Consider the following 144,179-nt stretch of genomic DNA (forward strand, 5'->3'; position numbering starts at 1 on the left):
TCAAGACCCGTTAACACAAGGTCATCTTAAACCGTCAACCAGTCCTTGGAATACACCGATATTTGTAATCCAGAAAAAATCAGGAAAATATCGGCTATTACATGATCTACGAGCAGTGAATCAACAAATGCAAGCAATGGGAGCCTTACAACCGGGTCTTCCTAATCCTGCTATGTTGCCCACCGAATGGCATTTATTAATAATTGACTTAAAAGACTGCTTTTTTACAATTCAGCTACACCCCAATGACACTCAACGATTTGCATTTACATTGCCATCGGTTAACAGAGAGGGACCTGACCAGCGATTTGAATGGACTGTGTTACCACAAGGCATGAAAAATAGCCCTACCCTGTGTCAGCTATTTGTTGATGCTGCTCTCCAACCTATTCGAAAAGCATGGCCTCATGTTATTATTTACCATTATATGGATGATATTCTATTTGCTCAAAAACAGCCTTTCACTGGACAACAGGAGACCTTTTTACAACGACAGTTAGAGACGCAAAATCTCGTCATAGCAACTGAAAAGGTCCAGCGTTCACCCGCATGGAAATATCTTGGCTGGAATATTACTCAGTCATAAGTGAGTCCACAAAAATTAACCATTTGTAAAGATCTGCATACCCTCAATGATGCTCAAAAGTTATTGGGTGACCTCCAATGGCTACGCCCAGTAGCAGGCATCACCAATGATGAACTAGACGTGTTACGACCTTTATTAAAAGGAACAGATCCATCTAATCCTGTTATTGTTTCTAAGGATCAACAAGTTATGATTCAACAACTCAGTGAGCGGGTTGTAGAGCGTGCAGTAGATCGAATTGACCCTGATCTTCCTGTAGACCTCACTGTGTTAAACGGTCCCTCACACTTTATTGGTGCACTTACACAGTGCAAAAAGAAAAAGGGGGAGACTGTGAGAGTATTAGAGTGGATCTTTACCAAAATGCAACCAAAGACTACCATCCAAGAAAAAACGCAAAATTTGGCAGAAATCATTCGAAAAGGAAGAACGCGAATTTTACAAATTACCGGAATGGAGCCAAATGTCGTGTATCTACCAATACGCAGAGAAGACTTGGAGTGGTGGTTGCAGAATTCATCAGCTTTACAGTTAAGTTTATTAAGTGAAGCTCTGGAGATTAAAGTTGAGCCTTTAAAAGCACCTATATTAAAATGGATTAGTAATTATGACTGGTTAAAGCGTCCGAAACGAAGTGAGCGACCCTTAGCGGATGCTATCACAGTTTATACGGATGCAGGGAAACGCTCAAGAAAAGCAGCAGCAACATGGCACGAGAACAATCAATGGCACCACCAAATCCTTCCTGCGAAAGCAGGAGATTCGTTACAAACTTTAGAGCTAGCTGCTGTTGTATGGGTATGTACCCAATGGATACATGCGAGGTTAAACATTGTAACGGACTCGATGTATGTTGCTGGAATCGTAAGCCCAATTGAAGATGCTCGCCTTAAAGAAGTGCAAAGTCAACGGCTGTTTGAACTCCTTAGGCAACTGTTGTCAGCAATACAGCAGCGCACGCAACCCTACTGCGTTATACATATTAGAAGTCATAAATGGTCTGACGGTTTGGGGGAAGGGAATGCGCGCGCTGACCAGCTCGTGTCTGTAGCAGCTCCACTAAGCGAGTTTGTTAAAGCACGAGAATCACACAACACATTTCACCAAAACGCACGGGGACTGCATCGACAATTTGACATTACAATGGAAGAAGCTAGAGGAATTGTACGAGCTTGTCCTACGTGCAGTCATCATGGACCGGGACTAGGTATCGGAGTGAACCCCAGAGGACTTAAAGCCAGAGAGTTGTGGCAAATGGATGTCACTCACGTTGCTGAATTTGGCAGATTAAAATATGCACACGTTACAATTGATACATATAGTAAATTTGTATGGGCTACAGCACAAACAGGGGAACGAGCACTCCATGTAATACGGCATTTAACAAGTTGTTTTGCTGTCATGGGAGTGCCACAGACAATAAAGACTGATAATGGCCCTGCTTATGTCAGTGAAAAAATGAGACGTTTTTGTCAAGCATGGGGAGTGCGACATATTACAGGTATTTCTCACTCTCCCACGGGACAAGCAATCATTGAAAGAAGACATCAGACATTAATGCAATATTTACAAAAGTTTGAGAAGATGTACAAGAGAGACTTGCTAAAGTTCTTTTTGTGTTGAATCATCTATGTATATTTGCAGAACAGCAAGAATCACCTGCATGGTTACATGGGTATCTTAAAACATGTAAAGATGATGTTCCAATGTTTGTTATGTATAGGGATCCTTCAGCTGGTTTGTGGAAAGGGCCAGCAGAAGTAAAGTATGCTGGAAGAGGTTATATGTGTGTACTTACCCCCACAGGGCCGCAGTGGATCCCAGCAAAATGGACCAAAGCAGCAGTGACTGATGCTCCAGTAACCAATGTCAACTCATGATTGATTTATTAATATTGTTTTAGCTATATTTTAAGCATAATGTTGAGAATTGTTGTGTTAATTAATTTTGTTGTCGTAGTTGTAGCCTTTGTGCCTAAATCATTGTTTGATTTGCGAGAAAATGTATGGGTAACTTTAAGTAGAGCTATTAACACAACCACGTTTTGTGCAAGTTTGTCAACCCCTAGCGTACCCTTTTTAACTTGTTTAGTAGGTGTGCCGTTAAATGACTCAGATTGGATCGCCCTTAACCAGTCTCTTAACCAGATGCCAAAAGTTACCATATTGGCTCGAGGTAATAATATGAGCAGCTTTTTTGAAAAATTTGATAACTGGGATGACAAACTCCCTATTGGTCCTAGCCCTCAAGAAATCGAACTAGTCGATTCACTAAATGCCTCTTATTGTGTATATTTGAATTCTTCCCGGTACCCTTGTGCTGGTGAAGCCTCTAACATGCCTTGTAGTACAACTGCTATCACTCCCGTATATCCAATTAAGAATCAGTTTAATTGGAGTGTTTGGTGTAACCATACCAGTCGAAATCTATCTAATCCTGCACCTGGAGTATTATATCCTAGGAAATTACCCCCTGGTTTGTTTTTTATTTGTGGTAATAGAGCATGGAATGGAATACCCTCAATGCCTGTAGGTGGCCCATGTACCATCAGTCGTCTGAGTTTAGCCTTACCACATTTTCATCCTAACAAATCAAATCCAGTGAGATGGAGAAGAGACACTTCCCAGATCCTTGGTAACCTGTGATGATAACGTTCAACTTTGGAACAAATGGGAGGTATTTTTTGCTTCGTTATTTATCCCAGGTGCCGCCGCTGCTCGGGCCCACAAAAATTTAGAAACGCTGTCTTGTTGGGTGGTTAAACAAGCCAACCTCACCAGCAGAGTTCTATCAGACCTAGCTGATAGTTTAACTTTTGTTCAACATGCTGTTTTGCAAAACCGCATGGCCATTGACTTTTTACTATTAGCACATGGACATGGCTGTGAAGATTTTGAAGGCATGTGTTGTATGGACCTTGAAGATAATTCAAGCTCCATACATAAAGAAATCAAACAATTGATGGAACATTCTCAAAAAATTCAACAAGATGTTGGATTTTTTGGCCTTGAAGGCTTAACAAATTGGCTTGGGATAGGAGGCTGGTTAAAAAGACTGTTGCAAAGTGTGTTGCTTATAGTAATAATTGTTTTCATTGGATTTATATGTTTAAGCTGTGCTCTCTCTTGTATTCGAAAATTATTTGAGCGTGTAACTGGATCAGTTTTCCTTGTCCAAAAAGAAAAAGGGGGAATTGTTGCAGAATGGATGAAAGAGAACGGCCACGGTTCCATAGAAGGACTGTGTGATACAGCTTTTGACATAAGTCTGGAGTGAACCAAGCTAGGCCGCAGCGAGAAATTACCAGACTTGCTAAAAATGGAAAATTACCAGGCTTGCTAAAAAGGGAAGAGAGATAAGGTCATGCTGACCTTGTGCCTAATGTTGTAAATAACTTTGAGGAATTCGCGTAGACAAGAGAGGAAAAAAAAATATATGTAGCTAGCTATCCGCAGAAACCGCAAATAGGAGGACGTATGAAAGTGTAACCCTTTAGAGCTTAGCCAATCAGCAGATGATTTGTAGGCATAATTAACTGGAACTGTATATAAGACATAATCGCGCCGTAATAAATCGAAGCTTGCTCTATCACTCACATTGAGTCGGCTGCTTGCTTCCCCTCGCTCGTCGCAGGACTCATTCTGCCAAGTCTCACTAATACCAATGACATCGTAGCTCTGGGAGCTGACCAACGCTTCCAGTTAATCCTATTTGTTTCTCATACTGAGTGCATTGGTGTACAAGGATTTATGCTCCTAAGCCCTCTCATTACACACTTGCATGCTTGGCTGAAGTTTTTGTTGTCATTGTTGGCATGTTTATTAAATTAACTTTAGGAATTAATTTGCTTCTTGGGCTCTGTGTTTGAGAGTGTTTAATGTGATTTTGGGATTATTTGGTGTTCTCTGCTGCTTGATTTAGGACATAGAATACAATGAGAAATTTAACTTTAGCATGGAAAGTCTACAGAGAGCTTAAATTGTATAAACTGACACATTTCCATGTCTCTTGTTAATTGTTCCCATGATAAAGCAGCATAGTATAGAAATGGAAGTGGATTATATCAAATAGGGAGTGCCCTGCTCTTGTTTTTGGAATTAGTTCTGCCTCATTGAATTAGATTAGTTTGAGCCTCGATAAATGCATGAGTTTCCTCTGTGTGGAGTTCAGACATATCAGAGCTAGACTTCTACAGTCATCGAAATCACAAGTTTGATCTTTCTACATAATTTTTGTTTGTTTGAAAACAAGTGTATTTTCATTTCTTCAAGGGAGTGGAAAGGTCCTTATAGAGATCTGTAAAGTTTGTTAATACACTAGTTATGATTACTAGTGCTAGGGAGAGTGCAAAGAGAGTTCTTCAGTTAGTAAGTAAACTGGTGGCAATGGGAATTTCAGGCCATTCTATCCCTATCCAGTTAATCCTGTTTGTTTCTCATACCGAGTGCATTGGTGTACAAGGATTTATGCTCCTGAGCCCTCCATGCTCCCAGGAGCCATGTAAATATTCCCATTAGCATTGCCACCCTCAGGTGATGTCATGCCAATGCTAGGCTTATCTACTGCAATCTTGTTGGTATCCCCTTCCTCCATTGAATCTAGTTTGAAGCTCTCTCAGTCAGTCCTGTATCAGCTTACATTCAAAGATGTATTTTCCCCATCAGGACAGGTGGATCCCATCTGTCTCCAGCAATCCTTGTCTCTCAAAGGCTTTTCTATGGTTTAAAAACCCTATAGTTTTGGTGGAGGCACCTGTCCTGGAGCCAGTTATTGATATCCTGGGCTTGCCTGTTTCTTCTGTCTCCCCCCATTACTGGCAGGATAGAGAAAAACTCTACCTGTGCTCCCAAATGTTTTAGCATTCTTCCCAGGGCTCTAAAATCTCTTTTAATTGACCTCAGACTTTTTGTTGCAACATCATTTGTACCCATATTGAAGAGCAGAAATGTATAGAAGTCTGAAAGTTGTACTAGGCTCTTCAGTCTTGTGGTGACATCCCTAATTCAGGCCCCAGGGAGACAGCAAACTTCCCTGAAAAGTGGGTCGGTCTGCAAATGGGTGATTCTGTTCCACACAGGAGGGAATCACCAATGACCATAACTCACCATAACATGACTTATGTTATAAAGCTTTATACACTTACTTCAGTTTAGAGTCTACTATTACATATTTCCTGTGTTCACAGAAAATACTTTCACAACTTTTAATCTCAAACTCTATATAAACAGCTTGTACATCTCAGTCAAGATGTCTCAGTCATTTAAAACAAAATCATAATCAGTTTGTCATGAAAGCCCTGTTGCAAGTCAATTTCTGACAGCCCACCTCCCATGTGATTCTTTGTTGCATCGTCAAAGTTGGTTTCTTGGTTGAAAACCAAATCCCATAAACTCATCTCTACTGTTACTTTTCTCCTTTGTGTGCGTGTGTGTTAATTTCTATCACTTAAAAACTGCTGTCTTCAACTAATTCATGATTAAAATTCTACTATTCAGGAAAACTGTTTAGACAACATTTCATCTAGTGTCTTCTGATTAAAAAGACTGCAAAAGGTCTGCGTGAGTTGCTTTGGGTTTTTTGTTGGGTTTTTTTTGGGGGGGGGTGTTTCTAGACAAACTGGAGGAGTGTATTATTCACCATTCTAGGTTTAACAATTGAAGTAGTTAAATTGTGTTTGGACACCAGCCAATCTATCAAGGAAAGCCAATTAAATGAGTGGAGAAGAGCAAAACCTACAGACCAGTAAAGGCCAAGAGAATTCTCCAGTCTTTTAAGAACTTAAATGAGGAAGAGGTCCTGGTAATGGAAGCATATGACTACAAATGACTTAATTTTGTTTGCAAAATAAGATAAAAGGCACAGATATACTACAAGCATACAAGAACAGGTTTAATTTTCTCAAATAACAATGCCTGTTATCTATGTAAAAGAATTTTTTTTCTACTGATAAAAAGAATCCCAAAATACATATATCATATTTAGATTGCTTCTGAGCCTTTAGAACTTAAGCAACACCTGGCCCTGATAAGTGGACATTACTTAATACTTAAAACTTTCAGATTTATTTTTCAGCTGCTTACTAGGCCCAATTGGTTAAATTTCAGTAAGTTTCCTATACTGATCATCTCTCTTAAGGCTTTCTTCTGGGTGGGAGGTGGGTTTTTTTGTTTGTTTCTTTTTAATTGGGATTAAAAGTTCTATATGAGAAAAAAAAAGTTTCTTCTCTTCCACCATGCAAGTATTTTCCTTGGCCACTGAAGTAGTATATAATGAATGTCACAATATATTTACTAATTGAACTATTTATAGTTAACATTTTGTTGGTAATATGTTTCAGTGGCAGACTCATGTAAGCTGAGAATCCCATTAAATAGCTACATTGTGGTATCACAACTCTCTTATTCTTTGTTCCCCTCTGTGTAAGAGCTGCCAGCCAGCTGAATTTAGAGTCTAAGTACAACAAAAGGGGACAACAGCACTATGAACAAATTTACTGAGCCTTGCTACAAAAGAATACAAAACAGAAGCCAGATAGTCAAGCTGCATTCTCAATAGAAGATACTTATATCTAAGTAACAGTTTAGTCATTTTATTTAACCTTAATTCAGAAAGGTTTTATTTATTCCGGCAACATTGTCCTTAATAATCTCTAGGTCCTCTTTTCTGTAAAAATAGGATTTCACCTTTTAATAGGCATTCAAAATCATAATCCTGCTAAAGTCAAATGAAGTTTTTCTTACATTATAAGCGTCTGATAAGGTTAACAGATGATCTATAACAAGTTCTTTACCAAGTACAAGCAAGCAGCAAGATTTTCAGAGACACTACCCTGAGTGCTCCAGACTACAATTGAGAGGGCTTCATAACATCTTTGGTGCTACAAATGGCTACAGTTAGCCTCTTGTTAGTCTTACTTCTTTGTGTGGAGAAAGCATGTCTTAACCCTGTTCAGAAGTTTGGTTTTATTGGGACTTTTCTGGTTTTTAAAGCAACTACATTGCAGTCTAAATGTTGTTCTTTTAAATAAGTCTTTCAATAACTTTATTACAAAAGTTGCTTATACAACCTTAATCCTACCACTCTGCACATCTGCGTTAGTCCCTTGCTAAAATATAAACTGCACATTTTCTCCCCACAACTGCTATCTTTTTGAAAAAGGCTGCCTAGCTCTGGCTGTATGGCTAGCAATTTTCCCTTTCTAAGACCTCTTTACTCAGTCTCTTAAACTGTGGCAATTGAGGCATGGACTTTCCAAGAATGTTAAAGCAAAGACCTTTATTCTTAGTTACTTAAAGATTTTATAAGTTTATACTCTGCACACACGTTGCTAAAAGCTTTACTATTGGTCAAACACTACTGTCCACGCGCCCAGCCGCTGTTCACTATAGGCTACTCTGCTGTTCATGCTGCTTCCGTATCTTCTAGAGGTGAGATCACATTCCTCCTTTGTTTCATCCAGGTTTCTTCTCATACTCCCTCAAAGTTATTTACTTCTTTGCTGCAGGATAATAGCTGCACATCATTAAACCAAGGTTACAGCTGCACATTATTGGAGGAGCAGGCTGGAAACTAGGACCATGCGCGGCAATCAGTTAGCTGAGGGGAATGTGCTCGAGCTTGTCTAGACAACAATTAACATGATGGGGCATGTTTACAGAGCACAGGGGAGTGGGAGACAGATGGCGCCAAGGAAAGGTAACACCTTGCGGTTAATTGCTGGTAGTTAACCACCAATCAGGGATTGCCTAGTATGCAAGGCTTAGCTTCAAGAACCAATCTGTTTAAAACGCGCAGCTTCTGAAAGTGTATAAAAACGCGTGCTTCTGTACAATAAATTGACATTTGCTTGCATCAAGCTGCGTCCCGTCTCTTCATTCGCCGCAAATTGGTGACCCCGACGTGATGCGTTTAAGGATCTAACGTGAAGGGCTCTCGAATCGCCTATCTGAGCAACATGCAGCGAATCCCACAGAACTTTGAATGATCTGCTGAAAGGAAGCAGGAGCCGGACTGAAATCCCTCCGGAGTTGAGAGGTGAGCTGTGGGAAATCCGTAATGGGGAATCAGGCTTCGTCCCCAGAAAGAGACGTATATGGACTCATGAAGGGTCTTCTAGTCAGATCAGGGAGTCCGTGCCTCAGTCTCCTCAAATGGTGACCCCTATGGTGGTGTCCCGAAGCCTTGGAAGAATAAGGACAGAAAAAAGACAGCTCGTGGAAGAGGGCTGCGTTCCGGAGGAGACGGCTTGGCTGAATGATCGTCTTGTTGTCTGGACCAGGCAGACAACCTAAACCCCGAGGATAACACCTGTATTCATCGAGACAGGTGAGCAACCAAGAAACTTTAGAGACTTTGAAAGAATGAAAGTGTGTACAGACAGCAGCCAATTGTATGATGCTGCCGCGGAGGGGAACTCCGTGTTGGGAATGCATTTAACATCTTGGTGGCAAATTCTGACTACTCTTTGCCAAGTGTGGACTAATTCTACTATCGGTGCTAAACCAGAGGAAGCTGTAAATTCCACCAACAGCGCGACTCTTCTCAAGACACCGTCAGCGATGGCGATTCTGTCCACACCTCCTCTGCCCCCAAAGCTTCTGTCACTGATTGCAGCGACCCTCACAACACAGGACCAAGCACGGGAACAGGACAACTCGGACAATGATTTTATTGACACTGATAAACCTTTTGATCCAGGTCCTATAGATCCAGAAAAGGAGCTAGACCTTTTCCCCACCCCCTCGTCTCTCCTGATGCATTGATTGTATTTTTGGGGAGGGTGAAAGCGAGTCTGAGGGATTGGTGGCAGGAATGCAAGTGGGAAACACTTCAGTGATGGGTTTTGGGAGTCGCTAGGGCATGTTCAGTATTTTGTCAGACAAATCAACCTGCAGAGTGGCAGCCTGTGCAATACGAGGCTGTTAAAGGGTTAAGCAAAGCAGTGCAGGAAGGGAGGATTCATAATACATTTGCTATGTCCCTTCTTGAAGTGATGGCAGAGCCTTACACACTCACACTGCATGATTGGAAGTTATGGCTTTGTATGGTACTAACTGATGCAGTATATGATGTGGTTATTTGATTTTTGTGAGCTATGTGTAGTGGCCTTGACTGAAAACCTTAATCGGGGAATTGCTGTTAACTATGAGCAGTTGGCTGGAGCAATTAACTGTGCCGATTCTGTGACTCAGGCAGGGTATGCCAGGGACAACTGTTTGCAAATGAATGAGATGGCTATTAAAGCAGTCAGGATGCGGGAGTCTTGCCACAGTCTTGCAGGGTCCTAGAGAGTCACTAACTTTAATACTAACTTGATTGATTGGCTTCAGAATATTTTGCAACAAGTCGAACATCAGGAAGCTCAAGGGTTGCTTTTAAGACAACTAGCTGTGATAATGCCAATGAAAATTGTAAACGGGCAACTTTCACAATCGCAACCCCAACATGTGTCAAATGATTGTAATGCAGAACTCACAGCAGACTGTAATTCTCAGGCTGAGTTCTGGAATGCAGCATAACAGATTTTTGCTTCTCTAATCTCTTCTGTAAGAATAGTACACGCTCTTAACTTGCTTAGTAAATTAGGCTGCTAGCTTGCTAAACAAAGTAATACTACAAATACTATTTTTTTTTTCTGGCTTATTAACAGATGTTGATTCTGTCCATCATATGTTGCTACAGAACCGAGTTGCTATTGATTTTTATTATTAGCACAGGGACACAAGTGTGAAGGCTTTGATAGGATGTGTTACGTGAATCTGAGTGACCACTGTGAATTAATTTACAAAAGTATACAAAACTTAAAAGCCTTAAAACAAAGATCTGCAACAGAGCCAGGGGCGGGATGCCTTTGGTCTCTTCTCACGGCTGGGAAACTTTGGGCCATGACTCAAAAGTATTACAGGATTTATTATAATTATCTTTAACCACCTTAGTGATGTTTGCCTTATGTCTCCCATACCTTTTTTTTTTTTTTTCCTGTATTCAGTGTTTAGTTGATTGTAACATAAATCAGGTCATGGTCACCCAGCTACACACAACCTTTGCCTTGTCGCAATTAACAAGCAAAAAAGAGGAGGATAGAGAATGTCTGAAGAGAGATATAGGAGAGGAAGCTGGAGAATATTTGACCTAAGAAGAGATGAGAGAACAGCTGGGTATTGTGAAGGAGACTAGGAAAGATAAACATGGTTATCTAGTGTTTAATAGGTGTCTGCATACTTGTAGAGATATATAGCTATGTAACTACATGAATGATTTCTGCCCTGAGCCTGGTGGAGCATACAGCTGCAGTTTGTGTCCGGGCTCAGAGATGTAAATAGGGGCTTCTCTGTTATGGTAAAAGTGTTTCTCTTTGCATAAAAAAGAGAGGGAATGAAGGGAATGACCCCAGAGGTATGTTCAGAGAAGGCATGCGATGTTTCGAACTTTTTGACTGAACCAGTTCTTGTTTGGTGTGCCCTTCCATCTATGTATAATGTTAATCCAAAAGAAGCTGATATTGTTTACACTTTGTCGATAATTGTCTTTCTGTGGATGCTAATGTAGTAGGAGGCTATGATGGGAACGTGTCGCAGCGGTTCTTCTCTTATCCAGAGTAACAGCAGGGAAAGCATTAAAGAGTTAAATCACCTTGTTTGGTAGGCAGTTAAGAATGTGAGTCAAAATTGCCACTGCTTTTTGTTGTTGGTTCAGGGACATGGCTGTGAGGATTTTGATGGTATGTGCTGCGTGGATTTTAGGCGCCCCATTGCAGCAACATGTTACCAAAATCTGAGAAAATGTCAGCCTTTTTGGCATCCATTCACTCAATTGGCAGTATTGTTTGTTTGCTATTACCTTGGTTGCTGTCATGTTTGCAAGGGCCCTGCAGAACATGGCAAACCTGGTACTAGCTGTTCAAAAACAAAAAGGGGAAATTGTAAAATTATACGGAACAGAGACAGTGGGTTATTTTGACATTGATAATATGTCTTAGTTGGCTTTTTATTTGTTCTATTACTTGTGCCTTGTTTTTGCTCAGTTTCAGGGGTTCTTTTGTGCAACAGGAAGGGGGAGATGCAGGAGCGGTCTGGAAACTAGGACCATGCGCGGCAATCAGTTAGCTGAGGGGAATGTGCTCGAGCTTGTCTAGACAACAATTAACATTAGGGGCATGTTTACAGAGCACAGGGGAGTGGGAGACAGATGGCGCCAAGGAAAGGTAACACCTTGCGGTTAATTGCTGGTAGTTAACCACCAATCAGGGATTGCCTAGTATGCAAGGCTTAGCTTCAAGAACCAATCTGTTTAAAACGCACAGCTTCTGAAAGTGTATAAAAACACGTGCTTCTGTACAATAAATTGACATTTGCTTGCATCAAGCTGCATCCCGTCTCTTCATTCGCCGCACATTATCAATGTCAAACAACCCACTGTCTCCATTACTCTACAATTTTGTTTTTCAAAAAGCTTGCTTTAACATGTTATGGACTGTTTGTTCCTTTTTTTTGTTTGTTTTGGTTTGTTTTGTTGTTTTGTTTTGATGCAACCAGAGACACTTTATTGTACAGAGAAGCTCATATTTATCTCTAAGCCCAAATACAAATTTCAACCATATGTACCACCAGGCTCAGGGCAGAAACCATTCATGCAGTTACATAGCTATATATCACTACAAGCATGCAGACACCTATTTGCTACTAGATAACCATGTTTATCTTTCTCACCCTCCTTCACAATATCCAGCTGTTCTCTCATCTCCTGCCAGATCAGACATTCTCCATCCTTCTCTCATATATCTCTCTTCAGACATTCTCTATCCTCTTCTCTTTTGCTTGCTAATTGAGACAAGGCAAAGGTTGTATGTAAGCTGGGTGACCATTGCCGCGATTGAGAGACAGGACGCAGCTTGATGCAAGCAAATGTCACTTTAATTAGCCTAATAGCATGATTATATACACACAAGCAATTGTTACATCTTATTCTGATTGGTCCAAAAACTTGCGTATTCTATAACTATGTGGCAACTTGCACGAAGATCTCACACTAGCTATTTAGCAATTCAGCAACAGTTAAAGATAATAATGTCTGCAGTTCTTGTACCATGTCCTTGAGCAAGCTGACTAACCAACCACCTTGTTCCCTGTATAGTCTCAACTTGACACTTAGTCCCTGTTTCTATACCCTTCAGCAATTTTTCATGTCTCTTACCACCAGGGCTTGTGAGCCACAAGCTCGAGCACATTCCTTTCAATTGATTGTTACTTGTGGTCTTGCTTCCCAGGCTCCCTCCTGCAGACCATGACCTCATTTATGCTATGATCAACTAAACACTGAGAATAGGAAAAAAGACATGGGAGACATAAGGCAAACATCAATAAGGCGGTTAAGGCAATTATAATAAATCCTGCAATACTTTTGACCCAGGGCGCAAAGTTTCCCAGCCATGAGAAGAGACCAAAGGCATCCCACTCCTGGCTCTGCTGCAGATCTTTCTTTAAGGCTTTTACGTAGTTTCCCAGCCATGAGAAGAGACCAAAGGCATCCCACCCCTGGCTCTGCTGCAGATCTTTGTTTAAGGCTTTTACATTTTGTATGCTTTTGTGAATTAATTCAGAGTGGTCACTCAGATTCATACAACACATCCCATCAAAGTCTTCACACCCATGTCCCTGTGCTAACAATAAAAATCAATAGCATCTCGGTTCTGTAGCAACATATGACAGACAGAATCGACATCTGCTAATAAGCCAAAAAAAAAAAAAAAAAGGCAGTATTTGTAGTATTACTTTCTTTAGCAAGCTAGCAGCCTAATTTACTAAGCAAGTTAAGAGCGTGTACTATTCCTACAGAAGAGATTAGAGAAGCAAAAATGTGTTACACTGCATTCCAGAACTCAACATGAGAGTTACAGTTTGCTGTGAGTTGTGTTATAAACATTTGGCACATGGTGGGGTTGCGATTGCAAAAGGGCAGCAATGCCCATTTGCAGTCTTCATTGGCATTATCATAACTAGCTGTTTTAAAAGCAACCCTTGAGCTTCCTCATGCTTGACTTGTTGCTGCAAAATATTCTGAAAAGCTATCAATATAGTATATGACTCTCTAGGACCCTTCAAGACTGTGGCAAACGACTCACTAGAGCAGGGGTCCTCAAACTTTTTAAACAGGGGGCCGGTTCACTGTCCCTCAGACACTGTCGGGGGCCGGACTATAGTTTGGAAAAAAATGAACGAATTCCTATGCACACTGCACATATTTTATTTGTAGTAGTGCACAAAAAACAGGAAAAAGAATGCAATATTTAAAATTAATGACAATTGTAATCAACAAAAAAATAATATTTCAATGTGAACTATGGGCCTGCTTTTGGCTAATGAGATGGTCAATGTTAGGTTCCATATTTGTCACTGCTAGTCGTAGCAAGTGATGCAAATGTTCATCAGTTAATCTGGATCTGATTGGAGATTTCAGATGTTTCATTCGGGAAAAAGTCTGCTCACAGACATAGGTGCTGCCAAAGATGGTTGCAATTTTGAGTGCGTAGTTCCTGAGATTATGATATGTCTCTGAGGGGAGAGACGCATAGAAATTAGTAAGGCTGCTTGATTTGAATGCATCTTTCAGCGAGTCATAAGTCTGTAGCTCGGCCAATTCGATTTGGTAAATCGGATCAACAGTTTCAATGTCAACAGAAAATGGGTTCCGGAAAAGCTGTATGTCCTGTTCATGGAGACGAAGCTCTTTAAATCTAATTTGAAACTCCCTTTGCAACATTTCTAGTACATCCATACATGTTTTGTTTGGGAATGCAACTGCTGGTTTTTCTGCAGACAGGTTTTGAGTTGTGGGGAGATGGCAGAAGTTTTCCTCCTTTACTTGGTTAATGAGCAGGTCTAATTTGACTTGAAATGCTTTCACATGTGAATACATATCACAGATGAGCTTCTCCTTTCCTTGAAGTTGGACATTGAAATAGTTGAGTAGCTCTGTTACATCTGTCAGAAATGCAAGGTGCCATTTCCATTCTGCATCTTTGAGCTCTGGTACTTCTTTGTTTTTAGAAAGCACAAAATCATAAACCTGTGGAAGTCATAAAATCGTTTCAAAACTCTCCCTTGACTCAGCCAACGGACTTCTGTGTGGTACAGAATATCTTCATAGGCAACATTTAGCTCAGACAGAAATTCCTGAAACTGTCTGTGGTTTAGTGCATGAGCTCTAATGCAGTTAACACAAGAAACCACAATTTTCATGACAGAGTCCAGCTTCAGTGATTTACAACACAGTGCTTGTTGGTGGATGATGCGGTGTATGGCTATTGGATGTGAATGGCTGCGTTTGTCCATCTCTTTGTTAATGCGTGCAACCACTCCTTTCATGGACCCCACCATGCTAGGAGCACCATCAGTTGTCACGCTGAATAGTTTACCCCAGTCCAGCTCCAAATCATTCATAGTTTGGCAAACTTTCTCATAGAGATCCTCTCCTGTAGTTGTTCCTTTGATGCTTTTCAGTGCAGCAAGCTCCTCTGTGACTTCGAAAGAATCATTTGTCCCACAAATGAAAATTGGAAGTTGTGCAGAATCACGAATATCATTGCTTTTGTCAAGCGCCAATGAGAAATAGCAAAGATTTTTGAGGAGTTTTGCAACTGCAGATTCAAATTTTCCCCCATTTCTTCAATCCTTCGTGTAATTGTAGGTCCTGAAAGACTCACTGTACACTCTCTGGACACATCTCTTTGGCAACAGAAAGAAGGCATTCTTTAACAGATTGTCCCTCTATGAATGCTCTGCCAGTGCGTGCTATGAGCTTGGCAACTTGATAGCTTGCTCGAAGTGATGATATATTGAGCTGCTTTTGCTTCACAAAAGTATTTTGCCGAGTTGTCAATCCATGTTTTAGTCTTAATATTTTATCTTTTCTCACTTGTCTGACCAAAGAATCATATTTATCTTTATGTTGAGTTTCGCAGTGTCAACGCAAATTGTATTCCTTGAACACAGACACTGAATTCTGGCATATCAAACAGCTCTTTCTTTGGACTCCGTGAAAAAAATAACCAGAAGTCTACTTTTCTTGGAATACCCTGCACTTGGAATCAATTTTTCTTTTTTTTTTTTTTTTTTTGACATGATGGTGCGCGCGCTTCCCACTGGTGCTGGCTCGCTTGTCCTGCCTGGGAGCTGGAGGGAGGGAGGGAGAGACAGGGGAGCCGCCCCCCTCGCTGATGCCGCCGCTCCCCTCCTCAGCCCGGCTGCGCAGTCCGGACAGGGTGGCCAGAAGGGACTTTGCCGTGCCGGGGCTCTGGCGATTCGCCCGAGTTGGCTGGACCTCGCAGCGCAGAGGCTGCCGACTGAGCTTGCCCGGGCAAAGGAGATGCCCGCACCTCTCGCCCGCCGCGCATCTCAGAGGAGGAGGAGGAGAAGGGGGAGGATGGGGCGGCAGCAGCGCGGTTTGTAACCGAGAGGCGCCCCCTGGGGGGGGGGCAGGTCGAGGACGAGGCGCTGGTTCCAGCCCGGTCCCGGCGGGTGCTTAGGGGCTGCGTAGGCCAGCACGCGGATCAAGTGGCAGGAGGTCATCTGCGGCTGCTTGGTTTCCCCCCCCAACCCCCGGCAGGGGGGGGGTGGGTGTCTGTAAATGCCGGGAGATGGATTGTGGACCCTGGGGGGACCGTATCTGGCCCGCAGGCTGTAGTTTGAGGACCCCTAATCTACAGCATCAAAAATACTAATTCCTCCACTTGCAGTTTTTGGACAAGCTCCAGTATTTGGAGACAAGGCAACAAACGCCGATGAGGCAGCCATTCTTGTTACCGAAATCTCGGACTGAAAAACTTATTGACACCAATGTGATGTAGATAAGCAGACACTTCTTTATTGACGGCCGGGTGCGTGAGTGAGTCCTCTCACGATCAACGCACACCAGGTCTCAAAATCAGACACCATATATAGAACTTATTCATACATATTCATTAAGTATTCATGAATAACCATGATATCTCCCATAAATCATTAACATATTCTCCTCCTATATCTGATTCTGCGCAGTAGAGCTTAGAAATGGGTCTGGGGTACGATTTGGGTAGGTGGTATATGAGTCGGTGGTCGCGATCTCCCCCTGCCGGAATTACCTTTTACTAAAGTTCACAGTTTCTTGGCAGGTAACTACAAGCTGTTCCAGTCGACTCTCCCCGGTTTCCATTAATCTCATATTCTGACATTTCAATACACTTCTACATACAGAAGACTGGTCAAATACAAAGAAACCTTTCAAACCCTAAAGTGATTACCTAAGTTTTAACAATGGTTCCAGCCCCTTCTTCTAGCCTTGGTACAAGACATACAGATGATCTCATAGCAGCTTTTACTGTGCAACTATAAGTTTCATTAAAAATATTTCTTATCCTTCTATTTTTCAATTTTATAAAATTATTTTATAAAATCAATTAATCAATCAAATAAAGTCAATCAATCTTAACTTATTAACAAATCGATAACATTTCCCCCCTTTGAAAGTGTTGAAAATCATTATTTCAATACTTTCACATTATTCATATATCTTTTGTTTTAACATATTTTGGTGGTGGGCTATAACTTGGTGGACTAGTAGGTACTTCTCTCATAATCATACGATTGACTGCAATCCTATTGGTAAACTGCTTCTTCAAGCATACATATACTAACATGATCATCAAAAAGACAATCAATAACAAAAACAAAGTTTTGATTATGGATTATATCCAAGAGCTCAAGTTCCATCCTAATTTGTTAAAAATTTTCCCAAGCCAATCTTCTAACATATCCTTTTGAATTGTTTCAGTTTCTTTTTCAATTTTCCCAATAGGTCTAGATCATGTTCCACATCCTGAGTGACATTTGGAACGTGGATACAACAGTGGTCCAGTTTATCCTTGAGATATCCACATACTCCATGTTCTTTAAGTAGGAGCATATCTAGTGCCATTCTATTTTATAAAGTCATTCTGGAGGTTGCCTATAATTGTATGTTCAATTCCTTAAACCCCTTTTTGGTAACGTTTGCTAATTTTTCCACTTGACCAGTTAACTGATAGAGCCATGCTCTGTTTCTATATAAAGCTGTAAGATTTAAAAGTGATTCAAGTGCCCAACCAGTTTTCACTCCTATAAATGGATCATTCCAAATATCATCATTTATCTCAGATCTCTTTATTCGTTTCAATTCTAAATTCTCTAAGGATCCTTTAAATGGTGATTGCTTCCAAATTGGACACAATGTTGACATGCCTAAAATAATTTGTTTCACTTTACCATCTAATGGTAGATGAGTTGTCCAGGTTCCATCACTCAATGCCCAAATTAAATGTCCAGGACTTTGAATAGTAGCTTTTCTGCAACTAAACAAAGTTCCTCTTCTGACTGTAAAAGTGCTGGTTAAATTGAGAGTATTCTTAAGACCTCGACAAAAACAACCATATTTCAAAGCAACAGCCAACAGAAAAATTCTTTGGATTACTAAGTCTACATTACTACAATCATACACTTTTTCACATTTCCACCATGGTACTATTTTATTCTCTTTTTCTCCTAATGAAGTTGTTCTGTCATTGACCCAGGGTAATACTAAAAACACTTTTCCCTCCCATGTAAAACACCAAGGAGTTTTTGCCATATACTAAAAATGGGAATATAAGGTCATAGACCAAACTGAATCCCAAACTATTTCCTTTTCCTGTAGGGTTCGATTCTTTTTCTCACATCTTGTCTCGGTTACCCATACACTGGTGTTTGTTGTAGCCATTTTAGGGTAATAACACCATCCCTTGTTCCCTAAATCTCCCTCTAATCCCGGTTTAGCTACAAATCGTCCTTTACATTCCCACATGGTTGAATATACTGGTGATTCTTCTCCAACTTTAACCTTTTACAATTTCCAAGTTTTCCTAGGTTCTTGTTTACAATCCATCGTCTCATTTTCATATTCTAATTTGGTCAAATTCATGGTTAAGATTCCCCATGGAATAGATTCACCTACTGCCTTAGGTATTGGTAAACAAGCAGTGATCTGCGTGACGTTTTGTAAATTGGCAAATTCTTTAATCAATCCTACCATCAAATTTTCCTCAGCCATTTGTTTGGAAATGTCAATCACTTGTTCTGTTTCTACTTGTCTTTTGTTTCTGTCCACCAAGCCGGCCCATGATCCCACCAATCACTACCGACCAAAATAAAATCCAATATAAAAATTAGACATGTTTCAAAGTCAATTTTAAAGTCTCTGGGTCACGATTGACAATCTTCCACGGAATAGGTGCTTTCTTCACGATGCTTTCTTCACTCGAGTATAATGTATCCAAACATCCCATTCTGCAATTTTGATAGCTGTAAAAGTGGTTGACAGTATCTGGAAGGTCCTCTCCAGCGCTCCTGCAAAGGTTCAGAGGTCCAGGTCTTCACATAGACATAGTCCCCTGGTTGGAAATCATGCACTGAATTTTCCTGGAATAAAGTCTATTCCAAATTACTGCACTCCAAATTGCAGCCAAAGTTTTCCTTAAAAAAACCAAATAGTTATACACATCTTGTTTTCCTTTTACATATATGTTTAGATTTGGTTCTGGAGACTCATATGTTTTTCTATATAATAATTCATAAAAACTGACTGAGGTTCCACTCTTTGGCTGTACCCTGATTCATAATAATGCCAATGAAAGTGCCTGAGGCCACTTTAGACTGGTTTCTTGACAAATTTTACTTATTTGTCGTTTCAAAGTTTGATTAATCCTTTCCGCTTTCCCACTAGATTGTGGTCTCCAAGACGCATGTAAATCCCAATTAATACCCAATACTTTGCTAACACTTTGGACTACTTCAGCAACAAAGTGTGGACCTCTGTCAGAGGAAATTCCAATAGACTCCAAATCTCAGAATTATTTCTTGTAATAACCACTTCACCACTTCTTTTGCTTGTGTAGTGCGACAGGGAAGGGCTTCTGGCCATCCTGTAAAAATATCAACCCCTACCAGGATGTACCAGTACCCATTTTGTCTGGGTAATTCTAAAAAATCTACTTGCCAATAATCTCCAGGTTCTACACCAGATTTCAGTCTACCCATTTGAACCTTTTTGTTAATCATTGGATTATTTTTCAAACATACTTCACACTTTGCAGTTACTATTTTAGCTGTTCCCAACATCTTAACTGATACTACTTATTTTCATAAAGATGTTACTAAAGCTTCTGCTCCCCAGTGACATTCTTGATGCCTTGTTTAAATTATCTCTCTCATTAAAAGAGGTGGAATTACTACCTGTCCATTAGGAGTTATCCACCATCCAGCTAAGGTTTTCTTAGCATTTAATAACTGACCTAATTTGTCATCTTCTTCTAAATATCTGTTTTTCCCTAGGAAGGGTTACTGTTTTAAAAGGAATTATTGCCATTTGCGATGCTTGTTTCTTTGCTACCTTTTTTGCTGTTTTATCAGCTAAATTATTTCCAACTATTCTTTTTACATTTCCACTCTGATGTGCTTTACAGTGCATGATTGCTACTTGACCCGGCTTTTGAACTGCTTGCAATAATCATAAAATTTCTGTTTGATGCTTGATGTTTGATCCTTGAGAGGACAATAACCCCCTCTCTTTCCACAGAGCTCCATGGACATGCACTACCCCAAAGACATATTTTGAATCAGTCCAGATATTTACTCTCGTCTTTGCTTAATTCTAAGGCTCGAATTAAAGCGATGAGTTCTGCCTTTTGGCCTGATGTGGTGCTCGCCAATGCTCCGGCTTCTATAACTGTAGTCTCTGTTGTTACCGCATATCCAGCGTATCGGACTCCTTGCTCCATAAAGCTGCTTCCATCAGTATACAATTCCCAGTCTGGTCGCTCCCAGGGCACATCCTTCAGATCTTCACGACTGGAATAAACATACTCGATGGCAGCCAAGCAGTCATGTTCCAGTCGTCCTTCTTCCTGTATGGAACTTAAAAATACTGCAGGATCTACCAGGTTAGTTGTCTTTAGAATCACATCATCCTGTTCAGTCAATACCACCTGGTATTTCATCATTCGGCTGGGGGACAGCCAATGTCCCCCCTTCTGTTCTAGGACAGTTATCACCATGTGTGGAACATAGACTGTTATTGTTCTTCCCAAAGTCAATTTCCGAGCTTCTTGTATGAGCATCACTGTTGCTGCCACTGCTCGAAGGCAGTTTGGCCACCCTTTACTCACTGTGTCCAGTTGTTTAGAGAAATATCCGACTGGTCGTTTCCAGCTTCCTATCCTCTGGGTTAACGCGCCCAGTGCAAGGTGTTGTCTTTCATGTACAAACAGCTGGAAATCTTTGGTTAGATCCGGCAGTCCCAAGGCAGGTGCAGACATTAAGGCACGTTTCAACTCTACAAAAGCCTTTTGTTGTTGTGGGCCCCATACAAAGGGAGAGTTCTTTTGGGCCTCGTACAGCGGTTTAGCTATTAGCCCATAGTTCATGATCCAAAGGCGACACCACCCAGTCATTCCCAAAAATGCTCTGAGTTCATGAATATTTCTCAGCTCAGGTATACCACAAATAGCTTCTTTGCGATTTTTTCCTAATTGTCATCGTCCTTTTAAAATCTCAAAGCCAAGATATATCACAGTCTGGCAGGCTATTTGGGCTTTCTTCCTGGATACCTTATACCCATTTAGTCCCAGGAAATTCAAGAGGTCAATAGTCACCTGTATACAAGTAAATCTTTCTTCTGTAGCAATCAATATATCATCCACATATTGTAAAAGTAAATGCCCAGGTCTTGATTTATCCTGTTTCCAGATCTCAAGTTCCTTAGCTAAATGATTTCCAAAAATAGTTGGACTGTTTTTAAATCCTTGGGGTAATCTAGTCCATGTCAGCTGCATCTTTCGGTTTGAGGATTTTCCCATTCAAAAGCAAACAGTTTTCTGCTTTCCTTTTCCAAAGGTATACAAAAGAAAGCAGCTTTTAAATCAAGCACTGTAAACCACTGATAAGTCTCCCTCAATGCTGTTAACAGTGTATAAGGGTTTGCTACTACAGGATAAATATCCTTAACTATTTGATTTACTGCTCTCAAGTCTTGTACCAGTCTATATTCACCCGATGGTTTTCTGACTGGTAAAATAGGAGTATTATACTCAGATTCACATTCTTCCAAAATTTTATACTCCAAAAATTTATCCATCAATTTCTTCATTTCCTGTCTCACTTCTGGTTTGATTGGATATTGTTTAATTCTCACTGTTCCTGTGCCTTCCTTCAAATCTATTTTAACAGGTTCTGCTAGTTTCAATTTACCAAGAATATTTGTTTCCCATACAGTAGGGATCACTGCCAAATCCACCTCCGGTGGAATTTCTTGTTCCTTTACTTTTTCTTGTATCATCAGGATTTCTCCCGTTTTTGACTCAGGTATTTTCAAGAAAACTTCTCCTTCGTCAAAAACAATCTGTACATTTAATTTGGATAACAAATCTCTTCCTAAGAAGGGTATTGGACATTCTGATACATACAAAAATTCATGTGTAATTATCTTATTTCCAAATTTCAAATCCAGGGGTTGCAGGAATGGCCTGTTTTTGTTCCAGGTTTTCCTTTACAGGTGTTTAATATAAAAAATGTTGCTCCTGTATCCACTCCCAATCTCACAGGTTGAGCAACATTTTTTTTTTCACTTTCTTATTATCAAAAGTTATAGCCATTACCAAATTATCTCTAATAGTTAGCTTACATTCATCCTGCCAATCCTTTCTTTGTCTTAAGTAAAAAACAAATCCACATCTGGCATTTTATTCCATTTCCCTTCTCTTTTACAATACAGCATTAACTGCAAAATAGCGTTATAATTCAGTGTCCCATTCGTGGGCCACTTTTCCTGATCATCCAATATATACAAAGGCCACCAATTATTACAATACTCAAATTATTACAATACTCAAATTATTACAATACTCAATCATCTGGCTCTTTTGCAGATCATCCTGTAAATTTCCCCAATGTGCCAATAAACATCCCAACAAAGAATTTTTCGGGATTTTGTCATTTACAACAAGATTACCCATGCTTTTACTTTTAAACAACCGAGTTAACTTAGTTGCCATGGTATAATTACTCACAGTACAATACACAATTATTCAACTCTGTCACTCCGATCCGCGGATCCACACTCCACACTTACTTTCATGCTCAATTGCACATCTCACCCTTACAGCCACACTCACACTTTCCCACAGTTACTTTAAACAAACATATAGCACAATATTATACCTCTTAATTTTCTTCTTAATACACAAACACAAAACAACAAAAACAAAAGCTTCTTCTAACTTCTTGTTAGAGGCACTACCTTAGAGAACACTATAGCATATAGTTTCTCTTGTTTCCACTTTTGTCCAACCCTGCAATAGCTTTCGCTTATGTCTTACGGGCAGACGCCTAGGCTTCCACTTCCACAAGGATCCTTTTAGTCCAACCCTGCGCAGCTTTCACCGCGTCTGACAGGCAGACTTACTCAGTGGGACTCCAACCCACTGGTGGGACTCCATCCCACTCTTTCCCATACAATTATTATAGTGGGACTGCCCCCCACTTTCTCTAGTGCACTTACTTACTTACTTTAGTGGGACTCCCACCCACTTACTACAATTAAAAAAGAAGTGTCTTACCAAATATCCAGGGAACGTCGCGAAGAGCCTTACGGATCGGGGATCGATGGGTATCCCCGAGAAATCCTCGGTGCCGGCTGGAACCGATCAGGTCCCCGACTCGTCCGGTCTCCTTCAGCGAGGTCCCATCTGGGTCGCCAAAACTGTTACCGAAATCTCGGACTGAAAAACTTATCGACACCAATGTGATGTAGATAAGCAGACACTTCTTTATTGACGGCCGGGTGCGTGAGCGAGTCCTCTCACGATCAACGCACACCAGGTCTCAAAATCAGACACCATATATAGAACTTATTCATACATATTCATTAAGTATTCATGAATAACCATGATATCTCCCATAAATCATTAACATATTCTCCTCCTATATCCGATTCTGCGCAGTAGAGCTTAGAAAGGTCTAGAAATGGGTCTGGGGTACGATTTGGGTAGGTGGTATATGAGTCGGTGGTCGCGATCTCCCCCTGCCGGAATTACCTTTTACTAAAGTTCACAGTTTCTTGGCAGGTAACTACAAGCTGTTCCAGTCGACTCTCCCCGGTTTCCATTAATCTCATATTCTGACATTTCAATACACTTCTACATACAGAAGACTGGTCAAATACAAAGAAACCTTTCAAACCCTAAAGTGATTACCTAAGTTTTAACAATGGTTCCAGCCCCTTCTTCTAGCCTTGGTACAAGACATACAGATGATCTCATAGCAGCTTTTACTGTGCAACTATAAGTTTCATTAAAAATATTTCTTATCCTTCTATTTTTCAATTTTATAAAATTATTTTATAAAATCAATTAATCAATCAAATAAAGTCAATCAATCTTAACTTATTAACAAATCGATAACATTCTTTCTGCTTTCGTTTCTTGCAAGGTCAATGTAATTAGCTTCCAGAGGGTAGCTAACCCTTTCACCTCCTTAGACCCGTCACTGATCTCATCCCACAGAGCAGCTCCAATTGCCTCCCAAGTACATAGTTCAAAACCCGTTTCTACTCCAGTTAATAAATTTCTTTCTTTACTCCATGCAAGTAGTCACTTTAGGCGAGATTCATCATATTTAACTGTTCTCTTCGAGAGAATATGTTGGAGTTTTACAACCGCTTCTTCTTCTTTACTCAAATTATTTCCCATTTTTCTTCCCCCCCCCCCCCGACCGCTCACCTCGCTGGGTGATCCGCTGCAGCAACTTTCCGTGAGCCCTCCTCTGACTTCCCCGTACCAGTCCGGCTGGTCAGTCCTCCGGTCGGGTCCTCCTGTGTCCTCGCTTTCAACGCGAACTCATTTTCGATGCGAAAATGTAAAGCCACGTTCGGGCGCAAATTGCAGGAGCAAAATCACAGACCCAACGACATATCAATGTGATCCTAGTTGAAGACGCTTTACTTAAGTTTCTGCAAACTTATATACAATATTAATATTCATACTGTTATAAACAATAACAATTAAAACAATTTTATTTTGGGTTCAATCCATTTAGGTTGAGAAACAATAAGCAAAAACAGCGCTGGGTGCGCGGAGAACTCAATTAGTTCCACCACATGCACACCTGAGTCCTAAAAGCAGCATCTTTTATACCAGCATCGTGACCAATCTCTTCTCGCCGGATATTCGTCCTGCTCTTTCTCCATTGGGTCGTTAGAGTACTTGGGTCGTTCTTTGGCGCGCTTTTGAAGTCTCAGGGTCTTTGTCTTCTTTGGCGGGCTTTCCCAGGCATGCTTTCTTTGTCTACTTTGGCGGGCTTTTCTAAGTAGCGATTGCCTCAGGGAAAGGGGGAGTTTTTACATTGTCTTAAAGGAGAAGCACATGCGCCTATTCATTACAATTGTGATACAGGTTATAACGGTCACAAACTATTTTAGATTTACACAGGGTACAACAATGACACTTATCACACTATATTCTATTTTGACATGAATCATGACTGCGTTTATCACAAGACACACATCACACCTTAATTCTATTGGTTACACTGTTCACAGGATGCTATACAGATACTAATTGGTTAAAAGCATACAAGCGGTTAGTCTCATCATTAAAATTGTTGATATTCTTGCCGTCATCAGTTCCCAGCTCAGCTGCTGTTTTTCTGCCTCCTATACTGCCAAAGATCCTGTTTTCTTCATTCCAGGTGTCTTTCTCACACAACTATGCAGCCTTGATGAGCAGATAATACTTTTAATCATATTAAGCTGCTAAAAGAAGAGCGACTTTTGATATGCCAGGTGTCCCTTTTGTTATAAATTGAGACCACAGCGGATCATAATCCAATTAAAATTTTATTAATTATAGCAAGTAGAATATGAGCAAAACCAGCGCTGGACGGCAGGGGAGTCTGCGCTCCACCAACTGCCGTCCTGAGCAGTTCAAACAGTCCCTTTTTATACATCTTTACTTCCGTGTTCATGAAGTAGTGGAGGTACTCTGCGCATGCTTCAGTTGTTGTTAGGGGGTCGTTTTCTGCCTCCTGGTGGTCGTTGAGGCCGAAGTAAGAAGTCTTCCTCCTTTGTCCCATAGTTGACCCCTCACTCATATGTCCTTATATGGGGTTGTTTGTCCTGTTTCTGTCGGTTCCTGGACATCTGGCAGTTATCTTATCTTGCACAAGCGGTATCTGGTTTAGTTTGTGTAAGCGATTGCGGTTATCCTATCTTACACAAGCGGTGTCTGGTGGCTGTTTGCATAAGCGATTTCATATCTTTTGTTGCCTAACCTTTACATTGGGCTTAACATAAATCTTAATAAACAATACCCTAGTCCATAGTTTCTTACAATCCCCCCTTTTTCTTTTTTTTCCTTTTATTGTTTATTAAACACTACTTTCATTCTCGGCACTGCAAGCAAACCTTTTTCCACAATCCCAACATTTATCATAACACTCACAAGGTAATACCTCACAATTACAATAGGCATAGTTCTCACGTGGCATAACGCATCCACAACAATCTTCATCCTCATTAATAGATACACTCTTATATTTTGCCCCAGACCTCGTAGTTAAAATAAGCAGTTTAGCTATGTCAAACCGTTCTTTAATAAAGTGTAAAATATAGCGTAATATACAAGGCCCAAATATAAGTCCCAAAATCAACATGATAAGCGGTCCTGCTAAAGCGGACAACAAAGTGGTTAGCCAAGGTGAAACATTAAACCAGTTTTCATACCATGGCCTGCCCGCCTCACGATCCTTCTTACGTTGATCTAACCTTTTCCGGAGTTCAGACATGGTATCCTGGACTACTCCCGTATGGTCAGCAAAAGAACAACATTCTTCATTGAGAGCTACACATAACCCTCCTTCCTTTAAGAACAATAGATCTAATCCTCTTCTATTTTGCAGCACTACTTCTGATAAAGACTTTACTGAAGTGGATAAATTTTGGATAGATTGTTCTATTTTCGCTAAATCCTCATCTACAGCCATCTGCAAACTTTGTAATTCCTGACTTTTTACTAGGGAGTTTATGCCTGTACCTGCTCCAACTCCACCCGCTATCAGTAGTGTAGCTAGGGTTACCACTGTAATTGGCTCTCGTTTTTGTCTATTCAGGTCTCCTTCAAAGTGGCGTAGCACCTCCTCAGAGGTGTGATAGATCAGACGAGGAACAATAATCACCTGTACGCAAAACTGAGATTGATTAAACACATTTAGGGATAGGCAAGGCGTTACTCCGATGTCTGAACAAACCCATTTAGCTCCTGGTGTCGGGATAGCCCATTTGTCATTTTGATTCTTGTGTTTCTCTATATTGGTGTTAGTGACTGTTTGGTTGCACAAAGGCTGATACTTTTCGGGCACTGTACCTATACATTTTCCTTGACCTGTTACTAATTGAATAGTAATTCCTTGCGTATGGTTCCTCTGGTCATCCCATGGGCATTCTCGTGGGTTTGAACCATTAGACCATTGAATCCTACCTGGTTTTCCAATTGCCTCAAAATATGGTGGTTTAACATTATAACATAACCAGCATTCCTCAGTTAAATTTGGTTTGCTTTCATTAAGGGCACGATAAGAGGCTTGCATTAGATTCCATAAGGGGTCGTTGGATTCTGACAACTCTAGATCCCTGGATAAAGAAAATTCAGTCACAGTGTCATTAGTTGTTTCCGAAAGGGAGTCTGGAGAAGGGGTTACAACAATTACGGGGGCAACCTTTTTTTCAGAGGAAGTGGGTGGATTCAGGACCAGGTTTGGTCCTACTGGTAAGGGATCGTGTGGAAGCTTTTCCTTTATTACTTTAATAAAACCCCCTCGGTCTGGCCCTGGTTCTCTAATTCTAACTCCCCACATCTTTCCTACTAACCAACTATCATCTGTAGGACTTGATATATTTATTTCCAGATATTGACAGTTTGACGAGTATTGTCCCCCTAATATATGTCCATTGTAAGTATATGAAGGTGGGTTACAGCCTTGGGGTCCCCAACTAATTTTCAAATATTTATCATTATTAATTCCCCATTCTAGGGCCATTGTTTCACATCCCCAGTATGCGCAATAATAATGTCCAGGGTAATTACAGTATTCTTTCCCTGGATTAGAGGCAGGACAAAAATAAGTTGAACTTTTATTACCTTGCCATCCTTGTCTTTTGCATACAGGAGTGAATTGCCCGATTAGTTGACATGGAGTTACGTTGAATGTTGGGCTGCCAGGTCCTTGAAATTCACCAACGACTTGGCTTGTATCTAATTGCAATAATTTCCAGCTCATTGGCTCATGAGGGTTTCCATCTGCTTGGGTTATTATCAATAACAGAACTAACGGCATAACAGGAAAAAGGGTGTCTGTCAATTTTGCCAATTTAAGTATATTTTTACCAGTCCTGGGGAAGTTCGGCCATTGTTGCTTTTGTGTCCCATTGTTCTGGTTCTTTTCTCCACAGTTTGTTCCTCCTCTGCCTTGCCCGTCGACTCGGTTGCTTCGAGCCACGGGGTGTACCATCTTCTCGGCAGCAAGGGGATTCTTCAGGAGAACAGCTGTTTCGGGCTTTCTGCCTGTTTACATAGGCTTCCCACTTTGCAGCTTTAACTAATGGGGCAAAGCAAAACACGGTTAGTACTTCCCTTCTGCACTTTATAGCCAAGATTTCAGCTATAAAGGGGACTGGTTCGTTGGAGTGGTAACAATAATATTGAGGGTTTATTCCTTTGGCAAAAATTTCCCACCACTCATGGGATTCTCGAATAATTTCTTGTTTAGACTCTAATTGTTTTAATTTCCACTCAGTGAGAGTTCTTTGGATTTTTCCAACACTGTGTGTAAACTCCTATCGGAGGGTATCTACATTCACAGTGTGTCCACCATTTATCCTGGCATACCTTACACCTGAAACAAGCAAATGGATAACAATTGCAGTTCAAATTATTACACCTAATTCGTATATCTAGAGTACATATATTATTTACATCAGCATATCTTCTATATTCAATATTGTGTGGTTGCATAAGTTTAGCAATTTCCTTCAACACACTTTGTACGCTTCCATATATAATAGATAAAAAAGAAATAATTATAGCAAATATAAACAGCAATACACACTTTATACCAAAAGGCAATGCGGCAAAATAATCAAATAAAGTCTCTATCATTACGTTATCTTTTCAGGGTTATCTTGGTGTCACCTGGAGTACTGATTACTTTCCAGTGGGGTCTCGTCACTGGGCCTTTAATGCGACTGGCATGAGTCCATCCACGCTCAGCAGTCCGGACAGCTGTTTCTTCCACTATTCGAGATGACCCATCTATGAAAATTATTTCTCCATGTTGTAATTCCTCTTCTTCTAGGTCTGGTCGAATTCGTGTTTGTTGTTCAATCGTTTGAAGACAATCATGTACTAACTCAGTACTTTCCCCTGGGTATAGAAATTCTGCAGGGTTAACCGCTCCGATAGTCCTTAGGGATACTTTTGGAGATTCTATGAGTATTCCCTCATACTTTAGTAGTCGGCTATCTGTAAGCCATTTTTCTGCTTTTTGTTGAAGCACCCCCCTTATATTATGAGGCGCATATAGGACAACTTCTCCATTAAAGGTAATACGATTCGTTTCTTCAAGTAATAAGGCAGCAGCAACAATGATTTGTAAACAACTCGGCCAACCCCTGCTCACAGGGTCCAACAGCTTTGATAAGTATGCCACCGGTTTCTTTTGTCCGGCCCATTCCTGAGTTAATACTCCGAATGCTGTTCCTTCATGTATGTTGACGAATAAATGGAATGGCCGCTTTAAATCTGGGAGACTTAAAACCGGTGCTTGACTTAGCTCCCTTTTTGAGACTGGCAAACTGCTCTTGATCCTGAGGGGTCCACTTGGGTATTTTGTCTTTAGACAGTTGTTCATATAAGAATTTAACTTTAAAGATGTAGTTCTCTATCCATTGCCTACAATACCCAAATAGCCCTAATGCCTGCCGAATTTGCCTCTTAGTGACAGGCATAGGTAATTCCAGAATTCCTTTAATGCGCTCTGGATCCAATATCTTCTTGCCGTTAAACAAATAATGCCCCAAATATTTCACTTTTTCCTCCACAAATTGTAACTTTTCTTGTGATACCCGTAGTCCCTTTTGTGCAAGAAAGTTTAGGAGTCAAATGCTTTCTTTTCTTACATCCTCCTTATTATTCCCTGCTACGAGCAGATCATCTACATACTGTAACAGCACGTTTCCCGTTTGTACTTGGTATTCTTTTAAGAGCTCTTCCAGGGCCTGTCCAAACAGATTAGGGGACTCAGTGAACCCTTGGGGGAGCACGGTCCATCTCAATTGCTGTTTACGGCCTGTCTCTATGTCTTCCCATTCAAAGGCAAAATAATCACAGCATTCTTCTGCCAGTGGACAGGCCCAAAAGGCATCCTTTAAATCAGCCACACTATACCAGGAGTTATGGGGTCCTAGCTTGCTTAGCAGTGTGTATGGATTTGCTACTACAGGGAACCGGGTGATAGTTCTTTTGTTTATTTCCCTTAAATCATGTACGAGCCGATATTTCCCATTTGGTTTCTTTACAGGCAGAATGGGGGTGTTAAAGGGTGACATACAAGGCTCTAAGATTCCTTGTGCTAACAATCGATCAATTTCTGGTTTTAATCCTCTCCGTCCTTCTAGGGATATGGGATATTGCCTTACCCTCACAGGTATGTGGGGTTCGGAAATTTGGATTTTAATCGGTGGGATTTCCAGTCTACTAATTGTGTTCGGAGAGTACCAGACATCGGGGTTAATTTGTTTTTGATCATCCACGGTCAAAGGATAGGCAGACACCGTTAGTTCTTGATTTTTTACTTTAATTTCTAATTGCAATTCAACAATTAAATCTCGTCCTAACAGATTAAATTCTGCTTCAGGGACGAGCAAGAGTTCACCCATTCCAAATTTATTTTCAGTTTCGAATACCACATTTTTGATTTTGCTTACTTTAAAGGGTTCTCCTTTTGCCCCAATTACTTGTACTTTTTCAGGGGAAACTTTACATCCCTCAGGTATTCGCCTAATAGTCGATTTCTCAGCCCCAGTGTCTACTAAAAAGGTGAACTCTTGTTTATGGGGACCTATTTTTAATTTTATCAAGGGCTCATGATGACTCCGGTCCCCTAAGATATAGAGCCCCTGACTCTCCTATTCCGTTTTCAATATTTCCTCATCCCTGATCCTTTCTCTGCAATTCTTCTTTATATGTCCCTTCTTTCCACAGTAAAAACAACATCTCTGTTCCTTCTTTACTACTACGTTCCCTTGTTTCGTTCCAGAAGACCTGTGTTCACCAGTCCGCCCTTTGCGATCCTCTCTGACCGCTGCTACCATCATTTTTACTTGTCGCTTGCTGCTCTCTTCTTCCCGCCTTACGTAGACTTTCTGAGCTTCCCTCAATAATTCATCCAACCCTCTATTCTGCCAGTCTTCTAACTTTTCAATCTTCTTTCTGATATCTTCCCAAGATTTTGCCACAAACTGAGTTTTGAGGAGCGCTTACCCTAAAGGGTCGTCTGGATTTACCCCAGAGTACAGCTGAAGGGCTTTCCTCAGTCGTTCCAGCCACTCAGTAGGGCTTTCATCTTTCTTTTGCATTTCATTAAATGCTTTATTGATATGCTGGCCACGGGGTACTGCTTCTCTAATCCCCTGAATTACTATAGTTCTTAGGTCCTGCATATGAGTTCTATGCACCGGATCCTGATTATCCCAATTAGGTTTTTGGAGTGGCCATTTAATATCTGCTTGAGGTCCCTGGGCATGTTGAGCATCCCACAGTCTCATTCCTGCTCGTCTAATCATATCTCTTTCCTCGGTAGTAAATAATTGACCAAGGATAGATTACATCTCATCCCAAGTATAAAGGTTTGGTCCCAAAAATTGATTTAATCTTTCTGCCACTCCGAGTGGGTCCTCAATTAAGTTTCCCATCTCGATTCTTTTAAAATCTCGTAGGTCAGCTGAGTTTAGGGGTACGGAAATATATCCGATCACAGGTTGAGGTCCCCCCATGGGTATTTCCCTTAGGGGGTACATCTGAGCTGCCCCTTTTTGACTTCTAGTTACGCGTCTAGGAGGAGGGGGAGACCCTTGTTCCGACTCTGGTGGGGGAGTGGGCGCTCTGGGGACCTCTGGAGGGGCTGCGGGAGCAGGAGGAGGAATGTAAGGAGGGGGGGTTAGAAGGGTTTCGTCTAACTCTTCCTTCTTTTTCCTTTGTTTAATTTTTACTTCATTCAGCGGGTAAAGTCTAGCTCCCGGTCTTTCTAGCCACACTTCCGCATATTGACTCTCCTCCGGGTTAAGGGTTTTTTTATTATTAACCCAGAGGTTTAATTGCTGTCTTACCCAATCTTCTTCTGACCCATAGACTGCCCAAAAGACATTTTTAGAAATCTTCTTCCCTCCCCATATCTTAGTACAATATTCTATCATCTTCTGCTTATCTTTCCCTAGGGTTCCAGGGAAATATCTCCAATTGTCTAAGATATATGCCAGAGGGGTATTCTTAGGTACAGTGGGTACCCTTCCCATGGGAGTCGAAGGCTTGCGGCCCTTCGCCCCCATCTTCTGGAATATCCACAAACATACACTCACTCGCTCCCCTTGTTCCTGGCCCAGTCCCTCGCGGGAGATGGGAGACGCAGTACTTAAGAGTCCACACTCGCTTGGTTCAGTATATCGAACCTCTCACTCGTTATATTCCAGGAAACCCAATCCCGCCCGAACGGCAAACCCGCGAACAAATTCGCAATATACTTACGCGTCCTGCGTCTTCGTCCGGACTCCCGTGCACAGAATTTTATGGGATTTTACCGGTCCTTTTTTTGCTCAATATCCTAGAATTTAGGTTCGTCGGTAAGGTTGGAGTAAGCTGTTGGTCGCGGGGCCGCGAAATGTCGCGGGGCGCCTCCCCGGAGGACCAAAGCCCACCGTTCCTTATCCGAGTCACGGCACCAGAAATTGTTATAAATTGAGACCACAACAGATCATAATCCAATTAAAATTTTTTTAATTATAGCAAGTAGAATATGAGCAAAAACCAGCGCTGGACGGCAGGGGAGTCTGCGCTCCACCAACTGCCGTCCTGAGCAGTTCAAACAGTCCCTTTTTATACATCTTTACTTCCGTGTTCATGAAGTAGTGGAGGTACTCTGCGCATGCTTCAGTTGTTGTTAGGGGGTCGTTTTCTGCCTCCTGGTGGTCGTTGAGGCCGAAGTAAGAAGTCTTCCTCCTTTGTCCCATAGTTGACCCCTCACTCATATGTCCTTATATGGGGTTGTTTGTCCTGTTTCTGTCGGTTCCTGGACATCTGGCAGTTATCTTATCTTGCACAAGCGGTATCTGGTTTAGTTTGTGTAAGCGATTGCGGTTATCCTATCTTACACAAGCGGTGTCTGGTGGCTGTTTGCATAAGCGATTTCATATCTTTTGTTGCCTAACCTTTACATTGGGCTTAACATAAATCTTAATAAAAAATACCCTAGTCCATAGTTTCTTACACTTTTCTTCCAAATACATTGCCACACCCCTCCAGCCTTCTGGCTGATGGGGTGGTGTGCGAAGCTGAAAAGTCCATGTCTCTGTGTAAGCACTGCTCAGCAACAACTAAAACATCAGTGTTATTCTCACCCTAAATCCAAAACACAGTACTGTACCAGCTACTTGGAAGAAAATTAACTCTATCCAAGTATCCTATTTTAACCTCAGCTAGCAATCAAGCACCACGCAGTGGCTTGCTCACTCCCCCCCCACCCGGAGGGGTGGGGAGGCGAATTGGAAAGGAATGTAAAACTCAAGGGTTGAGATAAGAACAATTTAATAATTTAAACAGAATAAAGAGGTAAGAACAACAATAATAACAGTAATAATAATAATTATAATGAAAGGTGGGGGGAAAGGGTAAAATCCAAAGGAGAAGGGAAAAAGGAAAACAAGGGATGTACAGTACAACTGCTCACCACCCGCTGACCAATGCCCAGCCAGTCCCTGAGCAGCAATCCCCCCCCCCCGTTACCAAAATCAGTTGATCTACCTCAACCAAGGACTGAATTTTTCATTTTTAAAACAAGTACAAAGCGGACTTTAAATTAGTAAAAAAAAAAATTCAGTATTTGATTTAAAGAATCAGTCACCAATATTCGAGTGAGCGGAGGTTATCTTTATTCGGCGGCGCTGGGTGCATGGGGGATCGCTCCACCAAAGTCATGCACCCCAAGGGAACCTTTCAGCCCCCTCTTTATACAAGTGACTCATGTATATTCAATAGTTTTCCAGGAAATCGTTTACATATTCATTACAATTCTGAGAATTCATTTACATATCTTGTGCCTGTGCAATGTCCTTGAGGAGTTGTCTCTGCGCAGACTCTATTCCTTAGTGGCCATGTTTAAAGTCTCCGTCTTCACCACGTTGCATGTACAACAGGAATCTAAGACCAAATGTCCCTTCTAAAGATAACCAACCCAAGGACTTAGCAGTCTGTACATCCGTCATGTGGCAATAAGGGTCCTTGGACATTTCCCGACTTTTAACTAAACATAGGTGTGTCATACTTTAGATAAGTGGTACAGATTCACTATTCACAACAGGAGGCCAAAATATGTTTCACAATTACCACAGACACTCTCCTTCTCATAAGTGAAAGAATATAGCTACTTCAATACTTATGAGGAAGTTGCTAATATGTAGTGGAACCTTGCTGAACTAAAATTAGGTAGTCTGAATGCTGGAATTCAGTATGCATTAACCAAGCATTACATTTTTAGAGTACATATTTATTTTTAGTAATTTGGCAAAGAGAAAGCATAAGTTCATATGTACTTTTAACAGTCTTCCATCTCAAATTTTCATTATTCCAAATAGGGACGTACTCCCAGAGGTTTTTTTTCCACCATGACTATATTATATTTAGTGTTAGATTTCCACAGTTTAAGGGAAGAGGACTTTTAAAAAAACCAAAAAACATCATAACCAGCTTCAACAAGACTTGAGCACTTAATCCAAGTCAAGCTTTGCCATATGCAGGTACTCTCCTCATCACAATATTTTGTGCTTCTCTAAAAAACCAGGTTTTGTATTGCTTCAGTCCAAAACTTTACAGTGAATGCACAAAAGCATATTCTCTCCAGTTACCTGTGTCACTATTATGAAGCAAAAAAAGATACAATCTTAGAGTTTTGAAGTTGCATAATTTCTAAGACATACTAAGAAACTCTTTCTTCCTTAAAATTCAGTACAAGTGTAAGAAACTATGGACTAGGGTATTGTTTATTAAGATTTATGTTAAGCCCAATGTAAAGATTAGGCAACAAAACATAAGATAACCGCCAGGTGTCCAGGATGCCGCTTGTGAAAGATAAGATAAAGATAAGATAACCGCCAGGTGTCCAGGATGCCGCTTGTGCATATGAATGAAGGGTCAACACCTCCACTACTTCATGAACACGAAAGTAAAAAAAAAAGGTATAAAAAGGGACTGTTTGAACTGCTCAGGACGGCAGTTGGTGGAGCGCAGACTCCCCTGTCGTCCAGCGCTGTTTTTGCTCATATTCTACTTGCTATAATTAATAAAAATTTTAATTGGATTATGATCTATTGTGGTCTCAATTTATAACAATTCTGGTGCCGTGACTCGGATAAGGAACGGTGGGCTTTGGTCCTCCGGGGAGGCGCCCCGCGACAATCCGCGGCCCCGCGACCAACAGCTTACTCCAACCTTACCGACGAACCTAAATTCTAGAATAATGAGCAAAGGAGAAACCGGTAAAATCCCATAAAAATTCTGTGCACGGGAGTCCGGACGAAGACGCAGGACGCGTAAGTATATTGCGAATTTGTTCGCGGGTTTGCCGTTCGGGCGGGATTGGGTTTCCTGGAATATAACGAGTGAGTGTATGTTTGTGGATATTCCAGAAGATGGGGGCGAAGGGCAGCAAGCCTTCGACTCCCATGGGAAGGGTACCCATTGTACCTAAGAATACCCCTCTGGCATATATCTTAGACAATTGGAGATATTTCCCTGGAACTCTAGGGAAAGATAAGCAGAAGATGATAGAATATTGTACTAAGATATGGGGAGGGAAGAAAATTTCTAAAAATGTCTTTTGGGCAGTCTATGGGTCAGAAGAAGATTGGGTAAGACAGCAATTAAACCTCTGGGTTAATAATAAAAAACCCCTTAACCCGGAGGAGAGTCGATATGCGGAAGTGTGGCTAGAAAGACCGGGAGCTAGACTTTACCCACTGAATGAAATGAAAACTAAACAAAAGAAAAAGCAGGAAGAGTTAGACGAAACCCTTCTAACCCCCCCTCCTTACATTCCTCCTCCTGCTCCCGCAGCCCCTCCAGAGGTCCCCAGAGCGCCCACTCCCCCACCAGAGTCGGAACAAGGGTCTCCCCCTCTTCCTAGACGCATAACTAGAAGTCAGAAAGGGGCAGCTCAGATGTACCCCCTAAGGGAAATACCCATGGGGGGACCTCAACCTGTGATCGGATATATTTCCGTACCCCTAAACTCGGCTGACCTACGAGATTTTAAAAGAACCAAGATGGGAAACTTAATTGAGGACCCACTCGGAGTGGCAGAAAGATTAAATCAATTTTTGGGACCAAACCTTTATACTTGGGATGAGATGTAATCTATCCTTGGTCAATTATTTACTACCGAGGAAAGAGATATGATTAGACGAGCAGGAATGAGACTGTGGGATGCTCAACATGCCCAGGGACCTCAAGCAGATATTAAATGGCCACTCCAAAGACCTAATTGGGATAATCAGGATCCGGTGCATAGAACTCATATGCAGTACCTGAGAACTATAGTAATTCAGGGGATTAGGGAAGCAGCACCCCGTGGCCAGAATATCAATAAAGCATTTAATGAAATGCAAAAGAAAGATGAAAGCCCTACTGAGTGGCTGGAACGACTGAGGAAAGCCCTTCAGCTGTACTCTGGGGTAAATCCAGACGACCCTTTAGGGTAAGCGCTCCTCAAAACTCAGTTTGTGGCAAATAGGAGAGTCAGGGGCTCTATATCTTAGGGGACCGGAGTCATCATGAGCCCTTGATAAAATTAAAAATAGGTCCCCATAAACAAGAGTTCACCTTTTTAGTAGACACTGGGGCTGAGAAATCGACTATTAAGCAAATACCTGAGGGATGTAAAGTTTCCCCTGAAAAAGTACAAGTATTTGGGGCAAAAGGAGAACCCTTTAAAGTAAGCAAAATCAAAAATGTGGTATTCGAAACTGAAAATAAATTTGGAATGGGTGAACTCTTGCTCGTCCCTGAAGCAGAATTTAATCTGTTAGGACGAGATTTAATTGTTGAATTGCAATTAGAAATTAAAATTAAAAATCAAGAGCTAACAGTGATATGGAGAAATAGTGTGAAATGGCGACAATGGACATCGATTGTGATTGTATATGTCTGCTCAAGGAATGTGGGTATGGTGACTGGTCATGGGTGCGATGTCTGGTCACATAGGCACACAGCTCTGAGGAGACAACTACAGTTTTGAGGAGACGCCTGCCCCTCTTTCTCTAACAAAGGGGCTATTTAAAAGAGAATGAGAAAAGGATGAGAGATATTCCAATGCTATCTAGAGGGAGGGAGTGCTAAGTCTCCTTGCTGAAGAAGATCGGATGGTCACAAGGACATGAATCACCTACAAACCTGCAAGACCACCACATTCCAGGCAAAGGACTGATAAGCTAATTAACATACAAAAAAAAGAGGAAGCTAAAAACTTCCTTTAGGTTGTTTTAAGAATTGGGGAGTTCCTGGAATGTAACAACTGAAATAGTGCTCTGTGTCTTGTTTGTTCTATGTGTTGTCTTGTTATATGTTCAAAACTCGGAGTTATGAAATGTATGTTGAAAAATATTAACATTCTGGTAATTCGTGGCAAATAGCGGAAAACTTAACACTCTGCTTAAGACCCGGAAAAATTGGGTTTTGTTTATTGTTTGGTTTTTGACAATTGTTCATTGAAATGCATACTTTGTGAACTGTTAGTGTTCCTAAGAGTTTGTACATAAGTGCACGGTACCGTATAACATACTGCTTGTGTGACTGCGGGCTGCCCGGAGAGTGTGAATGGTGTGATTGAGATGCGCATTTTGATTTTCCGTGTATAGCTTAATTATTTTGACTGAGTGTGAGTGCAAGAGTGCTTGAGACAGGCGTTTGAGTGCAAAACGAGTAAGAAGCTCTATCCGCGTTTCTGACCTTGGGTGGCTAAGGCAGCCGAAAAAAAAAAAAAAAACCAAAGTAATTAAAATTGCAAAATGGGAAATGGAAGGAGTAAGCCCTGTGAAAAATCGCCCTTGGGTTGTATATTAAAACATTGGAGTGATATTTTAGGACATGGTGGTACCGAAAATAGAAGGAAATTGGTTAAATATTGTAATCAGTGGTGGCCTTTGTATAAATTGGAGAGTGATGCGAAATGGCCTCAGGAGGGAGGAACGTTAGATTATAACACTCTCCTGCAATTAATGTTGTTTCTGAGGACAGAGGGAAAATGGGATGAAGTATCATATGCAGACATGTTCTTCGTCCTCCAGGACAAACCTGAGTGGCAAAAGGACTGTGGATTAGTACCCCCTCGGGATCCTATGGTACTAGCACTAGAAAGAGTGTGGGATTAACATCACCTGATCTTTGATTGTGGATCTAGAAAAGGATAGGAAAAAACTGAGACCTAAACTAGAACGATATTCTTGTTGAAATTTTTGTGTTAAAAAGTTCAGGTTGCGGTTCCTTCTGTGGAGCAACCAGAATGAAACACGTTGTAAGATATAAAAACTTGTACTGATGTATGTAAAACCTGAGGCGTGTGTGTGTGTGTGTAAGTGTTGGGGTGAGTTTGTACAAACCCCCGTACCCCCTCGAAGGTGCGACTGAATCATGCTGGGATGCATGGCAGGATGTTTGCCCTTTGCCTGCAAAGGCATGATGTGTAAGAACACAGACTTAAAGCAACAAGTAGCAGATTTGCATTCAGGGTAAGAAAGAGTCAAAACAGAAGTGCTGCTGCAGAGGCAGGCTTGTGTAACCTGCAGAGCAGGAAGAGCATCTCCTGCCCCGAACCCTTCTGCTGGGGAGGAGGAGGGGGTTGCTGTTGCTGACGATTGAGCAGAAGGACCTGAATGTCACCCCAATTGCTGCAGCATTTGCAGTACAACAGGACCGGTAACGGCCCCTCTAGGGCAGGGAATGGGTATGAGGTGGAATTTCAGTGAATACAAAACCAACTTACTTGTTAAACTTCAGTAAAAAATAAATAAATAAATAAATTTGTTACAGTTGTGGGAGCTGCTGGCCACCAGGAAAACATCCTGAAACCTTTAAAGTACAAAGTAAAAAAAAAACAAACAAACAAACAAATAAGAACGCCAAATTCACTAAAATCTTTGTTGGCATGAGATTTATTAGAACATCTAGACGTTTAAAGAAGTGACGTGCGGAATTAGACTCTATAACTCGAAAGTTATAAAGTAGGTATGTTTATTGCGCGCAGATGCACGGGGGATCGCTCCTCCACAAGCGTGCATACCCGAAGTGACGAACCATCTCACATTTATACAATGAACAAATGAATATTCAATTAACGCCTATACATATTCGTTACCTAAACCCCGCTTCGTATGTTAATTAGCTTATCAGTCCGTTTCTTGGAATGTGGTGGTCTTGCAGGTTTGTAGGTGATTCATGTTCTTGTGACCACCCAATCTTTTCCAGCAAGGAGACTTAGCACTCCCTCCCTCTAGATAGCATTTGAATGTCTCTCATCTTTTCTTATTCTCTTTTAAATAGCCCCTTTGTTAGAGGAAGAAGGGCAGGTGTCTCCCCGTCTCCCCTTTGTTAGAGGAAGAGGGGCAGGCGTCTCCCCAAAACTGTAGTTGTCACCGCACCCATGACTAGTCACCATACCCACATTCCTTAAGCAGACACATACAATCACAATCCATGTCCATTATCCCCATTTCACATTATTTCTCCATATCAGAAGGGGAAATGAAATTAAAAGTTAAATACGATCAAGTAATTGAAATATTGAGCTTATCTTTAATTCAACAGAAAAGAGGAAAAGAGGACCTCCCTGAAGTAAAAGAAATTTTTAACCAGGTGTGTCTGAAAATAAATTCCAGGAAAGGTGAAAAATGCTTTACCTGTTACAGTAAAAATGATAAGGGGGAGGCTTGCCCAGTTCAGATAAAAACAATATCCCTTGGTCAGCAAGGCTGTGGGGATATTGGCAGAAAAAGTGAAGCGAAATAAAATACACTCTGTAGTAGTTCTACTAATGTAAATCTGTGTGTTTTGCCATGACAGTGACTTGTTATGGGATGTGCAGATGAAACTGCATTGACAATGAAGTACAAGGAATAAGGTTGGTCAGGTGCCTCCTACCATAGTCAAGGGCAAGACTGGGTTGGCCTCGGTGTTTGCCACCAAGAAGAATCTTGAGCTCCGCTGCTGGCTGCAACCCAGTAGGCGTTGAGCGGTGGGAACATATGCCATGCCAGACCTTGATGTGAGGAATGGCCCCCTCTGTTATAAGAGGGTCATCCAGGAAGGAAGAACATAAGGTGGCCCATAGAGGCACTGATTTGGAAATTGGAAACTGCCTGGCCGACCATGAGGCCAGACGAGTAACAGAGGAGGTAGGAAAGGAGGAATTATCCTTAATACCAGACGATAAAATCCAAACTGTAAGTACAGATCAAGAGCCAAACTATTCTAAAGAAAACTTAAAGGTAATTCAGGACATGAATTATAAAATAAAATTAAGTAAATGGACTTATTTAAGGGATGGTTGTATAGTGGTACCATCCAATTTAATATGGACCACAGCCCTATTATTAATAAGACGCATTGGGGAGCTGATACTTTATATAAAAGTCTAAATCAGAAATTGAAAGGGCGAAACTTGTATACTGTAATAAAACAGGTGACTCAGCAATGTGAAATGTGTTTACGCAATAATCCCAATACAGCAAATAAAATAAAACTAGGGAACATTAGCAGAGGGAATGTTCTAGGGCAACATTGGCAGATCGATTTCTCGGAACTTCCTTGAAAAGGGGGGTATCGATATTTGTTGGTACTAGCAGATACCTTTTCAGGTTAGCCAGAAGCCTTCCCGTGCAGAACTGCTAAAGCCCGGGAAGTGACCAAAATACTACTCCAAGAGATAATACCTAGGTTTGGAGTCCCAGCGGTAATGTCCTCGGATAGAGGACCACATTTTGTGTCCAGAATAGTACAACAGATCAGCCACCATCTAGGAATAGATTGGCAATTACATACCCCATACCGACCACAATCGAGTGGCCAGGTGGAAAAGATGAATCATCTAATCAAACAACAGATTGTCAAGTTAGGCCAAGAAACAAATCTAACTTGGCCCCAGTCTTTGCCATTAGCTCTTACACGAATTCGAACTAGACCAGAGCAAAAGAGGGGCTTAGCCCATTTGAAATTTTATATGGACGACCCTATGGGGTACAAAAGGGGATGTCTTCACAGATTGGTGAAGAAACAATGACTTCCTATATGGTGGCACTAAACAAACAATTAATAAGAATTGAGAAGCATGTGATGGGAACACGCAGTAGGGGTCTGGATGGACCTGTTCACGATATACAACCAGGAGACTATGTATACGTTAAGTGTTTTGCAGATAAAACCCTGGAACCACAGTGGACCGGACCTTTTCAAGTCCTACTCACCACCTACACTGCAATCAAGGTTGAGGGACAGAATTCTTGGATTCACCATACCCAGATTAAGAAAGCCCCTGCAACTTCGTGGAAAGTAACCCCAGATAAAAAAGAACTGAAACTCAAATTTACTCGGACAAATGGGAACAATGTGGGTGGCAATTAAAGCTGCAAAGTGGGAAGCCTATGTAAACAGGCAGAAAGCCTGAAGCAGCCGTTCTCCTGAAGAATTCCCTTGCTGCCGAGAAGATGGTACACCCCGTGGCTCGAAGCAACCGAGTCGACAGGCAAGGCAGAGGAGGAACAAACTGTGGAGAAAAGAACCAGAACAATGGGACACTAAAGCAACAATGGCCGAACTTCCCCAGGACTGGAGTAGTCCAGGACACCATGTCTGAACTCCGGAAAAGGTTAGATCAACGTAAGAAAGATCGTGAGGCGGGCAGGTCATGGTATGAAAACTGGTTTAATATCTCACCTTGGCTAACCACTTTGTTGTCTGCTTTAGCAGGACCACTTATTATGTTGATTCTGGGTCTTATATTTGGGCCTTGTATATTACGCTACACTTTATTAGAGAACGGTTTGACATAGCTAAATTGCTTATTTTAACTACGAGGTCTAGGGCAAAATATAAGAGTGTATCTATTAATGAGGATGAAGATTGTTGTGAATGCGTTATGCCACGTGAGAACTATGCCTATTGTAATTGTGAGGTATTACCTTGTGAGTGTTATGATAAATGTTGGGATTGTGGAAAAATGTTTGTTTGCAGTGCCGAGAATGAAAGCAGCGTCTAATAAACAATAATAGGATAAAAAGAAAAAAAAAAAAAAGGGGGGATTGTAAGAAACTATGGACTAGGGTATTGTTTATAAAGATTTATGTTAAGCCCAATGTAAAGATTAGGCAACAAAACATAAGATAACCGCCAGGTGTCCAGGATGCCGCTTGTGAAAGATAAGATAAAGATAAGATAACCGCCAGGTGTCCAGGATGCCGCTTGTGCATATGAATGAAGGGTCAACACCTCCACTACTTCATGAACACGAAAGTAAAAAAAAAAGGTATAAAAAGGGACTGTTTGAACTGCTCAGGACGGCAGTTGGTGGAGCGCAGACTCCCCTGTCGTCCAGCGCTGTTTTTGCTCATATTCTACTTGCTATAATTAATAAAAATTTTAATTGGATTATGATCTATTGTGGTCTCAATTTATAACACAAGGATAAGAGCGGAAGTGACCCTTACTGAACTTATGGCATTTTCCCACAATTCTCATACATGTAATCTTTTCTTTATACAGAGCTAACACAGTCCTTCTCAAGAAGATAAGTCTATTGGAAAGATCAAATCTTTTTAATCAACTGAAGTACAATACATCAACTTAGCAATACACCTTTTATCCAGCCAAACTTGACTACTCCTTTGCTATCTCGTATATAAGTGGCAACTGTTTCCCCAGTTGGCATTCCTTCCTCTCTATTTGCACAGCCTTCTTCAAAGGGCTTCTAGGAAAAAGGGAAAATGCTTGTAAGAAATGGTCCAGCAATTCGTGTCAATAGAGGGTTTAAAAGGTAAACATTGGGACTTGGATCTAGGGGACAGGAGAACAAAGGAGTTTCAAATGACTGTTAACTATTGCAGGGAATGCTACACAAGTCTCTGACATCCAGCCAAAAGATTACCAAATAAGAAAGAAAAGGAAACTGAAGGACTACTGGAGGACAAAGCCTGGGAGGAAGACTGCAGCCTTCAGCCCAAACTACCCCCAGAGAGACCACCGAGAACTGATATGCATGCAGGGGTCAAATTCCAGAAACTAATTGTAATAACCCTGCCTTTCTTAGAAGTAGTGATTAATATGTATTAGCTTAGGAACATAAAAAACAGCCGCCCCATGTAACAAGTGCACATGTTAGAGGAGCCCTGACTCACTCAGCACCCAGCGCTGTTTACTTGCCTTTTATTAACCCCATAAATAAATAATATAATACTAAAAATTGACTCAATTTATAACATGCTTATGTTTTATGAGCTTAATTGAATATAGAGGGAATTTGATACTCATATTGCAAGAAACCTTCTGCTTGTACAGAGGAAAAAAAGAAAGGATAGCAAGGCAGAAGTTACCAAGGCTTTCCTTTATGTTCCTTGCATGAGAGACAACCCACAGACTTCAAGCAATGTGAATGAAATTTACAAGAACAACTTAGGTTTTCCACTTAAGTTAATTCAAACATAACAGTCAGAGTAATAAATATTTTTAAAGAGTCAGTCCTAAAGCCCTAACAAACATCTAGCCTTTAAAAAAAATAACACCAACAACTTACAAGATTTCACATGCAGTGACTTCCAACAGTACAGAGTTTTATTTCTTAATCTGAAAACATATACTGTTCTACAGCGAATGAAGAGACGGGACGCAGCTTGATGCAAGCAAATGTCCATTTATTGTACAGAAGCACGCGTTTTTATACACTTTCAGAAGCTGCGCGTTTTAAACAGATTGGTTCTTGAAGCTAAGCCTTGCATACTAGGCAATCCCTGATTGGTGGTTAACTACCAGCAATTAACCGCAAGGTGTTACCTTTCCTTGGCGCCATCCCTCTCCCACTCCCCTGTGCTCTGTAAACATGTCTCATCATGTTAATTGTTGTCTAGACAAGCTCGAGCAAATTCCCCTCAGCTAACTGATTGCCATGCATGGTCCTAGTTTCCAGACCGCTCCTGCACTGTTCTAACACAAACTATTGTTCTCAAGTACAGCAATTCCTGTTTGGAATTTGGCTGTTATTTGATAATTTTTTCAAGAAACAGTTTATTTACTTCCTTATAGACTATTCTACTATTCATTATAAGACAATGCTGCTAGAAAGGAGGGTGGCAAAGTAGCATTTCAGGGAGAAGGAAGGAAGACAATCTTTTCCCAAACTATTCCCTTAGAAGAGTGATAGATACAGAAAACATCAGTCTAACCCACAAAGACCAACTTGTGACATTTCCATTACAATTCAACACTTAGCTTTACAATGCATAAGTCTTGACTGTCTGACATACTTAAAAGCTCAGCAAAACAAAACTGCCTTTCGAAGATCGAACAAGCATGCAACATGTTTTGGGTGGGATTTTTCTGTTGGGTTGGGGTTTTCCCCCCCCCTTATGAATTTCCTACACTTTCTATAAGAAATCTTCAGGAAGCTCTCTAGACAAAGTGTTATAAACGATAACAATTAAAACAATTTTATTTGGGGTTCAATCCATTTAGGTTGAGAAACAATAAGCAAAAACAGCATTGAGTGCACAAAGAACTCAATTAGTTCCACCACACGCACACCTGAGTCCTAAAAGCAGCGTCTTTTATCCCCGGATCTTGTCCAATCTCTTCTCGACAGGTCCTGCTCTTTCCCCATTGGGTCGTTAGGGTACACCTTCTCCTCCTGTTGGCTCTCCTTTGGCGCGCTTTTTCAAATCTCAAGGTCTTTGTCTCCTTCAGAGGGCTTTCCCTGGCGTGCTTTCGCTTTCCTTTCTTTATCTTATCTCCTTCGGCGGGCTTTCCTTATCTCCTTCGGTGGGCTTTTCCAAGCAGCGATTGCCTCAGGGGAAAGGGAAACCATCACATTGTCTCAAAGGAGAACCACACGCGCCCACTCACTGCAACTGCGATGCAGGTCCCAGATTTACACAGGGTACAACAATTACACTTATCACAATACATTCTATTTTTGACATGAATCATGACTGCGTTTATCACAAAAGTACATTAGTTATCCAAGGCAACAAGTATAAAGAATGAATACACTAGAAGACCATTTAGGGAATACTATTCAACAAACCAGCTCAAGCAGTATTTATTAAGTGGCTTGCATCCCAGGGGGCTTAAGAAATACTTAAGCTATTAGAGGCTCAACCCCAAAGAGGAATCCCAAAGAGCACAGAGTCCAGAGGAAATATTTATAGATCTATTACTTATGGAAAGTGTCATCCATATTTACTCACAATTAGAAGCAAATATACAAACAAATAAGTTACCTAAAAAATCACCCAATGATCATGTCACCATTATCCAAAGGTCACTAGCACAGATTCACATCAGTGTTTCTCACATGTTCCCTGTGTTATGAAGATCTCAAAAACGTACCTGCAACACATCTAGAGATACTGTGTGGCTTTCCACCACTAGGCAGAATCACCATCAGTTTACACATATTTACCTTTATGAGATAGCTTTCTTAAATGGTAGGTCTTCTTGTCTCCAGGAGGAAGAAAAGAACAAGCTATATACCTTAGAGGACCAAAAGAAATATCACTGGAAATTACCCAGTTTGCTGAAATGTAAGTCTTCTGAATAGGAGAGAACTAATGGCTGTAAATTCTTGGGAGTTTTGCACAGCCTTTGACTAGTTGAATTTATTTACTTGCTGATTATCTGCATCTAAATACCCAAACTTGAGCCAAAACAAGTAATAAATACTGTATGATCCATTAAGGGGGGGGGGGGGGGGGGGGAATGGTAAGGACCGAGAAGAGAATTGAAATGCTGCTACATTTAAAGTTTTTACATATAATTAACTCTAGAATTCATATGTCAAGAAGAAAAATTAACTACCTTTCCTTTAATACATACAGCTACAAGACACTTGCCAGCTGAGCCTTACATTGACCTGCCTAAACCAGAACTGAAGAGATTGAAAACTCCCTATTAAGGCTTCTTACCCAACTAAGACACACTTGAAATTCACAACAGAAAAGGACTAGTCTATATATCACCCTACTCTGATATCCTTGATTACCTTTCCTTCAGATGGATGACCTTTCCTCCAAATGAAGGAAGATGCAATTATTGAAACCCTTTCTAACTTTTAATGTCTTATTAAGGGCATTATTAATGTTTTTATCTTGTCTGATAACTTCACTCATCAGACACTGCTGTTCTCAACAAAACTTACCAGAAGCTTTCCTCCCCTTCTTTCCCCACCCACTGCCAAAAAAATGTAGGAAAAAAGGTACATAAAGCAAAGGAGAGACTAGGCACGTAAACAGAAATTTATAACCCAGGCTCTTCTGAAATTAAGAATGTTTCTTTGATAGTTGCATTTTCAAAGCCACAGACACCTCTGAAGGTAATTAAAGGAATAAAATAGCCTCCCACAGTTGTAGGGATAGAATGGCCTGAAATTCCCATTGCCACCAGTTTACTTACTAACTGAAGAACTCTCTTTGCACTCTCCCTAGCACTAGTAATCATAACTAGTGTATTAACAAACTTTACAGATCTCTATAAGGACCTTTCCACTCCCTTGAAGAAATGAAAATACACTTGTTTTCAAACAAACAAAAATTATGTAGAAAGATCAAACTTGTGATTTCGATGACTGTAGAAGTCTAGCTCTGATATGTCTGAACTCCACACAGAGGAAACTCATGCATTTATCGAGGCTCAAACTAATCTAATTCAATGAGGCAGAACTAATTCCAAAAACAAGAGCAGGGCACTCCCTATTTGATATAATCCACTTCCATTTCTATACTATGCTGCTTTATCATGGGAACAATTAACAAGAGACATGGAAATGTGTCAGTTTATACAATTTAAGCTCTCTGTAGACTTTCCATGCTAAAGTTAAATTTCTCATTGTATTCTATGTCCTAAATCAAGCAGCAGAGAACACCAAATAATCCCAAAATCACATTAAACACTCTCAAACACAGAGCCCAAGAAGCAAATTAATTCCTAAAGTTAATTTAATAAACATGCCAACAATGACAACAAAAACTTCAGCCAAGCATGCAAGTGTGTAATGAGAGGGCTTAGGAGCATAAATCCTTGTACACCAATGCACTCAGTATGAGAAACAAATAGGATTAACTGGAAGCGTTGGTCAGCTCCCAGAGCTACGATGTCATTGGTATTAGTGAGACTTGGCAGAATGAGTCCTGCGACGAGCGAGGGGAAGCAAGCAGCCGACTCAATGTGAGTGATAGAGCAAGCTTCGATTTATTACGGCGCGATTATGTCTTATATACAGTTCCAGTTAATTATGCCTACAAATCATCTGCTGATTGGCTAAGCTCTAAAGGGTTACACTTTCATACGTCCTCCTATTTGCGGTTTCTGCGGATAGCTAGCTACATATATTTTTTTTTCCTCTCTTGTCTACGCGAATTCCTCAAAGTTATTTACAACATTAGGCACAAGGTCAGCATGACCTTATCTCTCTTCCCTTTTTAGCAAGCCTGGTAATTTTCCATTTTTAGCAAGTCTGGTAATTTCTCGCTGCGGCCTAGCTTGGTTCACTCCAGACTTATGTCAAAAGCTGTATCACACAGTCCTTCTATGGAACCGTGGCCGTTCTCTTTCATCCATTCTGCAACAATTCCCCCTTTTTCTTTTTGGACAAGGAAAACTGATCCAGTTACACGCTCAAATAATTTTCGAATACAAGAGAGAGCACAGCTTAAACATATAAATCCAATGAAAACAATTATTACTATAAGCAACACACTTTGCAACAGTCTTTTTAACCAGCCTCCTATCCCAAGCCAATTTGTTAAGCCTTCAAGGCCAAAAAATCCAACATCTTGTTGAATTTTTTGAGAATGTTCCATCAATTGTTTGATTTCTTTATGTATGGAGCTTGAATTATCTTCAAGGTCCATACAACACATGCCTTCAAAATCTTCACAGCCATGTCCATGTGCTAATAGTAAAAAGTCAATGGCCATGCGGTTTTGCAAAACAGCATGTTGAACAAAAGTTAAACTATCAGCTAGGTCTGATAGAACTCTGCTGGTGAGGTTGGCTTGTTTAACCACCCAACAAGACAGCGTTTCTAAATTTTTGTGGGCCCGAGCAGCGGCGGCACCTGGGATAAATAACGAAGCAAAAAATACCTCCCATTTGTTCCAAAGTTGAACGTTATCATCACAGGTTACCAAGGATCTGGGAAGTGTCTCTTCTCCATCTCACTGGATTTGATTTGTTAGGATGAAAATGTGGTAAGGCTAAACTCAGACGACTGATGGTACATGGGCCACCTACAGGCATTGAGGGTATTCCATTCCATGCTCTATTACCACAAATAAAAAACAAACCAGGGGGTAATTTCCTAGGATATAATACTCCAGGTGCAGGATTAGATAGATTTCGACTGGTATGGTTACACCAAACACTCCAATTAAACTGATTCTTAATTGGATATACGGGAGTGATAGCAGTTGTACTACAAGGCATGTTAGAGGCTTCACCAGCACAAGGGTACCGGGAAGAATTCAAATATACACAATAAGAGGCATTTAGTGAATCGACTAGTTCGATTTCTTGAGGGCTAGGACCAATAGGGAGTTTGTCATCCCAGTTATCAAATTTTTCAAAAAAGCTGCTCATATTATTACCTCGAGCCAATATGGTAACTTTTGGCATCTGGTTAAGAGACTGGTTAAGGGCGATCCAATCTGAGTCATTTAACGGCACACCTACTAAACAAGTTAAAAAGGGTACGCTAGGGGTTGACAAACTTGCACAAAACGTGGTTGTGTTAATAGCTCTACTTAAAGTTACCCATACATTTTCTCGCAAATCAAACAATGATTTAGGCACAAAGGCTACAACTACGACAACAAAATTAATTAACACAACAATTCTCAACATTATGCTTAAAATATAGCTAAAACAATATTAATAAATCAATCACGAGTTGACATTGGTTACTGGAGCATCAGTCACTGCTGCTTTGGTCCATTTTGCTGGGATCCACTGCGGCCCTGTGGGGGTAAGTACACACATATAACCTCTTCCAGCATACTTTACTTCTGCTGGCCCTTTCCACAAACCAGCTGAAGGATCCCTATACATAACAAACATTGGAACATCATCTTTACATGTTTTAAGATACCCATGTAACCATGCAGGTGATTCTTGCTGTTCTGCAAATATACATAGATGATTCAACACAAAAAGAACTTTAGCAAGTCTCTCTTGTACATCTTCTCAAACTTTTGTAAATATTGCATTAATGTCTGATGTCTTCTTTCAATGATTGCTTGTCCCGTGGGAGAGTGAGAAATACCTGTAATATGTCGCACTCCCCATGCTTGACAAAAACGTCTCATTTTTTCACTGACATAAGCAGGGCCATTATCAGTCTTTATTGTCTGTGGCACTCCCATGACAGCAAAACAACTTGTTAAATGCCGTATTACATGGAGTGCTCGTTCCCCTGTTTGTGCTGTAGCCCATACAAATTTACTATATGTATCAATTGTAACGTGTGCATATTTTAATCTGCCAAATTCAGCAACGTGAGTGACATCCATTTGCCACAACTCTCTGGCTTTAAGTCCTCTGGGGTTCACTCCGATACCTAGTCCCGGTCCATGATGACTGCACGTAGGACAAGCTCGTACAATTCCTCTAGCTTCTTCCATTGTAATGTCAAATTGTCGATGCAGTCCCCGTGCGTTTTGGTGAAATGTGTTGTGTGATTCTCGTGCTTTAACAAACTCGCTTAGTGGAGCTGCTACAGACACGAGCTGGTCAGCGCGCGCATTCCCTTCCCCCAAACCGTCAGACCATTTATGACTTCTAATATGTATAACGCAGTAGGGTTGCGTGCGCTGCTGTATTGCTGACAACAGTTGCCTAAGGAGTTCAAACAGCCGTTGACTTTGCACTTCTTTAAGGCGAGCATCTTCAATTGGGCTTACGATTCCAGCAACATACATCGAGTCCGTTACAATGTTTAACCTCGCATGTATCCATTGGGTACATACCCATACAACAGCAGCTAGCTCTAAAGTTTGTAACGAATCTCCTGCTTTCGCAGGAAGGATTTGGTGGTGCCATTGATTGTTCTCGTGCCATGTTGCTGCTGCTTTTCTTGAGCGTTTCCCTGCATCCGTATAAACTGTGATAGCATCCGCTAAGGGTCGCTCACTTCGTTTCGGACGCTTTAACCAGTCATAATTACTAATCCATTTTAATATAGGTGCTTTTAAAGGCTCAACTTTAATCTCCAGAGCTTCACTTAATAAACTTAACTGTAAAGCTGATGAATTCTGCAACCACCACTCCAAGTCTTCTCTGCGTATTGGTAGATACACGACATTTGGCTCCATTCCGGTAATTTGTAAAATTCGCGTTCTTCCTTTTCGAATGATTTCTGCCAAATTTTGCGTTTTTTCTTGGATGGTAGTCTTTGGTTGCATTTTGGTAAAGATCCACTCTAATACTCTCACAGTCTCCCCCTTTTTCTTTTTGCACTGTGTAAGTGCACCAATAAAGTGTGAGGGACCGTTTAACACAGTGAGGTCTACAGGAAGATCAGGGTCAATTCGATCTACTGCACGCTCTACAACCCGCTCACTGAGTTGTTGAATCATAACTTGTTGATCCTTAGAAACAATAACAGGATTAGATGGATCTGTTCCTTTTAATAAAGGTCGTAACACGTCTAGTTCATCATTGGTGATGCCTGCTACTGGGCGTAGCCATTGGAGGTCACCCAATAACTTTTGAGCATCATTGAGGGTATGCAGATCTTTACAAATGGTTAATTTTTGTGGACTCACTTATGACTGAGTAATATTCCAGCCAAGATATTTCCATGCGGGTGAACGCTGGACCTTTTCAGTTGCTATGACGAGATTTTGCGTCTCTAACTGTCGTTGTAAAAAGGTCTCCTGTTGTCCAGTGAAAGGCTGTTTTTGAGCAAATAGAATATCATCCATATAATGGTAAATAATAACATGAGGCCATGCTTTTCGAATAGGTTGGAGAGCAGCATCAACAAATAGCTGACACAGGGTAGGGCTATTTTTCATGCCTTGTGGTAACACAGTCCATTCAAATCGCTGGTCAGGTCCCTCTCTGTTAACCGATGGCAATGTAAATGCAAATCGTTGAGTGTCATTGGGGTGTAGCTGAATTGTAAAAAAGCAGTCTTTTAAGTCAATTATTAATAAATGCCATTCGGTGGGCAACATAGCAGGATTAGGAAGACCCGGTTGTAAGGCTCCCATTGCTTGCATTTGTTGATTCACTGCTCGTAGATCATGTAATAGCCGATATTTTCCTGATTTTTTCTGGATTACAAATATCGGTGTATTCCAAGGACTGGTTGACGGTTTAAGATGACCTTGTGTTAACGGGTCTTGAACTAGCAAATGTGCTTGTTGCAGACTTTCCTTTTTCAATGGCCACTGTCCGATCCAAACAGGCTCTTCCATTAGCCATTTCAAAGGAATCGGGAAAGTCCAATTGACAGTGACCGTTCCTAAAAAGGTGAATTTGTAGTAAGTAGTACTCCTAATTGATTCAACACATCTCTTCCGATGAGTGCATTCACTCCACTCGGTAAGGGCATAACAGTAACATGTAGTATCGCTGTTTTTCCATCTATGATGATTTGTATTCTTTGTTGACTGCGCTGAACAGGCGCTATTCCCCCTACTCCTTCAACTCCTCCAGGGACGTGTTGCAGTGGCCAATAAGAAGGCCACTGACCACGCGCGATGATTGTGATATCGGCACCAGTGTCCAAAAGTGCAGTCATGTGTTTTTTATCAGTCCCATGTACAAGAATAATTTGGGCGAGTGGTCGTTGATTCATAGGTACAGTCAACATCGCTAAGCCTCCTGTGGACCCAAAACCATCTGTCCTGCGATCGTGATTGGAGATTGCAGACATTTGGTGAGTTAAGTGTTGGAGTGGTATTAATTGAGCAATGCGACTACCTTTAGGAATATATATAGGCGGAAAACTCGTTTGAACAACTATAAAAATTTCTCCTTTATAGTCACAATCAATAAGTCCTGGTAAAACAAAGAGTCCCTTGAGGCCACTGGAAGAACGACCCAGCAGCAAAGCTCCATGAAGTTGTCCGTTTATCATTATAGGTCCTTTGATTCCTGTGGCAACTTTCTGCGGACGGTTATCAAGTAGAGTAATATCTATTGCTGTTGCCAGATCCAATCCGAGGCTCCCTCGGGTTGCTGGTCGTAACTTTGTGGCTGGTTGAAGGCGGGAGGTGTTGGTTGTTGGTTGGGGAGCTGGTTGGGGACAGTCATCGGCATGCAGGTTGCTGGAGCCGCTATTGGGGTCAGCGCGCCGCGACTCCTGGCGCTCCGCTTCCCTTTTCCCGAACGCCGGCAAGCTGAGGTATTATGATTATTCATTTGACAGTTTCGGCACCATACTTGGCGTTCTTGACACTGCCGGCGCGTATGACCCGAACGTCCACAACGAAAACATGTATAGTCCCTTCGATGGTGTATTCTGTCTCGACGTTCATCCGGAGGTTTCAGTGGAGCGAGGGCTGCAAATGCTTGCTGCTGAGCCTTAACTAAATTGTCCCCTACCTCTTTAAGCGCTTCAACTAACAGAGCTTGGGCTCCTACAGGAACCCTGCTCATTCGCTCTAACATGGTTTCAATAGAGGCATCCAGAGGAAGAGTAACAAATGCCTTTTGTATAAGGGTTGCAATTTTCCAGCACACATTGTCTTAACAAAGGTCCTTTCATAAAGTCAGCCATATCTGCACTATTAATAGCATCTGTAACCCTATCTACAAAAGAGGCAAAAGATTCATCCCTTCCTTGTTTGACTGACATATATGAGGGTGTAGCCGGTGTAGTTTTGACTTTTTGTAAGGCTTCTCGTGCTAGCCTCATAGACTCTAATAAGACATCTGGGCCAGATTGCATCTGCATTTCTACAGAAGCAAAGGGCCCGATTCCCATCAATTGTTCTACTGTTAAACCCGCTAAACGATCATTCGGTGCGCGAGGCATATGTATAGACAGTTCACAAAGTTTCTGCCAATGGGCTTGCCATAACAACTGTTGTGATTGTTTCAAAATGAGTCTCATTATATTTTTAATGTCTTCTGGACAAAGCATTCCGCTACTCCAAATATAGTTTAACATTTGCCTTGCAGGTTCGCCATGTAAACCTGACTCATTAACTGTACTCCGTAACTGATTTAATATTTTCCAGTCTAAAGTATGATGTTCTCCTGTCATTACTCCTGCATTATCAACAGTGTAAATTACTGGATAGGCTTGATGATTAATTTGAGCTACGACATCAAAGTCTTTTTGTTCCATCGCTTCTCGGACTATTTTGTCCCAACCGACTCGAATTAGTCGTGGCTGCGGGTGAAGGCAAGGCGATTTAAAAGTTCTATTAGCTGAATCAGACTTTAACTTCCCATCGTCTGCCCTCTCATTTTTGTCACTTGTCTCCTCCTCAGTTTCGCTTTCTTGTGATTCTCCCTGCACCTCCTCTTGAGGTGGTGCCGAGGGACAAGCTTTTTCCTCCGGAGGAGGAGGGGGAGGAGGATGGTCTGAGGGTCGGCGAACAACAGGAACAGGGATTCCCGAGGCAGGGGGGGTAAAATAATCACCTCCTGCCGTAAGACGCCCAGCAGCCGGGTCAGACCGTTCGAGTCGGCTGGAAGCAGCTGCTGCCATTTGTTTTTCAACTTTATATCTTTTTAAACAATTAATAACTTCTCTCCAAGGTTTCATTAATTTCTTAGCAGCTTTATCATCATCAATTACTGAATCCCATAAACAATCCCCATAATTACACCATTCTTCTACTTCAAACATATGCTCAGGATCTGCAAAATATCCTTTTGCTTTACCTAATGCAATTAACCCGGCCAGATCTTTTAAAGGGCCTACTCCCCGCTTTTCTAAAAAGCATTGTAAAAGTGCTAGCGCTACCTCTTTTTCCATTGCGCGCTCGTTAAAGTCCTCTTTGTTGCAGCCTTTTCCCTTGGGTAGCAGCTCACGGACGGCGAACCCCTTCTTTAATTATCCTGGGCTCAAGCACGGATCGGGTACGATGCCAGCATCAGCCGATCTTCTGCTCTCTGGTCGCTGCTACCAGTGCTTCTCTGTCCTCGCTGTCCGGTGAAGAACAGGGATTGGGGGTCCCTGTTCGGGCGCCACTTGCGACGAGTGAGGGGAAGCAAGCAGCCGACTCAATGTGAATGATAGAGCAAGCTTCGATTTATTACGGCGAGATTATGTCTTATATACAGTTCCAGTTAATTATGCCTACAAATCATCTGCTGATTGGCTAAGCTCTAAAGGGTTACACTTTCATACGTCCTCCTATTTGCGGTTTCTGCGGATAGCTAGCTACATATTTTTTTTTTTTCCTCTCTTGTCTACGCGAATTCCTCAAAGTTATTTACAACATTAGGCACAAGGTCAGCATGACCTTATCTCTCTTCCCTTTTTAGCAAGCCTGGTAATTTTCCATTTTTAGCAAGTCTGGTAATTTCTCGCTGCGGCCTAGCTTGGTTCACTCCAGACTTATGTCAAAAGCTGTATCACACAGTCCTTCTATGGAACCGTGGCCGTTCTCTTTCATCCATTCTGCAACAGAGTCCCATGATTGGGGTGCTGGGATGAAGGGCTACAGGCTGTTCAGGAGGGATAGGCAGTGTAAGGGCTCTTTCTGAAATCTATGCAGGCTTTTCCTGTTTGCTCTCAAGCACTGGATGTGGAGAAAAAGAAAAGGCCTTGTTCATTGTCTGGGTGCCAGACTGCAGAGTAATTATGGCTTAAAACATAGTGAGGAAGCAACTAGCACTAAATCTGGCTCTCAGAGCTCACCTGCAAATTACTTCTGTGCATACCTGTCTGCAATGAGGGGCGTGCCCAAAGCCTCCCAAATCTTAAATCCTGATCTAGGAAGAAGAGACCTCCACAGATGAGCATAGAGGGAGTGAACAGCTCAGTGGAGTGTAAACTAGCTGCAAAGGTGCTTTGGTGCATGTGGACATTTTCCAGAGCAGAACTTGGGTAGATAAGCAATTGTATATAACCAGCACTTATGTATGCAATAAAGGTTCTCACTTCTTCACTGACTTGGAGTCTGTGCCTTCATATGCCACAAGGCAGGGCAGGCAAGGCAGGGATGTTGCACTGTATGTAAGGGAGAGAGGCTTGACTGTACAGCCCTCGCAGTTAGTGATGATGTGGTTGAGAGCCTCTGGGTGAGGATGAGGGTGGTGGAAAACAAAGGAGATGTTGTAGTGGGTGTCTACTAACGATTGCCCAGCCAGGATGTCAGCGCTGATGAGTTACTCTATAGGATTGGTAGCCCTCGTCCTTATGGGAGATTTCAACTTCCCAGACATCAGCTGGGAGTACCATACTGCTGTGATGAGCAGGTCTTGGAAGTTCTTGAAGTTTGTAGGAGATAACTTCTTGTCAAAGGTACTCAGTGAGCCAACTAAGAAAGATGCCCTCCTAGACTTGCTAATTGTGAATAGAGAAGGACTCGTGGGGGATGCGATGGTAGGTGGCTGTCTTGGCCACAGTGATCATGAAATAGTTGAGTTTAGAATTTTCAGCATAATGAGAAAAAAGGACAGCAGAGTTGCTACCTTGGACTTCAGGAGAGAAAACTTTAAGCTATTCTGGGAGCCACTTAGCAGAGTCCCCTGGGAATCTACTTTTGAGGGCTTAGTAGTCCACGAGTGCTGGTCAGTTTTTAAGAACCACCTTTTAGAAGCACAGGAGCAGATGTAATCCCACTGTGTTGAAAGTCAAGCAAGCAGGGCAGAAGACCAGCTTGGCTGAACAGGGAACTCCTCGTGGAGCTCAAGAGGAAAAAGAAATTGTATGATCTCTGGAATCAAGGTCAGGCTTCTCAGGAAGATTACAGAGCCGTGGTTCGTATATGCCGGGAGAAAACACAACAGACCAAAGCTCAATTAGAGCTGAAACTGGCCAGTGTTCTGTTAGATAACAAGAAAGGCTTTTTGACGTATATTAATAGTAAGAGGAGGTGTAAAGACAACATTGGACCGTTACTTCTTCAAGATGGTTGTTGTGGTTTAACCCTGGCCAGCAACCAAGCACCGTGCAGCCACTTGCTCACTCCCCCTCACCCAGAGGGATGGGGAAGAGAATTGGAAAGGAATGTGAAACTCAGGGGTTGAGATAAGAACAATTTAATAGGTAAAGCAAAAGCCGCGCACGCAAGCAAAGCAAAGCAAGGAATTCATTCACTTCTTCCCATGGGGAGGCAGGTGTTCAGCCATCCCCAGGAAAGCAGGGCACCATCACGCGTAACGGTTACTCGGGAAGACAAACGCCATAATGCCGGATGTCCCCCCACCCTTCTTCTTCCCCCAGTTCATATACTCAGCATGATGTCATATGGTATGGAATATCCCTTTGGCTAGTTTGGGTCACCTGTCCTGGCTGTGTCCCCTCCCAATTTCCCGTGCCTCCCCAGCCCTCTGGCTGGCAGGGCCCAAGAAACTGAAAAGACCTTGACTTAGTAAAACATTACCCAGCAACAACTAAAACCATCAGTGTCCTATCAACATTGTTCTCGCACCAAATCCAAAACACAGCACTGCACCAGCTACTAAGAGGAAAATTAACTCTATCCCAGCTGAAACCAGGACAATGGTCATCTGACTATTAGGGCTGAATAAAAAGCGGAGGCATTCACTGCTTATTTTTGCCTCACACTTTAATAATACTGGTAGACCTTGGGCTGGCTGGTCCCCTGAGTCAGAGGACTATGAGTGTGGGAAGAGTGGCTTTCCACTTGTGGATGCTGAAATTGTAAGGGACCAGCTAGATCAGCTGAATGTTCACAAGTCCATGGGGCCTGATGGGAGTCATCCCAGAGTACTGAAGGAGCTAGCGGATGTTACAGGAGGACCCATCTCGATCATCTACCAAAGGTCTTGGGAGTCTGGGGAGGTCCCTGCTGACTGGAAACAAGCTAGTGTTATTCCAGTCTACAAGAAGGGCGTGAGGGAACTACAGACCTGTTAGTCTGACCTCAGTTCCTGGAAAAATTATGGAGAAGATCATACTCTGGGTACTATTGAAAGGCTTCTAAAGAGCAATGCAATCCTCAGACTCGGTCAACATGGGTTCACAAAGGGAAAGTCCTGTCTAAACAATCTGATCTCCTTCTATGATAAGGTCACCCACCTACTGGATGAAGGGAAGGCGGTAGACGTAGTTTTTCTGGATTTTAGTAAGGCTTTTGATACTGTCCCTCACAGCATCCTTCTGGACAAGTTGTGCAACTGTTGGATGAGTGGGTTCATTGTGTGTTGGGTGAAGAACTGGCTGAAGAGCAGGGCTCAAAGGGTTGTAGTGAATGGAGTTATATCTGGCTGGCGACCAGTCACCAGCAGTGTTCCTCAGGGTTCAATTCTAGGGCCGTTTTTGCTCAATATATTTATCAGCAATCTAGATCCATTAGCAAGTTTGCTGACAATACCGAACTGGGAGGTGCTGTTGACTCTCTTGAGGGACAAGAGGCCTTGCAGAGGGATCTAGATAGATTGGAGCATTGGGCTATGATTAATAGGATGAAATTTAACGAGCCCAAATGCTGGGTTCTGCACATAGGATGGAGTAACACCAGACACAAGTATAAACTGTGAGAGGAGTGGCTGGAGAGCAGCCCTGCAGAAAGGGATCTGGGGATGCTGGTTGGCAGCAGGCTCAATAGGAGCCAGCAGCATGCCCTGGCAGCCAAGAGGGCAAACTGCATCCTGGGGTGCATCAAACACAGCATAACCAGCCAGTCAAAAGAGGTGATGACCCTGCTGTATTCAGCATTGGTGCAGCCTCACCTTGAGTACTGTGTGCAGTTCTGGGCCCCACAATTTAAGAGGGATGTGAAGATCCTTGAATGCGTCCAGAGGAGGGCAACAAAGCCAGTGGAAGGGCTGCAAGGCATGTCCTATGAGGAGCAGCTAAGGACTCTGGGTTTGTCTACTTTGGAGAGAAGGAGTCTGAGGGTCAACCTCATTGCTCTCTACAGCTTCCTGAGGAGAGGGAGTGGAGAGGGAGGTGCTGATCTCCCTGGTATCCAGTGACAGGACCTGTGGGAATGGTTCAAAGCTGCACCAGGGGAGGTTTAGATTGAACATTAGGAAGCATTTCTTTACCTAGTGGGTGGTCAAACACTGGAACAGGCTTCCTAGAGAGGGGGTCGATGCCCCAAGCCTGTCAGTGTTTAAGAGGCATTTGGACAATGCTCTTAATTAATAACACACACTAACTTTTGGTCAGCCCTGAAGTGGCCATGCAGTTGGACTAGATGATTGTTGTAGGTCCCTTCCAACTGAAATATTTTATTCTTGTCTCATCTAGTCTTTTTTATATATAGCTTATCAGAGGGAAAGGAGGAAATTCCAGGAAAACTATTCATGAAATAATCTAGGAATGTTAACTTCCTTGCCTGATTTACATCTGTCAGGCAAACCTTTTTGGTCACTATAGGTGAAAATTTTTTTACTGTGGAATCATAACACAATCTTCTAGGAAAATAAAACCTTGCAAAATTGTGTCAACCTGTTTATATATGTGTGTATGTATCACTACAAAACTGCACTCCACTAGGAAAACTGCACCAAGAAAATTTTTAAAAAAGAAACTCAAACCAAACACACACACATACACACTAACAATGTGTTATGTAAGTGATGTTGCTTAATACTAACTTAAAATAAAGTGCTATGGGTAAGTCATGATTCAAAGAAATAGAAGATTGAACTAAAAATGAGCTATTAAATTTTTGCAGTTCAAGTGATTTATAGCTTTCCTCTGTGCTAGGATTTTCTTTTTCTTATTTATTGGACTCTGGTTTCTCTAAAACTAAGGCTTTTCTCAAACAAGAAAGCAGATGGTTATCTTGATTGCATTATTTCTTCATGGTGAAGAAGTGCTTAAGAGTGAAACTTATTAAAAATTTAAATGCCTTATCTTGATGTTGCTCTGTGAGAATATGCCTACCTAAAAAGGGAAGTAACCTAGATACGTCCTTCTTAAGTGCAGGTTCAGTCTGTTAATGCTTATTCTTGTGATGGCTCTGCTCTAGGTTCCTGTGTTGTTCGAGATGCTACAGGGAAAGTTAATAATACCATTATCACCAAGCTGAAAAATTGTACTACTGCAGCTTGCAAATTAAACTATGATTTCTCATCCTGTCAGACAGGGTGTCAGTATGGGCTGATGAACAATTTCCAGGTATGAAATGTTCTCTTAAATTAGTATAATTGGGTTTGTGCTTTTTTTGAAATGCATATTAACAACAACAATAAAATAATTGGTTAAAAATGTCTGTCTCCATAAATACAAGGTTAATCTGGAATAGTTCAGTGATACACTTGAGCTAGTATGTAGAACAGCAAGGTAACCATGTTTAAAAAAACAAACCAGAACACCTTTGGGTATTTATATGCAGATGGTATAAATATTTACTCTTCTCCCGAGTAAGCTGCTTAGGTTAGTGGTGGTATTGCAGCTTGCTCCATTTAGATAATTGAATGTCATAATTCACTGACATGGATAGATGTGCTCATTGATAAATAGTGAGGTGTAGTAATTGTAGGAGGTATCTGTCAGTAACTTCTTTTTTGGTTCTGTTTTTTTAAAACTTGAAATTTCCTAGGAAATGTACTGACTTTTTAAAATATTACATATCAGTCACTATCATCTTTAGTGGTAAGGATTTTGTGAGATTTTTATAAGAACTGGTGTTATACTTTAAAAAGTTTGAAGAGTAGTGAGTAGTATTTTATCAATCCTGTGCACTTTGTGCTGCATTCAGTTCTTACAGCAAATTTTGGTTTTAGTGCTTAGGCAGATGTGGTTTTGAATGCACTTGCTGGATAGCAAATGGATGATCCATAGTGCAATTTAACTATGGAAAGCTTAGATGACACTAAGAACTGTGGGTGAGAGGCTTAGAATTCCACTCACTGGGATGGTAACAGTCTTGCATAGGAAGACCATCTTTAGTTCTTGTTGCAGTTATTGCAAATGAAGTCCTTGCAGGCTTCAGACATTCCTCTGTTCAGTGTCACAATGGCTGTGAGCTGGTAAAAGAGTAACTTCAGGAAACTGTTTGGGCTCTGTAGCCTGAGCTTTTATCTAATTCTAGTTAAGTTCCAACACGGAATAAAATAAATGCAGAATTCGGTCACATAACTATTTTAAAGTATATAAAATGGGTTTTTTTGAAACTAACTGATTTTGGATGACAGTCAGAAGTAGCATGAAACTAAATTCCAGAATCAGTGTAAAAGTTCTACTAAAACACTCTTCTTGCAAAGGACGTAGGCTATAAAACATTGCAAAATAGTTGGGGGTGGGGTGTGGGTTGGTGGTGAGTACAGTATAATCCATATACATTATATTCAAAAAACCCAAACCAACAAACAAAACCACAAAAAAACTCCAACCCTAAGATAATAGAGAAGCTACTGTTTGTTTTCATGCAGCTTTACTTTTCCTCTACAATGGCTAGACCAAATAACTGAAACTCCTGCTGCATATCAGCCCTTCATATTCTGTATGCACTCTGCTAGAGCTATCTGCATAAGTGGGCTTCTAGGTTTTGTGGTTATGAGTTCTGGATTATGGTGTATAAATTGAGTGGTTTCTTTTAACACCATGGCATACTGGTTCTACTGGAACAGGTTGTATGTGTGTGTCTCTGCAAATGGGTGTGGGGTATCTCTCCTGGGCATGCCTCCCACCCTTTCCTTGGCCCCTCCCCCCGTTTTGCTGGGCATGCCCCATCTCAGCCTCCCTCTCTTTTCCTGGGTGTAGCCCTCGTTGGCCCATACTCTTGTTTCCTAGGACCTGGGCCTTGCCCTCCAATCGTGGGTCTTGACTGGATCCACCTCCTGCTGAGCCTCACATCCCACACCCCCACCTCGGGCCCTGCCATCTTCTCATCCTTTTGGCTGGCTCCTGAACCCTAGCCTCGCAACCCCTTCTCCTTGAGCCTTGTCCTCTTCTTGCCCTTGCCCTCACCATGTCCCTGGTTCCTCAGGCCCTGCCCTTAGCTCGTCCTCCTCTCCTTGGCCCTTGCCCTTGCCTTCCTCTTGCCCCCGGCTCCTCAGGCCTCTCCCTGCCTTCCTCGACTTAGATCTTGCCCATCTTGCCTTGCCTTGCCCACTGGCCTGCCTGTCTCACCTCACTTTGGCCTCGCCTGTCTCACTTTGGCCTTGGGCCTCCCTCTGGGTCTCACCTCAGGCCTTGCCTTGCCTGTCTTGCCTCAGGACTTGCCTTGCCTGCTGCCTCACCTGTCTCCCTTTGCGCCTTGCTTTGGCCATGGGACTTGCCTCATCCATCTTGCTTTGGCCTTGCCTGTCTCCCCTTGGGCCTTGCCTTGCTCATCTCACCTCTCCTTGGGTCTCAGGACTTGGCCATCTCACTTTGGCCTCCCAATTTACCCTCCTTGTCTTGGGCCTCACCTCACCTGCCACCTCACCAATTTCCCCTTTGGCCCCGCCCACCTTGCTTTGGCCTCAGGCCTTGCCTCACTTGTCTTGCATTCCCTTGGGCTCTGAGCCTTGCTGTCTAGCTTTGGCATCCAGTCCTTGGGCCTCCCCATGCCCGCCTGACCCCTCATGCCTGGCCTCATCCTCCTCTGCCTGGGCCTCACCTTGCCCTTCTCTTCTTGAGCCTTACTTCAGCCCTGGTCTCACCCTTGCATTACTGCCCATGCCTCACCACCCTCAGGCTGAGGCTCACCCTGCTCTCGCCCTCCTCTCGCCTCGCCACCCTTGGTCCGAGGCATGAACTCGCTTCATCCTCAACTCGCTGCCCTCGGGCCGAGGTTTGCCCCCACCTTGCCCTTGACACCCTCGCCTCGCTCCTCGCTTTCCCCTCACCTCACTGCCTTCTGGCCAAGACTCACCCTCACCTCGCCACCCTTCAGGCCAAGGCTCACCCTTGCCCTTTCCTCACCTTGCCCTTGTCTTGCCCTCGATGCCCTCAGGCCAAGGCTCGCTCTCTCATTGGCAATGCTCTCTCCTTGACCGAGGCTCGTGCTTGTCCTTGCCCTGCCGCCCTTTGGGTCGAGAATCACCCTCGCCTTGCACTTGGGCCAAGGCTCGCTCTTGCCTTGCCCTGGCTTCACCCTCTCCTTCTCTCACCCAGAACTCCTTGCCTCTCCCTCTCCTTGCTGCGTCATCTTGGGCCAAAGCTTGCCCATGCCTCACCCTCACCTCACGGCTCTTGGACCAAGGCTCACTGTTGCCTCGCCCTTCCTTTGACACCCTCTGGCTGAGGCTCGTCCTTGCCTTGCCCTCACCTCATTGCCCTCAGGCTGAGGCTTGCCCTTGCTTCACCTTCACCTCACCCTCACCTCATTCTTGTCTTGCTGTCCTCATGCCAAGATTCACCTGTGCCTCACTTTCAGTGCCCTCACCTCTCCAGCCTCTGGTGTTGCATTGCCAGCCTCTGGCCTCACATCGCTCTTGCCTTGCCCTCACCTTGCCAGCCTCAGGCCGAGGCTTGCCCTGACCTCACCCTCGCCTTGCCTCCCTCGGGCCAAAGCTCACCCTCATGTCACCCTCACCTCAGCACCCTCAGACTGAGGCTCAACCTTACCTTGCCCTCGTCGCCCTCAGCATGAAGCTTGCGTGCAGTTCACCACCCTCAGGCCGAGGCTCAACCTCACCTCGCCCTTGCCTTGCCCTCGTCTTGCCCTCGCCTCGCTGCTATTGCCTTTCCTTGCTTCGCCCTTGCCTTGCTGCCCTTGGGCCGAGGCTTGTCCTTGCCTCACTGTTGCCTCGCTGCCCTTGGGCTGAGGCTTGCCATCACACCAGGCTTGCCCTGGCCCTGCCACCCTCAGGCCAAGGCTCGCCCTCACCTCACCACCCTCCAGCCAAGGCTCACCCTGGCCTCACTACCCTTGGGCTGAGGATTGCAATCACCTCGCCAATATCACCTTTTCTCATATCACCTTTTCTCGCCTCTCCCTTGCCTTGCTGCCCTCAGGCTGTCTTGCCCTAACCTCACCCTCGCTTTGCTCTTGCCCTCACCTTACCCATTCCTCACACTCAGCTTCCTGTCTTTGGGCAGAGGCTTGCCCTCACCTCGCCCTCGCCTTGCTGCCCTTGGGCCAAGGCTTGCCCTTATGCTGAGGCTTGTCCTTTCCCTGCTGCCTTTGACCCAAGGCTTGCCCTCACCTTGCTCCTATTGCTTTTCCTTGCTTCACCCTCACCTCGCTGCCCTCAGGCTGAGGCTTGCACTTGTGTTGCCCTAACCTGAGCACCTTCAGGTAGAGGCTCGGCTCCCCATTGCCTCGCCAACCTTGGGCTGAGGCTCACCCTGGCCTGTCTGTCACCTCGTGCCTTGTTCTTTCCCTGCTCCCACCTCTCGCCACCCCTGTGTCCTTGGCTCTTGCCTCACCCTCACCCCATACCTGGCTCCTTGCCCCTTGTCCTGACCTCTTTGGGCCTTGCCATTGCCCTGCTTCCTTGGGACTCACCTTGTTGCAGATTATCTTAAGATTTTACTGAACCTTTCTATATTTTGTGTTTATGTAACAGTTAGTTATAAGAACATTTTGATTCTAAGGAATTAACCTTCATGATAGAATTATGTTAACACTTATTAACCAATGACGTATGAATCACTGTGCTGCTTGTTATCCGAGACTGTTACTTGAAGTCCCTATGCTATAGACCATAATACCCTTAGTCTTTACTCTCTAGACCATAACCAGAGCACCCTGGTTCTATTGTGTATAGGATGAGTTATTGGACAGCTTGGCAAGGCCGATATCCAGCCATCCAACTTGGCAACAAAACTTACTTTTAAGGTGTCCTGAAGTGAACTACCTTCATTATAATACTAAAAATCACGCCCACAGGTCAAGAAGACCCCTTGCCCAGGTGAAGACCCTTCCCCTGCGCAAGCGTAGTAACAGAAAAGGATGACACAGCAAATATTACAATTCTATGCAAATTTCTAACCAATCATTGTAACTGGGAGTGTACAAACTTGTAATTTTGTGTATAAATGTAATGGTAAAATCTACACAGGTGTGCTTGATTTGTGGCGATGCCACCGAGCACCCAGCGCTGCAATAAAGGAGTGCCTGCTTCTTAATACTACGTTGGTGTTAAGAGGTTTGATTCCCGATTTTGGTGACAGCTTTGGCGACCCAGATGGGACCTTGTGAGTGAGATTGGAGGGGACTGAGTGCTGATCGAGCTCCGGCCAGCACCGAGGATTTCTCGTGGAGAACCATCACCCTCGACCCATAAAGCTCCTCACAACATTCCCTGGAATGAGGTAAGGCACTTCCTTAAAAAAAAAAATAATAATTGTTTGGTTGTATAGCCTGCCCATAAGGTGCAGCGAAAGCTGCGCAGGGTTGGGGCTCAAGGGTTCCAGATTTGGTTGGTCTGCTCGGCATAAGCAAAAGCAGTTATCAGGTTAGACATTTGTTTGGTTTGCCCATAAGTCATAATCGAAAGCTATTGCTGGGTTGGACAATTTTTTTGGTTGTGTACACATTTGGTTGAACAATATATATGTGAATTATCGTCTGCCTAATTTTTAGGTTAGACATTTGGTTGTAATATGCACATATATTGATTTTAAAGTTTACATCTAAGTTACAAGTGGGTAACTGCTGAAACTTGGAAAATTTGAATGTTATCTGTTCTGTTGATGTTCTGTTGAGTGTGTGAGTGGGTGATTGAGATGTGCACGAAGTGAGTGTGGAGTCCCCATACACTGTCCCAACATCCCACGAGGGGCTTGGTCAGAGAAGGACGAAGTGTTTGATTTGATCGTTATATAAGGTAATAACTAAAAGAAAAAAAAAAAAGAGAAAAAGAAGAAAAAAACCCTGGTAACATGGCAACAAGACTTATAAAATTATTTAAGAGTAAAAGTGTGGGGAATTTAACACTGGATGAAAAGATACCGAAAACCTCGCCGTTAGGATGTTTGTTAACACACTGGGGTATTCACCCCATGAAGATTTATGAAAAAATCAAATGATAGAATATTGTAATAATTGGTGGCCATTGCACATTTTAGAAGATCAGGAAAAGTGGCCAACTAATGGAACACTAAGTTATAATACTATATTGCAATTGATGCTGTTTTGTAGGAGAGAAGGGAAATGGAATGAAGTCCCATATGTGGATTTGTTCTTTTATCCGAGGCAACAAACGATTTGGCAAAAGGAATGTAAATTGATCAGTCAGAATAATCTAATAATGACATTATATTTATGGGACAATCAGTGCCAGATATAAAGAGGATTTTAAACTGGGAAATGAAGGAGTCAAATTTCTGGTTGATACTGGAGCAACGTATTCTGTGTTAAATGTTTGTAAAGGGAAACCGGGAAATAAAACTGCAAAAATAGTTGGAGCAACAGGGAAAGAGGAAAACAGGCCATTCCTACAACCCTTGGATTTAAAATTTGGATATAAAATAATTACACATGAATTTTTATACATACCAGATTGTCCAATACCTTTGTTAGGGCGGGATTTACTATCTAAGTTAAATACACAAATAGTTTTTGAGGAAGGAGAAGTTTTCTTAAAAATCCCAGAATCAAAACCAGGAGAAATGCTAATGATAGAAGAGAAGGTGAAAGAAATGCAGATACCCCAAGAAGTGGATGAGGCTGTCATGCCAATAGTCTGGAACACAGACATACCTGGCAAGTCTGAGGCAGCACAGCCTGTAACGATAGAATTAAAGGAACAGGCAAAAACGGTAAGAATTAAACAATACCCAATCAAGCCGGAAGTGAGGCAAGGAATTAAGAAGTTAATTGATAAGTTTCTAAAATATGGGATTCTTGAAGAATGTGAATCAGAATATAATACTCCAGTCTTGCCAGTAAAGAAACCTTCAGGTGAATACAGACTAGTTCAGGATTTAAGAGCTATGAACCAATTGGTTAAAGATATACATCCTATTGTTGCAAGCCCATATACACTCTTAACTGCATTAAGAGAAAATTATCAATGCTTTACAGTGCTTGATTTGTGGAGATGCCACCGAGCACCCAGCGCTGCAGTAAAGGAGTGCCTGCTTCTTAATACTACGTTGGTGTTAAGAGGTTTGATTCCTGATTTCGGTGACAACCTCACCCTCTTCCACCTTTCCTTGGCTCTTGCCTAGCTTGGGCCTTGCCCCAGTCTCCTTGGCCCTCACCTCATCCTCACCTTTTATTCAGTTCCTTCACTCTTGCCTTGCACTCTTTGAGCCGTGCCTCAGCCCCGGCTTCTTTGGCTTCATCTCCCCCAGCTCCTTGCCTCCGGCTGTTTTGGCCTTGCTAGCATGCCCTAAGGTCCTCAGACCTTGTCTCACCACCAGCACACCCTAAGCTCCTTGGGCCTCAGCTCGCTCTGTCCCAGCTCCTTGTCTCTGGCACCTTGGCTGTTGCCTTACCCTCCTCTCCTTGGGCTTCTCCTTAGCCCTCCCCTAGCCACCAGCTCATAGGCCCTTGCCTTGCTCTTGCCTTTCCCCGGGTTCCTTTGCTTTCATTTCACTCCTCCCCTGGATCCTTGCCTTTTTTTCACCTTACCCTGTCCCTGGCTCCTTGGCCCTTACCCCACATCCTTTGGGCCTCACCCCTGGTGCCTTGCTCCCAGCTCCTTGGGCCTCATCTCACCCTGCTCACAGGTCCTTGGCTCTTGCCTCTACCTCACGTCATCATCCTTTCCTTGAGCCTTGCCTCTCCTTGGCATCACCTTCCTTTCCTGGGCCTTGCCTCACTCCTTTCTTAGGCCTCTCCTCACCCTCTCCTCTGCCTCACTCATTCTCCTTTCCTGAGCTTCACCTTCCTCTGCCTCATCTCATCTTCCTCTCATTTGGTTTTTCCTCCTTTCTTAGTACTTTCCCTCATTTTCCTCTTCTCATCCTCCTGTTCCCCTCCTCATCCTCCTTTCCTGGGTTTTGCCTTACCTTCCTCTTTCCTGCATCACCCTTCTTTCCTGGGCCTCACCTCACCCTCCTCTTCCCCACCTTGGCCTCCTTTTCTGGGTTTCCCCTTTGTCTCACCCTCTTTTCATGTACCTTACCCTCCTCCTTTCCTGGACCTCACTCCTGCTTTCCTGGGACTCTTTTCCTGGGTATGCCCCTTCTCTGCCTCCCCTTATATATTTTGGGCATTCCCCTTGTGGTGGGTTGACCCTGGCTGGACACCAGGTGCCCACCAAGCCACTCTATCACTCCTCTCCTCAGCTGGACAGGGGAAAGAAAATATAACTAAAGGCTTGTGGGTCAAGATAAGGACAGGGAGAGATCATTCACCAATTACTGTCACAGGCAAAACAGACTCAACTTGGGTAAATTAATTTATTCTCAATAAAATCAGAGTAGGATAATTAGAAATAAAATCATATCTTAAAAAAACTTTCCCCCATCACTCCCTTCTTAACTTTACTCCTGATTTTCTCTACTTCCTCCCCCTGAGTGGTGCAGGGGGATGGGGAATGGGGCAATGGGGGCTGCAGTCAGTTCATCACATTGTCTCTGCCGCTCGTTTCTTCTCAGGGGGAGGACTCCTCACACTTTTCCCCTGCTCCAGCATGGGGTCCCTCCACAGGAGACAGTCCTCCATGAACTTCTTCAACGTGAATCCTTCTCATGGGCTGTGGTTCTTCATGAACTGCTCCAGCGTGGGTCCCTTCCATGGGGTGCAGTCCTTCAGGAACAGACTGCTCCAATGTGGGTCCCCCGCAGGGTCACAAGGCCTGCCAGAAAACCTGCTCCAGTGTGGGCTCCTCTCTTCATGGGGCCACAGGTCCTGCCAGGAGCCTGCTCCAGTGCAGGCTTCCCATGGGATCACAGTCTCCTTTGGGCATCCACCTGCTCCGATGTGAGGTCCTCCAAGGGCTTCAGGGTATCTGCCCCACCATTCATCTCCCTGGGCTGCAGGCGGGGCAGCCTGCCTCACAGTGGTCTCGCTGTCATTGGTTCTATCAGACATAAGGGGAGCTCCTAGCAGCTTCTCACAGAAGCCCCCCCTCCCCCCCAAAAAACAACCAAAACCAACACCACAACACAACCACCTTGCTACCTAAGCTCAATACATCTATGTTGGACTGAGACAGGTATTCACTCACCCCATGCTGGTCTGGCTAACTCAGGGAGACATTCACACTCTTTTAATGAACTCAGGGAGAAACATTTACACTACCAGTTGATCCACCCAACTGTGGATAGCTGTTTATCTAAAAATAGGCCACCCTCTGGTCCCCTTTGTGTTGATATAAAGCCAGCTTTCATTGCAACAGCTGTGGTCAGTCACACCCTACATTATTGCCTGAGCTTCATGGGCTCATCACCCTTGCCCATCTCTTTCAAGCCTTCTTCAATTGTAGGGGTTTTTTGGTCAGTCACAGACTGGACTTCAGCAAAGCATTCAACACTGTTTCCGAGCAATCAATCACTGGAACAAACTCCCCAGGGATGTGGTGAAGTCCCCATCATTCTATAGAGGTTTTCAAAATGCAGTTGGACAGAGCGCTAGATAATCTCATCTAGGCTGCCTTTTCCACGAAAGGTTGGACCAGATGTTCTTTCAAGGTCCCTTCCCACCTGAGCTGTTCTATGATTCTTTCTGTGGGTGTCTGTCCCTCTCTCTGGGTGTCTCTGTGGAGCGCATTGCTCTCTGTTGGTGCGTTTGTGGGTGTGTCTGTGGATTCCTCTCTCTATGGGTGTCATGCTCTGTGTGTGTGTGTCTCCAGGTATGTGTTTGTCTCCAGGTGTCGTGCTCTGGAGATCATGGTCTGGTGCTGTGTGTCTCTGGTGGTGCCTCTCTATCTGGCTGTGCATGGGTAGTTGTTGGTGTCTCTCTGGCTGTGTGTGTGTGCATACCTCTCTCTGGCAATGCCTCTCTGGCTGTGTGTCTGTCTTTGGTGGTGTTTCTCTCCAGCTCTGTATGTGTGTGTGTGTCTCTCTCAGTTTGTCTCTGGCTGTGCGTTTTTATGTCTCTGTGTGTGTGTCACTGTCTTTGTGGGTGTCTATCTGGCTCTGTGTGTGTGTGGGTGTCTCTCAGTGTTTCTGTATGTGTGCATGTGTGTCTGGGTATGGCTGTCAGTATCTCTGTTGCTGTTGGTTTCTCTGCATGGGTGTTTCTCTGGAGGATGTTTTTCTGGTGGTGTCTCTGTGTGTTTGTGGGTGGATGCCTCTGTGTGTGTGTGTCTCTCTCTGTCTGGGTCTCTCTCTCTCCCTCTGTGTCTGTGTGGTCAGGTGTCATTGAGGGTGTGTCCCCTCGTGTGTTTATCTGTTTTCCTGCCTCTGTCAGCCTCCATCTCTGCCTCTGCCTGTGTGTCTATGTGTTTCTCTGTCTCTGGCTAGCCATCTATCTGTCTGGCTTGCTGCGTCTTGTCTCCCCCCACAACTTTGGAAGAAGCTTCCTAATGTCTTTTACAGTGGTAACTTGAGTTGTAACTTACTAGCTTGTATAATGAACAAGTGCTGTCTGCATACATCTTAGATTTTTCTAAAATTTATAAAACCAGATTTAACATTAAAAAATGAATAGTATAAATAAATGAAGCAATGAACAGAACCTGGAAAGAGAATGTAACATCTGAGTAGATTATAAGGACTAAATTGCAAGGAGTCAATACAAATGTTGTATAGTATGGGCCTTGAAATATCACTTTTAAACTGGATGGAAAGAAAAGCGAGGGAACAGATTTCTAAACATTCTGTCCATAAGAAGTCCTTCTTGATCAAGCCATTTTCACAGGAAACACAATTTTCATGCTGCATCTACTAAGATTTTTCTGTGTTTGTTTATTATGTTCTTAAACCAGCTCTTTTCTGAAACATTTGCCAGTAGAGCATTTATACTCTTAATTTCTCTTCCAGAAATATATAAAATTGAGCCTGGCATTTACAGCTGTAACACTTTCTGTAGAGTGTAAATCTACCTTAATCCTGGACATAGAAAGAATAGTTTAATCTTGTGTAACCGAGTATGAAAGATACTGAGATAATACAATGGGAAAGGTTAATGAAGTGTTAGTAGTATGAAAACATTCATGGTATTTTTAACTAATGAGTATGTCTGAGTTGTATGAATAAATGCCTGTCCTACCATAACATTTTTTTGGTGAAATTAAAATATACTTCAGGAAATCCTGTACTTCATTACTTAACCTACTGACTATAACAGCTACTTCATCACTCTCCTCTTATGCATCCACAGATCTTTCATTTTTTTTTATCCAAGGAATGCTTTGAATTGACCAGTGAAACATAATGTAACCTAGAAATTCAATTTCCTATGTGAGAGGCCCAGCAGTCTTTGACTGTCTGATCTATAAAAAAATGCCAAATTTTGTCATTAGTTCAGCCCTAGGAATATGAATATAATTTCCTCAGCCACTTGTATATTGTTTCTGGGAGCATGCCCTACTTAATAAGATTGCTTGGAACAGCTGGATTTTACAATTTCAAGTGGCAGTAACTTAAAAACTAAACAATTCTGCATTCTTATTCTCCCTTTCCTCCAGTCCCCATTCTGCTATTCTAGAAGTTGCTAGGATGAAAGAGGTATATATTCAGTGCAAATGATGCAGAACGTCATTCTGACACTTATTATAGAATCAGAATGGTTTGGGTTGGAAGGGACCTTAAAGATCATCTAGTTCCACCCCCCCCCAGCACCATGGGCAGGGACACCTTCCACTAAACCAGGTTCCTCAAAGCCCCATCCAACCTGGCCTTGAACACTTCCAATGATGGGGCATCCACAACTCTCTGGGCAACCTGTGCCAGTGTTTCACCACACTCATAGTGAAGAATTTCTTCTTAATATCTAATCTAAATCTCCCCTCTTTCAGTTTAAAGCCATTCCCCCTTGTTCTATCACTACATGCCCTTGTAAAAAGCCCCTCTCCACCTTTCCCATAAGCCCCCTTTAGGTACTGGAAGGACGCAATAAGGTCTCCCTGGAGCCTTCTCTTCTCCAAGCTGAACAACCCCAACTGTCTCAGCCTGTCTTCATAGAAGAGGTGCTCCAGCCCTCTGATCATCTTTGTGGCCCTCCTCTGGACTCACTCAACAGGTCCATGTACTTCTTATGTTGAGAGTTCCAGAGCTGAATGCAGTACTCCAGGTGGGGTCTCATGAGAGCAGAGCAGAGGGGAAGTATCACATCCCTTGACCTGCTGGCCATGTTTCTTTTGATGCAGCCCAGGATGCGGTTGTCTTTCTGGGCTACAAGCACACATTACTGGGTCATGTTGAGCTTCTCATCCACCAACACCCCCAAGTCTTTATCCTCAGGGCTGCTCTCAATCCATTCTCCAACCCAGCCTGTGCTTGTGCTTGGGATTGCCCCAGACCACATTCAGAACCTTGTACTTGGCCTTGTTGAACTTTATGAGGTTTGAGGTTTGCATGGGCCCACCTCTCAAGCCTGTCAAGGTCCCTCTGGATGTCATCCCTTCCCTCCGGTGTGTCAACCACACCACACAGGTTGCTGTCATCAGCAAACTTGCTGAGGGTGCACTCAAACCCACTGTCCATGTCGCTGACAAAGATGTTGAACAGTACTGATCCCAGTACACACCCCTGAGGAATGCCACTCGTCACTGGTCTCCTCATGGACATTGAGCCATCGACTACAACTCTTCGAGTGCAACCATACAGCCAATATCCACTGAGTGGTCCATCTGTCAAATCCATGTCTCTCCACTGGAGAGACAAGGATGTTGTGTGGGACAGTGTTAAATGCTTTTCACAAGTCCAGGTAGATGACGTCAGTTGCTTTTCCCTCATCCACCTTCACTGTAACCTTGTCATAGAAGGCCACCAAATTTGTCAGGCATGATTTACCCTTAGTGAAGCCATGTTGGCTGTCACCAATTACCTCCTTATTTTTCATAGAATCATAGAATCATTTAGGTTGGAAAAGACCTTTAAGATCATCAAGTCCAACCATTAACCCAGGACTGCCCAGTCCACCAGTAAACCATGCCTCTAACCACCACGTACACATTTTCTGAATGCTTCCAGGGATGGTGATTCCACCACCTCCCTGGACACCCGGTTCCAATGCTTGACCATCCCTTTGGTGAAGAAATTTTTCCTGTGTGCCTTAGCGAAGTTTCCAGGAGGATCTGCTCCATGATCTTGCTGGGCACAGAGGTAAGACTGACTGGCCTGTAGTTCCCTGAGTCTTCCTTATTTCCGTATTAAAAAATGGGGGTTATGTTTCCCCTTTTCCAGTCAGTGGGAACTTCACTGGACTGCCACGAAGTCTCAAATATGATGGATAGTGGCTTATATTCCACTTAAAGGCCAGGCATCATGCTGGGATTGGTCCACTGACTGAAATCATCAGATTTTCAAGTTGTTAGCAAATTAGTTAATACTGGCTGTCTTCAAACAGCCTAGTGTCACGGTCCACTCAGTGGACTCATGATGGTTCGTTAACTATGATCTCGAAGCGCAAAAATCAAGGCGACCACGCCAAGGGGTTATGCTTCAGTTAAACAGCACAATTTTATTGTTTGCCCGTAAAGCGGCTTGTGATAGGTAGAAAGACAGAAAGTAAAGGAAAGGTAAAGTAAAAAGAAAAGGAAAGAGGATTATAGCTACCACCACGGGTCCAAGGCATCCCTATGGTCCCAGGTCGAGGCAGCGTCCCGCCGGTCCTTCTGATCGTCATGATCCTTGGTGGGGAAGATCTCCAAAGTTCAGTTACTAAGAAGCCATCTTTTTATGACAAGCAACACACGTTGCTCCTCCTCTGGTCCATGGATTGTTGCTAGCCTCCGCCTTCTTGAGCCAGGTTATCATGCGTGTCCAAAGAGGAGTGCCCGAGGCGTAGTTTGCCTCAGAGGCGGGTAGCTTCAGACCAGGAGGTGTGTTTTTGTATTATAATGATATTATAATGAAGAAAGTTCACCTGAAGTTTATGTTTTCTGGTTCGTTGTTATGACCACGATCGTGATCCATCTTCTGGACAGCTGTTATGCGGCCTTATTGTAGTTGTTCCTTTCAGTCCCAGGTGGCAAGGAACAGCATAGTACTCCTCGTACCGTGCAGTTCTCCTTCCCAGGGTGCAGTTGTTCCTTTCAGTCCCAGGTTGCAGGGAGCGGCATAGTACTCCTCGTACCATGCAGTTCTCTTTCCCAGGGTCTTTGTGTCTTGGTGTCCATGAGGACCACATTCCATCTCCAGGTCTCTGTTGGCAATGTTGAGACAATATTGTTCTCTTTAGACTGACTCTTACACCTAGGTGTTGGGATTTTTTTTTCATAAAGAAAATTAATCTGAGTATTGAACCGTAACTGTTCTCTAAATACAAAGTTCTGTATCTTAATTCACTTGACACATGCAAAACTGGATGCAGCTACGGCAAGGGAGCAGAGCAGTATAATGGTAGAATAAGGTCTTCAGACAGAAGCTGCTTTCGTTTTTTTGGTGTTTTTGTCTTATCAACATTGTTCCATTACACTAAGCCTACTGAGCATTTGTCACTTTGTTAGTCATCTAGTCTACCAAAAGTTGCATATTATATTTCACTCACCAGAGTTACAAAGACATCCTAGGACATGACCTTGGGGGCATAGGAAGCAAACTTATCCTGTCCTTGTGATTTTGAATGGCAAACAAATTTAGTTTCTAGTGATAGAAATGTTGAGAAGCAGATACACAGACAAGACAAACTTTCCCAAGATGTTCCCTGACTTCAGTGTTTTTGTCACTTGGGTTTCCTGAGACCATGTTATTCAGTGCTAAGTTAGTCAAAATATGTAACAGCTTCCAATGCATTTTTCTTCCATTAACTTCTTTTCCAATCTTTTTATGAGTCTATGGACACTAATGCCATAGATTCATGTGACTGGAGAATTACATGGTTGGGCTATGTATTGTGTGAAAAGTTGCCTTCTCTTGTTCTGAAACTAGGATATGCTTATCTCACCTGATTTGCCCCTTTGTTCCTGTACTGGAAGAGGCATTAAAATGAATGCATGATATTCAAAAAGCTTTTAACTGGAGGGTACACAGTATTATATTTTTCTGTTTGTGTAGTTAATGTTGACATCTATCTGTATAGTATACTTTGTCATGTGCTTTTAAAAAAAATTATGCCTTGCTTTCAGGTGATGAGCATGGTATCAGGATTTGCACCACTGATTTCTGCAGGTATTTTTTCAGCCACCCTTTCTTCTGCATTAGCATCTCTTGTGAGTGCACCTAAGATTTTTCCAAGTAAGTATGGAAGCAAAATCATAATCTTTTAAAGAATAATTAAGTTATGAATCAGAATTTTGGAAGACAACTCTGGTATATAGCTTGCTACTGTTCTTAAATATAGTTAGAATATAGTTCATCCCAAATCTTGCGTTTTCAGTTAGTTTGTTAGAGGTAAGCTGTGGCATAACTAATGTTGCAGGAGTCTACAAACTCCTTTAGATGGCTTTTGTTAGAACAGAGACCAAGGATCGAATTAGCTGAAATGATGGTTACTTTTGTCCTATTGGCCATATGTCCTGGGACATTTCTACATAGTAGTCCATCTCTGCTGCTGTCCTTGTTTCTACTCTGAAGAGCAAGGAAAACATAGACTCTAGATATTCTCATAATTGTTTTCTCTCAGCACTAAGAAATGTTTAAATTTTGTGTCAATGGAACACATGCAAAGATTAGATATCCAATTAGTTCCTTTCTAGAAGTAAACATAGAAGAAAACAGCATTAAGTAAAACTTGTAGCTGTTGAATCTTAAGCCTCAGATAACACGTTATGAAAATAACTCAATATAACTGTACCAGTATAAGTCACTTTACATTGATTTTGATGGTGTTCCTGAAAGTATTTTGGTTTACCTTCTTTTTAACCCTTTAATTTAATTTTAACGACTTCTCTTTCATTCAGTAAAACTTTAGTATCCTCTAACAATCTTTTTCCCCGAAAGTTCAGTAAGGAGTCAAACATGGAAAGGGTTTTGTTGCAGAATATAAATGCAAGTGTTGAAGCAGAGAATTAATTTTACATTGCACAAACTTTCCAATTTCTCAGGAAACACTGTTTTGTCTCTAAAGATTCTTTGTTATTGTAAGATGCCAGTAAAGTACAATAGTCAACCACTTGCAAAAAAGCAAAGCTTGTCCTTATAGGTAGAAATTACTGAAGAATGTAAGAAATGCAAAATGCAAAGACAATTACAAATAGAACACGTTGGCTATAAACCTTCTTCTTTTTGGAAGATAATGTATGTAGTGAAAGACCACATTAGTAAGCATTAATAAGGATACATTTTTGAACAAAATGCATATTAACTTTTGAATCTTTTTTTTTTTCTTAGGCTTTGTGCAAGGACAGCATTTATCCAGGATTTCTGATGTTTGCTAAAGGATATGGGAAGAACAATGAACCACTGAGAGGATATCTTCTAACATTCTTAATTGCTCTTGGATTCATATTAATTGGTTAATTTTAAATTATAATAAATCCAATATCCTTTTGTCCTTATGAAGCATACTATTCCATCTCATGAGTTGATAACAACGTCCTTGAGGTTTAATGCTCAGTTTGATTTTAAGCCCACATTCTAAATCTGTTTAGTTCTAGGACTCTCTTCTCCTGTCTTCTAGATATAGCTCTATCTAGAATTAGAATAAATCTGAACTGTAGCAATACTGCATTTAATCATAGCAATTTGTAGACTAACACGGCACATTCTGCAATTTGATCACTGTTCTTTGTGATGGTGGGAGTACAAAACCAAATACTTTGTACCATACTGCTTCAAGGAAAGGAGAGCATCGAGCTCTTTCATCTCTCACTGAAGAGGGAGTACTCATCACTGTTGCCATAGGGTAGTGGTCTATAACAGTACACTAACATTAGTACTGTTGATTCAACTCTTCATTTAAAATAAAAATGGATAGTGTTAGTCAAATTGCTCACACTAGCTTTGTCTGCTGTTACCATTTGCCATACTTGATTGTCTCTTAATCTTATTAGTCTCTTGTTCTGTGCTGTTTGAGAAATGAGGTTTCAGCTAGAGACATACTGCATATATATTAATGCTCTGTCCACTGCTTCTGAGGTTCTTCAGAACTCAGTACATTGCTGCACCTTTTGATCAAGCCACACAAGGAAAGAAATCTCCTGAATGAATTATTTTGAGAAAGCGTGTAGCACTTCAAAACAGTTGATAGCATGGAAAACCATGTAGTTTTTTTGGGTGAAAGTTTAATTTGCAATTTCTAGATGCAGAAATACATCTTATAAGGTAGTAAGTTAAATGTCTCGTTTAGTTTAGTTATTAAACATCTATTTTACTTTCATGGTGCATCTGAATTACAAGCTTAATATGTTTCTGTTAGCTTGGGTTTTCTGAAATTTTGAGGACTAAGTGATCCATGCCTAGTAAAGCTTGAGAGCTACTGATTTTGGCCATCATTGCTAAGAGAACACAAGATAATTCAGTATTTATTCAGAAACTCTCAAATGGATCTCTGATGACATCTGCCACTGTTGTATCTCCTTTCTGTATTTACGTTTCTTTAAGGACTATCACTTGAAGAATGCTTTCTTGCTAATTCAGTATCTGGAGTTCAAGACCCACCCTTTTCTCTTCTTTGGATTTATCTCAATATATTTAGCCTTCCAGTGCAGAAGAAACTGGAATTGCAAGGTAGTATTGCCATATTTTTATAGCCTTTGTTTGGTGTGGGAGACTAGTTAGAATAAAGGAAGAAGTCAAATGACAATACTTGTAGAACCAATGGAACTTATGCTCAGTCCTCTATTGGTTCATGATGAAATAATGTCACTAAAAGGTTCTCATCTACTGAACTGGTAAATAACATTATTTTTTTCATAGCATTTGCATAACTCAATGTCTACATAACAGGTGTATATGTCTAATACAGTTGTTAACCTTGTGTGTTTTGGGGGTGGTGGTGTCTTGGGGCTGTGTATTTACCTGATCTTGGATAAACTTGTGACAAATAAGGGCGTAAAATGGTGGCAGATCAGTACTTCGACATATTTGCATTCTGCTAGGATACATCTGTCCTTTTTCTTTTAGTGTAAAAATACCTAGTCATGTGTAAATGCTAAAAACACACACCTAGAACCAGTTAGTATGTGATAAAGACACTTGATAATTCCTGTTATACTACCTTCAAAAAAAAAAATCAACTGTGTAATGCAAGTTATTGCCAAAGGTTCTAGTAGCCTGTTTTAATAGATATATGTGGGCATTTCTCGAGCTAGCTCGACAGCATCAGTGAGTGAAAACTGACCTTGGGAGAGAGACATAGTTATGCTTGTTGGAAGGAAGCCATGGGAGCAAGAAGAGAAACTTTAAGATACGGAGTTGTCTGCAGAGCTTGTGGCCTTGTAGATAAAGGGAGTTGCTAAGTTGCTGTGTCTGCAATAGAAAAAAGAGCTAGAATGGAAAATTACTGAGCATAGTTACAGGCTGATACGTCAGCCCGCTGTAAAGGTATAAAAGGCTAGCTTGATTTTAATAAAGTGTCTTCTTCAAGGTATCTTTGAGTCTTCGATCCGCTCTCGGAGTCCGTGCATCAATACACCACGAATGGTGCCCAACGCGAGGCCCGAAATTGACTAGCTGTTGATCTGGTGGTGTAGCAAAGCCGAACTACAGGACTACATGCTGAAAGGAAGAGTATCCAGTGCGCTCAATTACCTATCGCAGGATGAAGGTAAGTGGCTGAGTATGGGGACTGCTTTAACAAAGGAGCAGAGAACCGTTTTACAAGTTTTTACTAACATTCCTAAGAAGTATGGGAAGAAAATAGATGAGCAAGAATTAAAACGCATTCTTCTATGGGCATCAAAAGCTGACCCATCTGTTAATACCACTAACATTTATACTCCAGAGATTTGGGATAAAATAGGCATCCATCTATGGGACTGCTACAAAAAATTATAAGGTAGCAGCTACTTTGTTGAGCCCTTGGTGAATTATTTTTGAAACTTTAAAAGCTCATGCTGGCTCACAATCAAAGGAAGCGGAAACAGCTTCTTCAGCTCCTTCACTGCCACACTCTTTAGCAGACGCTGCCGTAAGACCAAAAACTAAACCTGCTGCTACTGCTCTTGCGGCTCTGCCGCCTGATACTCTCGATGATGACATGGATAATCCTTTTGACCCAGAGCTTACTGATCCAGAAAAAGAGCCTGAATTATATCCTCCAGACCCTCATGATAAATGGGTGGCTGTAAAAGGGGAAGCAAAGCAAGCAGGGGATACAGATGTGCTGAGTGCTTTCCCTGTGGTGTATGTGCCAGATCAAGATCCGCAATGGGAAGCTCTCTCGTATGCTTTTATTAAAGATATCAGGAGAACAGTGACAGACCATGGGCTTGGGGCTCCTTATACTACTCATTTAATAGAGTCTCTCTGTGATACTCATGTGTTTACCCCTAATGATTTTAAAACGTTGTTTCACTTGATAATGACGGACATGCAATACACTATGTGGGAGTCAGAAACGAGGCAGCTTGCAGGCATCCAAGCTACTGAAAACTCAGTGTTGGGGGCACGTGATCCATTGCGAGCGGTTAATGTAGATGTATTACTAGGGCAAGCTGATCATAGCACCAATGCTGCGCAAGCTAGGATTTGCCAGGCAGGTTTGCAGCAAGTAAAACAATAGGCGTTCCGTGCTTTGAAAACTGTCCCTGAAGCAGGTAAACAGAGGCAGCTTTTTGTCAGAATTAAACAAGCAAATGAACCATTTATGAAATTTTTGGACAGACTTAATGAGGCTTTGGAAAAGCATATTGATAATGAGAAAGCACGTGAATATATTTTTAAACAACTTGCTATTGAAAATGCCAACCCTGACTGACAGAAAGTATTATGATCTTTAAAGAATCCTAGCACTGATGATATGTTGAATGCTTGTATGAATATTGGGTCTAGACAGCATGATTTGTCTCTGATTGTGGAAGCATTTGCAATGCTATCAGTTAAGTCACAGCAATGCTTTTCGTGTAGTCAGTACGGCCACCTACAAAAGAAGTGTCTGAAAGCAAAAGTAAATAATAAAGGGGGTCCATCTGGAATCTGTCCGTGCTGTCGTAAAGGGCATCATTATGCCAATCAATGTCAATCAAAATTTGACTGGGATGGCCAGTCTTTGACCTTACTGGGAAACCCCAAGTGGAGCACCACGAGGGGTTGCGCTATGATAACAAATTACCCCTCTGAATGGCCCCCCCGGAGCTGCAGCAGTCTGTGCACCGGTACAAGTGGCAGCACCAGTATACGGATGAGATCTTAATTGCTGCAGAATCAAAACAGACAGCCCAAGAAGTGAAACGGCAAGTAGTCCAAGCAGTCTCGACAGCGGGACTCAAAATTGCAGAAGAAAAAATACAAGAAACACCACCTTGGTGATATTTAGGATGGAAAATATCAGAACAAAACATCCAACCTCAATGTATCACCTTGCAAACAGAAATAAGGACTCTGAACGATTTACAGAAACTGTTTAGGAACCATAAATTGGGCTCGTCCTCTCTTAGGGATATCTACTGAAGAACTCCACCCCCTCTTTAAACTATTGGAAGGAGATCCAGACTTGATGTCTCCTTGAACACTTATCCTTTCTGCAAAAACTGCTCTTGATAAAGTGGTGGTAAAATTAGCAGGTCAAGTCACTCATAGGCAAAAAATGGACCACCCTACCTATTAGCCTTTTCATTTTTTATTCAACTTTTCAACCCTATGGTCTCTTATCACAGTGGGTTCCGCAAGACATATATCCTTTGATTATTCTGGAATGGATATTTTTACCACATAATTTTGGAAAAAAAGTTACCACAGCTATTGAAATGATAGCTATGGTAATTCAGAAAGGAAGAGAGCGTTTATTAACTTTAGATGGTGTTGAACCTAATATTATCTATTTGCCTCTTGATACAAAACAGCTAACTTTTTTAACTCACCATTCTTTTGTTTTTCAGTGAGCTCTAGCGAATTTTACAGGACATATAAGTATTCATTTCCCAGGACACAAAATTATACAATCCCTGCACTCTCTTTCTCTTTTACCTACTTCACAACTAGCTATCACACCAATAGCTGATGCCCCTACAGTATTCACTGATGGGTCTGGCAAGACAGGCCAAGCAGTGATAGTTTGGAGAGATGATGAAGGAAACTGGAAAAGCAACATACATATTGTCACAGGATCGCCTCAGGTAGTAGAACTCTCTGCAGTAGTCTGTGTTTTCAAATTATGGACCACCCCAACAAACATTATCACAGATTCTGCCTGCGTGGCAGGCCTTGTTTCTAGGCTAGAATGCTCCTTTTTGAAGGAAGTCTCACACAAAGCCTTATTTGCTCTTCTCTGGGAGCTCAAGTGGCTCCTGGATCGACAGGCACATCCATATTTTATACAACATGTATGCTCACATACCTCCCTACCCGGCCCCATAAGTGAGGGAAACACACAAGCAGATAGGCTTGCAGGTACCATGCAGGTCTTACCTGACAGTTTTGCACAGGGTCATTTACCTCATGAATTATATCATCAAAATGCAAAAGTACTGCAACGCACATTTCAACTGACTCAAGACTAAGCGAGGCAAATTATACAATGGCGTCCTGATTGTCAACAAGTTTTGCCTGCACCGTTGATCAGAACTAATCCTCAAGGTCTTTCATTACTTGAAATTTGACAGATGGATGTTACTCATGTACCAGAGTTTGGCAAGTACAAATATGTCCATGTCTCTAACGACACTTTTTCATCTTGTATTTATGCATCGGTACACTCAGGTGAAAAAGCAAAAGATGCTTGCAGACATTTTATTATGGCCTTTGCCACCCTGGGAGTTCCAATAGCTATAAAAACAGATAATGGCCCAGGCTATATAGCGCATAAGACACAGACATTTTTTCAACAATGGGGAATTCAGCGTATTACAGGCATTCCACATTCTCCCACAGGCCAAGCCATTATCGAACGCACACATAGCGCTCTTAAAACTATGTTGCAAAACCAAAAAAGGGGGAGTCTAGGGTTAATCCCACAAGAGCATATAGCTAAAGCCTGTTATGTTTTGAATTTTTTAAATCATTGGACGGAGGATGGACCTCCTATACAAGGTCATTTTGGCTTACATAATGCTTCAAATTCTAATGAGAAAGCCCAAGTTATAGTAAAAAATTTACAAACAAATCAATGGGAAGGTCCTTTTCTGTTATTAACTTGGGGTAGAGGGTATGCTTGTGTTTCCACAGGTTCTGGCCCAAGATGGGTACCAGCTTGATGGATCAAGCCATCGTTATCTCAGTCATTGCCATCATCTGTGCCATGATGTCAGCTGCATCAATATGGATCCCGCCTCAACCCAAAACCAACATCTGGGTAACCTTGTCCAATCGCACAGGACAGGACACACTATGCCTGTCAACTGCTTCTCCAGAAAATCCTTTTACAACCTGTCTGGCTGGCCAACCTGTTGATGATTGGCCCGTCCCCTCAGATAAACAGATCATAATTCAGGGATTTGGTGATGTGTTTAACAATTGGGATGGTTGTGTTCCATATTTAGCATATGGTGGGATTGAACCACAGGAACTGGATTTATTAGGATCTGTAAAAATGGATTATTGTGTATACTTCAACTAAACAGGCAAATATGATATAAAACCGATTCAATGGTTAAATGCTACCATACCTGCATATAGAAATGCTAGTGCTTGGTGTAATTATATTTCTTCTAACATATCAAAGTCTAGCAATCGTCCACTTAAACTGCCTGCAGGATTATTTCTAATTTGTGAAGACCATGTAGCATTGGAAGGTTAACTTTGTGAACACTCAATACATCCATGATTATAACTCATAAGTTATGCCACCACAAATGCACTATACATGCCTTTAAAACTGATTGTAAAGATAATATGGAATCTTGGAGCCCTAGTGAAATTATAGCAGCATCTATATTTGCTCCAGGAGTAGGAACAGCGCAAGCGCTAACCACCTTGAATAAGCTTGGCTGCTGGCTTGCAAAACAAACTAATGCAACTTCATTAGCCCTGAGTGGACTACTGCTAGACGTTGATTCAATAAGACATGCTATGCTGAAGAATAGAGCTGCAATACATTTTTCTATTATTAGTGCAAGGTCATGGTTGTCAGGATTTTGATGGACTTTGTTGTATGAATCTGTCTGATCATTCTGAATCTATTCACAAAAGTATTGAAGACCTGCAAGGAGGAGTACAGAAACTACAACAAAGTGATGGTTTTAACATTTTCTGAAATCTTTTTGGTAGATTAGGTTTAACTGCATGGATAAAGAGCTTATTACAAATAGGTGTAGGGTGCTTATTCATTTTTATATGTATTCTGATCTGTATTCCATGTGTGTTAAAATGTGTGCAAACTATAACAGAGCATTGAAACAAGCCTTTTTTATATATATATAAAGAAGGGGGAGATGTGGGTATTTCTCGAGCTAGCTTGATGGCATCAGTGAGCAAAAACCAACCTTGGGAGAGAGACATAGTTATGCTTGTTGGAAGGAAGCCATGGGAGCAAGAAGAGAAACTTTAAGATACGGAGTTGTCTGCAGAGCTTGTGGCCTTGTAGATAAAGGGAGTTGCTAAGTTGCTGTGTCTGCAATAGAAAAAAGAGCTAGAATGGAAAATTACTGAGCATAGTTACAGGCTGATACGTCAGCCCGCTGTAAAGGTATAAAAGGCTAGCTTGATTTTAATAAAGTGTCTTCTTCGAGGTGTCTTTAAGGTGTCTTTGAGTCTTCGATCTGCTCTTGGAGTCCGTGCATCAATACGCCACAGATACACTGGTACAAGCATCTTCAAACGCTCCTTGAGACACTCTTTTAGATATGGAAATGTTTCTAATTTTCTCCTCTATTTAAAAAATATGCAAATTAATTTCAAATGTGTTGGAAAATTAAAAGTGTAAATGTGTCAAAGTCCTTATTTTGTACAGTACTTAAACTGATGTGCATTATTATGAAATGTGATGTAGAGCACTGAGGAAGGAAGATGAACGAACAGCTCTTACCTTCCCTTGGAACAGTGATTAAATTTTCTTCCTTTCTTCCCTCCCCTATCCTATTGTGACTAGGTTGGCATCTTGCTTTCAAATACTACAATATGTGGATTTCTCTTGTTGGAGCTATTCTGTTTTGCATTGTAATGTTTGTCATTAATTGATGGGTAGCACTTCTAACATACGTCATAGTCCTTGGACTCTATGTCACTTAGAAGAAACCAGGTATGTATAGGGTTTTCTTCTGGTTTTGGTGTGGGGAAGAAGGGGATAGAGGAAGGAAAAGGTCATGTTATTTAGAGAAAAATGAGAGAATTCTATTTGGATGACTAGTTCAAACTTCTGTTTCAGACTTTCCAGTTGTAATGAAATGCAGTTATGCCTGTATATTCATTGCTGTTTTCTTCCTCCTCCTCTGAGTATATCAAGATCCACCCAATTCAAATGTTTGCCCTTAGACATAAGCATTTGAATGAAAGTTAGAGAGAAAGGTGCGTATAAGAAGAGCTTGGGTTGCAATGCTGAAGGCACCAGAAAAGCATGTTTTGACAGGAAATGAAAGGGGATGCTCCTGTACTCTTCTGAATTGGAAATGTATTTGTGTAGCATTTGTGGGTTTTTTCAATAAACTATCCCTGTAGCTATGAACAATTTATATACTTTCTTCCTTCCCTTTAAGAACACTATATGATTATAAGTGCAACATGGAGCAGGATTGAGCCAAAGTGTTCCTGAAGTTAAAAACAAGGAAAAGGCAAAATCCTATGTTGTGAAGGTTATAAAGTACTTAAATAATATATCAATCGTAACTAGCAAAATTGGAACATATATGGGAACAACTAGAGAGGATACTAAGAGCTTTCATTTCCTCATAAAAATAATATTCTAAAAGGAACTGCATAATCTAGTCTGTCCTCTTTATTCCATCAAAAGTTATTCATTGAAAGGATTTGACTTAATTTAGACAATGCCTTGCAAGGTTACTTTACCTTTGCTGTCATTCAGAATAACTAAACATCTTATTTTTTTCCAAAATGTTAATTTTTTTAACTCTGAAGTTGACAGTCTTTGAAATGTTGGAAGCAACTCAGTTCTCTTTTTCCTCTCGTTTTCCTCTCCTTTTCTTATCTTTTTCCTCCTTTTTCTTCTTTAATATAAAATATCAAACTGTAACATCTATTGGACATCTTCTACAGAAATTTAATCTTTAAATAGAATTGCCTATTTAGTTGTAGGGTCTTTTAGCCATTTGGTGTTCAACATTCATTTTGTGATCCTGTAGTCTTATGTTGAACTGCTTTAAATAAAATATTGAAACTTCAAATCATCCCACAGATGTGAAATGGGGATCCTCAACACAAGCTTTGATTTATTTGAATGCACTACAGCATTCTATTCGTCTCTCAGGAGTGGAAGATCATGTGAAAAACTTCAGGTAACAGTTTATGAATGTATTAAGGACATAAGAAATTACTTCTGCTATGTAGCCAGTAGGGTATGGCTGTTTCCTATCATGGCTTCCATTAAATTGCCTGTTCACCTCCTATGGTTTGTAATAACGGGTTGTAATAACTTTTAATAGCACTATCTTAGCTTCTGGGCATATCTACATTAGTATTTTATTTCTGATCAGGAGTGCACTTGAGAAGCAAGTCTGTTTACTGCACTTCAGTTTGTATCATGAACTGGTGGTCTTGGGGCACGTAAATTGCATTCCTTTTTGATGAAACTAAATTGAAAGATTTGCTCCAAACTGCTAATGGGCATTCAGTCAATGTGATCAGGCTAAAACTGATCTAACCAAAAATCCCTGAAATATGTATAATACGTATGTTGTGTCCTCAACACTAGCTGATTCACGTTAGGGATATTCTTCTGCTGCAGTGCAGCAATGATAAACAGGCTACACTAGCAGTCTTCACACAACTGAAGGAGTGAACTGATTTTTTTCATTAGCCAACATGGCTGCCCAAGAAGTGTCCTAATGAAGTAGGTAATTGCCTATCCTATAGTATGTATGCTGCTTTTATGGAATGAGCTATTCCAGAGGAAAGGTGCTTCAAAAAAATTTAACAGAAGGTATTGATTACTTAAACTTTCCTCTAAATAGATAGAATCATAGATTGAACAGGACTTCACCAGGTGATCTTGTCCAACCATCCACTCAATTGGCTTAGTGCAGAGACATCTGCAAAGATAGAACCAACTTTGTTAGATCAGGATGCTCAGGACCACACCCAGTCAAGTTTTGAGTATTTTCAAGGATGGAGATTTTGCAGCTGCTCTAGGTAATCTTTCCCAGTGTTAGACCACCCTCATATTTTTTTTTTTCCTTAATGTTGGAATGTCCTACGTTATATCTTCAGTTACCCCTTATCTTTTTTTTTCCTGTGCACCTCCAGAAAGAGTCTGGCTCCATCGTATCTATAGCCTCCTATTAGATAACTAAAGACAATACTGAGATGCCTTCATTTGCCTTCTTAAGACTGAATTAACTTAGTTGTCACCCTTCCCTTGTACATCATGTGCTCTAGCCTCCAAATCTTGGTTGATCCTTTGTTGTTGACTCCTCTCTTTTCAAATTGGGTGGTTACCTACTACATGCTGTGTTGCAGCACCAACAAACAAGTAGGCTACAACAAAGCTTTACCATTGGTCAAATTCTACCATCTGTGCTGTATCTCCTTCCTCCAGAGGCCAGACCACACTACTCCTCCTCCATCCAACCTCCTCTCCCACAATCCTCAGGGCTATTTAACCACTTAGCAGGAATGAGCTACAGCTGCACATCATCCATGTCAATCAACCCACTGCCTGCGAGGCAAGGCCACAGCTGCATGTTATCAATGCTAATCAACCCACTGCCTTCATTCCTCTACAATTCTGCCCAAGCCTGGCATAGGGTTTATACTATTGACACTTAGTCGAGCAACTCATCCCTTGCATCTACAAGTCTAAGAAATGTCTTATTCTGTCATAGTTATGCTCAGTGTGCTAGCAAATGAATCTAGCTACTAAAATCTTCTGTTGTTTACAGAAGGGAATTTGCCTACTTAGAGCATAATTTAAGGAGTGAGTTTTAGGAGAGATTCTTGATACAGGTGCTATTTGCTGTCGAGGTTAAGTCCAGAATCCAGAACCTGGCAGCGATGGAGTATTTTTCAAAGAAAAGATTGATAATATTGCCTGTCATTTGGGGAAAATACACCAGTTCTGCCACCTAGCCTCTCTTGGAGGTGACTAAAATTAAACAAAACAAAAAATAGGACAGGTACTCACAATGTCTGTGTTGCATAGATACAGATATTTGAAGTAAGATGTCAGCCAATTATGATAGGTATCAGCACAACCCCAATGTATATTATAGTAAAACTGTAAATTACCAATATATTAATATGGATATTAATGAACTTTCCACTTCTGAAGAGCTGGATGTTGTAAGCATAAACTGCAAAACTTGAAGTCGAATTATGAAATTACTGTTCTTTCTGAAGTTCTAAGACTATGTGACATTAAAATCTCTCATTATTTACAAATATCCTACTATTACATCCAGTCATATTAATGGGGGAAAAAAAAAAAAAAAAAAAGAGTCTGACTTAAGAAAAAAAAGAATCTCTGCTCTGATGCTTGGAATACCTCCTCCCTCTGCTTCTTCACTGACCTTGGTATCTACAGAATTGTTTCTCTCACACTTTTTCTCACTCTTCTTTCTCACAGCTGCTGTGCGGTGTTTTTTACCCTTTCTTAACCGTTATCACAGAGGCACTACCAGCTTCACTCATTGGCTCATCTTTGGGCTGCAGTGTGTCTGTTTTGGAGCTGACTGCAACTGTCTCTGTCTAACATGGGGGTAGCCCCTTTCCCTTCTCAGAGCCACCCCTTCTGCCCCACCTGGTACTGAAACCTTGCCACATAAACCCAATACAATAGCTTTTTGAGTTATAAACTTCTCTAATAATTTTCCAGAGGAGGTATAGATCTCCACATGAGCCAGTTAAAAGTACTCTGGCTTTAGGAGTACTTTTTTGTTACTCTTTTTTAGACTGACACTGATTTCTAACCCATGGCAAAAAATGTTTTGAATTGTAGAGGTACATCCTAAAACTAACTGGTTCTAGTATGGAAAATGAACTGCAGCTGTTGTAGGGACTGAGACAGATGGACAAATTACTTTTAGTGATTCTTATGGTTTAAAAAAATTTTTTCTGAAATGAATGAGACTGTATACTTCAACTTCTAAAATTTATTATAAAGATCAATTAATAATGAAATAATGGATGAATAATGAATGAATAATGAATAACTTATTTCACTTACAGTAGTTTGGTTGTTCCTTCTGAATGATAGCAATAAAAGCATATGGCTCCAGTTCTGTTGGACAGAGAATCTAAGCCAGAACATGTAAAAGGATGTGACTTAAAAGATGGGGGAAGAAATTTATCCCTCTTAGTCTTGTCTAAATTCTGTTTCTGATCTTTTAAAATGTTTAAATATTCAGACTTAGTGGGATTATTAAGTTTGGAACCAATTAATCATACATATGCTGACAATTGTCAGATTGATCTTGTCCTAATTTAACATAATCTTCTAAAAGCAGATGATGGTATTACCTCTCCTATGAGGATTACAGTCTCGTGGCCTCTCTTTTTTACAAAGTAAGATAACAAAGCTCCAGAGGAAATTACTTCTAACCATTTTTCCCCCCTATCCACAGTTATTAGACCTCAGTGCTTAATTATGACAGGTGCTTCAAACTCACATCCAGCTTTGCTTCACCTTGTCTGTGCTTTCACCAAAAATGTGGGCTTGATGATCTGTGGCCATGTACATATGGTAAGTGTATTCTTTCTTTTTACTTAAAAATTACCTTGACTTTTTTACAAAACTGTCATTTTCTTCAAGTGAAAGACGTTAGTTTCCTGAGAAGTGCAAAAACTGTGATTTACTGGTGGGATCCACTCATGCAGGGGTCACCACCTTTGCAGTTAGGTGTGCTACACCTTTAAGGAAGCTAATATGGCAGTTAACATAAACATCAGGATGTTGTGCTTTGCATCACTTTTTATCCACTTCTAAATGAAAGTCCTGCAGTAGAAGTTGTGTTTTAGGATATGCGTATGTATGGTATGGGAGGAAACAGCAAAATTAGTATCTTCGATCATTTGATATTTAAATGCTTTGGAAGACTTGTAGGAGTAAAGTGAATACTGGAATACAATCTGGGCCTTTTTCTGTCCTTGTGTCATTCAGTCTTGTGCTCTCTCATACATTGGACAGAGCAGTCAGTCAAAATGACAGCAGTATACAGCTAACTGTCTAAGTTAGTGCTATCTTCTCTGAAAGAAAACATTTTTCTTTCTGCAATAGATGGAATTGCATTTCTATCTCATACAAGTTACCACAAAGACTGGGATTTATCATAAGCAAATACATGGACACTTGATTAGTTTTGTATGAATGAGGAAACTTGGACTCTCAAAAATCACAGCAGAAACTTGTAAATTGTGGCTTTAATCTTTAGTTGAAACACAGAGTCAAATCTTAAGGTAGCTTTCTCCAAAGCTGTAAGACTCACTGCAATACACGGAGACACAGAACGGTTGAAACTGGAACATGAAACAGACTAGAAGCAGAAATATTTTGGACTGGTCTTAATCAAGCTGCAGATCTCAAACTTTCATCTGGATATTTTCCCACATCATAGAATCATAGAATGGTTTGGGTTGGAAGGGACCTTAAAGATCATCTAGTTCCAACCCCCCTACCATGGGCAGGGACACCTTCCACTAGACCAGGTTGCTCAAAGCCCCATCCAACCTGTCCTTGAACACTTCCAATGATGGGGCATCCACAGCTTCTCTGGGCAACTTGTTCCAGTGCTTCACCACCCTCATTGTAAAGAACGTCTTCCTAATATCTAATCTAAATCTATCCTCTTTTAGCTTAAAGCCATTCCCCCTTGTCCTATTACTTACATACCCTTGTAAAAAGTCCCTCACCAGCTTTCTTGTAGGCCCATTGGTAAAACAATGTAAAAATAAATAGTCATATAAAGTGGTAATGCAATTTAAAATCTTGGAAATTTGAGGGGATGTCATGGTTGAACCCCAGCCAGCAACTAAGTACCATGCAGCTGCTCACTCACTCCCCAACCCCCACCCTGGTGGGATGGGGAGGAGAATCAGAAATAGGTAAAACCCATGGGTTGATATAAGAACAGCTTAATAACTGAAATAAAGTAAAATAATAACAACAACAATTGTAATGAAGGAGAGAGAGAGAGAGAGAAATAAAATCCAAGGGAAAAAAGCAAGTGATGCACAATACAATTGCTCACCACCTGCTGACTGATGCCCAGCCAGTCCCTGAGCAGCAATCGTCCCTCCCGGCCAACTCCCCCCAGTTTATATACTGAGCATGATGTTCTATGGTATGGAATTTCCCTTTGGCTAGTTTAGGTCAGCTGTCCTGGCTCTGCTCCCTCCCAGCTTCTTGTGCACCTCCTCACTGGCAGAGCACGGGACACTAAAAAGTCCTTGATTTAGAGTAAGCACTACTTAGCAACAACTACAACATCAGTGTTATCAACATTATTCTCATACTAAATCCAAAACACAGCACTGTACCAGCTACTAAGATGAAAATTAACTCTATCCCAGCCAAAACCAAGACAGGGATTTTGATAGCTGTGTGGAAGCTAGAAGTCCAGGGAAGAAGTGTAGGTAACTAAGTCAAATTACTGGGTTTGTAGGAAACATAAGAGACTAAGCCAGTTCTAAATCTCCCTTGATGGTAAATAGAACACAGTGGTAGTCTTAATGTCTCAGGCAGTTGTTGCTTTTTGCTCCTCTAACCTGCTTCCACAGTCTGATCTTGGATTAGCAATGCAGACTTCATGTTGTGCTTCTATATGTTGTACTGAATCTCACAATAAATAGTTTTCATAGAGCTGCAGTAGAGGCACTACTGTGACAAAGGCTTTCTGAAATAGCAGTAGGAGGGAGCAGTAGTAGGATTATGTATAAATGTAGGCAAATGCAGTTTCAGTACAGCTTGAAACAAATACTCCCATAAAACCTAATATTAAGTCATCTTATATCCATGTATGTTTTGTTACAGAGCCCTTTTCTTCTAGACTTATGTTATGCTTTGGAGGACAAATTTATGCCACAAGCTAGTGAAGTGGTTGTGCTCTGCAGGAACAAGAATGTTTAAGGTTGAGGAACCCTTATCCTAAAAATGAGAATGTGGTCCACTCTTTATTGTTGTTGTTAATGAGTGATATTTCATTGGGTTGGGTTCTTTTTGACAGTGGAAAACATGTTTTGAGGTCCTTCAAGTTTTATTTGGATTCTAGCAGTGAAATAAAACATTCTGCTTTATTATGACTGATGCTTATATTTCTTGTTCCCTCTCCCCCTTCATTTCCTTCTTTTGAAAGGGTTCTAAGAGGCAAGCAGCGAAGGAACGGTTAAGTAATCTGACCAAGTACCAACAAAGGCTTATTAAAAACAAAACAAAGTCCTTCTATGCACCAGTGCATGCAGAGGACTTGAGGGAAGGAGGACAGTATTTAATGCAGGTACACCTGTGTTGTGGTTTAACCCTGGACGGCAAACAAGCACCATGCAGCCGCTTGCTCACTCCCCATCACCCAGAGGGATGGGGAATCAGAAAGGAATGTAAAACTCAAGGGTTGAGATAAGAACAATTTAATAGGCAAAACAAAAGCCACGTACGCAAGCAAAGCAAAACAAGGAATTAATTCACTACTTTCCATCAGCAGACAGGTATTTGGCCATCTCCAGGAAAGCAGGGCTACATCATGCCTAAAGGTTACTTCGGAAAACAAATGCCATAATGCTGGATGCTCCCCCCCCCCCCCCCCCCTTCTTCCCCCAGTTTATATACTCAGCATGATGTCATATGGTACAGAATACCTCTTTGGCTAGTTTGGGTCAGCTGTCCTGGCTATGTCCCCTCCCAATTTCCCATGCCTCCCCAGCCCTATGGCTGGCAGGGCCCAAGAAACTGAAAAGACCTTGACTTAGTAAAATATTACCCAGCAACAACTGAAACCGTGAGTATGCTATCAACATTGTTCTCACACCACAACATTGTTCTCACACCAAATCCAAAACACAGCACTGCACCAGCTACTAAGAAGAAAATTAACTCTATCCCAGCTGAAACCAGGACAACCTGTTTCATGTTTGTTTGGGTTTTTTTAATGGAAGTGGTGAGGATGGACATAAAAAAATTAAATGTTTTTATACTTTGCATGTTGAAGTGTTTCCATTATGCAAAGTTATCCTAAAACTTTGAAAGATACTTGTATGCTTAAAAAAAAAAAAAAAAAAAGAAAACTATTTTTTAAAAGTAAGTTACTGAAACAACTAATTTGTGTTCTCCTTAGGCTGCTGGTCTGGGTAGAATGAGACCCAACACCCTTGTTCTTGGATTTAAGAGAAACTGGAGAAAAGCTGACATTAGAGATGTTGAGACCTATATAAATTTTTTCCAGTAAGCAGAAAATGCAGAAATGTGGATAATTCTTATTACCAAATGAACAAAAATGAAACATAAGTAAAAGAATTTTTATTTCAGGAAGATCAGTTACACAAGCTTTCTTCTAATTGCTTTCAGATGCTTTCTAGTTTTCCACATTGCTGATCCAACAATCTTCAATCCAGTGTTTTTTTCTGATATGGAAATTAATAAGTAGCTGTTTTACAGTTTGAACAGAGTAAATTTCTATTTAATAACCCTTTCTGCATCTAGAGAGCATTGTGGCAGCAGATTGAGATTTAAGAGTTACAGTCATTGAGGATTAAGTCTAGAAAATGAATCGACCGTTATGTTAACTTTTCATCTTCTAGTTAAACCAGTAAAATATTCTGTTGGATTTGTGTGGCAAGGTTTTGGTAGTGGGGGGGCTACAGGGGTGGCTTCTGTGAGAATCTGCTAGAAGCTTCCCGTATGTCTGATAGAGCCAGTGCCAGCTGGCTCCAAGACGGACCTGCTGCTGGCCAAGGCCAAGCTGATCAGCAACAGTGGTATTGCCTCTGTGATAACATATTTAAGAAGGGGGGGGAAATACTGCAACTGCAGAGAGAGGAGTGAGAATATGAGAGCAACAACTCCACAAACACCAAGGTCAGTGAAGAAGGAGGGAGAGGAGGTGCTCCAGGTACCGGAGCAGAGATTCCCCTGCAGCCCATGATGAAGCAAGCTGTCCCCCTGCAGCCCATGGAGGTTAATGGTGGAGCAGATATCCACCTGCAGCCCATGGAGGACCCCATGCCAGAGCAGGTGGATGCCTGAAGGAGGCTGTGATCCCATGGGAAGCCTGCACTGGAGCAGGCTCCTGGCAGGCCTTGTGACCCTGCGGGGGACCCACATTGGAGCAGTCTGTTCCTGAAGGACTGCACCCCATGGAAGGGACCCACGCTGGAGCAGTTCATGAAGAACCACAGCCCATGAGAAGGATTCACGTTGAAGTTGTTCATGGAGAACTTGTCTCCTGTGGAGGGACCCCATGCTGGAGCAGGGGAAAAGTGTGAGGAGTCCTCCCCCTGAGAAGAAAGGAGCAGCAGAGACAACGGGATGAACTGACTGCAACCCCCATTGCCCCATTCCCCTGCACCACTCAGGGGGAGGAGGTAGAGAAAATCAGAAGTGAAGTTAAGCCCAGGAAGAAGGAAAGGGTAAGGGGAAAGTGTTTTAAGGTTTAGGTTTTATTTCTCATTACCCTAGTCTGATTTGATTGGTAATAAATTAAACTAATTTACCCAAGTTGAGTCTGTTTTGCCTGTGACAGTAATTGGTGAGTGATCTCTCCCTGTCCTTATCTCAACCCATGAACTTTTTGTTACCTTTTCTTTCCCCTGTCCAGCTGAGGAGGAGTGTAAGGGACAAAAATAAGTTGACCTGGTAGAGTAACAAGACTGAATTGGCAGAACTGTTAGTGTACAGATAAGCGGCCAAATTTGGCAGTGAAACCGCAAGTGTGTGAACAGCTCATAATGAGCAACTGCTTTGCTACATGTAGACAAATTCCCAGGTGCTCTGCTGTATGTAGGCACATTCCAGGGCAGAACTTGGGTAGATAAGCAATTGTATATAACCAGCACTTATGTATGCAATAAACGATCTCACTTCTTCACTGACTTGGGGTCCGTGCCTTCATATGCCACAGAGGGGAGTGACAGAGTGGCTTGGTGGGCACCTGGCATCCAGCCAGGGTCAACCCACTACAAATTTTTATTGTAAATGATACACAGCACTGGACACCCAAAGTAATACAGTAGCCAACAAGCAGATGGGAAAGGAAATCCCAGTGTAATTTGTCAGTTGTGAAGGTCCAACCAGTTCTGATTGAAAAAATTAATATAATATCTTTCACTACTAACATATTTAAGAAAAACAAAACTTGCTTTTCACACTTGCACTTATACAGAGATTATTTTGTTGTTGTGATATGCTACTTAAATTGTTTTAGTTGTGCTTTACCCTTGTTGGTTACCATGCCTTTAAAAGAAAGAAGGGAAGAAGGATTACAGGTAGAGATTAAAACAAACCAAACTGGGATTAGAAGGGAAAAAAACCCCCAAAACCTCTCCCACCACCACTACCACCACCCCAGGTCCTTAAGAAAAATGCAGGACTCCCAAAGGCAGTGAAAAATAAGGGGAAAATTTGGTTAATTTTTCTTTGTGTGGAGGGGATCCACACCCACCCCCATATTGATTTGTAATGGCTTGTGCTGGAAGAACTCTTAGGGCCATAAAGTCATGTGGCTCTCCATATCCACAACAGAAAAACCTCAGGATGTAGCAACTATAGGTCAAGCATATTTTTGAAGTTTGAATTTTTAAAATTTCTGAAGAGCACAATAGGAACACATCTCATCTGCAGAGATTTAAAAAATTAAAGAATGTTTTAAAAATGTTAACTGATGGGAAAAAGATTTTTATTCCTATACCATAGTCAATTTTTATTGCATTTATTATGGAATATGTTGATACTTTGAACATTTCTCATCAAGTCTTACTACTTTTAAAGAATAGCGTTTAATGACGGAAATCTTGTGGTATTTCTGTCTGAGGAAAGGACATGGGATTTCTCGGAATCATTTATCTGATTTCAGAGGGCTGGAGCGCCTCTTCTATGAAGACAGGCTGAGACAGTTGGGGTTGTTCAGCTTGGAGAAGAGAAGGCTCCAGGGAGACCTTATTGCGTCCTTCCAGTACATAAAGGGGGCTTATGGGAAAGGTGGAGAGGGGCTTTCTACAAGGGCATGCAGTGATAGGACAAGGGGAAAATGGCTTTAAACTGAAAGAGGGGAGATTTAGATTAGCTATTAGGAAGAAATTCTTTACTATGAGGGTGGTGAAGCACTGGCACAGGTTGCCCAGAGAGTTGTGGATGCCCCATCATTGGAAGTGTTCAAGGACAGGTTGGATGGAGCTTTGAGCAACCTGGTCTAGTGGAAGGTGTCCCTGCCCATGGCAGGGGGCCTGGAACTAGATCAGGAGTCCTCAAACTTTTTAAACAGGGGGCCGGCACGCGGATGAAGTGGCAGGCAGTCATCTGCGACTGCTTGGTTTCCCCCCTCAACCCCCAGCGGGGGGGGGGGGGGGGGGCGGGGGGGTTCTGTAAGTACCGGGGGCCATATTGAGGACCCTGGGGGGCCGTATCCAGCCCGTGGATCGTAGTTTAAGGACCCCTGAACTAGATGATCTTTAAGGTCCCTTCCAACCCAAACCATTCTATGATAAATGAATTATAGTTGTTTTAATGAGGTATGTATATTTAAAGTGCTGATGATTAATGGCTAATGCAAACTGGATTATATGACTAAGTTCATATTTTTATCTTTTAAATCTTGATTTTTCTGTCCTTCCTTTTCCTCAGACTTTTGTTCATTCATTTGTTCAGGCTTATTGCTTGTTTCTACAGTAATTAATTTTCTCCTAATTTATTTTTTAAAGGGGTAAGTTCCCCCATCAGATATAATGGAAATAAGCACATTAAACTTGTATCTAATTTAATTCTGAATTAAAATTTCATATCTTTTTTTAAGCCCCAAATGTTTTGGAACACTTCAGAAATGTGTAGCCTGCAGATCAAGGAGATGTCCTTGAAATAAATCCCATTTTTTGATGGAAGAAATCAAAATTTAGATTTCCCAATGGATTTTGTCATCGTCTCTGCAGAATTCAACTGACTTGTTCATGTTTCTTTTATTTAATGACCATTTTGTATAGGTGAGACAGAAAAGGGAACAGATAACCTTTATGTATGTTGCATTTCAGGACATGGTGTTCAGTTCACTAATGCAGTTGATAGTTTGGAGTTGAAACTAAAATTGTAACAGAAACATATGATTTGGAAGTTTAAAATGTAGTTTAGTCTCTAAAATTTGTTCAAAGAGGGTGCATAAAGTAGGTTTCTGGGGAAAGAATGCATTATAAAAGTGTTTTATTTCTGTTTCTTTTGTGTAGTGATGCCTTTGACATCCAGTATGGTGTAGTTGTCATCCACCTAAAAGAGGGCTTGGACATATCTCACCTTCAGGGACAAGGTAATATTTATTTTATTTCCTCTGGCAAATAGCTGTTATTTTAACACCACTTTCTGAAGATGTTAAATGAAGAATTTGTTTGGTTTTTTTAGCGAAAACCAAAATCACTCTTTTCATAGAATAAAAATTACTGAAAGGAATAGGTCTGTGTGGTGGGTTGACCTTGGCTAGCTCCCAGGTGTGTAGAGAGCTTTATGGCAAGTGCTGGAGGCCACGATGCCTGTGAAGGACCTTGAAGGCTAAAGAAGAAAGAAAGATAAGGTTGGCTGAACGCCCGGAAGACAAATGGGATACGAAGCAAGGCTGGAGCAGATGTGTGATGCCACGTCTTGGCAGCTGGCTGAGAACATGAAACTCACAGAGGTAAGAAAGAAGAGAGAAAAAAAAATGCAAGAAGTTCAGTACGTTTGTAGCTTAGTAATTAACCAATTATATGTAGCCAAGAAGTGTGTGAACGGTATTGATTAACCAATGATATTTTAGTATGTTGCGCGTGAACAACGAACGAGAATATATAAGCATGGGGTTTGGACTAATAAAGGGTCTTCTGGTCAGATTCAGGAGTCCGTGTCTCAGTCTCCCCAAATGGTGATCCCTATGGTGGAGTTCCAAAACCTTGGAAGAATAAGGACGGAACTGAGCGACAAAGACGACAGCTCGTGGAAGAGGGCTGCGTTCCGGAGGAGACGTCTTGGCTGAACGATCATTCTGCTGGCTGGACCAGGCAGACAACCCAAACCCCGGGGACTAAGGAAACTAAGGAAACAATGCCTGTACGCATCGATACAGGTGAGCAGCCAAGAAACTTTAGAAGCTTTAAGAAATTTTAAGAAACTTTAAAAAATGGGTTCAAATATGTCTGCAGAAGAAAAAAGTATATTAAGGGTGTTTCAGCATATTTTGCACAAAAGAGGAATTGTATATGAAAAAAGTAATCTGGGACTGTTGCTAGCCTGGTTAAAGAGCCAAGGCACCCCAGCAACCTCTACAGAAATATTTGATGTTAAAATGTGAGAGTCAGCAGGAGAGCAAATTTGGGAAAAGGCATCTCGAGGAGACTTGAATGCTAGTCAGGTAATGACTACTTGGAGATTAGTGTTCGAGACATTGAAAGAGATGCGTGCAGAAAAACAGCTTGCAGATATTGCTAAGGAGGCTTGGTCGGAGACTGAGAAGGGGCAGGAAGCCAGTGTAACAACAAAACAAGATGTTGCTCAGCCGACGGAGCCGAGTGAGAGCAAGGCTGACACTGAGCATGTTTCTGATGAACTAGAAGGAGCAGTCGGAGGATTCAGATGAGGATGGACAAGGTGAAAATCTGTTAAATTTACGATTGGAGGATTTACAGTTAAAAAAGGAACAGTCAAAAGTAAGGAAGAAGCAAGTGGTGCGGCAGAGTGCTAATAAGGAAAGCAACAGTGATAATGAAAATGATATCGGGAGACGGATTAAAAAAGAGTGGAGGGGAGTGCACTTGGAAAGTATGAAAGAGGGAGTGCACGTGTTTCCCATGGTATTACAAGATAGACACCCAGGCCAATATCAGGCGTTTCACTGGGAAATGATTAAGGAACTACAGAAAACTGTAATGCAAAATGAACTATATTCTCCTTTCACACAAACTTGATTAGAGAATGTGATGATGGGTCCGCAGCTAGTGACTGTTAGAATGGATCCGTGACAAAGTGCTGGACTTTCCACCTGATGGCACTTTGCAAATTCCTGCCTGGTAAGTGGTCAGCAGACAATTGTATGATGATGCTGCGCAGGGGGACTCCGCGTCGGGAATGCATTTAGCACCTTGGTGGCAAATTCTGACTACTCTTCGCCAAGTGTGGACTAATTCTACTAACAGTGCTAAACCAGGGGAAGCTGTAAATTCCAACGACAGTGCGACTCTTCTCGACACACTGTCAACGATGGTCTCTGCCCCCAAAGCTCCTGTCACTAATTGCAGCAACCCTCACAACACAGGACCAAGCACTGGAACAGGACAACTCGGACAATGATTTTATTGACACTGATAAACCTTTTGATCCAGGTCCTATAGATCCAGAAAAGGAGCTAGACCTTTTTCCTCCCTCCCCCGGTGCATTGACTGTATTTTCGGGGAGGGTGAAAGGGGGTCTGAGGGATTGGTGGCAGGAATGCAAGTGGGAAGAGCTTAAGCGAGGAGATTTGGGAGTCGCTGTGGCATGTTCAGTATTTTGTTAGACAAATCAACCTCCAGAGTGGCAGCTTGTGCAATACGAGGCTGTTAAAGAGTTAAACAAAGCAGTGCAGGAAGGGAGGATTCATAGTACATTTGCTATGTCCCTTCTTTAAGTAATTGAAGAGCCTTATACACTCACACCACATGACTGGAAGTCATTGCTTTGTATGGTACTAACTCTGATGCAGTAAATGATGTGATTATCTAATTTTTGTGAGCTATGTGTAGTGGCCTTGACTGAAAACCTTAATCGGGGAATTGCTGTTAACTATGAACAGTTGGCTGGAGAAAATAATTGTGCCGATTCTGTGACTCAGGCAAAGTATCCCAGGGACAACTATTTGCAAATGAAGGAGATGGCTATTAAGGCAGTCCGGATGCGGGAGTCTGGTTGAGCCTCTAGTGAGTCGTTCGCCACAGTCTTGCAGGGTCCTAAAGAGTCATATACTAACTTTATTGATCGGCTTCAGAATATTTTGCAACAAGTCGAGCATGAGGAAGCTCAAGGGTTGCTTTTAAAACAACTAGCTATGATAATGCCAATGAAAATTGTAAACGGGCAACTTTCAATTGCAACCCCAACATGTGTCAAATGATTGTAATGCAGAACTCACAGCAGACTGTAACTCTCAGGTTGAGTTCTGGAATGCAGCATAACACATTTTTGCTTCTCTAATCTCTTCTGTAGGAATAGTACACGCTCTTAACTTGCTTAGTAAATTAGGCTGCTAGCTTGCTAAAGAAAGTAATACTACAAATACTATTTTTTTTTCTGGCTTTTTAATAGATGTTGATTCTGTCCGTCATATGTTGCTACAGAACCAAGATGCTATTGATTTTTATTATTGGCACAGGGACATGGGTGTGAAGACTTTGATAGGATGTGTTATGTGAATCTGAGTGACCATTCTGAATTAATTGACAAAAGTATACAAAACTTAAAAGCCTTAAACAAAGATCTGCAGCAGAGCCAGGGGCGGGATGCCTTTGGTCTCTTCTCACGGCTGGGAAACTTTGGGCCGTGGATCAAAAGTATTACAGGATTTATTATAATTACCTTAACCACCTTATTGATGTTTGCCTTATGTCTCCCATGCCTTTTTTCATGTATTCAGCGTTTAGTTCATTATAACATAAATCAAGTCATGGTCACCCAGCTACACATAACCTTTGCCTTGTTGCAATTAACAAGCAAAGAAGAGGAGGATAGACAATGTCTGAAGAGAGATATAGGAGAGGAAGATGGAGAATATCTCACCTAACAGGAGATGAGAGAACAGCTAGGTATTGTGAAGGAGAGTAGGAAAGATGAACATGGTTATCTAGTGATAAATAGGTGTCTGCATGCTTGTAGTGATATATAGCTATGTAACTGCATGAATGGTTCCTGCCCTGAGCCTGGTGGTGCATGCAGCTGCGGTTTGTGTCCGGGCTCAGAGATGTAAATATGGGCTTCTCTGTTAAGGTAAAGTGTCTGGTTGCATTAAAAAAAAAGTGACTTTAATAAGACTTAGAAAAACAATTGTGAACATAAGAACTTTTTCCAGTTACTCTTCTGTTTCTAGAAATATGCTTTTTCATCATGTGTGTTTTTCGGTTAAGGGGTAAAATGTGGAAACTAGATGTTAGGATGACAACTCCAACCTAATCTAATTCCAAGCAATTTGAGATAAAATGGACTTCTGAATTTTGTTCATAAATTATAATGGAGTGCTACATATATATAAATGCTAGAACATAACCCTATTTCAGTGTGACCAGAATTTAACATACAACTGCATCAGCATATTGACAGAATATCTTTTGAATTATTTCTTTTTTTTTCTTAACCTCTAAATTGGGAACAGCTCAAGGTGAAAAGACTGTGCTGGTGCTTCAGAAGGAATAAGTGTTCTTTGTGTACAGGTGAATTTAACACAGCTGAAAATTTGTTTTGGGTTAAAAGTCAAATATCTGTCACACCTTCATCACCACCACCACAACCTTTAAGGTCAGTGGAAAAAGTATTCTGTACTCCGTTGCAGCGGTGAAACTTCAGTTGAGCTGCATTAGTTTGTGTACTTAACTGCAACTCCTTTGGTGAAAATGAAGTTGTCATAGAAGTTAGACTTTAACTTGAGTAACATACCATTTGATACCTTGTAAGTGAGAAAGATTGTGTCCCGACAGCATGCCATTTCCCATACTTGTGCCTAGAATTATACTTGAAATCAGCTTGCGTGTTAAGTTTAAATGTAATCACACAGATATCTCAAAGTCCACAAAGATACAGTACTGCTTAGGGTATTCTTGCAGTATAGCAGGTGCAAAACCAGTTTTAAAGTTATGATCTAAAGAAGCGTTTTCTTTCAGGAACACCATTTTTCACTTCTAATAGATCATACACAATACAACATAATATCTCTCCATAAAGTGTCTTGTGGATAGAACGCATTCTACAAATTTGTATTAGAAATAGATGTTTGTATATTTAACCTGATGAAGTTGCCTAAGCTAAAGGATCATGACCTAGGTATTGTTATGAAGCTCAAAGACAGTGACAACAGTGATGGAGAAGAGTGATTTAACATGTAGATGATTTATGGTTCATACAGGACTACATTTAATTCCAGTAATGATCTAAAGGTGTCCGTTCAGCTGTTTGTTTAGTTCTAAGTTTTCATTGTATGCTTTCAGGTTCTTTGAAAAACAGCAATAACAGTTGAACAATTATTTCAAGTACAGCTTTGTTCTACACAATTTCCACTTCCATGCTTTAGAATGGAGGCACAGTGGAACACTCGCCCAAGTGCAAGATTTCAAGAGCTTTTAAGTAGGTTTTATCTCTTTTTTTTTTTAGGATAGAAAATGTTTCTTAACAGCTTATATATAGAATTTTCAGGTTAAACACAATTTCTCATGCTCATTTATTTGATTAGAAGTTTCTGATGGAATATTATAATAAAATTTCCATAGCTTATTGCATGTTCTTATAAATAATCATAAACCTATATGTAGACCTCTGTATGAAATGCGCTGATAAGAAAAGTTTTACATTTTGTGAACCTGATTGAAATGTACAAATGTACACATAAAATAAGGCTAAAATTGGTAATTAAGTAATGAGAAAAAAAAAATTAAAAAATGAACAGTCCATAACATGTTAAAGCAACTTTTTGAAAAAAAACCAAACCAAAACAAAACCAAAACCTAAAAGGGGGAATTGTACAGTATGGAGACAGTGGGTTGTTTTGACATTGATAATGTGCAGCTGTGGCCTTGCTTTGACGATGTGCAGCTGAGATCTTGCTGCAAAGAGTTAAATAAATTTGAGGGAGTATGAGAAGAAACCAGGATGAGACAGAAACAAAGGAGGAATGTGATCTCACCTCTAGAAGATAAGGAAACAGCATGAACAGTAGAGAGTAGCCTATAAGTGAACAGTGCTAAGGAATGCGTTGTATGAACCTTTCGGACCATTCGAAGTCAATTCACAGTTAGTTACAAAAATTGAAGGACATGTCAAATGACTTACAGCATGAACTATCAGGAGATTGGTTGCGGAATCTTTTTAAGTCATGGGGAATCACCAGATGGTTGCAGGAGCTTACAATACACAGAGGAATGTTGTTATTTGTAATTGTAGTTATATTGATGATTATTCCCTGTATGTTGAATTGTATAAGATCTATGATTCAAAAGCAGTTTAACCTGTATGTTGTTTCTGTTCAAAATAAAGAAGGGGGAATCGTAGAGAGCTTTATGGCAAGTGCTGGGGGCCACGATTCCTGTGAAGGACCTTGAAGGCTAAAGAAGAAAGAAAGTAAGATAAGGTTGGCTGAATACCCAGAAGACAAATGGGATATGAAGCAAGGCTGGAGCGGATGCGTGATGCCACGTCTCGGCGGCTGGCTGAGAACATGAAACTCACAGAGGTAAGAAAGAAGAGAGAAAAAAAAATGCAAGAAGTTCAGTACGTTTGTAGCTTAGTAATTAACCAATTATATGTAGCCAAGAAGTGTGTGAACAGTATTGATTAACCAATGATATTTTAGTATGTTGCGCTATGAACAACGAACGAGGATATATAAGCATGGGGTTTGGACTAATAAAGGGTCTTCTGGTCAGATTCAGGAGTCCGTGTCTCAATCTCCTCACAGGTGCTCACCAAGTCGCTCTATCACTCTCCCTCCTCAATAGGACAGGGGGAGAAAATACAAAGAAATGCTTGTGGGTTGAGGTAAGGACAGGGAGATCACTCACCAATTACTGTCATGGGCAAAACAGACTTGACTTGGGAAAGATTAATTTAATTTATTGCCGATTAATAACAGAGTAGGATAATGCAAAATTACATCAAATCTAGAAACACCTTTCCTCCACTCCCATCTTCTTGCCAGGCTCAAAATCACTCCAAAATCTTCTGCCTCCTCCCCCCTCCTCAAGTGGCACAGGGGGATGGGGAAAGGGGGTTGCAGCCACTTCATAACTCTTTGTCTCTGCTGCTGTTTCTTCCTCATGCTCTTCCCTTGTTCCAGTGTGGGGTCTCCCACAGAATACAGTCCTTCATGAACTTCTCCAACATGGGTCCTTCCAATGGGCTGCAGTTCTTCAAGAACTGCTCCAGAGTGGGTCCTTTCCATAGGGTGCAGTCCTTTAGGAATGGACAGCTCCAGCATGGGTCCCCCACGGGGTCACAGGTCCTGCCTGAAAATGCACTCCTTCTGGGTTCCTCTCCATGGGCTGCAGTTTCTGCCAGGACCCTGCTCCAGCATGGGACATCCACCTGCTCTAGCATGGGGTCCCCCACAGGCTGCAGGGTGGATATCTGCTCCACTGTGGTCATCCATGGGCTGCAGGGGGACAACCTGCCTCACCATGGTGTTCACCATGGGCTGCAGGGGAATCTCTGCTCTGGCACCTGGAGCACCTCCTCCTCCTCCTTCTTCACTGACCTTGGTGTCTGCAGAGTTGTTTCTCTCACATATTCTCATTCCTTTTTCCCAGCTGCTGTTGCACAGCAGTTTTTACCCCTTTTTAAATATGTTATCACAGAAGCACTACCACTGTCACTGATTGGCTCAGCTTTGGCCATCGGCCAGTCCATCTTGGAGCTGGCTGGAACTGGCTTTGTCCAACATGTGGGCAGCTTCTGGTGTCTTCTCACAGAACTCACCCTTGAAGCCTCCCTGCTACCAAAAACCTTGCCACAGAAACCCAACACAGCCTGACATCTGTAAGAAGTATACCCTATGTTCAGCAACAGAATTTTTTTTAATATATATACAACTATCTTTATGTGTAAGCTGTATGTACTTGCTTCCCAATGACTTAATGTTACTGAAAGAAAGAGGCTACCAAATTGACATCAATTACTTAAGACCCTAGTCTAGAAATTAAGAAAATATTTTAGCAAAAGTTGCATGAGCCAGTAATACTGTTATGTATTTTTTTCCCCTTACCTTAGCAGCTTAGAGACCTCAACAGAAGTCTGTCTTAAGTTTGGAAAGGTTTTGTATTTTCAATGTAGAAGACTTGCTTGCACTTTGTAGGTATTTCTCTTAAGTCCACTAGCATAATTTTAGTTGCATTTCGAGCACAATCATGAAGGAAGCCTTTGAACTTCATTGGCAACTGTCTACTGAATTGATAATGTATAATTTGTTTGTAGCCTGCTCCATGCAGTGTGGCTACAATGAGGAAGACTGCTTGTGGCATGCAACTCATGCTGTGTAGGTGGCACCCTGTGGAAAGAGAGGATGTTTTTTCCTTCCCTGGAAATATACAAAGGTGTTAGGATTTAGGGAGAGGCAGAGAACTTATTGCTATGTACAAGAGGGCAAAGCAGTATGAGAAAAACAGTAAGGAGTGGCCTGTTTTTCACACAGGACACTGCTGAGATTGGGAAAGCATAACTTCAAGGTGTCAGAAAAGTCTTATTAGTATCCACGGGGGTCTGTGTTGAGTTTGCTTCAACTCAACCATCAAGTAGCTCAACTGAAGCCAATCCTGGAAGAAAACTTGGTGGTCTGGGCCGTGGCTGGGGCCTTGTCTAAGGCTCATCCTCCACTTGGGGTTAGACTTTGTATTTTTTCTCCTTTTGCATGGAAAATGTTGCACCAATATCCTCCCCCCACATATGTTTAAACAAAAACCAAGGTCTCCATGTCAGATAGAATTAGTAGTGTGACACCATTAATATAATAGCAGAGAATGTGATAACTTTACCACACGTTTCATACTTAAGGCATCTTGTCAGCCATAGAGTTCCATTAGCAACACTTGAAAAACTCTTTCGCTATACAAATGCTTAGTTAACATTATTCTGGTATCAGTAGCTGTCTTTTGTAATTATTGTTTCTTTTATTAAAGTTGGGGGGGGGTGGTTGGTGTCCTAAAGGCTTTTCCTTTTGATCAAAGGAGGAAAATTTTTGCTAAAATGAGAAAAATTTCTAGCCAATGTTTCTGTTTAGCTCTTAATTTTTTCAAATTCTATTTATGCCAGAGGTACTGTGTATTGATACTTTTACATTTTTAAAATATGCATATAATATAAACATGAAGTTTGTACTTTCTCAGTAGTAGCTAGCTGTTTTATGTTTAACCTACAGTAATGCGATAGACACCAAAAATCTGGGAAGGAAGTAGCAGGAATCTAAAGCTATTTTCAAAGGAGGAGCCTCTTTGTACTTTGAATCAGTTTTTATAAGTTTTTGTTGTTTTCCATAGCATAGCAGTTGTAGTATAGTTTAACCAACTGTGAACTATTCCAGTACAGTCACATATCTCTGTCTGATACCATTTGGCACAAAGAAGTGGTTTATAATGCATTTCTTTGCTTCCTCAAATAAGAGATACTCTCATTCTAAGAAAAATCTACATGTTCCAAGGATGTCATAGTAAAAGTGGATTATAGCAAGAAGTCTGAGACAGATGCTTTTTCTATAGCTTTTGTTCTGTCATCTAGTGAAAACACTCCTGTTCTACATAAAGGTAACTTTCTAGTTAGCAATGAAACTTGAATTCTCACTCTTTCTCTCTCTGGTTCTGTTTTCATTCTCTCCCCCACCTTCCCCCAAGGAATTAGATAAGGTTGGGTTTTTTGGTCTGGGGAACTGAAGTGTCTTATGCTTTTCTAGCCATTGATGTCTAATCATTTAAGTATTTTGTTTTAGAATTTACCAGTACATAAAATAAATCTTTGAGCTCTAGGCCTCTAAATAAAATAGTTGGTAGACTACAAACTACAATGAATATTTTTTTTGTTTTAAATAGTTAATGAGATTGGTGAGAAGCAGTCCATAAAGCTATATATTGAAAGTGCTACTAAATTTATGAAGGGTTCATTACCTCAGACTAGAATTTTTTATTATATTCATATTAACAGGCACAAATAATTCAAGATACGATACTTTAACATTAACTGTCTTTCCTCTTTTTAAGGAAAAAGCTTAAAGTGACTTTATAGTTAAATGAGAAATGTTTGGATTTGTTTCTTGGGTGCGTTTCTTTTTAAGTACAAGTCATTCTTAGGACGCTTTTTTCATATGAAAACCCATTTCATTCTACATCTTTATTTTCTAAGGTTTTTTTTTAATATAAAACAGTTGTGTTTTCATTAACATCACAAAGGAAATTAACCTTTTCATTTTTTATTTTTAAACATGTTCCAGAGGACGAGGAGGATGGAAAGACTCCAATGCAGTCACTGTTGAAAAAAAGCAGGCATTTTTCACCATTTTGTGTTAAATCATTCTTTCGCGTTATTAATTTTTATTTTCCTTTCACACTCTTTCTTGTATATGCACATGTGTGTGTGTACCAGAGAGAGAAAATATCAACCATACAATGTTAATTTTTTTCTTTATACTTGAGTTGGAATATGGTCGGTTCATCTTCAAGGATTAGGTTGTAGTAAAATGAAAGTTTGTGCAAGTTCCCAGAACAGGATGTTACTGTGTATGCACAGTAGGATTGTGTATGCATCCAAAATATGATTGTTGGGTGGTTTGGGGTTTTTTGGTTGGTTGGTTGGTTTTGAGTGGGTTTTGTTGATTCTTTTTTTTAACTTTGTTCTTTATAATTTATATTGAAATGTATCCAGGAGCTTGCTTAGTTCTCTGAGTCTCAGGCATTTTACTGGATCACTACTTGATTTAGGAGTAAGGGAAGGATTATCTAGTGTTATACTCTCAAGGGTTGTTTCAGTCTATTCAATAGATCTTCTGAAGCCATAGTTGTTGGTATAGTATTTGGAATTGTTCAATAGCTTACAAAGCAAAGGATAATATAGACAAACAGTGAGATTATTGTCTGAAATAACATGAAGTAGTCATTCAAATAGTATGAATAGAGATTAATTAGGATGAATTAAGCAGTTCTTGGTTTATTTTAGTCTTTTTTTGAAAGTTAAGCAAATACTTTTGCCTCGACTAAAATACATCCAACTCTTTTGACATTTACTTCATAATTTTGACAGCTAGAAGCTGTTATTTTTTAATAATGGAAAGTGAGATTTCAGCTTGAAGTACAAGATGGCAGTTTGGAAGAAGTCCCAGTATGCAATATAGTAGTATAGTAATTTAAATCAGTCACAGATGTACTCTGAATTTAAAAATTCCTAATAAGGCAAGGACTGAGATGAATATCAAACTCATGTTTCTTGTTCAAATGCAGATTTAAGCTAAGGGAAATCAGTTAGGTTTTTTTCTAGAGTTCTTTTATATATTTATATGTATTTAATTGAAAATGCCATTGTAGTCTTGTTTTAATAAGTATCTATACATTAGATACAACAGCTGTCCTGGTTACACAAAACTAGTCTATATTGTGCTTCAGAGCCTTGCACATGTAAAACAGTACTTTCTACAAAAGACAGAATTTCAACAGTGGGAGCTAGCTTTTCTATTGACCAGATGCTTAAAAAAAAATGGATTTAAGGAATGAAGAACAGTGCTTAGGAGGTGGTTCTTATTTATAAATTAGAGTCTATATGTTTCTCAGGGGAGTAAGATTTTTGTCATGCAAGAGCAATGCAACAGCACATGATCTAATGCTCTGAAGTATGTATGTGATATTAGTTAAATTGTTCAGGCAAATGACTATGTAAAGTTCTTGCAAATTATTTATTTGTCAAATGTCAGCTAGATGACTTGAAGGTATAAATCTGTAGCTGCTGAACTTGTGAGTTTGTGAACTCCCTAAATATAGCTTAGTATATATCTATTCAATCAAAATTTGGAGTCTAGAAAAAGAAAATTTTAAAATTACTTCTATTTCAACTTACAGATATCACAAAATATTAAGATGTTGCATTTGGGCTTTGGGGTTATTAAGCAAAACAGTTAAAAAATAACCTGCCATTAGATATTTTTTCCAGACTCAAATGGCCCATCTTCTCCTTTAAATTTGGCTGACCAAAGACTTCTTCATGTTAGTACCCAGTTTCAAAAGAAACAAGGCAAAAGCAATATTGATGTCCGATGGCTCTTTGATGATGGAGGCAATGTACTTTGTACTTTATCAACAAGTGTTTGGAAAACAATATTGAAGTGATTTTGAATTAATTGTTGATAGATATCTTTCAGTCCATACATAGATTACAAAGTTGTACTATTAAACGCTCTTCTTAGAAGATACTATGTTTTCTGATACGTTCCTAAACTGGTCAAAATGCAGGTTTGACACTGTTGATTCCTGTCGTGGTTTAACCCCAGCTGGCAACCAAGTACCACGCAGCTGCTCGCTCACTCCCCCCGCAGCCAGAGAGATGTGGAAGAGAATCAGAAAGGAATGTAAAACTCAAGGGTTGAGATGAGAACAATTTAATAGGTAAAGCAGAAGCCACACACGCAAGCAAAGCAAAGCAAAGCAAAGCAAAGCAAAGCAAGGAATTCATTCACTGCTTCCCATCAGCAGGCAGGTGTTCAGCTGCGGCGAATGAAGAGACGGGACGCAGCTTGATGCAAGCAAATGTCAATTTATTGTACAGAAGCACGCGTTTTTATACACTTTCAGAAGCTGCGCGTTTTAAACAGATTGGTTCTTGAAGCTAAGCCTTGCATACTAGGCAATCCCTGATTGGTGGTTAACTACCATCAATTAACAGCAAGGTGTTACCTTTCCTTGGCGCCATCCGTCTCCCACTCCCCTGTGCTCTGTAAACATGTCTCATCATGTTAATTGTTGTCTAGACAAGCTCGAGCACATTCCCCTCAGCTAACTGATTGCCACGCATGGTCCTAGTTTCCAGCCCGCTCCTGCATTCAGCCATCCCCAGGAAAGCAGGGCTCCATCATGCCTAATGGTTATTCAGGAAGACAAATGCCATAATGCTGGATGTCCCGTCCCGTCCCGTCCCTTCTTCTTCCCCCAGTTTATATACCAAGCATGATGTCATATGGTATGGAATACCTCTTTGTCTAGTTTCAGTTACCTGTCCTGGCTGTGTCCCTTCCCAGTCTCTTGTGCCCCTCCAGCCCTCTCACTGGCAGGGCCCAAGAAACTGAAAAGTCCTTGACTTAGTATAAACATTACCCAGCAACAACTAAGAACATCAGTGTGCTATCAACATTGTTCTCACATCAGAGCCAAACACAGCACTGCACCAGCTACTATGAAGAAAATTAACTCTATCCCAGCTGAAACCAGGACAGTTCCTTATCTTCTTACAACCTAGAAAAAGTGGAAAGATTGTAAGATCAGAGTGTTCGTTGGTGGAAAAATAAACAGTATTGATCATAACAGAAGAGCGTAAGTTTGCCTCTAAAAATTTTATTTCAAATGCTAACATAGTATACATTAGATGACTTTCTCTTACAAGTAGCCTTCTTTCAATTGTTCTGTAGCAGAGGTTTAATCATACTCTCTTCTCCCTCCACCAGAATAGTTCCATTCCCCCAAATTATGTTGAATGAGATACCTCAGGTTACACTAATTTTTCTGTAATGTTGTCTGGCACTAATGTTGTCTCTGTTCCTCAAATATTTTCTGGGGTGGGCTTTAAGGAAGGGCTCTTCTCTTATTTTATGCTTTTAAAAATTTATTTTCCGAAGTATGTTGATCTGTAGCAGTATGGCAGATTTGTATAATAGTTCTGTTCAAACAGGGATTTTTTCCCCTCTACTTCTATCACACTTGAGGGGTGGTGTGGGTGGTGTTTGTTTTTGTTTTCAAACTAGTGTTTTTAGTACCAAGTGCCTGACTACCTTGTAAATTATAAAAGAAATGCTCGCTGTATAAAGGCTTGTTTTTCTGATGCAGGATGGCTACTTTGCTCAGCAAATTTCAGATAGATTTCTCAGACATCATCATCCTTGGAGATATTAATACTAAGCCAAAGATAGAAAAGTAAGTCTCAAAAAAATCACCCCAAAAAACCTGATTGTAAGGTGAAGTCTTCATTTATTTCATGAATTTAGAATATTTTGTTCTTAAGAATTTTGATAAAGTAGGTCCTATAACATAGTTCCCGAAAAACGCGAGAAATTAAATAAGCTATAACTATTTTATGATTCTAGAACTTTCTATTTTATAACATTGGGTTTTTTAAATTTCTGGTCTTTAGACTGTGTGGTGGGTTAACCTTGGACTGCAGCCAGACCCCTACAAAGCTGTACTCTCACTCCCCCTTCTCAGCAGGACAGGGGTAAAAAGTAAGATGAAAAATCTTATGGGTTGATACAAGGACAGAGAGATCATTGTCATGGTTTAACCCCAGCCAGCAACTAAATACCACGCAGCTGCTTGCTCACTCCTCCACCCCACCCCCAGAGGGATGGAGAGGAGAACTGGGGAAAAGGTAAAACTCAAGGGTTGAGATAAAAACTAATTAATAATTTAAATAAAATAAAAACAATAATAATAATAACAATTATAATGAAAAGGAGGGAGAAGGGGAGAGGAATAAAATCCAAAGGGAAGGGAGAAAAGAAAACTAGTGATGCACAGTACAGTTGCTTACCACCCACTGACCAATGCCCAGCCAGTCCCCAAGCAGCGATTGGCAGGCTCTGGCCAACTCCCTCCAGTTTATATACTAAGCATGATGTTCTATGGTATGGAATACCCCTTTGGCTAGTTTGGGTCAGCTGTCCTGGCTGTGTCCCTTCCAGTCCTCTCTCTAGCAGGGAATGAAAAGCTGAAAAGTCCTCTACTGAGTATAAACACTACTTAGCAACAACTAAAAACATCAGTGTGTTATCAACATTATTCTCACACCAAATCCAAAACACACTACTATACCAGCTACTGGGAAGAAAATTAACTCGATCCCAGCTGAAACCAAGACACAACCCCAGGTCCTTTTCTGCCAGCTAGCTTTCCAGCCACTCTTCTCACTCCTCTCTCCCATAGCATGAAGGTTGTTGCTGATATACTGACTAGTACCATATTTGTTTTAATATGGCTGTTCTCTTTATTGTTCCAGTATTGCAGCTTTTGAAGAAATGATAGAAGCATTCAGACTTCATGAAGATGATAAAGAGCAAGAAGTTGTAGATAAAATGAAGGAGAGTGAACCCTGGAGGATAACAGATAATGAACTTGAGCTTCACAAAACAAAGGTGCTGTATTCTTTGAATAGCTATGCTAAATGTTGATTTTTTTCCTCTCCTCCTACTGGCATTTGTGGATATAATAAGCTGATTCTTGTTATTATCTTCCATAGATGCTTTTATGAATAACTCATGGAAAGCAGCATCTTTATAGTTAATGAACTAGTTAATTCTTTGCTGTTCCTGATGTCCACAAACAACCCCAAAACTTTTCAGTGAGATACTTGCAGCAACACATTCTTTTGTCTGCTGATTGATAGCTTGTTTCTGCAGACACTAGCCAGCAGGCTAACAAAACTTCAGCTGACCTGAGAACAACAGAACTATAAGAAATGGCTAACTCCAAATGTTTGCTGCAACAAGCACTATAGCTGATGTGAAAGAGAAAACTGAAAATGACTGTATGAATACAAGTTTAAGAAGTCATCAGTAGTAGAATGGTGGGGAGCTGCTTAAGATGCTAAGCAAGGATACAGTAGTATAAAAAGGAGGTCCATTACAGGGAGAGGCTTGCCAAACAAAGGTGGGGTTTCTGTAACAGTGGCTTCCTATTAGCTTACAGGAAATAGTTAAACAAACCTTGGAGAGAGTTTAGGGGGCTCTTGCTTCCAGCAGTTGTGAAGGACGATATCATTAGTAAAGGGACTATCTTAAAAGTAGCTTTTGTAGTATTTCACTTATTTGCACGTTCCTAAGCTTACCATTTTTTTTTTCTCTCATGGCCTTTGAACCATAGATATCTCAGACAAATGAACAAGTTACCAAACTGAGGGATAAAGTATATGCTTTCTATAAATGACACATACCAATTGATCACAACTGGGTTTTGTTTCTTGGTTAAATTATTTTTTTCTAGTTTATATATATAAAAAAAAGATCTTCCTAACAAATTTCATTTTAAATACAGACTTATCATCGGATTAGGCTAAATGAGTTGCTGAAAGAACGTTCAAGTACAGCTAACAATTGCTATGTAAGTAAATATTTTTTATGGTGTCACATGAAAAGGGGGGGGGGGGGGGGGATCCTCTCAACCTCAGGTGTTTGATCTGTCTATTAGTGCCCCAGGAAAGCTGAGACCCTTGTGCCCGACCAGTCTGTCGTCAGTGTCCCATTACAGGGACCCTTCACTGAACAGTCTCACTGGATCAGAGGGCAATTTGACTGACTTGTTCAGGGAAACACACCAACAGCATCAGGGGGACCCCTCAGTGGGTCTTCCCACTTTATTCAAATATGTTACCTGCTGCCAGCAACTGCTAGCACCCACAAAGGATTAATACTAACAGTTTACAGAATAACACTCTTTCTTAATATAAAATTGTGACAAATTAAGGTTCGTGATTGCAGGTGATAGGGACTGTCTGCAAAAGCAAACTTGAAATGATATACAACCAAACTACATACAACTAAACTATAACCGCTAATAACAGCTAGCGTGAGTTAGTTATTAAGCATGCATAAGACAAAGTTCTTACCCAATAGGCGTCCCTATGGGGGAGAAGAGAGGTTCAGCCCGTCAACTGATCCCAGGAGTTACGATGGAATCTTCCCCTACTTCTCCCCTCCTCTATCCACGTTTTATACTTCATAGTATATTGCATATTCATTCATCATACACAGGACTGGTTACCAGTTTCTCACTTCTAATGCAAATTAGTACACATCCTGAGATAGCACTACTGAAGTTCTCTACTAACTACACGTGCTCCTCAAGCAGGGTTTTGCCCTCTTTCGGGGGGGGGGAATTTGAGTTGGAGCTTGCGATCTCCCACTACCACTGTTATCTTTGTCCTATTTTCAACTAATTTTCTGTTGATGTCAGTGCATTGCAACACCTTATCATCCTGTTTCCTCTCATAGCCAGAACTACCCTCACTTGAAGGTTTCTTTCTGCATAACTTAGATAACAGTGTTCTTTTCAGTATCTGTTCTCATGCTCCCCAAGGCTGACTACCTTGATTAGAAGTCCCTTCATTCGTAACAACTTTAGAGAGTGAGTCAGTTTGACCTAGCTTTGTGAACACTGAATCAGAGTTGGGTAATCCGGGAGTTTAGACAACAGTTCCCCCCCTGCCCTGGACTTATTTCAGTTTAGGACTAGTCCATTTCCATCACATTTAGGTGGCGCTTGAGTGACTCTAGTCATACATATTGTTATTACTAACTGGTATCATGTGCCCAGTGAGGTGTAGTAGTACCTTGGAGGCAGGTAACTTTGAGATGGAGGTGTGTGTTAGTATTACAATGAGATTATTTCATTTTGCCTCAATGGTTGGCTCAGCCACAGACATCTCATGGATTCTTCATGTGACAACTGGTATGCAGCTTATCAGCTGTGTGGTGACATCAAGTTCCCATCCCTGCAGGGAGCATGACAGAGCATGGCCGCAGGGTCTCCACTCCTCTCCATCTTCTGTCACTCCTATCAGCATGTGCTGAGCTGGCAGGGTGCGTTGCTTAGGGAACTGTGATGATGTAGATTCCATGCATGCCAACCATCCTGAAGGCGATAGCTGTATTTTACCCTAAAAAGCTTTCTGTAATACTTCGCTTCTATTAGGACCCAATTTTTCTCTAATTCCCCCCTTCAAGGTGATTTTCCCACATATGGTTATTCTAATTGATATAGTACTGTGATTTGAACTATAAATATATGTAAATATGGGTTAGGAAGAAGACCGTGCCTTGACATTAAAGCATAGAAATACTCGAGCAAGTTTCAGTAGTGGAAGTAATTACTGATGTGTAAAAACTGGCCTAAGTATTTTCATGCTTTTGATATGTTACTTCAGATGACTACCTTCATATCTGCAGTGTGGTGTGATTCTCACATTCATTCCCCTCTCACATGCCAACTATTCCCTCCTCTTTCACATTCTTCCTTTCAACTGTTTTTTTCTGGGAAATCTCTCTAGATAAAAGTACTTTTGATCAACATTATTTGCTGAGGCATTTCCATGGAACTACAATCAGAATGCAGATTGTAGCTTCTTCACCATGTTTTTCTTTAGGAGCCTGCTTCAGAGCTCCATTAAGTAGTACCACAAACAGAGTTTGAGCAGTGCAAGTAGACTTCCAGTAGTTTTTCAAAAGACGACAATATGGTGTGTTTTGGAAGGGTTGTGAGAAAGATAAATAGACTGCAACAACTTAGCACCATAAGTAAAAGTTCTATTTTAAAGATTTGAAGAGTCTTTAAAGAAACTTTCTCCAACTGAGAAGTCATTGTGAAGCTGCCTGAATATAAAATGGTGATAAGAAGCCGAAAATGAAGTGTAGGGCCTGAGAAACTGAAAAGAGCTTGACTTAGTATAAACATTACCCAGCAGCAACTAAAAACATCAGTGTTCTATTGTTGCGACGGAGGGAAGACACAGTCACTCAATATGAGTGATCAGCAGACTTCGTTTATTGTCCCTTACAGTCACCTTTTATGCCTTGTTATAATTAGCTCATACATATTACAAAAGTTAAGCTCATTATTGGTTAGTTGCCTAAATACCAAGCCCGCCCCTAGTTTCTCTTCTGTAGTTATCTGTTCCCACCTGCAACATTCTTTTCCCACCGAAATCTTCCTGTTATTGTGTAACAAGAACAGCCAAGGACAGTGTATTTTTGCTTTACTTCAGATAAGCTGAGAGCTGTGTGCATTTTTGTCCAGCCAGCTGGACTATGTCTATGTGACCTTTTTCAGCTAGCCAGTTATCCACATTCTATCAACATTGTTCTCACACCAAATCCAAAACACAGCACTGCACCAGCTACTAAGAAGAAAATTAACTCTATCCCAGCTGAAACCAGGACAACTGGGTAGGGCCTGTTTCTCTTAGTGGCAATTTCCATCTGTCTTAACTGTAGAGAACCAGAAGGCTAAGACTCCCAGGCAGAGAAAGCAGAACTTTTAACACAAATTAGTCTAACATGTCCTATCTAGTTTCAGTGTGATCTGTAGTATTACACAAAATATTCTTGCTTCATAAATAATAGCTAAGATAAATGTCATAGAATCATTTAGGTTGGAAAACACCCTTAAGATTGAGTCCAACTGTTAACCTAACACTGCCAAGTCCACCACTAAACCGTGTCCCTAAGTGCCAGGTCTACAGGTCTTTTAAATACCTTTAGGGATGGTGACTCAACCATTTCCCTGGGCAGCCTGTTCCAGTGCTTGGCCACACTTTCAGTGAAGAAACTTTTCCTAATATCTAGTCTAAACCTCCCCTGGCACAACTTGAGGCTGTTTCATTCTATCACTTGTTACTTGGGAGAAGAGATCAACACCCACCTCACTACAACCTACTTTCAGGTAGTTGTACAGAGCAATAAGGTCTCCCCTCAACCTCCTTTTTTCTCCAGACTAAAAAACCCCAGTTCCCTCAGCTGCTCCTCATAAGATTTGTTTTCTAAACACTTGTACCAGCTTCATTGCTCCAGAACCTCTACATACCTCTTGAAGTGAGGGGCCCAAAACTGAACACAGGATTTGAGGTGCAGCCTCACCAGTGCCAAGTACAGGGGGACAATCCCTGCCCTAGTCCTGCTGGCCACACTATTTCTGATACAAGCCAGGATGCCATTGGCTGCCTTGGCCACCTGGCTCATATTGGCTGCCTGTTCATATTCAGCCAGCTGTCAATCAACACCCTCAGATCCTTTTCCACCAGGCAGCTTCCCAGCCACTCTCCCCCAAACCTGTAGCATTGCATGGGTTTCTTATGACCCACGTGCAAGACCTGGCACTTAGCCTTGTTCAACCTCATCCAATTGTCCTCGGACCATCGGTCCAGCCTGTCCAGATCCCTCTGCAGAGCCTTCCTACCCTCAATAATATAAACACCACCACCCCCCAACTCGGTGCCATCTGCAAACTTACTGGGTGCACTCAATCCCCTCATCCAGATCATTCATAAAGATATTAAACAGAACTGGCCCCAGTACTGAGCCCTGGGGAACACCACTTGTGACTGGCCAACAACTGGATGTAACTCCATTCACCACTACTCTTTGGGCTTGGCCATCCAGCCAGTTTTTTACCCAGCGAAGAGTACAGCCATGCAAGTCATGAGCAGCCAGTTTCTCCAGGAGGATGCTGTGGGAGACAGTGTCAAAGGTTTTACTAAAGTCTAAGTAAACAACATCCACAGCCTTTCACTCATCCACTAAGCGCATCATAGAATTATGGAATGGTTTGAGTTGGAAGGGACCTTAAAGACCATCTAGTTCCAACCCCCTCAGCACCATGGGCAGGGACACCTTCCACTAAACCAGGTTCCTCAAAACCCCATCCAACCTGGCCTTGAACACTTCCAATGATGGGGCATCCACAACTCTCTGGGCAACCTGTGCCAGTGTTTCACCACGCTCATAGTAAAGAATTTCTTCTTAATATCTAATCTAAATCTCCCCTTTTTCAGTTTAAAGCCATTCCCCCTTGTTCTATCACTACATGCCCTTGTAAAAAGCCCCTCTCCACCTTTCCTATAAGCCCCCTTTATGTACTGGAAGGACGCAATAAGGTCTCCCTGGAGCCTTCTTTTCTCCAAGCTGAACAACCCCAACTGTCTCAGCCTGTCCTCATAGGAGAGGTGCTCCAGCCCTCTGATCATCTTTGTGGCCCTCCTCTGAACTCACTCAACAGAACCATGTACTTCTTATGTAGGGGGCTCCAGAGCTGAATGCAGTACTCCAGGTGGGGGTCTCATGAAAGCTGAGTAGAGGGACAGAATCACCTCCCTCGGCCTGATGGCCATGCTTCTTTTGATGCAGCCCAGGATACGGTTGGCTTTCTGGGCTGCAAACACACATTGTCGGACCATGTTGAGCTTCTCATCCACCAGCATCCCCAAGTCTTTATCCTCAGGACTGCTCTCAATCCATTCCAGCCCAGCCTGTATCGATACCAGGGACTACCCTGACCCACATGCAGAACCTTGCACTTGGCCTTGTTGAATTTCATGAGGTTCACTCTGGCCCACATCTTAGGCCTGTCAAGGTCTCTCTGGATGGCATCCCTTCCCTCCAACATGTCGACCGCACCACACATCTTGGTGTTATCAACAAACTTGCTGAAGGTGCACTTGATCCCACTGTCATCTTGTCATGAGATCAGGCTAGTCAAGCAGGACCTGCCTTTCATAAACCCATGATGACTGGGCCTGATGACCTGATTGTCCTGTACATGCCATGTGATGGCATTCAAGATGATCTGCTCCATAACCTTCCCCTGCACCAAGGTTACGCTGACAGGCCTGTAGTTCCCCAGATCCTCTTTCCGGTCCTTCTTGTCAATGGGCATCACATTTTCTAACCTCCAGTCAAATGGGAGCTCTCCAGTTAGTTAGGACTTCTGATAAATGATTGAAAGTGGCTTGGTGAGCACTTCTGCCAGCTCTCTCAGTACCCTTGGGTGGATCCCATTTGGCCCCATAGACTTGTGTCTAAGCAGTATAGCAGGTTCAGTCAAGCTGGTCTTCTTCCCCACCGGCTTATCTTTTGGCACAGTCTCCTGCTCCTTTAATATTTCATTCCTGAAGAATGTCCAGCCTTCCTGGACTCCTTTGCCCTTCAGTACTGCCTCCAAAGTGACTCTGTTAACCAGGGCCCTAAACAGGCCAAAGTCTGCCCTCTGGAAGTCCAAAGTAGCAGTTCTGCTGACCACCCTCCTTACTTCTCCAAGAATCGAAAACTATCATTTCATGATCGCTGTCCCCAAGATGGTCTCCAACCATCACATCACCCACAAGTCCTTCTCTGTTTGCATACAGGTACAGTGGGGAGCTTCCCCTAGTTGGCTCACTCACCAGCTGTGTTAGGAAGTTATCATCTTCCCCACACTCCAGGAACCTCCTAGACTGTTTCCTCTTCACTGTATTGTATTTCCAGCAGACATCTGGTAAGTTGAAGTCCCCCACAAGAACAAGAGCTAGCAATTTTAAGACTTCTCCCAGCTGCTTATAGAATATTTCATCTGCCTTTTCATCCTGGTTGGGTGGTCTATAACAGACTCTGTGCTGGTTTTGGCTGAGATAGAGATAATTTTCTTCATAGTAGCTAGTATGAGGCTATGTTTTGAATTTGTGCTGGAAACAGTGTTGATAACACAAGGATGTTTTCGTTATTGCTGAGCAGTGCTTACACAGAGTCAAGGCCTTTTCTGCTTCTTCCACCATGCCACCAGTGAGTAGGCTGGGGGTGCACAAGAAGTTGGGAGGGGGGTCAGCCAGGACAGCTGACCCCAACTGACCAAAGGGATATTCCATACCATATGATGTCATGCTCAGCATATAAAGCTGGGGGAAGAAGAAGGAAGGGGGGGGGGGACATTCAGAGTGATGGCATTTGTCTTACCAAGTAACCATTACCCACGATGGAGCCCTGCTTTCCTAGAGATGGCTGAACACCTGCCTGCCGATGGGAAGTAGTGAATTAATTCCTTGTTTTGATTTGCTTGTGTGTGTGGCTTTTGCTTTACTTATTAAACTATCTTCATCTCAAAACATGAGTTTTCTTACTTTTACTCTTCTGGTTCTCTCCCCCATCCCACCAGGGGTGAGTGAATGACTAGCTGTGTGGTGCTTAGTTTCTGGCTGGGGTTAAACTACAACATATAGGTAAGGATGGTTCTTGAGCAAGTTAAATCAAGTACACAAAAATTAGAATTATTAATTTGTCCTGCTGCACGTCAGCTCAGATTGTGAGTGTTCTCTGGAGTCTGCAGGACTGTTATGTGCATAACCCTGGCATAGGCAGGAGCCTTGATAGTAGGAAGTGTACTCAGTTGCCCTGTGGAATAGACTGCAAATTCTGATGAGTACTGAGGAATTATATTGGGAATAATGGTCAGTGTCAATAGGAAACTCAGAATCTAAATCTCAAAAGTTTCTTGACAAAGATCACAGAGGCATGTCTTTGCTAAATCATTTGATTACATGCAAATAGAGTTATCTTTTTCTTTCCTTTTTACTGATATATAAGCCAAAGGCAAGGCTTTCTCCCTTGTAGTATGTATATGCATTTCTGCAGAAATACATGTTTAGCACATATATTCATATATGAACACATTTTATTCTTAACTTCTTTGCAGAGATGATTTATCTCTGCCTGCAGTGTGGCAAAAACATGTGTCACTGTCAGAGTCCAATACTCTCTGACCATATCCTTTTAGATATTCCACCTGTGGAGAGTGCAATGTTTAATATCAAATTTACTTACGTGACAATACTTGATGTTATACAGGATTTCTGATTTAGCAGTCTCATACAAAATATACTGAAAACACAATGCAAATGTAAGTTACACTTAGCAAAATATAGCAATTGCCATACACAGTTCAATCACAATACCAATGTGATTGCCATTACCAGTCTCTATAATGTGCTCACCTTCACGATGCTGAGCATCCCCAATCACTAGGAAGGAATACATGGGTTGAAGCCAGCTCAAGCCTGTTGTTCTCTTAGAAATTCTTTTGTTAGTTGTTTAGGCTTTATGCTCTATGTTGGGCTGAGTCATGTATACACTCCCCCCATGTTGGTCTGGCTAACTCGGGGTGAAATATTTATGTCACCAGTTGATCCACCCAACTGTGATATAGTCGGTTGATCCACTCAACTGTTGATAGCTGTTTATCTAAAAAAAGTCCCCTTTGTGTTGATATAAAGCCAGCTTTCTTTGCAACAGCTGTGGTCAGTCACACCCTGCATTATTCCCTGAGCTTCATGGGCACATCACCCTTGCCCATCCCCTTTGAGACTTCTTCCATTATAGGGGTTTATTGGTCAGTCACAATTGTGGAGTGGCTGGAAGACAACGGACATATTATGAGCAATCCAGACCAAGTAACTTTGTTGTAGTAGCAGGCCGAGCAGGCCGAAGCTGTAACAAGCTGCCGGTGTTGTGAAGGACATATGCAAGGCCAAGGAAGACAAAGAAACTGTGTATTCACAGAGACATAAGAGAGTTGGACAGAAAGATGAGAAAAAACAGGATGCCTGCACAAGGGGGGAGCAACGTGTGGGCACCACACCGGGACCAATCATAAGGGAGGTGGAAGCATGTGAACAAGTAGTTTTAACCTATCACCTTTTACATAACAAAGTGTGCGTAGCGTGTGTATTTTTAGCTGGGGGTATAAATTGGCGTGGGTCTATTAATAGTACCTGTAGAGTATAAATTGCTGTGAGTCTATTAATAAAGTGGCACTAACTTGATCACATTGGTCGTATAAGTTGTGTCCGAGCCTTCTGCGTCAACAACAATCACCTGCTTTCTTCAGATATTAAAACAAAAGCAGCATTGTCAGCAAATAAAAGTCCTGGTATCCTTACAGCCAAAAGAATTCCAGCTTTTGAATAAAGAAATAAATGTTCTCTCTATTGTTGAAATTTTAATGTATTAAGTATATATTTTTTCCTGAAAGGAATTTTATCCTATTGCCACAGACATTTTGGTCAGCATATGAATTATTCAATCCCTCAATCCCCAGCTTCTTAAATGGTTTAATTCTATAGGTCTCTGTTGTTTCGCACTGTTCTAGAATATAGGTTAATGAACCGTATGTTCAAAAGCTTTGCTGTACTAAAAATTAACATAATATTTTAAATAAGTTTTTATAATGGTTGGTTTGACTCATTTAAAAACTTGGTTTCAACTGTTGTCATTTCTTTAAGGTGGTTGTAAAGTCTCTGAAATACTTTTATGAAAGTAAGTTTCTTAAGTAATGTAATTTTCCAAAGTGAATGCATGTATCTTCCTCCAAAACAAAAGCAAAAACATTGTCCTGGTTTCATCTGGGATAGAGTTAATTTTCTTCTTAGTAGCTAGTACAGTGATGTGTTTTGGATATGATATAAGAACAATGTTGATAACCGCGCTGATGGTTTTAGTTGTCGCTGGGTAATGTTTATACTAAGTCAAGGACTTTTTGGTTTCTTGGGCCTTGCCAGCCAGAGTGCTGGAGGGGCACAAGAGACTGGGAAGGGACACAGCCAGGACAGCTGACCTGAACCAGCCAAAGAGGTATTCCATACCATGGGACGTCATGCTTGGTATATAAACTTGGAGGGTTAGCTGGGGGGGGATCATTTCTCGTTTCTTGGGGACTGGCTGGGCATCGGTCAGTGGGTGGTGAGCAGTTGTACTGTACATCACTTGTTTTTTTCCTTTTCCCTTCCTTTGGATTTTACCCTTTTTCCCCACCTTTCCATCCTAATTGTTATTGTTATTGTTATTACTGTTGGGTTTATATCTTTATTCTGTTTAAATTATTAAATAGTTCTTATCTCAACCCTCGAGTTTTAAATTCCTTTCTGATTCTCCTCCCCACCCCTCCGGGTGGGGGGGGAGTGAGCAAGTGGCTGTGTGAGGTTTGGTTGCCAGTAGTGTTTGGTTGCTGGCCGGGGTTAAATCACGACAACCATCCATATTGGAATTTGAAACAACAAATTAAGAGACATTACTGATAGTGTTTTGAACAATATATTGGTGATATGAGAAAGAAACAATGTAAAAAACAGACAAGATGCTGAAGTCTGATACATTCATGATAAGTACCTAACGAAAACCAAAAACATTATTTGTTTGAGAGGAAATGGCCTCAAGTTACACCAGGGGAGGGTTAGACTGGATATTAGGAAAAATTTCTTTACCGAAAGGGTTGTCAAACATTGGAACAGGCTGCCCAGGGAAGTGGTTGAGTCACCATCCCTGGAGGTGTTTAAAAGACTGTAGACATGGCACTTAGGGACATGGTTTAGAGGTGGACTTGGCAGTGTTAGGTTAACAGTTGGACTCAGTCATCTTAAAGGTCTTTTCCAACCTAAATGATTCTATGATTCCATGATTATCACCTTATGGGCACTCAGCTTTCAGGCAGAAAGAAGAAAAAAACAATCAAACCTTTTCATTCACATTTTGGCTGAGAATTAATTTCATTTTCAGTTGTGAAAGAAGTGGTTTAGGTCAGATCGCTTAAAGAATTACCACCAAAGAGTTTGAGTGAAAGAGGTTTAATATGAATTTGTGGAAATGTGACTGCACAAGATTCAATGGCAAGGTTCACTCTATTATGTATTACATGGAGTAAATGAAGAGAGATAAATCAAGTTGGAATCAAATCAGAATAGAGTTGGAAATAGTTTATAAAGATCAAAGGCATAAGAGGGTAAAGGAGATCCTCCCATTGAGTCACAAGGTTTAGAGCGGACCCCCTTGCTTTCTAAACTCTCACAGATTTTAGGTGTGGCTAGATCCAATCTTAGTCTCAGACTTGGTCACTGGTTTGTATCTAAACGGGGGAGAGAGAGAGAGAAAAAATTGTTCACAATTCAAGATATTCTATAGGATTTTAGCAGCAAAGAAAATCAATAAAATTTGTTTTAAATCACAAAAATTACCTAACTACTTCAAGCGTGCAATATATATTATAACAAAGGTATACTGCTAAAAGTTTGCCTCGAGTTCAGTGAAATACTCACATCTAATGCCTTTGCATTCCTCAGTGGATGAAGTGTTGAGCCTCAAGGAGCAAGGGTATCAGCCCAGGCCCCATTGTTGGCTTTCTGCAACAGTCCCCCTAGTATTGCAAACTTGGAGGTTTTCAAACTCTGAGCAGCATCCTGCTCAGAGGGAGATGCTGGTCACAGCCTGCTGTGGTCCAGGAGAGTTCAAAAGGGTCTCACTTTAGGACTGCTGTTTATAAGGCTGTGAGATGATTGGCTTTAGTCATCAGTAAATTTCCATCCTGGCTGCAACCTGAGTTGGTAACTTTTCAAAATTCCAAGAACAATGGTATCATTCCACTCAGGTTACCACTCAGGCTATGTTCCGGCAGGAGAATTCTGGGATTGTCAGGGTGTCATGTGAAGGGGGGGGGGGGGGGGGGGGAGAGATTTTCTCAACCCCTAGTATTTGATCTGTTTATCAGCGCCCCAGGAAAGCCAAGACCCTTGTGCCCAACCAGTCTGTCAGTGTCCCGTTCCAGGGACCCTTCACTGAACAGTCCTGCTGGATTGGAGGGTGATTTGACTGACTTGTTCAGGGAAACGTGCCAACAGCATCAGGGGGACCCCTAAGCGGGTCTTCCCACTTTATTTGAATATGTTACCTGCAGACAGTGACTACTAGCGCCCCCTAAGGACTAACACTAACAGTTTATGGAATAACACCCATATATAAAATATATAAAATCGTATATAAAACCATATAAAATCGTGACAAATTAAGGTTCGTGATTGCTGGTGATAGGGACTGTCTGAAAAAACAAGCTTGAAGTGATATACAACCAAACTATATACAGCCAAAACTATAATTACTAATAACAGCTAGTGTGAGTTAGTTATTAGCGCGCATAAGATAAAGTTCTTACCCAATAGGTGTCCCTATGGGGGAGAAGACAGGTTCAGCCTGTCGACTGATCCCAGAAGTTACGATGGAGTCTTCCTTAACTTCTCCCCTCATCCATTCACTTTTTATACTTTTCTTTACTCTCAGGTGGAGCTTGAGTGACTCTAGTCATACACACTTTCATTATTGATTGGTGTAAAATTCTCTCGCTTCTTGTTTAAAACATAGCCAATAAGAAATATAACGCACATGCTTGGTGAGGGGTGGTCGTGCCTTGGAGGTGGGTAACTTTGGGATGGAGGTGTGGATTAGTATTACAATGAGATTATAATGACCAAGGTTCATCTAAGGAAAATGATTTTGCCACAGTTGTTGGCTCAGCAACAGTCATCTTCTCTTATATCTCCTATTGACAGCTGCTATGCGGTTTGTCAGCTGTATGGTACCATCAAGTTCCCAGTCCTGCAAGAAGTACAGCAGAGCCTTGTCGTGGTGTCTCCACTCTGCTCCACCCTCCACTGCTCCTCTAGAATAGCAGGTTGTGTTGCCTAGGGAACCATGATGGAGTAGATTCTGTGCATGCCAACCATCTTGAAAGTGGCAACTGTATTTCACCCTGAAAAGGTTTATATAATACTACAACTTCTGTTAGGTCCCAGTTTTCTCTAATTCCCCCCTCCAAGCGATTTTTCCACACAGGGAACAACTGATTGTCTCCATTCTCATTCCCTGCTTTGACCAGTCAACTGGAGTTCCAGTATGGACAGTGCTGTTCTCTGCCTTAGCTGAGCAAGAGTTACTGGTATGGTCAAGGGGTGCTTAACCGCCCAACTCATTACTCAAGGTTCCAAGGCCTACTCAGCAGCTCCTGGGGTCATAGAACAGCCCAGAAAAAGGGGGAAAAGTTTGCCACCACATTTTCTCTATATTTTTGGGTAGGAAAATGCAGATTCTCCTTGGCCTTCCTTTTGTTGCTAATGTATTTTGTATTGTCTTTTACGGCAGTCGCCAGATTAAGTTCTAGTTGGGCTTTAGCCCTTCTAATTTTCTCCTTGCATAACCTCACGACATCCTTGCAGTCCTGAGTTGCCTGCCCCTTCTTCCAAAGGTGGTAAACTCTCCTTTTTTTCCTGAGTTCCAGCCAAATCTCTGTTCAGCCAGGCCAGTCTTTTTCCCCACTGGCTCGTCTTTCAGCACATGGGGACGGCCTGATACTGCTCCTTTAAGATTTCCTTCTAGAAGAACGTCCAGCCTTCCTGGACTCCTTTGCCCTAAGTACTCACCAGAGGAATGCCAGGAAACTGAAAATATTGAAAAAGTTTGCAGATTTGGGGCCTTATCCAACATCTAAGGAACACACATCCACTCACTCAACCCATCCCTGACCCAAGGAGGACAGGTAAGGGAATAGGAAGAGCAAAAGCAAGAAAACTCTGGGTCCAGATAAAGACAGTTTAATAAGTAAAGGAAAGAAGAAAATGAAAGAAAAAACAAGTGATGCAAAGACAATCACTTCACAACTTACCACAAATAGATTGATGCCTAGCCAGTTTCTGAGCAATGGCTACCTCCCCCAAAACCTTCTCTTATTTTTTATTGCTGAGCATGACATCATATGGCATGGAATATTCCTTTTGCCAATTCAGGTTAGCTGTCCAGGTTGTGTCCCCTCCCAGCCTTCATGCCCACCCCCAGCCTACTTACTGTGGGGGCAAAGTGGGAAAAAGAGGAAGTCTTGATGCTGTGCAAGCATTGTTCAGCAATAGCCAAAATGCTGGTGTGTTATCAACACTGGTTTAGCCACAGATCCAAAACACAGTGACATGTGGGCTGCTACAATGAAAATTAACTCCATCCCAGCCACACCCAGTACACCTTGGAAAAGTGTTTCAGTGTTAATTACCTTAACTTAAATTAAAAATTTCGATTTAAATTTAATTTAAAGCAGTTATTTTCATTCTGACATTCTTGAGTTTAAAGTCCATTGATCTTGTGGTATCTTTATTTATCACAATGAAGTATTCTCCATTAAGCTGACTTAGGCAAACTTAAGTACTTCAGGAAGGAGCATAGTCTAATACAGCTTTTTTGTAAGCTTTGAAGCTGTTTTCTTGTCTGAACACCTTCTTATGCATTTTTTTTTTTTAATTCTAAGGGGGGGAAAAACATTTATTCTGTCTTTAACTCCTGAGAATTTGAGGTATTTTCCTATGGTGCCTGAGAAATGGACTAGTGGAAGTGCCTCACCTAACCTCTGCTGCTTCAGTCTCATTCCAAAATGGAGATGGATTTTTTGTGTGTAACAGCTGATCTCAATACTTGGTGGGCTGAAGTAGCAGCCACAGGAAACCCCTGCAGTCCTGCTGAGGGGGTGGCAGATGCCTTGGCTGCTCAGCCTTGCTCACCCTGAGGGGGGCAGCCATGACATAAACCCTAGGCCAACATCTCTAGCTGATTGACTGTGGCTCAGATGTTGGCTCCTGGCTAACACAACTCTTCAAGTATGAGGTGATTTGACAGCTACTGTAGCCACCTTGCTCTGTTATACCCACATGATAACTCTCTTCTTTCAAGCCTTTACTTCCTTCATGAGCAAACCACATTTTCATGTTAATCTCAATCTCTTGTTCTTGCAGGGTGCTGAAGAAAATTCCAAGTCTGGTACCACATCCTGGTCAGTAATGACCCCATAATCCTCCCTAGCATGATGGAGTGTAATTGCATATGTGGGAATCCAAAAAGGAGAAAGCAGGTAAATCACTTCCTCTTTCCAACACATTTGGCTGTGTAATTGTGTTGCTCAGAGCAGTCTTTCGCTCAGCAGCCACTACTTTCTTTTGCCACTCTGGGAACATGTAGACTCCAGCAGTAGGAAAAGTTACATGATTTTTTTTTTTTTCTGAGCATGACCTACCTTAAACAAACAGCTTTCTCGTTAATCACTTCAAAACAACTTGAGTTAGATATCAAGAGGAAGAAAAGAGTGTTCTGCCTCCAGCTGGGGAATGCCTTCCTCATGGAGGCAAGTGTCCTCTGTGCAGCTGCATGCCAAGCCTTCCTAAATATGCCCTAATGCCACTCGTAACCGCATAGGAAGACCAAGAAATGCATACGTGTTTATTAGGGGGCTCTGATTTTAGACAGAAACAAAAAAAACCCCACACCACACTAAACAGTAACATGTGGCCAAGGCCAGGCTCTCCGCCACACTGCGCCGGTCATAGGCGCCCCTCAGGCTGCCGCGCCCCACCCCTGCCCCCTCACGCAGGAGCTGCAGCGGGCACCAGGAGCGACACCGGCCCCAGCGCCCGTTCGCTGCTGCGACGGGTGGACGGGCCAGCGAGCGCCTGCTGCTCCCAGCCCCAGCAGTATCCGGTGCGGCAAGGAAGCTGCTTTGGTTCCGCCACCCCCTCCAAGCGGCCCTTCCAGCCGCCATGGCCCGGCGGCGCTGTCCCCTCCCGGCTGTTGCTCCTCCTCCTCCCCGCTCTGTCCCAGGGCGCAGGAGTGACATCACGCCCAGGGTTTCCATCCGACTAAGAGAGGAGGAGGTTGAGCGGAGTAGCAGCGTGATGGCGGTGATCGGGAGGACTTAAGAAACAGCGGCGGAGCAACACGGCACCTACTTCTTAGGCTTTTCCCCTTCCCGGTTTGGGGTCCTATTGTTACAGCCGGTAGGGGCTGCAGGCGAGCCTGCCGCGTGGGGCTGTAAGGAACCGGCGGCCCAGGCCCTGTGGGGGCTGCAGGAGAGCCTCCGATCCTAGGTTGCAGCACAGACCTCTTCGTGGGGTGAGGCGCCGTCTCGGACCAGGGCAGCTCTAGGGAGGCCGGGCCGGGCGCACACGCGCAGGTAGGCAGAGGCCCGCCATGGCTCCTTTCCTTTTCCCTGGTCTGGAGTTGTGTGGTGGCTGTCGCTTTTGAAGATGGATGGGGAGGCGACTGGCGTTGAGAAGAAGAGGTTGGATGCCCGGTGCGAGGCTGGGGCTCCTGGGCCTGCTCGCTGTTTTCCAAAGAGGGAGGCAAGGAGGGAACTGTGAGAGCTGAGGCGGGCAGCCGGGGTTGAGCCTCTTTAGCTGTCTCCTGCGGGGGGAGCTTGTGACGAACGGGCTGGGAGGCAGGAGTGCGGCCTTCGCTCTTCTCTGGCCATGGCGGGGCGCTGGGAGAAGCGAGCACGGAGGACAGCGGCTGCATTAGCAATACTGCCAGGGGAGCCTTGACCAGGAGCGGCGCCTGTGCGGGTTGCGCCACCAGCAGAGGGCCATCTCCGGGGGCGGGAGGTGAACCCGTGGGAGGTAAGGAGGCAGCCCTCGCGTGGGCTCTCCCCAGGAGCACCTTAGGAGCGGTCGATCACGGGAGGCCGCGAGAGCGCGGTGCGGGTGGTCGGGGAGGATCGTCGCCGGAGCAGGGAGTGGACGACAAGGAGATAGTTTCGTGGCCGCTAAAGATGTTTCCTGGGGCCCGGGGAGTGCCGGTCCTAGAGGTGGCAGGGTGTTCGCACCCTGGACGCGGGAGGGCAGACTGCGCGGAGCTTGGCCTCGTTGGGCAACAGAGGCCGATCCGCGAGGAACCACCAAGCTGCCTAGCTCGCCGCCGCGGGGGCCCCAGCCTCGCTTTGCGGCCTCTTTGGGGTTACAGGGTTCTTTCCTATCACTTTTCTTCCGTCATCGCCTTTGTTTGCTGGCTGGAGTGGCCCTGGTGTCTGAGATAGTGCCTGAGGGCAGGGCTTTTTCCATCCCGGAACGAGGCGACCTCTGCCTCCATCATGAGCTGTAGGTCGGGCTGTATTAGAGGAGAGCACCTTGAGGCAGGCAACCTGCAGGCGAGCCCCTAATCTCTTTTACACCACTAAATCTGTGAGAGGCGCTGCTCTTTAGCTGATTATCAGTGAGTTCATACTTGCACTCCATTTAAAGTGAGCCTAAACTTCCTAGGTGCATCTCACACGGTAGAGATCTGATTGAAAATGTTGATGTATACGAAATAATGATTACTCCGATCTTACTAGCCTGATGTAGTTGAGTCAATTTTTTAAAATGGGGCAGTCTTTATTTTCCTGCTTCTACCCCCAACTGGATGTAAGCATTATGTCTGTGTCTGGAAATGCTTCTGATATGTTTTTGTGCATGAAATAATTTTGCTAATTAGATCTTAGGGCTTTAATATCCGTAGTTTATATTCATGTGTTTGGGGAGGCTGTTTTCCTTTAAAATAAAGTTAGATCTGGTTGTTCTTAAGTACTATGGCATACCAAAAGCTATTTTTCAGTTAAAAAGATGATGTCAAATGTGGTAGATACTCCCTTTCAGTGTTGTAACAGGACAAGTTATTTTCAGTATCTTTCAGTTGCAACCATCAAATATTTCAAGTTATATCACCATTTTCCTTTACTACTTTAGATAATTTGGGAAAAATCTTCAATACCTGCAGAGAACAGTTGAGTAAACAAGTCACCTGGAAAAGAGTACCAAGAAGTAGATTCTTGACATCTGCCTTCTAACCTGAGTGGACTTCTATTTATCTTTTAAACTTAATATTTACAATGAATGGGCACAGTGATGAAGACGTTGTAAGAAACAGTAGTGGAGAGTCAAGGTAAGCACTTTCAGTCCTTGGCTATGTATTTTGTTTATTAGAACTGGTTTACATTTTAACTTTGTGCCAAACCTTCCTGGTGAGCAAGTAGACCATTATTTAGGAGGACCGGTCATGCTTTTTTAAAGATGCTTAATCTGCTCGTTTGAATCAGTTAGCTTCATTTAATAACTGTAACAATCATGTGTATATACCTTACGTAATACAGTTTTAATGCTATTTAAGCTCTATTGGCATCCATTACTCTTTTTTTCCTCAAAAGTTGTCTGAAGTATCAATCTGAAACAGATTAGATTGAAATGTTAAACTCATGTCTATGAAGTGTAGGGCATGCATGCATACATAATATGTGCTATATAAACCCCTAATTAGGCTATCTCTAAAGTTGGAACAGTGGACTACTAATTCTAGTGAGGCTTCCATATTTGTTGAGTTGTCAAAGCAGTATAATGGAAAGCATTAACTTCATGTTTGTTTTCCAAAGTGAAAGTACAGTTTTCCCAGCTGTTTTCTTAATATAATAATCATCATCATCATCATCCACTCCTCTAACGTCACTTGCTGGTGTTCTAGGATATGTAGAGAGTTCACTTGGTTGGAAAAGCTTGGTTAGAACTTCCCTGCTGCAAGATGAGGATAACCGTGGACTTCTAGGGGTGGAATTAAATTTGTATTCTAGAACACTGCTAAGTTCAACAAGTGTCTGCTGCACTAGGAAGTTAATATTTCTAAAACTGGGAATATGATGAATGCTGCAGATTTAAGAAGGCAAGGCAAACTTACAAATAGAAGCGGTTGTGATCATGCTGTCAGTCTACCCATCTCTCTGTCTGTCTTCACTTTCTGATCACAGCCTGTTTAACCTGTTAGTTAATTCCATCAGTCAGAGGTCATAAAGTAAACTGAGTTCTGTGGGCTTTATGAAAACAGCCAGTTGGGGTAGAGGGGATAGATCTAAATTATTGCCCCAAGTGAAGAAATCCAAGAACAACATAATGGCCAGCTGATCATTCAGCATGTGCTGGCCATTAAGCTTGCATGTAGCATAGTGAGTAATGGGGTGGGAAGAAGGGGGAAGAGAGAAGTGTTTAGGTGATATTAGGTGCAAATCTCTAAGAAACCTATGAGCAGTAGAATTAAAGACACAAAAGTTGTTAAGGTTTATTTTTTTTAATGTCAAGCTTCCATGTTATACCTAGAAATATTCTAGAAAGTCAGTAAACTTTGAATCTTGTGAATAATTTGTAAGCTTTGTTGTTGTTGTTGGATTTCTGCTTCCAGTAAAGATGATATTTGTCTAGTTAGCAAACAAATTTTAGGTTTCTTCTAGTAAGTGGCAAAATATTCCTGATTACTTATATTAAGAAAAAAAAAAAAAGAAAACAAACAGCCAATCCCAAAACAAGCCTTGTCAGCTGAGTAGAGGAACATGAACAAAATAAAACAGTGTGAACAAAGCTAGTCTTCTGAACTTTTAGAGAGTTATAAATAAGATCTCCAACAAATGTTAACTTATCAGGAACAACTCCGATGACTTTATATTTATGAAGTTTTTTACTACTTGAAACAAGCCACATAGCTAAAAATAATGTAGGAATAATACTGCGTATCAAACTATGACCACTTGTAAATACCAGTATATCAAAGTTATTCAAAAGCTGTAGCAATTCTCATAAGACTAAACCAACTAAATATCAAAAAAGCATCCAGACAACTTTATTAAACTAAATATCAGAAAGATGCAAATTACTTAAAACATGATAGTTGCCTGTGAAGTGAGAGTTTGTTCATCTTAAATGTGCTGCTGAGCACATTTTAAAGCTTTAAAAAAAGTTTTTAAATGTTAAACTTTGTTTCCTCTAGGCTTGTATCAGTCATTGACCCTGTAGCCTAATTCAGACAGATCTCAGAAAACCTATTTGTATGCTTGCCATTTGCTATCAAGAAATTCTGTTTTTCTAAATGAAGGGTGAAGGCTTCCAATATTAAATAATTGAGCCCTTTTTCTGTCCAGGCTATTTTCATTATTAAAATAATTATTGTGAAAGGTGTTTGCTTATGGGGTACCTTAGTATGTCTTGCCCCTGTTGTTGTGGTTTGGTTGGTTTGTGGGTGTTGTGTTGTCATCCCCCCTGCCTCCCCCTTTCTTCAAGTTTTCCAGAACTCTAAATGACTTTCACTAGAAGGAAAATTCCTTAAGCTAGCTGTGACTGCAGACAGATATCTAACTGTAACCAGGGAAGTGAAGCTGCATTTAGTCTTCAAATAGTCTGGGAATATGAATTCTACAGAATGGAAATAAAATCAGTAACAGGGTAGCTTGTTACTGGATAGCAGTCTGGTAGCTTGTCTGGATAGTAAGTAATTATAAGTACAAAAACTTTACAGCAGTGCTCTGAGAAACTGACTCTTAAGAAAAACATTTTTGTGTAGTGTTCTTGAAAGCATTCTGTTGCAAACTTGAATAGGACTAAATACATGTTAGCTAGCATTAAGAAAGCGTAATGAGCAAGGAAGGGCAGTTATAGCTGAACTGCAATACAAGCTCTAGGTAGAACAGGGAATGCAGAAATGAAGCATTGGTGCCAATTGAACAGCAATCTGATTTCCTGTCTCTTTGCTCTTCCTATGTTTCTTGTAGAACAAGACATGGAGCACTTGAGCAGACCTTACTTCTCTGTAGGTAAAAAAGGGTGTGCTCTGTCACCCTCAAAGCAAAGTTCTTCCTTGTATTCAGAAGGAACTTCCTGTGTTTCAGTTTGTGCCTGTTGCCCCTTGTCTTGTCGCTGGTCACCACTGAAAAGAGTCTGGCCCCATCCTCTTGTTACTCGCCCTTAAGATATTTATATGCATTGATAAGATCCCCTCTCAGTCTTCTCTTCTCCAGGCTAAACAGGCCCAGCTCTCTCAGCCTTTCCTCATAAGGGAGATGTTTCAGTCCCCTAATCCTCTTTGTAGCCCTCCACTGGACACTCTTCAGTAGTCCCCTGTCCCTCTTGAAGTGGGGAGCCCAGAACTGGACACAGTACTCCAGATGCGGCCTCACCAGGGCAGAGCAGAGGGGGGGGATCACCTCCCTCGACCTGCTGGCCATGCTCCTCCTGATGTGTCCCAGTATCCCATTGGCCTTCTTGGCCACAAGGGCACACTGCTGGCCCATGGACAACTTGCTGTCCACCAGGACTCCCAGGTCCTTTTCCGCAGAGCTGCCTTCCAGCAGGCAGGTCAACCCCTAGCCTGTACTGGTGCATGGGGTTATTCCTCCCTAGGTGCAGGACCTTACATTTGCCTTTGTTGAACTTCATCAGATCCCTCTCCGTCCAGCTCTCTAGCCTGTCCAGGTCTCGCTGAATGGCAGTGCAGCCTTCGGGTGCATCAGCCACTCCTCCCAGTTCTGCCATTCAGAAAGTTCTCAGTCTACCTCGCTTGTCCACTCATCTAACACACACTTCCTGAGCTTACCTATGAGGATGTTATGGGGGACAGTGTCAAAAGCCTTGCTGAGGTCAAGGTAGACAACATCCACTGCTCTCCCCTCATCTAGCCAGCCAATCATTCCATCATAGAAGGCTATGAGGTTGGTCAGTGTATTGGGTCTGGCTGAGCCCCATAGCAGCCCTCATAGTGCTGTGCTTGGTAGCTAGAAATGTGATGATAACACACCAGTGTTTTGGCTACTGCTGAGCAGTGCTCCCACAGCATCAAGGCTGTCTCTCCAACCTCCCTTCCCCCACCCTCACCAGTAGGCTGGGGGTGGGCAAGATCTTGGGAGGGCACATAGCCAGGACAGCTGGCCCAAAGTGACCAAAGGGATATTCCATACCATATGACCTCTGCTCAGATAGAAAAGCTAAGAGAAAGGAGGAGGAAGGTGGGCATTTGTTATTTACAACATTTGTCTTCTGGAGCAACTGCTACATATACTGAAGCCCTACTTCCTGGGAAGTGGCTGAACATCACCTGCTAGTGGGAAGTAGAGAATAACATCTTTTGTTTTCTTTCGCTTCTGCATCCATGACTTTTGCTATTGCTTCATTAAACTGCCTTTATCTTGACCCACAAGTTTGGTTTTTTTATTTTATTCTCTCCTCCCCTGTTCTGCTGAGGAGGGGAATGATAGAGCAGCTTGGTGGGCACCTGGCATCCAGCCAAGGTCAACCCACCACAGTCAGGTATGATTTCCCCTTGGTGAATCCATGTTGACTACTCCTGATAACCTTTTCCTCCACATGCTTAAAGATGACCTCCAGGATGAGCTGTTCCATCACCTTTCCAGGTGTTGAATCTATTTGCTATACTGAGATTGTCAAACACCACAAAAGGTGTGAAGCTCTACAATAACTGTAATGGAATGCTAACTTAGATTAGACTTTGATTATAGACTTTTTCATGTCAAAACTATTAATTACACATTGCAGAGTCTGTCTGCTTCCTCCCAGGGTGAGACCCACAGCTATGTGACATTGAAGCTGGTAGAATGTGGTGGGTTGACCTTGGTGTGCCAGCCAACCAGCAAAGGCTTTGGTCCCCACTTCTCTTGTTGCTTTTTCAATTTTCATGACCTCAGATTTAACAATTTTACTTAAAATATGACATACAACATCCCTTTTCAAGCATCACCTGAATCAACTCCTTCCCTAACCTGTAAATTCCCTCGTTAAATAACAGATCCCCAGGATTAATGCAACCTTAATGAGGCACAGTTATAATAAGAAAGCTCATGTATTTTTTACGTCAAGCTTTGCTGCCCCAGCCTCCAGGAAACAGTTGCTTGAATGTGTTATGTATCAGTAGGATTTTATGCTGTTATGTAATTCAAAGAAATTATTCAATGTAGAGTTGTTCTTTTGGTTAAATATACATCATAAATATACAGGACAGCACATTATAGAACAGCTAATGTTACAGTGAGGGCCTTACATTTTGCACTGCTTAACTTCTTGCTACTGTATGTAATTACCTGACTTTGCTTTCATTTAGCTAGTATTCAAGTTTTAACTTCTACCTCTACAAAGGCAAGGAAAAGTTCTAACATACACAATTTCCAGGTATGATATTTATTTGTAACTGACCCCTAGACTAGGGATTGATGCAATGACTTTAAGTGGAGGCCCAACTGACTTCAGTGGAGTGGCAGAGATAGCTGCCAGTGGTTAATTAAATTAACAATATGTATCTGGAATTGTTACCGAAATCTCAGAATGAAAAACTTATCGACACCAATGTGATGTAGATAAGCAGACACTTCTTTATTGACGGCTGGGTGCGTGAGTGAGTACTCTCACGATCAACACACACCAAGCTTCAAAATCATACACCTCATATAAAACTTATTCATACATATTCATTAAGTATTCATGCATAAGCATAGTATTTTCCAAAAATCATTAACATACTCTTGCTTCATATGTTAATTAGCTTATCAGTCCTTTGCGCTTGTGCAAATTCTTCCCAAGAATTGTGGGCAGGGGTCTTTGGGAGGAGGGCCGTAGGTCTTCCTCATGGTGTACTTTTCACCTTTTGTCTGGAATGTGATGGTCTTGCAAGTTTGCAGTGTTCTTATCGGTCTGAGCTAATTTATGTCCTTGTCGACCATCTGTGTCTTCTGCTTGTTTCTTTTAGTCGCTCCCTCTAGATAACTTATAAACAGGCCCCTTGTTAGAGAAAGTTAAAGAAAGAGAAACAGACTCCTTCTTTCATCAGTTATTTCATTAATTATTTCTTTCAAACTATGGTTACATGACCTAATTACTATACCTACATTCTTTGAGTAAATATAAGCTCTTAGCCTTGGTACAGGGCTGTACAGAGGATTTCATAGCAGCTTTTGTTGTGCAACTACTAGTTTCATTAGAATATATTTCTTATTCCTCTATATTTCTATTAAAATGATTTTAGCAAATCTGTAACAGAATTATAGGTTTAACTCTAGATTCCTTTACACTTATGAATTGAAACAATGCAGTTATATACATGCATTTTTATGTCTGACTGGAGAACACATATAATACTTGACTACATTACATAACCCCACACAGTTTTAATAAGTGGAAAAGCATGCCCATTTTTACGTTGTAAAAAACTCTGTCTTTGGTTAATAAGCAAGTTTGTTTTATTAGTGCCAAATATCTATTCATACTGATTATTTAAGCACCTTTGTCTTTTTTAATTTATAAAATATGGGCTACAAAAACACTCCTATTTTACTTCAGATAAAAATACAAACGATCATTTATAATTTCTAGTCTTTTCAGAATTTGAATAAATGTTGATTTTCCAACAACAACAAAAGATCTTGGCTATTATTTTGTGTTGCTTCTGCTTTATGTTTTATTTAAGAAATCCTTTGCCAGTAACATTCTTAAATAATGTGATTCTGGGAATGTATACCATGTCATATTTTGTTAACATGAAAGAGGAAATATCCCAGTCCTCAGATCACACTTTAAAAAATATGACCAGTCTATATAGGAGAACAATGTCTGTACCCATTACAAAGCTTTCATTGCCTATGAAAACTGAGTAAAAATTAACTTCACATCATGAAACTGCAAAAGCAAATTAAAGAAATTCAGTCACTCATATCAACTCTGGCTGTATCTGCTAAATATTTTCTAACTGTTCTTAAAAAGAAAACCAGAAGGCAATGAATAGAAACAATAATAGTCAGTAGCATGCGTTGCATGTTATTTGAATGGGAAGTAATTTATCGCTTATGAAATAAAAGCTGTTTATTCTTGTGATTCACTGTTTGTAACAGTTTTTACAATTTATCTGTTTAAAAAGTAAGAAACTGTACCACTATGAGCATATGAATACTGCACACATCAAATTGGCTGTACAATAACAGAAGGACATTTGCTATTGGTGTATGCACACAGACAAAGCAGCCATTTTGAAAAAAAGAAAAAAAGAAATGTTATGGGTGTTTAACCCCTTGTGTGTCTCTGGTTTCACACTACTGCTTTGATTGGGGTAGCCTGGGAGTGTGACCTGAAATTCTTTAAAAATAAGCATACAGGTTAAATACTGAAACAAAGATTATATGTATTATATTTTTATTCAGCCAGTAGCAATAGAGACAATATAAGAAACAGGTTCAGAATAAGACATTTTGAATGTATTTGCATGTGTGTCCGGGGTTGGGGGAGGGGGGTAAGTTTTCCAATGTGAAGATTATACAGAAATGAAACATTGCCTACATAGTTTTATTTCATGACAACAACATAGTGGGCCTTGGGTCAGATGTGTGAAGCTATTTCTCAAAGAAGCTGCATATATAATTGAGACCCTATGAAGGGGTCTCAGTTGAAGTTGCCAGGTTACATTCATTTCAAAAGCAGAGCCATTTGTTATCAAATTTAAATTAACTCTCTCAGCACTGAACTCACAGTTTAAAGCACAGCTTTTCAAACATTATTTACTGTCTAAGGAAGGAAAAATTGTGCCTGTTAACTGACAACATTATTTCACAAAAGACAGAAATCTTACCCATATTTATTCCTGCAGAGCAATAATCTAGAAAGATTAATTTCTGAAGGATATCTTGATGCCCTATTCTCTCTTAGGAACCACAGTGTTCTTTTTCTTCTCTTGTTATTTTCTTTCCCTTTAAAAAAAAAGAAATCACAATTTCAGCTTTAATTTGGAAATAAATTAATAATTCAATATTTGCTGCTGGTTTTCTGCAAGCATGCCACAGCTGCTTTCACCAAATATTTTGGGTTTATGAGATTGCATACAAATTAGAGACTCATAAGATATTTATATTTTTCAGCCCCACATGACCTACAACTTTTGGGTTTGATCCTGTAGCTTTTATTTGCACTGACAATCCTTATAGATATAACTGCAATGTGATTTTTTTACATTCAAGAATTACTAATGAGATAAATGATGTCTGGATTGCACTAATTATTATTATTTATTTCCTTGAGCACCCCAGTGTGCTATGCACTTTCTAAACAGAGATGTTTTTGCCCCAAGGAGCTCACACAGCTGTGCAAATATCTTTTAAAAGCAATCCATATGACTTTTTTATGCAGTATCTTAAGTAGCAAGGGGCAAACAATAAAAACAAACACCCAAAATCATAAACATTCATTCACTAAATTAATCTGCTTTTGCTGAGTTCATGCTCTTCCTGTATTCACTTTTGGTAAATATTTTAGCAGTTGATTGTCAATGGCAAAATATTTGTGGAAAGCAAATATACCCTGGAAAGAAGTCTGTCTGATAGAAAATTTTAGTGTTCTTGGTTCATTCTTTGGAGATGATGGATGCTCTTGAGCTCAGCAGGAACATACATGCTTGAAAGTAAGGCGCATTAGCCCAGATCCTCAAGGGACGGTCCCCATCAGTCACCTTTGAAGACAGACACTATGTTGGACAGAAACCAGAATGATCACTCAAAACTTTGCAGCCTTAGCTCCAAAGATAAAATAACAGGTACAACAACGTATGACTTCTCCAGCCAATCACAACTGATGAGTACAATGCAGATTTTGAATATCAATAATGAAGTCATACAGTAGGGAAAAAAGCTACCTTGCAATCTGCTCATAAAGATGACAAGAGATGAAAATATGACTAAATTTATCAAATAAATTATTCATAGTAAATTATTTGCTCTGTCTGGTCTTAAATTAGGTTTACTCAGGCTAATCAACAAAGATATGCCAACAATTAAACCCAACAGAACATCCCAGTCATATACATACTGTATGTGTGCCTGAATACATCATCATACAATACAGGCTTTTTGAACAAGAAAAGAAAGATGCATATACTTTCATAAATTCTGTATAAACCACAATTATGTTATTTTTCAGTGTTTTGTTTCAAAAATATAAAAGTTTTATTTTTTAAAGCTTTTAAACCTGAGATTTTTACCCAATTTAACTTGATATTTTTGTTTTCATTTCTCTGATAAATTGGAGTCTCTAGCCAAGAATAAGACTTACTATTGCTAAGCTTAATATACTGAATTAAACATAGTACTTAACAATCTCTGCTTTTCCTTCTTGAAACTTAAGCTTAGAGTATTTACTATATATCCCTTCATCAACATAAGATACTGATTTGTTAGATTTAAGTCAGACCTGTTGTAGCTGTTGACATATATGATAGCAAGACTGCTTGAATTTCATCTTTATAGTCTGTGAAGGGAGAGGACTTCGTTTTAGAAAAGACAAGTAAAATACCATTGACTGATGTGTTGTCAAGTATTTTTTCCCATAAAAATCAACAATCTAATTTTACTATTCATATGCATAAAGATATAAAACATTTGTTTAAGCAATTAGTAGGTAACTATCTCAAATTGTCTACTATATTAGAAAATGATCCTTCATATAATGTACAAATATTTTCTAAAAAATAAGAGGTAAAGATAAATTGAATTAAAAAGTTATGACAGTAATTACACATTATCACATTTACCTTTTCATTTTTAAAAGGTAGATATATCATGTATGTGTGCTCCCATATAACTCTGGATATTATTCTAAAACTACAAATCAATTTGTTTATTTAAAGCTCTATGCAGCTAACAATACTACAGGGCTAGTAAATCCTACCAAGCACTCTTTAAGAATCTTGTTTATTTACTGGTGGAAGTAATGTATGATACTTGTGCATCCATGACAACGCTGTAACATGTCAGAGCAGGACTAGGTCTTTTCTTGCAACTGCAATATGAGATTAAAAGTAAGAGGCAATATTATTATATAGCAGAAGCTTTTCAAAAGACAAAACATGTTTATGGGAGGATACAATTGTTGTTCATGGTAATATATTTGTGCTATTTCAGTGCTTTAGTTAGGTTCATCCATTGATTGTAAATAGTACTGAATGGTGAACTTACCAGGAAACATCAAACTTTGTATTTCCTCCTGGAGTTCTTCATAATACTGGAAAGGGATTCAACAGTGTCAAGCCTGAATTCTTAGGAATATCACTTTTTAAAAGTATTAAGTTGGATCGTGTGGTGACGCAAGTCGAGGTGGACTGAAAAGAAACACTATGTCTGCGTGGCTGGGTTTGGACAAAATGGCCTTTATTGTTTATACAAACTATTTATATATCTTAGACAGTGCAGGTGTTAGACCCTGATAGGTTTTTGTGTCCTTCTTCTTGCTTGCTATTTGCTGTTGCTGTAGGTGCCCGTATGCTGCGGTTCTAAGTTCGGGTTCTTCACATCCTGTTTACATACCTGACAATTTGTGGCTGTCTTAAAGGTACACGGCTAAGTCTTTGAAGTCAACTAACTTGTCTGCAGACCCGCTGCAGACCCCAACAGGATCGTACTGTAATTTTTATCTTTACTTAAAAGATGCTTCAGGTTCTTCAGTATTTTTCATTCTCATGCCAAATACTTTGATTAAAAATGTTTTATGATCCAGTGGATTAGCAATGTAATTGCCTGTTTATATTTATTAATCCATGCATTCTCTCAGCACGTTTGTGTTTGCTATGATATTGATATGTTAGATTGATACGCTTGAGATGCAAATGATATGTATGTGGTGGAATTTAGACATTACATTATCATTGCTTTGACAAAGGTTGTAGGGTTTTAAGATTTAGAAAAGCATCTTGAAATATTAAAGCAAATTAATTCTGGAAAAGCAAATCAGTGCAATAAAGGAAGAGATTCGTAGCTAGGGATAGGCTCCAAAAGAATATTTATCTTCCTCTAACATCTTAATAAATAACAGGGACAAATTCTACCATAGGTTTCTTAGCATTCACAGATTTAAATGCGGAAAGATTTTGATTTAATACATCACATTTCCTCCTAGCGTACTGCATTTTCCAGATATGATAGTATTTAAGCTAATGTCTGAAGTACAAGGTTAATAAAGAAAGTTTTCTATTCCAACATAAGTCTCTTACTGGAAACTGTCAGTTGATTCACTAAAATTAGAGATAAAGTAGTCCTGAAAAAATCGGTAAGCCTTAGCTGAGACCAACCTTTCATTGTACCTTAGACAATAAGTATCAGGATGTGGCAGCTATAGAAATTACACAGATAACAGCCTGGGAACCGCATGGAGTACCTTCTTATTTGGTTTCAGCAAATTTACATGCAAAAAGAGGGATAATAAAAACAAATAAATTATCTCTGAGTTTTCTCTCATTTTCTATCCCTTTCTCAACACACTATAAATTGGTCACCTCTACACAAACAAAACAGTTGTATGTTGATCAGTTGCTTCTGCAGATATGTGTTTTTCAGTTAGAATAGAGACACAGGTTTGGGTGTCCTGTTGTTGACTTATTTTGATCATCATATTTTAGAGTGGGAAGGGATTGTTTAAGTGCATTTTGTTCAGGTGTGTGTCTATGTATGCACATTAAAAGAGCTGTTAATTTGGAGGGGTGTGTGAAATATAATTGTTTTCATTACTTTCTTGGTTAACATATTCAGTTTGTGAGGTCAGGTGGAGCGTTGTGCTAAAGGCACCCATCTAAGTGATGATAATTTGAACTTTCAGCAGAGAAAGGAACGTAAGAAGACCCCCAATCTGGATAAAAGTTATTCTCAAATAGTTTACTAAAAAGAAGGGAGCTCTAGTCCCACAATTATTGGTTTAAAATAAAGTGGCAACTTTCACTTCATTTTGTGGGCTGCAAGACTGTTGGGTTAAGTTGATGATGCTTTGGGAATACTTAGCAAACCAGCTTCCTGTCATGGTTTAACCCCAGGTGGCAACCAAGCACCACACAGCCGCTTGCTCACTCCCCCTCACCCAGAGGGGTGGGGAGGAGAATCGGAAAGGAATGTAAAACTCAAGGGTTGAGATAAGAACAATTTAATAATTTAAACAGAATAAAAAGGAAAGAACAACAATTAAAGCAACAACAATAATAATAACAACAACAGTTATAATAGAAAGGTGGGGAAAAGGTTAAAATCCAAAGGAAAAAGGAGAAAGGAAAACAACTGATACACAGTACAACTGCTCACTGACCAATGCCCAGCCAGTCCCTGAACAACAATCCCCAGGCCCCAGAATACCCTCCAAGTTTATATACCAAGCATGACATCCTATGGTATGGAATACCTCTTTGGCTGGTTCAGGTCAGCTGTCCTGGCTGTGTCCCCTCCCAATTTCTTGTGCCCCTCTAGCCCTCTGACTGGCAAGGCCCAAGACACTGAAAACTTCTTGACTTAGTGTAGAGGAATGAAGGCAGTAGGTTGATTAGCATTGATAATATGCAGCTGTGGCCTTGCCTGGACGACAGTGGGTTGATTGACATGGATGATGTGCAGCTGTAGCTTGTTCCTGCTAAATAGTTAAATAGCACTGAGGATTGGGGGTGGTGGTGTCTGGACAGTAGAATCTGACTGATGGTAAAAGCCTTGTTACAGCCTACTAGTTTTTTTGAGCTGCAACCATTGGTGTCTTGTGTGAGGCTGAGCTGGACTCTGGCTGCAACAACTGGTGCCTAACATAGCTGAGATAAGCAGGAGAACCTGCAACCTATAACAGACACTGTGAGAGGTGAGCCATTGACAACTAACTGATATAGGTGTATTGCAATATTTGTTGGCCACCTTAACTCAAATGGCAGCTTCTGGCACCCAATGTAGATGGGGGCTAGTTGATATGGGTGCAGAAGAAGAAAGTTCTATGTTACCAAGGCTTATAGACATATTTGAAAAAAGAAGCATAAGTATAACAAGAAGGCAATAAGAACTTCACTAGGATGGTGCAAAGTAAATGATGTGCTAGGTAAGCTGAAAAATGTCTCTAGCGTTCAGGCATGGCAAAATGCTGGAATGCTACTTTTTGGGGCTGCTGTGAGAGGGGACAAAATTGCTACAGTGTCATTGACAACATGGAGATTGGTCTTAGATTTACTAGAACGATCAGAAGTGGACAGGGAGACAAAGGCTGCAATTGAAGCAGCCACATCCCCGGTTGCAGAGGTGATGCCTAATAAGGTACCTTCGATGCCATCAGATTCTCTGCCATCGCCTGATTCACACAGTCGGGGCTGGCAGGAGGAGCAGAGTGGTGTTGGGTCAAGTGGATAGAGCTGGTTCCCTTTGGGGCAGCAGGGGGATCCGGTCATTGTCCCGTTGCCTGACTGTGATCCCCAGCCACCTGTGATAGGTTTATCGGAGGAGACCTTGGGTCATGTTCAACAACCAGTCCAAATTACAGCATTGGGACCAGATCCTGCCAAATTCTGGAAAAAGATGCAGGAGCAAGCACTTGCAGAAGGGAATACCAATGTTGCAACTGCCTTGGGGGGCAGGGTGTTAGCCTGCCCAGTGCTTTGAAAGGATGGTAATGCTCCCCCCAAGTGGGAATCTTTCAACTTGGGAGTGATAAGAGTTAAGATCAACCTGTACACAGTACGGAATAGGCTCGCCCTATGCTCAATCATTGTTACGTGGTCTTTTCACAGCAGAGCTTACTGCTCATGATTACCATACAATTGCACAAATTATATTGACCTCTATGCAAATGTTAATGTTTGAGTCAAACTGGAGGTGTTTGGCAAATGAGCAATCATTGATGAATTTAGAATACCCCCAGGATGATCCACGTTTTGGGGCAGGGATTCCACAATTCATGGGGGAGGCTCTGGTTAACTCTCCTCAGTTACAAGCTCGCTTACATCCTTTAGTCCTGCAGCAGGGAAAAGAATTAACTCCAAGCTTTATTGCAAGTTCTGGATCATGGCACTCCACAACAGTCATGGACCACAATAAATCAAGGCCCCAATGAGGGGTATGTGTCATTCCTGGATAGGTTGAGAGACTTCTTGGACAAGCAAATACAGAATGGGGCAGCTAAAGAAGCATTGTTACTTCAATTAGCTAAGGACAATGCAAATGAGGATTGTAGAAAGGTGATTGCAGGCATGGTGAATTGTAATCCCACTTTAATAGAATTAATGTATGTATGTGGGAAGGTAGGAACCGCTGCCTTCCAAATGGAGCGTCTGGCAAAGACCTTTGCTGATGCAGTCAGGGTCGTCTGCCATTGTTACACATGTGGGCAAGAAGGTCACTTAAAGAAGGACTGTCCAAAGAGATCGAGGCTGGGAAGGGCTGATGGCTCTGGTTTGGTATGCCGTTGATGTAACAAACCAGGGCATTTTGCAAAACACTATAGATCTAAATTTAACACTCAAGGGCAGTTATGTGCAGGTGGCAACAGAAAGCAGGGAAACAAGGGGAGGAACCGCATGATGATACAGATGAATCTTCCACAACAATTCCAGGCTTATGCAGCCAACTCGCAGCCTGAACTTAAGGGAGCACCAGATTGGATGTTACCACAGCAACCGCCATCACACTAGAGGATGATAAAGTACATAAGGTCCCACTGAATGCTGTGGGACGCATTGGCAATAGAGTGCACTGTTGCTTGGATGTTCTAGTGTAACATTACAAGGTTTGTTTGTCTTACCAGGAGTCATTGATGCTGATAATATGGGATGGATTCAAGCAATGGTGTGGACCCCCTGTTGGGGCTCTTGCTGTATTGAATGATTATACTGAACTCTGAAGCAAGTGGAAAAATACTGAAGAAATAAGACGAGGTTGCGACCAGAACAGTGGAATGAAGAAAGAGGAACAAATTGCAGATGTTGGCACAAAACCAAGGCCAACGGGACGTGATAAGAGGAGCTGGGAAACCGCAGAAAGGAGCCTACATGCCAGAACAAGCAGAAACAGAAATCTTCCCAGTAAACAATTGTTAACCAATCATATTATTATACGCTTGTAAAATAGCCAACCACATTATTGCACGCTTATAGAATGCCTTATAAAAGTCTACCTGGTTTGTACAATAAACGGATCAGATCTTGAACTCTGTGAGTATTTGAATCTGACTCCCGCTCGCCCGAAATGCCCGCAGCATCTGGTGACCCCGACGTGATCCGATGAGGGTCGACAGGATCGGTTAAAAGGTCAGGAGGATTCATTAAGGATCGTGTTACGAGCTGCGGAGCCGGCGAGGATCCTGGATCCTGCTGCCAGCGGAGAGAGAGCTGGGCGCCCGAAGAAAGGCGGAACGTGCACGGCTGACCGGTGAGTCAGGAAATTTAAGCAGGATGGGAATCACTGCATCAGTGGTGGAAAAAGCAATCGTAGACAGTTTGATGAAACTGGCAGAAAAAACTGAAACGCCAGTCTCACGGCAGGCAGTAGTTGATCTGCTATGTTGGAGTCGCTGCCGTGGTTACCTTGCTTCTACGCAAGATGTATATAATAATGAAACATGGAAGAAAGTAGGAGAGGACTTATGGGAATCTGTGCAAGTTGGGACTAAGGGGGTAAAGACTTTGGCTCGCACGTATCGAGCTGTACGGGGTATGGTCGCGCAGTTACATGGCGAGGCTCAAGTCGCTGCAGCTGTTAAGGCTGCAGTGCGGTCTCCCGGCGATCCTACTGCTCAGTCGGAGGAAGAGCCAGAGGGACAACCTCCGTGTGAAAATCCCCCCGATTATACATCCAAAGCTTATCCAGTACTGACCACTGCTGAACGAATAGCGTGGGGATTAGATGATGAATTACCACCCTGGTGTCCTGAAAAGGAACAAGCGGCGAGCGGCGGCGTGCGGCCCGGCAGGCCCCGTCCCGGCCGCGGTTTCTCTCCG

General features: G+C 41.6%; 1 long non-coding RNA gene and 1 pseudogene across 2 annotated transcripts; both read left to right on the plus strand.

Annotated features, from left to right (window-relative positions):
• The first annotated feature begins 55,527 nt into the window (after nt 1-55,527).
• On the plus strand, nt 55,528-112,031 carry LOC129734896 (solute carrier family 12 member 2-like; annotated as a pseudogene).
• Nucleotides 112,032-126,072: 14,041 nt separating this feature from the next.
• On the plus strand, nt 126,073-133,942 carry LOC129734932 (uncharacterized). Of its 2 annotated transcripts, none has more exons than XR_008730458.1 (3): nt 126,073-126,810; nt 128,357-129,702; nt 129,943-130,555. It is a non-coding gene; the product is annotated as an uncharacterized LOC129734932 (long non-coding RNA). The 2 variants fall into 2 exon arrangements; XR_008730459.1 differs by lacking the exon at nt 129,943-130,555 and adding an exon at nt 131,194-133,942 and having other exon boundaries at nt 126,098-126,810; nt 128,357-128,552.
• The last annotated feature ends 10,237 nt before the right edge of the window (nt 133,943-144,179 follow it).

This window comes from Falco cherrug (assembly GCF_023634085.1).
Source record: "Falco cherrug isolate bFalChe1 chromosome W unlocalized genomic scaffold, bFalChe1.pri SUPER_W_unloc_1, whole genome shotgun sequence".
Lineage (NCBI taxonomy): Eukaryota > Metazoa > Chordata > Aves > Falconiformes > Falconidae > Falco > Falco cherrug.